The sequence below is a fragment of the Cervus canadensis genome, chromosome 10 (genome assembly GCF_019320065.1).
Source record: "Cervus canadensis isolate Bull #8, Minnesota chromosome 10, ASM1932006v1, whole genome shotgun sequence".
Lineage (NCBI taxonomy): Eukaryota > Metazoa > Chordata > Mammalia > Artiodactyla > Cervidae > Cervus > Cervus canadensis.
Genome location: NC_057395.1, coordinates 44,431,744 through 44,551,596, shown reverse-complemented (window position 1 = coordinate 44,551,596; position 119,853 = coordinate 44,431,744). Strand labels below are relative to the sequence as shown.

The 119,853-nt window shown below is 44.2% G+C and overlaps 2 protein-coding genes across 8 annotated transcripts; one reads left to right on the top strand and one right to left on the bottom strand.

Moving 5' to 3' along the window:
• Positions 1-22,627: 22,627 nt before the first annotated feature.
• Positions 22,628-48,021, bottom strand: ASB13 (ankyrin repeat and SOCS box containing 13). Its single transcript, XM_043479917.1, has 6 exons — positions 47,881-48,021; positions 29,236-29,423; positions 27,772-27,922; positions 26,090-26,224; positions 25,696-25,887; positions 22,628-24,500 (listed from the first exon to the last, which is right to left on the bottom strand). The coding sequence occupies exons 1-6, from the start codon at positions 47,921-47,923 to the stop codon at positions 24,373-24,375; spliced, it is 837 nt and encodes a 278-aa protein (XP_043335852.1). The 5' UTR covers positions 47,924-48,021; the 3' UTR covers positions 22,628-24,372.
• A 10,218-nt stretch (positions 48,022-58,239) lies between these two features.
• TASOR2 (transcription activation suppressor family member 2) lies at positions 58,240-119,472 on the top strand. Of its 7 annotated transcripts, none has more exons than XM_043479192.1 (26): positions 58,240-58,372; positions 60,363-60,490; positions 63,488-63,663; positions 74,243-74,376; positions 81,075-81,220; positions 81,509-81,604; positions 82,707-82,779; positions 85,962-86,053; positions 88,414-88,551; positions 88,669-88,799; positions 88,879-88,898; positions 88,999-89,098; positions 93,691-93,791; positions 94,676-94,779; positions 95,676-95,748; positions 95,841-95,906; positions 97,399-98,118; positions 101,979-102,221; positions 105,635-106,493; positions 108,376-108,805; positions 109,388-113,143; positions 115,424-115,549; positions 116,259-116,412; positions 117,238-117,343; positions 117,761-117,942; positions 118,312-119,472. In XM_043479192.1, the coding sequence occupies exons 3-26, from the start codon at positions 63,641-63,643 to the stop codon at positions 118,428-118,430; spliced, it is 7,992 nt and encodes a 2,663-aa protein (XP_043335127.1). In that variant the 5' UTR covers positions 58,240-58,372; positions 60,363-60,490; positions 63,488-63,640; the 3' UTR covers positions 118,431-119,472. The 7 variants fall into 7 exon arrangements, with proteins under 7 accessions (XP_043335127.1, XP_043335130.1, XP_043335132.1 ...); XM_043479193.1 differs by lacking the exon at positions 58,240-58,372 and adding an exon at positions 58,443-58,900; XM_043479195.1 differs by lacking the exon at positions 60,363-60,490.
• The last annotated feature ends 381 nt before the right edge of the window (positions 119,473-119,853 follow it).

Sequence of the window (119,853 nt, the reverse complement as noted above, 5' to 3'; positions counted from 1 at the left end):
CAAACAGTCCACTGGGCCCAGAGCTGAGGGTCAGGCCCAACATTCTGTGCCAGGACCTCCCCTACTGCCTGTCAAGGCCACAAGGCTTGCCACACTTGGTCCCTCTGCTCATGTCTGAAGACACTCATCTTGGTGTCCAGGCCGTGCGCCATTGTGAGCAGCCTCCCAGCAGCAGGATGGGGCAGATCTGAGTTCTCCACGTGCACCCCTGTGCTGTAACCCCGGCAATATGGAGAGAGGGGTCTGAGAGCGAATGGACCTTCAACAATCTTATGAGCCCCCTACTAAAATGCGTGTGAATTGTCAGAGTCACCATGAAAGCTGGGTGTTGGGCACCCCTGGTCAGTTCTGTTATTATCCCCAATAAACAGTGGAGAAAACTGAGGCCCAGAGAGGTGAACTATTCTGGCTCAGGTCACAGGGTTAGGCAGAGCTGAGATTTGACCCCAGGTGCTTGGAAAGGCAGTGATGCCCCACCGATGCCCCAGCACAGTCATTACACTGTCTCAGACCCAAAGAGGCATCTCCACATGACCTCCAGAACCCACACCTCTGTCCAGTGGCCCCAGTGTGGGGAGCAGGACCGGGGGAAGTTTACTGTCACCGCTTTGTCTTAGCGAGCTCAGCTGCTCAAACACCACACCCAGACCAAGTGGCTGATAAACAACAAAGTATATTTCTTACAGTTCTGGGGACTGAAGTCCAAGATCAAGGTGTGGCCAGGATTTGCGTCTGGTGAGGACCTGCCTCCTGGTTCATGGAGAGTGTCATCTCTGTACGTCCTCACCTGGAGAGCACTCTTTAGGGTCACTTTATAAGGACGCTAATCCCATCCTCAGGGCTCCACCCCCCCCATGACCTCATCAACACCCAAAGGCCCCACCTCCTAACACTGTCACCTTGGAGGTTAGTGCTTCAATATATAAATTTGGTGGGGGACAAGCATTCGGTCTGAAGTACCCTTCCTTTCCTTTCCGGGGCCTTTCTTTGTGACCCCACCAGGCTTCTCTGTCCATGGGATTCTCTAGGCAAGAATACTGGAGAGGGTTGTCATTCCCTTCCCCAGGGCATTTTCCCAACCCAGGGATCAAACTCACATCTGCATTGACAGGTGGAATCTTTACCGCTGAGCCACCAGGGAATCCCTTTGATTTGGGTACATAAAAACATTTGTGGTAAACTCAAAATGGACAAGTTTTGGGGAAATGCTGGTGGACTGATGTGGGTGTAGAAGGAAGCTGACGTCCACTGTACCAGACTGATCATTCCTCAGTAAGTGACTGGTGATTTTTAACACATATAACTTCTGTGACTGCCAAGCAGACCCACTGGAGTCTCACATCCTCAGAGTTTTGTTAGCACTCTTGCCATTGACACATTTGTGGGCCTTCACATTCTTCAGTTCTGCTCACCATGCAGGAGACCCAGGTGACCAGGGTCTTTATCCCAGTCACCTTAGCATCACCAAAGAGAAGCAGCATCTCAGCAAATCTCCTGTCCACCTGGTCCCACCCTTCTGGACTCCCCAGACTCTGCTAAACCAGCAAGCTGGAGGAACCGTGGGGTTGGGGGGAAAGCATTGTAGTATCAGCTTGGTGTGGGTGATCCATGCCCTCGGGTGTACAAGTTGCATGTGTGTATCTATGCATACGTGTCCAGCACCTTTCCTGGAAGGCCACAGCTCTGCCATGAGGAATGGGTGACTCATCGCCCTGCATCAGCCCTCACCAGCTCACAGGCCTGTCTGGAGCCGCCCAGAGCCTGGCTCTGATGGTGAAGGCTGTTTGGCTCACTGAAGGGCCATTCCCTGGGCCCTGCCCTCAACCATCTGTTTGGCTTTAGGCCACTGAGAAGAGAAACCTGCTATCTCTCTGGGTAATTCCCTCTCTCTTCAGCTTCTCAAGTAAACATTCCAGAAGGGGAATCAGTCAGGTCTCCAGGTAACAACAAAAAGAGAAAATGGTCCTGTAAACCTTCTCATCCAGCTCACCAATCCCCCGTCTCCTCCGCAGTTCCCCCACCTCCGGCTCTGCAGTTAACCTCCCTGTCCTCCTTCCTCTCCTCCTGGCATTTCCTGACTCTTACTCATCATTCACTCAACACTTCAGGAACACACTCCGTGCTAGATTTTATGTCTGGCCCCGAGGATACAAGGAGGGATCAGGCAGCACCCCGCCCCAAAGGTAAAAACCGAGATCAGCCAGGAGAAAAAGCTTGCTCCCTGTGTTGTATGTGTGTGTTGGGAGGAGGAAGAAGAGAAACTGAGTCCTGGACCACTTCCCCTTGCAGGTGAGCAGTTCAAAGAGGAAAGTCTTCACCGCTTCGGGTCATCCTCAGAAACCAAAAGGCGGGGCTGCTGTGGGTATCTGCATTCCCAAACAATTGTGCCCTGTGGACCATGGGTAGTGACTCCTTTTCCTGACCCCGCACCCCTGGTCCCCAGGAAATACTCTCTTCAGCGTAGAATCAAAGACATGGCCTCTGTAGTTGGTCATGCACAACCAGACAGGGTAAAGATGGTGAAAGTAGGTCAGGATGGGCCTGGAAAGATCTGATGCCTCTGGGCAGAAGCAGGGGGAAAAAAAGCACAGGTCTGGAGGCGTCCTGAACCCAGTCTCCCTTCATCCTTATTAAAGTCTGCGAGCCCAGCCATCTCATGGGGTGACCTGTACAGTCAAGAAGCAGAAACAAGGCCTGTGTTCACAATCCCCTTGGACCCACTGGCCAGGATGCAATGTTCCTCCCATGCAGGTCAGGTCTGGGCCATCAATATGATCTGTCTGCTGGTGCTTTTTGTTTGTTCGATGGTAGGGGGAGGGGAGGTAGCCTGGAAACAATCAAAAGGACTGTTGACCTTTCACAGTTAAGGTCCTAAGCGCCCAACACCCAGCGTGTGAACAGGCGGTGGAGGGTCCAGTGAGCCAGGGATAGGCAGACCCTAACCCCAGCCCCACTGACCAGGGAACAAATGCAGACAAACAAGCAATCCGTGACATCCTTGAAATGCATGTGGCAGGCTGAGGTCTCCAGTCCCAGCAGAGAGGGGGTGGGAGGCTGGGAGAGCCTTTCATCATTTCCAGGTCCCCCACCCAGAAGGTGTCTCTTCAGTGGCCCCTTCAGCAACCCCGAGACAGCACCTGAGATCTGTCAGGTTCTGGACTCCGCCTCCCTCACCCCTGCAAGCGGGATGAACGAGGACAAATGAGGTTGGAAGCTATACTGGGGGTGGTTAGGACCACACGGTCTGCTCCATCCTAGAGCTCCAGGTGGACAGCCCACCCTGAACTTTGGGATGCTTTGTAGCTGGAGGGGATGGACATGAGGCCCCAGACAATCGGATCTGCGATGGCGTCCCTGAGGATGCCCATCCAGTCTGGGCCAGGGCCAGGAGCCGCTGGGCTCACCCAGCCCAGGGAGCCACGTGGGGCGGGGAAGGGGACCAGAAACCTCCATGGTCTTTAGGAGGATCGCAGGTGAATCCATCAACCCCAAAACTTCTGCTTGTGATTATAGAGCAGAGGGCAGTGTATTGTGGCTTAGGGATCGCTTTGTGGCGCTTTTTCAGGAAATCAAGGTCTGCCAGGAACCTGGGCGTGTTGAGGTCCACACCCTGCCCTTGACAGTCATGGAATCATCCTGAAATCTGCCATGCCCGGCCCGCCCTAAGCTCCATGTTTTGGTTGGATTTGCTTTGCCCTGTCTCATCACTAACCCTGTGGCTTTCAAAGCCCTCCTCCCTGCCAGAGGTCCCTTGGTCCCCACAGAGGCGTGCTTCCCAGAGCCAGAATAGACAGTGGGAGTTAGAAAAGAGGAGGGTTGAAAGGCACCAGCTCCCAGGAGTCCCTGTAGGGTCTACACCCCCAAACACACACCTGCATTTCAGATACACGCCACGGCTGCCTGCAGCCCATCCTGCCCTAGCTGCTGGAACTCCATGAGTATCTTCAGGTGAGAAATGGAGTATTTCCTGCCATGGTAGTAAACAAGGAGGTCACAGTCAGACCTCCAATGTGAGTGCGTCAGCCCCAAGGATACTCAGGAAAGAGAAGAATACCTGCCATCTGCCAGCCATCAGATTACAGCCACACCCCCCGGTGAGCCCCAAGGAAGCTCAGGATGTAAAAACACAAGATACTGGCCCCAGATTGCTGAGATTCATATGAAAGGAATGGTTTCAGCAAGCCCAGACTCTAGCATCTTTCCATACACAGAAAAGCACTAAATTCCTTAACTTGGGATATCTGTGCATGCTAAGTCTCTTCAGTCGTGTCCGACTCTTTGCGACCCTATGGACTGTTGCCCAACAGGCTCCTCTGTCCATGGGATTCTGCAGGCAAGAATACTGCAGTGGGTTGCCATTTCCTTCTCCAGGGTAACCTTCCTGACCCAGGGATCAAACCCACATCACTTAAGTCTATCTGCATTGGCAGGTGGGTTCTTTACCACTAGCACCACCTGGGATATCTGGTTTTCTTTAATGAACAATAATATTTTGATGTTCAGACTACCTGCCCTTTGTTGCAAAACTTCAGCATAACCTAGCTTCCCCCTTGCCTCCTCAGAGCAGTTCTCTCAGGGTCCCTTGAGATGATACCACCCGGGCTTAAGTCCTAAAGCTTCCCACTGAATGAATAAATAACTCACAACTTTTAGGTTGTGAATATTTTTTAAGTAGGCAGCAGCAAAGGGAACCAGACGCTGCTGCTACCAGGGAGGACATCATGTTCTTATGTCTGCCTCAGACCACAGCCCCGGGACCACACACATGGAGACACTGATTTCTTCTTTCCCCCACCCGTCCCCAGTATGGGTACCTCTTGCCCCCGTGGCCTGGGAAGAAAGGAGAAGGCACAGCCCACACTCATGGGTGTGGCCTTTGGTTGCCTTGGATACAGGTTCTTCTTTCCCTGCATCCACAGAGGATGAAGGGCTGAGATGTCACAGCTCTCAGACTTCATAGTCACCACTCAGATGCAATCAGGACCTTCCTATAACAACCCCACTTGAGATATGGGATCTTCATGAAGCCCACAACTAATTCATCACAACTGAGACTCAAATAGGAGCCTGATTAGCAGTCGGTTTTCATTCTTCTTTAGGTATCTTAGCTCTTGTTTTTCTTTTACTCCCATTCTTTCTTTCTCCCTAACATCTCTAGGAGAGTTGGCAAGTAGTCTTCTCTGAACTCAGTATGGGGCAGAGACCCAGGCCCCAGGTCCCCCCAGAGGCCCAGGGGGGAGGGGCAATGACATCATGTCTGCAGAGGCCCCCAGCCCCTTGGAAGGTGATCCCGCTGTAATTTCTTGGAAAAGCCTGCTCCTTCCCGCAGTTTCTGCTCACACCAGCTCAGGTTACCTCCTCTGGCCGCCACTCACAGGAGCTCTCTGCTCTTGCCAAGTTTCCATTTGCATGCCCTCCCACCCTCTCCTCTCCTCTCAAGACCAGGTGCCCGTATGACCACAGCAGCCTGAATTTAAACTGGTGTGGTCTCCACCAGCTATTTAACCCTTCAGATCTCTCTAATGCAAGGTGTTTGGGGGAGGGAATATATTTCACTTTGTCGTTTCATTTTAATGAATTCCCTCACTCTGGGTACTGAAGTCTGGGGAGGGAGGAATCTGGGGAGTGGGTTTTCTCAGTAGGAGATGCTCACCTGTTGGAAACACAGTCATTTATGCTTGGAGGGTGCTCAGCCAGCTCCCTGGCTTGTGTGTGATGACTCCCCCTGCCCCTGCCATGAGTTTCTTTTCAGTGCCTGGGGTGAGGCAGGTGGGGAGGCCCTGTCCCTCCATAAACAGCTCCACCTGGGACACCATGAATCTAGGTTCTGGTTCTGCTTCTTTTTTTTTTTTTTAATATTTTTATTTTTATTATTAGTTGGAGGCTAATTACTTCACAACATTTCAGTGGGTTTTGTCATACATTGATATGAATCAGCCATAGAGTTACACATATTCCCCATCCCGATCCCCCCTCCCACCTCCCTCTCCACCCGATTCCTCTGGGTCTTCCCAGTGCACCAGGCCCGAGCACTTGTCTCATGCATCCCACCTGGGCTGGTGATCTGTTTCACCATAGATAGTATACATGCTGTTCTTTTTGAAACATCCCACCCTCACCTTCTCTCACAGAGTTCAAAAGTCTGTTCTGTACTTCTGTGTCTCTTTTTCTGTTTTGCATATAGGGTTATCGTTACCATCTTTCTAAATTTCATATATATGTGTTAGTATGCTGTAATGTTCTTTATCTTTCTGGCTTACTTCACTCTGTATAATGGGCTCCAGCTTCATCCATCTCATTAGGACTGGTTCAAATGAATTCTTTTTAATGGCTGAGTAATATTCCATGGTGTATATGTACCACAGCTTCCTGATCCATTCATCTGCTGATGGGCATCTAGGTTGCTTCCATGTCCTGGCTATTATAAACAGTGCTGCGATGAACATTGGGGTGCACGTGTCTCTTTCAGATCTGGTTTCCTCAGTGTGTATGGCCAGAAGTGGGATTGCTGGGTCATATGGCAGTTCTATTTCCAGTTTTTTAAGAAATCTCCACACTGTTTTCCATAGTGGCTGTACTAGTTTGCATTCCCACCAACAGTGTAAGAGGGTTCCCTTTTCTCCACACCCTCTCCAGCATTTATTGCTTGTAGACTTTTGGATAGCAGCCATTCTGACTAGCGTGTAATGGTACCTCATTGTGGTTTTGATTTGCATTTCTCTGATAATGAGTGATGTTGAGCATCTTTTCATGTGTTTGTGAGCCATCTGTATGTCTTCTTTGGAGAAATGTCTGTTTAGTTCTTTGGCCCATTTTTTGATTGGGTCATTTATTTTTCTGGAATTGAGCTTCAGGAGTTGCTTGTATATTTTTGAGATTAATCCTTTGTCTGTTTCTGCTTCTCTTATTGACTTTCTTGGGGAGGGACAGACAGAAACCCTCCCTCATCCCATGTTCTGATCTTCTCGTCTCTGGGATGGCCTTTGCTGTCTGGCATCCACAGTTTTCCGTGGGGACACGGGATGGATGCTTAAGTGGAGGCAGAGGCTGAAGGAGTTTACAAGCCAGATGGGCGTGTGAGCTCTGAGTTCTCTAAAAACAAGGTAGGGGAACTTCCCTAGTGGTCCAGTTGTTAAGACTCTCTGCCCACAATGCAGGGGGCCCAGGTTCAATCCCTGGACAGGCAGCTAGATCCCACATGCTGCAACTAAGGGTTCACATGCTGCAACTACGAAAAATATTAAAATATTTTTAAAAAATAAGTATTAAAAATAAAAGCAGAGGAGGCATGGGCTGACCGCCCTTCCATGCTGGAAGGTGGGCCAGGGTGGTGATTACAGGTGTGGGTTCACAGGAGGTACACCTCAAACTTCCACTATGCCATAATAAAGCCGGAAAACTGTGTGGGTTCTGGACTCCAACACCCAGGCTGGAACCTCAGCTCCACCATCAGGTGAGTGACCTTGTGTACGGTCCCTAACTCCTCTGGGCAGTCACCCTTCTTTAGCCAACCAGGGATCACGGTCCTAGCCACCCCATAGATGTAGTCTGGGGACATCACAGGATAATTCACGTGAACCCTTGGGCTGCACTGTGTATTAGAAGGCTTCCATAAAACGAACCATTATGAGGACCGTTTCTCCAGCATTTTGCTTTGAAATCATCCTGAAAAGATTAAATAATGAGTCTTTTTAGAATCTTGGAGGTAGGAACCACGATTCTCCTCAGTTTCCTGGTATGGAAGCAGCAACTCAGAAGGTTACATCCTGTTCGGCATCCCACAGGTGAACAGGGGCAGAGCGCAGCTGGAAGGCTGTTCCCACCTCCCGCAGCCTGGCTGGGAGCAGGGGTGGTGCTGGCCTGAGCTGCACACAGTGTCTGGTTCAGGGGCACAAAATGTGGGGCTGTCCTATCCTGGAGGGGCCCTCCCGGAAGGGGTTTCAAGGGCACAGGATCAGAGGAGGCGGCCGTGGAGGCCGGACCCTGGCCGGCCCCATCAGATCCCACCGGCCCACACTGCTTCCCAGGGCGTGGGAGCACTAGCATCTCCTCTTCCCGGCAAGAAAGATATCTGACCGGAGGCGGCGAGCTCTCCGAGCTAGGTAGTGGGTCCCCGCCCAGGCTCCAGCCCCGCTCCTGCGGTTTGGCAGCGAGGCCTCTCCAGCTCCAGGTCTGGCACTGGCACTCGCCCACCTGCAGAGAGCCGAGCAGGTGCGCGCCTAACGCGGAGACGCGCGGGCGGGCGGACGCGGGCACCAGCTGTCCACGCGGACGTCCCCACCCCGCGCTGTGCGGAAAAGAGGGGCCTGGAGCCTCACCAATCGTAGCAGCAGCAGCAGCAGGCTGACCGCCCGGGTCAGTCCCGAGTGAATGCTCGGGGCTTCCCCGGCGCACCCCCTGCGCCAGCGGCAGAGGCGCTTCGGTGACCAGACTCGGAGACCGAGGGCCTCCTGGAGGAGGTGAGCAGGGAGGGGAGGGGAGGGGAGAGGAGGGGCCGGGCCCCCTCCCAGGGAAGGGGGACGGCTGAGCTGCACCGGGCCTGCGGCGGAAACACGTGGAAAGAGCTCGCAGGAAACTTAGGAGCCAGTCGCTCTGAGAGGCCGGGGTTGGCGGGGGTCACCCAGCGGGTAGATGAGAGCAGGTCTGACCACAGCCCGCTTCCTCCAGACCCCTGTGGAAGGAGGTTGCCCTTCCCAGCGCCCCATCCAACACCTCTCACCACCCCCCACTTCCCCACGACAGAGGGCTTTCTAGAGCCTCGCCCCGCCCCGCCCAGCCAAGCAGAGCCCTCAGCCCGCACGTGGGAGCCTTGTCACTTGGCTGTTTTATGTGGTTTGGAAGGGAATCTGCTTCTGGGTTTTGAGGCCAAGATAACTTTTTTTTTTTAAGTTCCCCCCTTTTCTCTTTGGTGGGCTTGTTATGACTGATTTCAGAGCCTGGCTTACTGAGCAGGGAGAGGAGGGTGCAGGCTGTGGGGGTGGCAGGGTCCTAATAAGGGGTCCCTGCCCTGCAGAGGTTGGAGGTTGGGCACCCCTGCAGGGGACAGGCCTGCACCCCAAGGCAGGAGGAGGGTCAGCAGGCTCACCCCACCTGGCCAGGGCTGGGTTTGGGAGATGGAGGGGGTAATGGAGGCAGCCCTCGGGTGCAGAGTGCTCTGTGATTGTGTAGATCGCTCTCTGGTGTGGACTCTTTCACCCGCTGGGGCAATCAAGGGGCAATCAAGAATTTGGGCTCTGGCCTCCAAGGCCCACCAGGAGGAGAAAAGCCAGAGGAGTGCCCTCAGCCAGCCTGGAGAGGCCGCTGGTGGCAGCCCAGCTGGCCCGGGCAGGCGCAGGGGGCGGAGAGCATAAGGAAGTTAAGGGGCGCCCAGCATGCGAGGCAACCATCACATTCCAGACTGACTGCAGCCCCAGACTAAACATGAGATGGAAAAGCCTGGCTCTGAAAAATGGCTATTTTTACATCCCCTTCCCAAAATTCCAAGGTGCTGAGATACAATTTAAAACAAAAAGAAACCCAAAAAGAGATAGAAGAAAAAAATACCCACTATGAAAATTATTCTTTCTTTCAACATTTCTAATGCTGATTTTGGGGCCCCACCCAGACCTACAGAACCCACTGCAGGCCTGGAATCTGCACCCAGCTGACTCCTGCATACCACTTTTGCTCATTGTGGGGACTGTGCCAGCCACCAGGCCAGGGGCTGAGGACGCTGGGTGTTCAGATACAGGAAAATTCCCAGCGCTGTGGAGACACTTCCCACAAAAAGCAACGACTCAGCACCCCTCATCGCAGTGGGGTCTAGGCAGAGCCAGTGAGAGCTCTTCTTGGGAGGGTCTGGGGTTGCTTCTGCACCCCCAGAAGCAACATTTCCTCCAGGCCTCGGAGGAAGAAGGCAGAGGTTCTGGTCTCCAGGTGTGGGCTGTCCGAGGGCCATGATCTGAGCCAGCATCCCGACCTTTCTCAGCAGAAGTCAGAGGTCACTGGGACACTCCAGACAGGCCGGCGGCTCCTTTCTTACAGCCAGTGAATGAGAACCAGAGAGGGAAAGTGACCTGGCCCAGGTCACCCAGCCAAGGAAACAACAGAGCAGAAATAGGAAACTTGCTTTGGGGCCCACGGCTGTTTGTGCAGCTAAGCTTTGGCCCGGTTATATTTCCCACAGAAGTAAAACCCGAGGGCAGAACTGATCTCGGGCATCCTCACAGTCCACCCTGAGTGTTTCAGTAAGGAGCCCAAGGCCATGGGGAAGGTAACATTCCTGCCCCTGGGGCCACACAGCCCAGCTGGAACTGAGTTGCCTTCAGTGTCCCCCCAGAATTACAGGGGTCGCTGAGGGTGGCAGGGAGAGAGCAGCTTTCTCGATGAATACCCATCTCCAGCCCAGGCCTGGCACAGCTCAACAAACCTGGACCCGGCCTGGGCAGCCCGTCAGCAGGCTGGACCATCATCTCCCCCTTGTGGCCAAATGTCAGAATGCCAGGCTGGGGACCCTCCACCTGGGATTGGCCCTGATGGCACCTTTCACCCCACAGGTGAGGCTTAGGGGTCTCTGTGTATGGAGGCTCCACCAGTGGCTGGCCAGAATTTTGGGGGTGAATGCTTAGTTCATCCTGAAAGCTGCAGACATGTAGAGGACCCCAAACTTAAAGGAGATTCCTGCTGAGGTTAAAAAGCTGGCTCAGGGGTCTCCCCTAGTTCTGGCCTCAGCACTTCCCCCAGAGCAGCCCCCCAGCAGCCCACCCAGGGGCTAAATCCCCAGCCAACCTTTCCAGGCAGAGACGCTGTGGTGCTCGGCCCCTGGTGCTCCTAAGGGTCTGTGAAAACATTTCAGCTCAAAAGTTCTAAAATTCGAAGGAAAAAATGAACATAATAATGACAAATGTATGAAAATGAATCCAGCTGTATTATAGTCCTCTGTGCCAATACAGCCATGAAATGTAATTTTGTGTGTGTGTTTTTTTTTAAATGGAGGAGGAGACCATGAATGCTAAAGTCCCTCGGGCCCAGGACAATCACCATTTCACCTGGAGGCCCTTGCCTCCAGAGAGTTCTTATTAAGGCAAAAAATAAAAAAAATTATTTCCAGAGAAGAAACACGATGATGCTATCCTTCTTTGTTTACATGGAGTGGATTGGCTCGTCTGTGCTCTGAGATGGACAGACAACCTTGAACAAGTGGTTTAACCTCTCAGAAACATCTCTCATCTGAAAAGCAGAGAAGGAATACATTCCCAATACAGCTCCTGTGACACATAGAAATGGGAGCTTAATAATAATGCCACAGACTGGATGTTTGTGGCCCCCTCCAAAAGTCCTGTGTTGATGCCCTAATCCTCACTGTGATGGTCGTGGAGGTGGGGCTTTGAGAAGATTAAGGTGCGATGAGGCCATGAGAGTCATGGGGTTAGTGTCCTTACAAAAAGGAAGAGGGGGCTTCCCTCGTGGCTCAGTGGTAAAGAATCCACCTGCCAATGCAGGAGACACAGGTTCAATCCCTAATCCAGGAAGATCCCTCGAAAAGGAAATGGCAACCCACTCCAGTAGTCTTGCCTGGGAAATCCCATGGGAGAGAAGCCTAGCAGGGTTGCAAAAGAGTCAGACACAACTGAGCGACTAAACAATAACAATCAACAAGAAGGAATAGACCAGAACTGCTTCAGTGCACCCCACAAGGACCCACGAAGAAGGCCACCGTCTGCAGGCCGGGAAGCGGGCTCTCACCAGGGCCAGGTCTGCTGCCCCGATCTAGGCCTTCCAGCCCCCAGGACAGTGAGAAATGACCCCGGCCTGCACTATAGTGTCGTGTTGTGCTGTGACAGCCCAAGCTGGCAGAGACGAATTACCTCCATCGTAATTCTTTGCAGGCCTAAGTACCCCGTGGGAGGAGAAACAGACTCATTTGCAGGGGAGAGAGGACCGGCCTTAGAGGGAGTCACAGAAGGTCCGAAGGGTCTACTCTGTGCTCTTCTGGGAGCCAGCCCATCACTGACCACCAGCGTGGTGGGACTGGCCGCTGATGTGGAAGCCACTGGCCTTATCACTGGTTTTTACTGACTCTCTGACTTGAGGACAGGGCACTGCAGCCTTTTTCACTCTCCAGGCACTGTGGGCAGGTCGTGAGGCCAGGCTGCTTTGCCAGGACACCCTGACCAGTGTTGGTTTGAAGATCGGAAACCCTGAAGAGTGGCAAAATTTGGGGCAGCTGTGGGAGACAGCTGGCATGGTCTGCGAGTTTAGGAACTGTATGCAGTACAGGATCACCTTGACCACGGCCCCTTTGTTTCTCAAATCTTTCCTCCCTGGCATCCTTTCTTTTCAACTTTCTGTGATACTGGGTTTGGCAGATTATGGTCCATGAGCCAAATCTGGCCTCATCCATTTTTGTAAAGTAAGTTTTATTGGAACACAGCCATGCAGTTCATGTGTGGCCAACCTTGCCCTGTAATGATAAAGTAAAGTAGTTGTGACAGAGACCGTACATTCCAAAAAGCTGAAAATGTTTACAGTCTTTGCAGAAAAAGTTTACCAACCTCTCTAAACCACAGGCAGTACCTCTCTACCCCCAGACTTACCATGTAAAAATAATGAATCCTCTTGTGTTGAAGACATGCGGTCAGCTTTTTGCTACTCATAGTCTAATTGATGCAATAATACTTACACTTGTACATAGAGTTTTCACAGCTATGGGAACATAGAATAGCAACTTTGGGGAGATTAAGAAAAAAAGCACATCCCAAATTCTCTTTAGAAGAAGGAGCACAGTGATCAAATTGGACATAGTCCTACATAACTCCAGGAGGCTCTGTTCACACCATAGAAGAGTTGTGCAGTACACAGCCTGGGCAGCTGTCCATGGCAGCCCTGTAGCCCTGCCTTCATCTATTCATTCAGTCACTATGTGTGGATTATCTCTGTGCCAGATACTGAGGAAGGTATGGCCCCTGATCTTTAGAGTCTCACATAATAGAGGAAATAAGCTGAGTATTGACATGTTTAGGACAGAATTATATCTCCCTCCCCCCGCCCCACCCCCAGTTCATGTTGAATGTATAACTCCCATGTTACTGTATTGGGAGATAAGTAGGCTTTAGGGTAAGTGTCCTAGAGAGGCAAACACAGTTCAGCAAGTAGCTTAGCTCCCAGCCTGGGGGACAAGGATGTGCCAGGCCACCTGGCAAGCTCCTTCCCTACGTTCAGGTGGGTGCATCCAGCCCTGAGACTCTCCTTGACTGATGTGCTGTTTGAGAAGCAGGAACAGACCCAGGAGATGTGAATTCCATTACTCGGATTTCTTCTCTTTGGTCTGCATCAGAAAGCCCTCTTTGATCCATGATGCAGACCAAAGAGAAGAAATCCGAGTAACAGAATTCACATCTCCTGGGTCTGTTCCTGCTTCTCCAGGCTCACTTAGGCCACGGGCCTGAACTGTTCCAGGCAAAGCATGTTGGTCTTTAAGCTTCCATCTTCCTTTGAGTGTTTGATTTCCAGAGAATATGTCATTTCGGAAAAGAGTGTTTTCTTTGCCTTGGCTCAGACGGGGACTCTTTCTGCCTCCTCTCCCATCTCCCTGCCCCTTAAGTATTGGCGTGAGGCCACGTCCAAGCAAGCGTGGCCTCTGCTCTGCCCAGTGGCCGGTCCTCCTACACATCCAGTGTCCTCTGGGTCCAGGACCGAGTGTTGGGTTAGGTTATCCCAAAGGAGGACAAGAGAGCAAGGACTTAACATGTGGCTCCGAGAGAGACACAGACAAGCCTCGGCCCTCGTTGCAGAGAGGTCCTTACCTGCTCCTGTGGCCCCTGCACGGCAGTGGCCCAGGGCACCGGTCCAAGCTGTAGACCAGGGAGCATCTTCTCGGCCAGCAGGACTGGGGCAGCCTCTGGAGGGAGGTTGGGTTTGGCACACTTTATCCCCAAACCTGTGGAGGGTCTCGTTCACGTGTCAGCTGGTCTTATGGGGACATTGCAGGGGGAACCAGGTCCTAAGCTGAGTGAAGGGGGCAGTCAGCCAGCTGCATCTAATGATCCCTTCAGTGTGTGTGTGTGAGAGAGAGAGAGAGAATGACCACTCTTTTCCCAGGAACTCAGGCCTAAATTCACAAGACCACCACCCAGACTTAATCCAGTCAATCCCTTAATATCTAGTCAGTCTCTCAGTCCAGTTGATTTTACCTCTGAGCTGTGGGCATGACCTTCACCACTTTCTCCCTTGCGGCCACCTCCCCTTCCCTTTCCCCTGCTCTGAGAAACTCTAAAGGGCCCTGGACCTCACACCTGCAGCCTCTGCTGTCCGTCTGTCTCCTAGCTCCCACCCCATTATCCCCCAACTAAAGTCCCTCAAAGGGTCCCCTCTGCCTCCAGAGTAAACCTCCCCCATCTTTACTCCTTTATTCTGCTCTTTTCAGAGGAGAAAATGGCAACACACCCTCTCCTTTACCTCCTGAAGCTGCTCAAGGGCAGAACTCTACCAGGGGCCTGGATTCGCTCAGAAATATTAAAAAAAAAAACACCAAAGGAAACCCAATCCATAGTGGCCTGCCCTGGTTCACTGGTAAGACAGAGATTTATCTATGTCTCTAGCTCTCTTCCGGTCATCCATCACCTCCTTCAGCCATCGGAACATCCCGAGGAAAGTAGTGATTCACTCTGGGCTGTGATTAGAACCATCTGTCAGCACAGAGTTCAGGTCGTTACCGTGTTCACTGCTGCAGTTCAGGCACTGGGCTGCAGCTGGAAGTCGATGCTGACGGCAGCAGGGAGAAACACAGCACTTTCTTTGTGGCCAGGAACCTTCGAAGCAAGATTCCCAGGACCCCAGCCCCAGGAGCCTGGCTCCCTATGATACCCCCAGGAAGCACGATGGGAAATGACCTCGGCTATGCCGAGCGTCTCAAGGCTCCATGCGTCTCCCTAAAAGACTACACGTTGAGGGTGATTTCACTGAACTGGGCCTCGAAACTAAAGTTTGAGAGCCTGGTGAAGAGGAAACCTCAGCTGGCAGAGCAGTGGTCCCCAGTGTGGGTCTTCCCGACACCCCCTCCAGCAGCCGCTGTGTCCCACGGAACACATGGAAATGCAGGTTCATGGGCCCCAGCCCAGAACCACTGAATCAGGTTTTCTTCACGGAGGAGGCCCAGCAGTCTGTTTTAACAAGCACCACAGGTGACTCTGTTTCAGGCAAAAGTTTGGGAACTACTGGAAGAGAAGTCAAAGAAAGTCCCATGTCCACCTGCATCTCCTCCTAGGGAAATCAGGGTGTGGGCCTGGATGCTTCAGATCCATCTACCCCAACCCTGGAAATCCCAGCCTGGCTGCCTTCCTACCCTACCCCTGTCGGAAGACAGTGCTTAGTAGGTAGCAGAGTTTGCTACGGGTTTTAATAAGTGCCAGATTTTAAGCCGCATTCTTGCTTGGCAAATGGTGGGTCCTAGGTTCATGTTCAGTAGACACCACCATCCACCATGTTGAATCACGACGGTCACATTTGCAAAATACTCCTTTCTTGTGTTAGTGAAGGTTCTCCTGGGAAACAGGCCCAGTGGGATATGCTTTCCCATGAATATAGAGAGGGGAGGATTTATCACATGGGACTCACTCCGTCATGGAGGCGGAAAGTCCCTCTATCCACCTGCAGCCTCAAGACCTGGGCACCTGCAGGCCTGGGGACGGGAGGAAGCCATAGTGCCGGTCCCAGTCTGAGGCAGGAGAACGCCCACATCCAGCTCGGTGGTCAGGCAGAGAGCAGACCGCCCCTCCTCCCCATCTTTGTTCTCTTCAAGCCTTGAGGGACTGGATGGTGCCCCCACATTGATGAGGGCGACCTTCTTTATTCAGTCTGCTGACTCAGATGCTCATCTCTTGCAAGGGGACCCTTAGAGACACCCCAGAATAATGTTTTACTTGCTACCTGGGCATCCCCTGGCCCAGCCAAGTTGACCCATAAAATTAACCATCACTCACTTCATAGCATCCCTTCCTCCCATCCCACCTAGAGGCATCCTGTCCCTGAATGTTACTCCAGGTAGTAATCAAGCTCTTGTTGTTTTTCAGTCGCTAAGTCATGTCCGTCTCTTTGCGACCCCATGGACTGCAGCACACCAGGCTTCCCTGTCCTTCACAATCTCCTGGAGCTTGCTCAAATGCATGTGCATTGAGTCAGTGATGCCATCCAACTATTTTATCCTCTGTCGTCCCCTTCTCCTCCCACCTTCAATCTTTCCCAGCATCAGGGTCTTTTCTAATGAGTCAGTTCTTCACATCAGGTGGCCAAAGTATTGGAGCTTCAGCTTCAGTATCAGTCCTTCCCATGTATTCAGGACTGACTTCCTTTAAGACTGACTGGTTTGATCTTCTTGCAGTCCAAGTGACTCTCAAGAGTCTTCTCCAGCACCACAGTTCAAAAGCATCAGTTGTTCAGGGCTCAGCCCTCTTTATGTTCCAACTCTCACATCCATACGTGACTACTGGAAAAACCATAGCTTTGACTAGATGGACCTTCGTTGGCAAAGTAGTGTCTCTGCTTTTTAATATGCTGTCTAGGTTTGTCATAGCTTTTCTTCCAAGGAGTAAGCATCTTTTAATTTCATGGCTGCAATCACCATCTACAGTGGTTTTGGAGCCCAGGAAAATAAACCAAATTCTGCTGGGCCAAATTTCCAACATCCCTTTCACCCCTGAATTGTTTTTTTCATCCAACTTGTGCCCAATAAGTTAACATTCATTTTCTTCTCTCTCATTATTCATTTTATCTTTCTCTCTCTCTCCTCCCATTTTTGGTGTCATACTGGTGTCATTTCTGTGATGCATGGAAATCCTAGAAGCACACCTGTGACAAGGTGAAGGTTTAAAGTCATGTCAGTAGAACAACCCACATTACAAACTTCTAAAACCAAAGGTGCCTTGGGCATCTCAGTCAAAGTTTCCTCCTCCTGCTTTCCCTCAAGTTCAATATAAATGAAAAACCTGTCTTTTCTAAAAAATAATTTTATTTATGTGTTTATTTTTGGCTGCACTGGGTCTTTGTTGTTGTGTTCTGGCTTTTCTCTAGTTGCGGCGAGCAGGGTCTCCTCTCTAGTTGTGGGGCTTCTCGTTGCTGTGGCTTCTCTCGTTTCAGAGCATGGGCTCTAGGACACCGGGGCTCCGCGCCTGCAGCGCCCGGGCTCTAGAGCACAGGCTCAGCAGTTGTGGTGCGCAGGCTTAGGTGCTGTGCGCCATGTGGGATCTTCCCGGACCGGGGATTGAACCCGTGTCTCCTGCATTAGCAGGCGGATTCTTTACTGCTGAGCCAGTAGGGAAGCCCCAGACTGTCTTTGAGATCATGTTTAGAATCAAGTGGATTCACATCCTTCACAATCCAGCCTTCAGGTCCATCATGCCTCCATTCAGGGGTGGTGACCCCTCCCCAAGCAGGGTCCCCACATCCCTGAGCCAAGCCTATGTGTGTGCGGTCAGCTGGCTGCCTGGCTTTGGGTTTTAGTCCTTTGTGACCCAGGCTGGCCCTCACAGGATGCTGCAACCATCATCACAAAGCAATTGATTAAACAGATTACAGGTTTCTAGAACACAAAGGAATGTGTTTTTGTAGGCTGATTTGGGAACTCGTTACCTTTGTTTCCGTGAAGAAGTGTGTTCAAGTAAGAAGCCAAGTCCCCTGTCTCAGGTCACAGTTCCCTTGTGATTAGAAACGTCCTTCAGCTTTATCAAGTCTCCCAGATTGGGCAGCCCTTGCTTTAGAGGCGTGTGAGCTGCTCCTGGGGCCGCCTTCCAGGTGAGGCCCCCGGTTACAGGTGTGGGGGTGTGTCCTCCAGCCTTGCAGGTAACATTGCTCTGATCCGTTCTGTACGTGTCAGAAACAACGTCCTGCTCTCGGCCTGTCCCGAGAGGTCTGACCAGTCTCCCTGGGAAGAGGCCGCAGAGGCAGCTGGTAGAACTGGTGACCCCTATGGGCAGGACCCGGTACCCCGTGTTTCCCACTGGCTCCCCTCCACGTCCCTCCTCCAGCCGCTCACTGTGCTGCCCTTAGCCCCTGCTCAGTCGGCTCTTAAACAGAACTGAATCCTATTTTCCGCTGTATACACTCAGCTTTTTGGGGAGGCATGTGGCTTGTGAAATCTTAATTCCCCAACCAGAGATTGAACCCGGGCCTTCCACAGTGAGAAAGCAGAGTCCTAACCACTGGACCAGCAGGGAATCCCCACTCTGTGCTTTTTTTAAAAAAAAAAGAAGCAAAGGACCCCTCCGACTCTCCAAAAGAAAGAGTGAAATAAAAGACTAATGATTAGACTCTTTGAAGGTAGCCTGTGATGATTTTCCCCCCATGGCTCAGTTAATTTCAATTTTTAAAATCACTCACATGTGTTCTGGATGGTGACTCATAGGCAGAAGTTCTGGCTCCCTTCTCCCAGTTTGGCCCTTTGTAAAAGTCTCCTCCAGGCCTTTGGAAGCAGTAAGCACAAGAAATGTTTATAGTGAGTGCTTTACACGTGTAAAATCCCACGGGGTTAAACTTCACTCTCTGGTTTCTGTGTTTGGGAGAAGTGTAGGAAATGAAACAAAAGAGAAGCTGTATCAGTCAGTCTTTGGCATATTCACACTTGCTCCAGAAGAGTGCTGCCAATACTACAGGTCCTTATAAAGCTTGGTAAACTCCACAGCACCATGGATAGAAAAATGAATGCAACTGTCAACATTTATTTGCCCAAGACATGAGAAACGGAGTCAAGGTCATCTCTCTCCTTCTAAGAGCAAAGTTGGGCCTCCTTCCTGTTTGGAGCTCATGACCCCTTCCTGCCCCCGTTCCCAGATATACTTCCTATGTCTGTTCCCTGAGCAACAGACTCAGGTCCTTTGGGGCCAGGACTTGGGCATCTGTTTGGGGTGTCGGCTTTTGCTTTTGGTGGCATTACTGGTATCTTCGGTGCCCAGCGGAGAACCTAAGATAGAATAATCAGTTTGAAAAAATAAACAAAACAGGGCTTCCTTGGTGGCTCAGTGGTAAGGAATCTGCCTGCCAACGCAGGAGACATGCGTTTGATCCCTGGTCTGGGAAGATCCCACGTGCCATGAAGCAGCTGAGCCCAGGCACCTCAACTACGGAGCCCTGAAGTGACAACCGCTGATCCCATGCACCCTAGATCCTCTGCTCCATGACAAGAGAAGCCACCACAAGGAGAAGCCCACACACAGCTAGAGAGCAGCTCCCGCTCACTGCAACTAGAGGAAGCCCCCACAGCAACGAAGACCCGGCACAGCCAAAAATAAATAAAATAACTTAAAAAGAAGGGTAGATGGATGGAAGGAAGGATGTGTGGAAGGAAGGAAGGAAAGGGAAAGTGGACTAAGGGCCGAGAGGACATTCTTTGTCTCATTCATCCAGCGCCCTGTCTCCACCACAGCAGAATGAGCCTCCAGATTCGGTGAACACCGAGAAGCAAGGGGAAATTTCTCTGTGGATCGTGCAGAAAGCAGAGGGCTATGCTACTTGCACACCCAGCTCAGAGCTGTTGCCAGTTCTCTTCTCTGAAGCCTGTGGTTCATGAGAACCGCACACCTGGAGACCAGCTGCTGGAAAATCAGAGTCTGTATGAAGAAGGAGATGTGTGTATGCGAGAGAGATTGTCATGGGCCTCTCCTCCTTTATTTGTGGTTTTGAGACATTAGGCTTCTAGGAGGCTCCCTGTTTAGATTGGACCAACTTAAGACATATTTGCATTCAAGCTGCCAGAGATCACAAGACTTTTGACGCCAGCATAACATGGGCTTAGGTGTCAATGCCACATGGTACTCACACTGAGAAAGGAGGGGAAAAAAAGTCTGCAGGGTCTGGAAGCCTTTTCCAGGCCATCATGGAAAGGACAGTCAATGCTTCAGAGTGGAGAAGCAGGCAGCCTGCTGGCACTCCCATGGTCAGCACAGCTGCTCACAACACGGGCCAGTGAGCTCTGCGATGGGAGCCAGGCTTAGGCTGGTTTTCCTGAATAAAGGAACTCAAATGCCTAGACTCGAAGGTTATCATGTGGGTTCTGCAATGTCACTGAACACACATATATCCTTAGATGCTCAGTATATCTTGTATTTCACTTAATACAAATGGGTTCATACTATACTTAAATAAGGTTGGCAGTTTTTTCTCATTGGCCGTTATAATTTTTAGATCTATTAGTGGTAGACCATGTAAACCATGTCCGACTCAATGGACATGAGTTTGAGTAAGCTCCGGGAGTTGGTGATAGACAGGGAAGCCTGGCATGCTGCAGTCCATGGGGTCACAAATAGTCTGACACAACTGAGCGACTGAACTGAACTGAACTGATGTAACTCTAATTCATCTTAACAGTCACAGCGCATAAGCATTAAGTGAATGTGCAAATTTATTCTACAGCTTCTCTGATGCTGAGGTCTTTCACTCTGACACGCATTGTGACCCTAAACATTGCCACTCATCTGCTTATGAAACACGTGAGGGTTCTTTCAGATATATTTGCCAAAACAGAAATACTAGGAGGAAGGCATAATCAGATGAAGGTAGTCAAAAAAGGACAACTTCTAGGACTTCCCTGGTGGCACAGTGGATAGAATCCTCCTGCCAATGCAGGAGACACAAGTTCAATCCCTGGTCCAGGAAGATTCCACATGCCACCGTGCAACTAGGCACCACAACTACTGAGCCTGTGCTCTAGAGCCCATGAGCTACAGCTACTGAGTCCATGCCCTGCAACTACTGAAGCCTGCATGCCAAGAGCTTGTGCTCCACAATGAGAAAAGCCACCGCAGTGAGAATCCCGTGAACCAAAACCAGAGTAGCCCCAACTCGCTGCAACTAGCGAAAGCCTTTGCAAAGCAATGAAGACCCAGTGCAGCCAAAAATATTTTTTTTTAAAAAAGGACAAACTTCCAGTTACAAGATAAATAAGTGCTAGAGATGTAACACACATGATAAAGATAACCCTGCTATGTATTATATAAAGTTGTTTAAAAAGTAAATTGAGTTTCTGATCACAAGGAAAACAATTTTCTATTTCTTTAATGTCGTATCTATATGAGATGACCCATGTTCAGTAAATCTAAGGTGTTCATCATTTCACTGTGTGTGTTGTACACCTTAAACTCATATAGTGCTGTATGTCAATTACAATGCAACTAGAAGAAAAAAAAAACAGAAAGTAGAGCTACTGTACAATCATGGTATAAGCACTTTTAGCAATACCATCTAACAGCTTTCTAAACCACACGTACCAATTTATACCCCAGTTGGCTGTCTGAATTGCTATTTGCCCAATATCCATTTTCATTTTTGTTAAGATGATGGTACTTAACAGTATCATTTCATTGAAGTGTGTACTCACTAATGTGCATTTCCGTCATCACTACTGACCATCCTTTCCTGTCATGGGACATTTGAGGTTTCCTCTTCTGTAAATCTCTTGTTCATAGTCTTTGCCTGCTTTTTTTTTGGGGGGGGGAGGTTGTTAATCTTCCTCTGAATGATTTATAGAATATCCTTACATATTTTGATCAGTAGTCGTTTATCTATATCACATATATTTTCTCCAAATCTGTCAGCTGCACATTGGGTTTTTTTTTTTAATTTTTTAAAGTAGAGTTAATTTACAGTGTTAATTTCTGCTGTACAGAAAAGTGACTCAGTCTGTATATATATTCTTTTTCACACTCTTTTCCATTATGGTTTATCACAGGATATTGAATATAGTTTCTTATGTGCACATTTTTAAAATGTAAATTGAGAGGTGTTCTAAGTAGATTACTCCTGAGTGAATTACTCCTGAGGTGGTCCTACCTCAGAGTCAGAAGAGAATTGTTTACCTGGTTGTAAGATGTGTGCATGTGCTAAGTTGCTTCAGTCATATCCAACTCTTTGAAACCATATGGACTGTAGCCTGCCAGACTCCTCTGTCCATGGGATTCTCCAGGCAAGAATACTGGAGTGGGTTGCCATGCCCTCCTCCAGGGAATCTTCTTGACCCAGGGATCGAACCCATGTCTCTTATGTTTCCTGTATTAGCAGACAGGTTCTTTACCACTGGCATCACCAGGGAAGAGGTTTACACATCAACAAAGCCACAGTCATACATACAATAAAGTACAGTCATACATAAGACTTTAACATTTGAGAAGCACGTCATTGTTTTAAAGGCAACATCTTATTGCCGAATTTTGGCTTCATAAAAACATCTGAGCCTAACTGGCCTCGTAATTCTCATCCATGAGATTTGGTGGTTGATCATCATATCCTTTCAGTGATCAAAGTCTGATCTTTGATCCCTCTCCTTCAGCCGGGAAGACCCAGGCTCAGAGGGCTGAGATGTGTCTTCAGCCAGTCCTACGGAGGGGTCTATACTCATCAGTTACATCTCAACAAAGTGGGGGGCAGCTACAGGAAGCCCTGGAATGTTAGTCATCTGATCCTTTGGGCAGGGTCACCCCACACGCAGCGGCATGGAGACCAGCAACAGGAGAGGAGCAGCTGGAAGAGGGGTGAGGGAGACCCTCGTCCAGGACTGGCCGAGACCCAGGGGAGATGACAGCAGCCCTTCTGGCTCTCCCTGGATGAAGCCCACCCGGTGATTCTGCCCGCCCCCAATAAGAAGAGGGCCAGGTGCACACAAGGATGGACTCATCCCGACCACTTTTATTGAGCAGTGAGTGCGGGAACCAGGCTCTGCCCCCGGTGTCCCACATGTGGAAACATTAGCAGCTTTCACGGACCAAGGCAAGTTCCTGTTACAAAGATGAAAGGGCAGAACCCAGCGATTTGTGTGTGTGTGTGATTAGTGCACACGGATACACTGATTGACCCAGAACACATATCTACACCTGCAGCAAATGGGAGCGGCTCTTATCTCCTCGTACGAGGAAGCACCATCCTAACAGCCTGAGCAGTGGAGCTGAAAATACCCACGGCTGCCAGCACAGAACTTTCCACCACGTGTGGGCCCGACCCATGTAGCCCTGCCAAGAGGAGCCCCTGATCGTGAGCACAGCTGGCATGACCATGACCCACCAGGCTCATTCTTCCCCCCACACTATCTGGGGGAACCTGGTGAGGTCAACATTTCTGGGGACACTGGCTTGAGGCCTGACCCACAAGAGAGTTTACAAGGGGTACTTTCTCCATTGCCCCTCAAACCAAATAGACCTCAACTACTTATACAAATGTCCTCTAGTTTAACCCCTGAGATTTTAAATTGTGATACAGAATCTTAAGCAGACAGATACAGTTTGAACATACTATGTCATGGCACCTCATGGTTTATAATGTAGAATTACTTGCTTCTTTCTATTACTAAAAACAGACTGTGCAACACTTTCTCGCCCTGACTGGATGACGAGTCTGATTCCTGTCCAGCTCACAGCACCAAGGCAGTGCCTGAAGCTCAGATGTTCCTTAAGTGCCCACAAAAAATGTATGAATCAATGCTTGACCTGGCAGAGGGTGACACGACCTCTTCTGCCAACTGCAGAGCTTCAGGAAATTAGCAAAACTTGGGGTGGGCAAAGAATTCATTTAGCAGCTGTAGAAAGATGAAAAACAGTCTCTAAAGAGTTTCCCAATGGTGCTTCACATTGGAAATCACTACCCCAGGGAGGATGTGCTAAGACGCCTTCCTGTTACCTGTTGCTTAACAGACTTGTTAATGAAATCTAAGTGCTACAGCGCATGTGTCTAAAAGTTTTCATCATCTGCATATACTTTTTAAAGTATATGCAGACCTCAGACTGAAGAAAAACTTCCTAAGAAACACTGTGGGAATCAGAAGCCTGATGCTTCCCCACTGAGACCCGTATAAAGCCCCCTGAGTGATGGGCATACCTGGGCACAGGTGGGTCTCACAAGGTGCCAACCGTGGCTCCAGAAAACAGCACCCAAGGGGGCAGGCTGTCCCCAAAGCACTGTCCCGGGCCCGGCCGGGACCCACTCCCAGGGGCCCACCCCCTGCAGTGCAGGCTCCTCCCTTTGCACATCAGGGCCACCCGGTGTTGAAGGAATCAGGGGTGGTACCTCCCAGGTGTGTGGAATTGGAATCAGAGCCCTGGCCCCCCAGCCCCACCTGGCCCCCCCGTGCTTCTGGAGAGTCCATCCTGAGAGTCCCTCCGAGGAAGGTCATGAAGAGAGACACTGGCACAGCCGGGAGGAAGCCAGAGGAAGCTGGACTGAAGTCCAGGGAGGGCCAGCCCCGGGCCTTTCCCAGGGCCTTGGAAACACCCTCCAAGGATCTGCACAGAAGACGAGACAGGACGGCCTGGAGGGACTCAGGGTGCTGTTCTCCACAGCAGCGGCACAGTTTCCAACGTCGAGGGCAGAGAGCCCCCCTCAGCCTCAAGTCACCAGCCACCTGGACCTCGCACCTGAAGCTCAGTTGTAGGAGAGGAAGTCAATGAGCCGGGGAGGGATGTCCAGCCTGGCGATCTTCTCCAGCCCCCTGACGCCGGCCGCCCGCCTCAGGCTCACCCTGCAGAGCTGAGACAGGCTAAGAGGGGTCTCTGCAGAAAGGGACAGAATGTACGTGAGGTCAGCTTGAGGAAGGAGAGCAGCATCCTTCAGCGTAACAAGAGCCAAGACAGAACTGCAGACACCTCCCCTTTCCTGCAAAAATGACGAACCCTGAATACCGTCTCTGGAAGGTGGCCAGGAAGGACAGCCAGGGACTGGGACCCAGGACAGAAGATCAGGAAATAGAATTCAGCTGATGGCCCCTGGGATTTCATTTTGTGGGCTTTGGGCTTTTGGGGGATTTTTTTTTTTGGCTTTTGTGATTTTTTGGGGGTGGGGGCGCCAAAATGTTATAACTGAGCACATGGATTCGTCAGCAAAGCAGTAATCTGCAGCCAGTAGGCTTATTTGTCAAACTTCCAGACAGATGAGGGTTGGGCAAGGGTTCAGGCAGCCAAGGCTGGCTGCCCACCCCGGCAGTTCCAAGCTCCAGGGGCTCTGCTCTGTCCCTCTGCAGCCACAGGGACCCATGGAGAACTGACCCACAGGGCAAAGGGTCAGGACCACAGGCCTGCAGATGAAGCCTGGAGCTACAGCTCACGAGGGACACATACCAGGGCCAAAGAAGGAACATGCCTGGAGGCCCCTGACCGTTGGGCCATAGGAATGTGTACAGAGCAGAGCCTGGCCCCAACGGCTGCCTTTAGGACCATGAGTGTTTGATCAAAATATCAATATATATTAACCAAAGAGAGTATTCTCAACTTAACGAAATGTTATGAAAGAAAAACCTCTTTGAAAGGAAAATGAATTACTGGTGACATTCCTTTTCCCAGTTACTTCCTCCTAAATTATTTGGATGCAGGAAGAGAAAACGCCTTCTAGAAAATGTTTTCTGGACAGATGTGGATGATATTTGCCTCTCAATCCATGATGGATTTTGGTTGGGTCAGGTTGGCAAAATGTTTAATCAATGGGCTTTTTTTTTCCAATTGGTATTTGAAAGCCTCTTGTGACTGCAATTCCATGTAAACTCTTAAAAATGTGCCCCAGAGACGAGGCCTTGTCTTAGCTGGTGGTTTATCCTCTGTTGGCTGAAGATCCGGGCCTGTATCTGCATAATCGCAGGGACCCGTCTGAGTAAAGGGACGACCGATCGTTATCATCTCAGAGGCTCCCGCAAGAGGTCCCCGCAAACCCAGGGCACGCAGACGCGGCGCCAGGAGCCACTGCGCACACACTCACTCTCATAGTGCTCCAGGCACCTGGCGGGGGCGCTGCTGGCCCACGTGTAGTCCGATGGCTTCCGCCCCCGGTTGTCGCGTGCGTAGATGTTGCCCCCAAACTGGATGAGCATCTCGATGAGGTCCACGTTCTTCACCTTGGCCGCGTGGTGCAGTGCCGTCTCATGGAGCTTCGCCGCATTCACGTTGGCCCCTGCGGGGGGTCGGGAGTGGAGTCAAAGATCGCCAAGGAACACGGACACTAAAGCAGCAGCCCCTCCCCAGAATCGCAGTCAACGCTCTGCGGCAGCGGGCGGCGCAGGTGGAAACGCGGCTTTGCTGACCCCGGGGCTGGGGTGGAGGGGTCGGTGGCGGGAGGCTGGGGCGGGGGGGGGGTAGGCACAAAGACTACGAACCCGCATTGAGCAGCACTTTGACGCAGTCCAGATGCTCGCGGGCGCAGGCAACGTGCAGAGGGGTCCCAAAGTGGCAGTCGTGCGCTTCCAGGTTGGCCCCAACGTCGATCAGAAGCCTCACACACTCGGAACTTCCTTAAAAGAAATGGAGGGAGAGGAGAAAGCCTCGTGATCACGCGGAGGAAAAAGCCGTGTGTATTTGAAGTAACAAGCGTGGCTGGAGCGAGCTTGGCGGCAGCAGGAGACAGGGAAGGCGGGCTGCAACCCATGGAAGCACAGAGTGGGCTTCCTTCCCTGGGGAGCTCGACGCCATCCCCCAAAGCCCGCCAGGCAAGGGGACAAGGGGAGAGCCACAGGGACCTGTACCCAGCGCTGGGAGAACACAAAGTTTGGGTCACCAGCTGTGGACGCAAAGCTCCCCACCCCTGTGGAGAGAAGGGTCTCCCCACCTTTGGTTGCTCCCCAAGCTGTATCTGAAAAGCCAAGCTGCCTGGATGAACTTCCCTAAACTTTCCTACCGCAGGATTCCCTGCCCCCTCCCAGCTGACGCCTTTCTGGCCTCTTTCCTGGCTTTTCTCCAGCATCTTTAACTCAAGTTTGGGGTTGAGCTTAGGTCGGGCTCCATCCATCCCAGACTCCATCCTCTCTCATTTCTTGATCACGCCTGCTCCATCTCCACCACCAGGCTGTAGCCATTTTCATGTGGACTCGTCCCCCACGACCAGGTCCTCTCCACTCCCCAGCCAGCCTCCTCCTCACCCTGAGTTGACCTGGACCTTGGGCTGTCCTCTCCCCCACATCAAATCTAACCACCCTCTGTCTGAGCTCTCCTGTGTGTATGTGCAGTGCACACACTAACTTCTGCTTGGTTTTCTCTTCTTAATCCGTCCCTTGTCCCTTGTCCTTCTCATTGGCAGGAGCCTGCCAGTGAACCTAAGATGAGTGAAGGAATAAAAAAAACTTCTCTTCCCCATGCTGTGCATGGATGGATGGCTGCTAAACGAATCTTTCAAAAATGTGTTCCTAGCATTCAGCATCCACTCAAAAACCTTCAGAGCTGCCTGAAGCAGTCCCAATCGACAAAGGTGACCTGGCGGTGGGATTCGGGGTGCAAGCAGCAGAGACAGGGGAGCCATAGAAGAGCCCAGGTCCCAACAAGCGCGGCGAGCCAGAGCATTGCGCCCGCCAAAGCCCAGGACAGGTGTGCAAACTTTGCTCTAAACAGTGGAATCCAAACTGCCTAGTCTAGTCTCTCAAATATTTCTGGCCTTCTGGTCTCACCCTAAATTTCCAGTTCTGCCTGTCATAGCTCCTCTCCTGGGCGTGTCTGACCCAGTGAGACTGGAGCAGCCGTGTCCTCCCATCCTCTGAAATCCACCCTTTCTCCGGGGGCAGCTAAAAACCACCAGTGCCCAGCTCCTCAGAGAGTATCTGCCTCGAGGATGCGTCTGGGCCTCCTCTTCCTGCCAGATCAGGGACTCTCAGGGCAGCCCACGAGGTGAGCGGCTGCAGGGGGCACCCCACTCCCGGGTGAGCATCTGAAAGGTGCTGACTGGCTAGAACCCTGCCTTCAGTCCGGGCGAGCACTGCATCTGCAGGAGGAAAAGCACTGCATCACCGGACTCCATGGCTTCACCAGCCATCGGACAGCTTCCCTGGCATCTAGGCCTCTGCCAACTCACCACTCATGCAGGCCTCGTGCAGCGGGGACGCTGTGTACAGGGGCGGGTTGACCTTGGCCCCGTAGGAGAGCAGAAGCTTCACGCACTCGACACTGCCCGAGGCACAGGCATCACAGAGTGGGGTGCTGCCGTCAATGTTGCGGGCATCCACCTGGAGGGAGGGTAACAAGCGTCAGAGGGTGGAGGAGAGGGTGCCAGCCACTCACGCTCTGATGCATGTTCATCTCTGCAAAGACGCTGTGTGGTTCTCCTAAATCCTTAGGTTTTCTATTACGTATCTTCCCTAGTGGCTCAGAAGGTCAAGAGTCTGCCTGCAATGCAAGAGACCCGGGTTTAATCCCTGGGTTGGGAAAGTCCCCTGGAGAAGGGAATGGCAACCCATTCTAGTATTCCTGGAGAACCCCATGTATAGAGGAGCCTGGCAGGCTACAGTCCATGGAGTCAAAAAAAGTTGGACACAACTGAGTGAAGAACACCATTACGTGCTGAGGCACCGTACCAGGCGAGTACGTTCACAGACAGACCTCAGGGCGTGCCTATAGGCGCCTAAGTACAGCCAGCAAGCGATTTAGGGCTTTTCTTTCAACTCAGCCTCATTCCCTCCACCACCCCAACACCTCATTAGCACAGGCAGGGTAGGAAAACCGGCTTTAATTCGAGCCCCATCTAGGAGGAGTGCCCAAAACTGTCTAACCATGCCTCTTCTAGCTGGAAAATCACAGAGCAGGAAAAGGCAACTCCCCAAACTGGCAGATTCCGCTTAGAATTTGTCCAAATTCAGCTGTTATTTGGATTCACGCTGAAGCTTGTTCCATTTCCTCTGGAACTGCTGTCATAGCCAAATTCTGGGAAGAGTGAGCAGTGCACAGCCTTCCCTTCTTCCTCACCTCCCCCCATCGCTGTCCCGTGGGAGCCAAGCCAGCTCCTACCAGCCTGCCCAGCCTGCTGGTAAAGACCCAGCAATTCCGCCAGCCCGATGCCCAGTACGGCTGTGAGTCCTTAACTAGGGAAAGAAGTGAGTCAGTCTTGCTTTTGTTGCTTTCTACCTGGCCTTTCCAGAGCTGGTTTGCCAGCATCCCATGTAATCATCCTGCTCTCTGCACCCAAACGGCTCCTGCAGCCAAGGCCCCACCAGCCCCATAGGCAGCTGGCCTCTGAGAGGTGCACAGCCTGGCCCATCTGCAGAGCCAGATCTGCAGTGACCTCCCAGTTACCAGTGACCTCCCAACAGCCAGTCCACAGGCTTCCTCACCGGTCCTCAGGGTGTGGCTGCCATAGAGATCGGCCCCCTCTACAGCCCACTCTGGTTTCCTCCTTCCTTTCCTTCTCAGCCTCCTGCAGTGGTTTCCTTTCTTTCTGTGTGCTCACAGCACACAGAACACTATTCCCAAGCCTCTTTTCCTCTAGAGCTTGTCCTGCCATTCCAGGGGTGGGGGTGGGGGTCTGTGCTACAGGGTGGCTTACCTGGGCCCCGGCGGCCAGCAGCAGCTGCACGCACTGCACCTGGCCCTGCAGACTGGCCGCGTGCAGGGGCGTGATGGAGTCCACTGTGACCTGATTGACGCAGGCCCCACTCTCAATCAGCTGCTGCAGCTGTCGGGTCTCCCCCCGCTGGGCCGCCTCATGCACAGGGGTGCGCTCCACCCAGAAACCTGGAAAGGAAAACAGGTAATGCTAAAACCATGCCACTTCTGTCCAGGTCAAATGAACACATGTATGACCCCAGGACCCTTTATGAAACCTAAGCCACTGTATACACGAAAGTGTAATTGGTCTAGACACCCCTATTCAAAATCCTTGAGTGATCCCCACTGCCTGGGGGCAGAGTCCAAGTCTTTGGGGAGGCACCTCCTTGACCCCTCTCCTACCACTGCCCCCCACAAGCCTGTTCTCCAGCCACACTGCTGGCTCATCAGGTTCCCTGCCCTGGCACACCTGTGTCTCTGCATACATTCTCTCTGCTTGAGAAGCCCACCTTTGCCCCCACCCCAGCCATCCATTCTGCAGTCTCCTTAGTTTAGATGTTATGCCGTCCACGTGGACCCATTTGAAATATCTCCTTCACCAGGAAACACATCTTCCACAACCTTTGCACCTATATACTCATAACATGGCATTTATACTTCCCCTGTCCTTGCCTGGGAGAGTCTTCAAAGCAAGGACTTCTTTTTATTCAGTTTTATCAGATTCCTCAGGATTTCCTACAGTAAATCACGTCATCTGCATTCAGAGGTAGCTCTGCTTCTCCCTCTCTAATCTGGATGCCTTTTCTTTTTCTCACCTAATTGCTTTGGCTTGAATGTGCAGCTGCACATTGAACAGAAGTACCAAAAGACACCTCCTGCCTTGTTCCTGGTCCTGGGGCAAAATCTTTGTCCTCCAGTTGTTAAGACTCCATGCTTCAACTGTAGAGGATGTAGGTTTGATCCCTGCTTGGGAAACTAAGATCCAGCATGCTGTGCATTGCGGCCAAAAATAGCTTTGTCCTTCACTACAAAGCATCACATGAGCTGTGGATTTTCATGGATGTCCTTTATCAGGTCAAGGATATTCTCTTCTATTTCTAGTTTTTTGAGTGTTTTTATCATGAGAGGGTGTTGGGATTTGTAAAGTACTTTATCTGGATCTATGGCAATGATCATGCTGGCTATTCTTAATTATATCAAAATGGTGTAATACGTTAATTGATTTTTAGATGTTCAACCAACCATGTGTTCTTGGGATAAATTCCACTTGGTCATGGTGTATAATCTTTTTATATGATAGAGTTGGTTTATACGTAATTTTGAGGATTTGAGGGTCTATGTTCATAACAGTCACTTTTCTTGTGATTGATGTATTTGTCTGGTTTTGGGGTCAAAGTAATACTGGCCTCAGAGTATGAATTGGGAAGTATTCTCCCCTTTAAATTTTGGAAGAGTTTATGAAGAACTGGTATTAAGTCTTTAAATATTAGGAAAATTCATCTGTGAAGACATCTGGGTTTGGGCTTTCTTTAAGTTTTTTATTTAGAATTTTTTTTTTTTTTTCCGAGTCAGTTTTGGTAGTTTGAAGTTTGCCTCTTTTTAGGAACTTGTGTACTTCATCTATGTTATCTAATTTGTTGGCATACAGTTTGTTATGGACTGAACTGTGTCCCCCAAATCCATATGTTGAAGCCCTAACTTCCAACACCTCAGAATGTGATGGTATTTGGAGACATAATTATAGAAGTCATTAAGTTAAAGCAGGCTTATTAGTGTGGGCCCTAATCCAGTATGACTGGTGCCCTTAGAAAAAACAGGACGTTAGGACACACAGATACCAGGGATCTGGGTGAAAGAAGCAAAGACCACATGAGGACATAGCAAGAAGGCAGGCGTCTGCAAGCACAGGAGAGAGGCCTCAGGAGATGTGAGCCCCACAAACGCAGAATCCAAGCTTGGGGCACTTTGTACTTACTGTCCCCGGAAATAGACCCCAGTATGTCTCCCAGTTGGAATGAGTGGCCACCCGAGTGCCTGTCTTTGGAGGGGGTAGGTAGTGGAAAGCGGCTGTGGATCACTTTCAGGTCAATCTCGGGGGAGCAGATTGAGCAGCTGCAACCCTCAGAAGAGAAGAGCAGGGTTTTGCAGGGCCCTGGGTTTTGCAGGAAGGAGGAAAGTGCAGCTCAGGAAGATGGGTGCAGGGGAGACCCGAGCATCCACAGTGCAGCCAGTGCAGGTAGATACAGCCTCCCCCACCATGGAGCACAAAGATGGAAGGACGCGACAGTGAGCAAGCAGTTCACCGTCATGGGCAGGGGGTGGACAACCAATTCAAAACCACAGATGACTGCAGTACTGGAGAAACAGGTCAAGTTACAGGAACTTAGAAGCAAGATGACCCGTGTCCGGGGTGTCCAGGGCCTGTCGGGAAGGCATCACAGAGGAGGTGGGGCTGTGGCCAGCCTGCCGGGCGTCACCTGCTGGCTCTATTCCCAGGGCTTGGCACAGTGTGAGGCCCCACAAAGGCCCTCACATGACTTGCTTGTTGAGTGAATAAGGGACGAACAAATGGGAGGAACTACTATTATGAATTATAAAGCCTGGATATAAAATTTTTTATTTTTTTATTTTTTTAATTTTTTTATTATTTTTTTATTTATTTATATTTTTTTTATTATTTTTTTATTATTAGTTGGAGGCTAAGGATATAAAATTTTTTAAAGAAAATCTAACTGTCTCTCTTTCTGACCAGTCTACAGGGGAAGTGAAGCTTACTGGGAACCATATTTTCTAATGAATAAACAACGGCTACATTTGTCTTAGCAGCAGCTGAGGGCAGAGATCAGAAGCAGCAGATATGATTACAAAGGAGAGAATTTATGTGTCTTGGGGGCCACAGTCAACAGTGAAAGGCACCGATGGGAAGGGGGACTGTATATATCAGAATAAAGAATGCGTACAACTCAACAACATAAATAACCTGTTAAAAAAAGTAACGAAGGACTGAGATATTTCTCTAAAGAAGATATACAGATGGTCAACAGGCACATGAAAAGATGCTCACCACCAATTGTCAGAGATGCAAATCAAAACCACAATGAGATACCACCTCACGCCCATTAGGATGGCTACTATCAAAAGAACAGAAAATAGATATTGGCAAAGACGTGGAGAAATTGGAACCTTTGTGTGCTGTTGGTGGGAAAGCAAAGTGGTGCAGGCACTTTGGACAGGAATACTGCGGTTCCTCAAAAATTAAAACAGAACTACCAGACAATCCAGTCATTTTTATCCAAATAAACTGCAAACACTAACTTGATAAGATATAAGTACCCACGTTCACTGCAGCATCATTTACAATAGCATGATACGGAAAGTACCTGAGTGCCCATGGACGGATGAATGGATAAAGAAGCTATGATATATACATACCATGGAATATTACTCAGCCTTAAAAAGGAAAGAGATGCTGACACAGGCTGCAACATAAATGAACCTCGAGGACATGACGCTCAGTGAAATAAGCAAGTCACAAAAAGACAAATACTGTATGATTCCACTTACGTGAGGTTCCCAGAGTCAAAGTCATAGAGACAGAAAATAGAATAGTGGCTGCCGGGGGGAAAGGGGAAGGGGAGCAATGGGGAGGTGAATAGGTGCAGAGTTTCCATGTTAAAAGATGAAAAATTCTAGAACTCTGTTATACCAAAATGTGCATGTAGTTCATACTACTGAACTGCACAGTGAAAACTGACCATCTTCACCATTTCTATGGGTTTTTTTAGCCAGAGTGAAAATTTAAAAATTCTTTCTTAAGGGAGTAACAAAGATGGAGGAGGCCCCAGCGGTGGGGGAGGTGTTAACCACAGCTGGTACCAACCACAGGGTGTCATCAAGAGGGGACAGCTTTACAGCAAGGGGGAGCCGGGGGGAAGTGGCAGTTTCAGTGGTCTCTGAAGACCCCTGGAAGCAGACGGGAGGGGAGAGCCACCCCAGAGAAGAAGAACACGGGGTGCCTCGTGGCTGAAAGGAGGTGCAGCTGCAAGAAGGCGCACTGGCTGGCAGTGGGAAGCTCGGCGGCCCCCACCCCTCCCCCTCCACCACTGCATGCGCTCCCTCACCACAGTGAGAAGGTTGGGAGGGTCGGAATATACTCATCAACCTTAAAGCAAAGAGCCTGCAGGGAAGAGAGGCAGGAAGACGCCATGCTAGTGGACCCACTGAGCTCAGGCTGTTTCCAGCCCTGTGCCTGGACCCCACATATGACGGGGTGCCCCCACCCCTGGAACACTCCCCTGGGAGAGGGTCAGTCAGTCAGTTCAGTTGCTCAGTCGTGTCCGACTCTTTGCGACCTCATGGACTGCAGCTCACCAGGCCTCCCTGTCCATCACCAACTCCCAGAGCTTGCTCAAACTCATGTCCATCACATCAGTGATGCCATCCAACCATCTCATCCTCTGTCGTCCCCTTCACCTCCCGCCTTCAATCTTTCCCAGCATCAGGGTCTTTTCCAATGAGTCGTTTCTTCGCATCAGGTGGCCAAAGTACTGGAGAGGGGCCACCCTGGAAACCTGAGACCCTCCCTCTGGGATGAGACTTCCCCTGAATCCCAGCCCTACCATATAATCAGTCTCCTGGCTCCCCATTCCCATCAATCCCTCCCTCCTATCACACCCCCTCTGGTCTTCCCCTCCCCACTTCCCACTTAGCACTTAGCACTCCCCACTTAGCATTAGCAGCTATGTTATCAGCAGGTCATGGCGGGGCCTGCTTCAGACCCCTTGCTCTTGTCTCTGAAATAATCCACATAATCCACATGCCTTTGCAGGCCAGGAATACAGACCCTCCAGGATGGTGTCCCAGCCCCTTTTTCCAGGCTCCCCCCACCCCCTCACATCCTCCCATCTCACCACCCCCACACACACACCCTTGTCGCCAATCACACGGAGCCTCAGGTGGCTGACGGAGGGTCCAGTGATGGAGGGTCCAGGTGTGCTGTCCCCCACTCAGCCCCACTGCTCCCCACTGAGGCTGGGTCTCAGCTCCTTGAGGGAGCCTTCCAGCGTGCAGCCCTCCACCCCCCGTACACACACCTGCCCCTGACTCCCCTCCTCCCCTTCCACAAGCATCTTCATGGCAGGACCTCAGCCGCCCACCTCCCATTCCATCACCATACCTGACACACAGGTATCGAACAAACACATTCTCTCCAGGAGCCTGTTCTACTTGCCAGACTGAACTTCCCCTGCTGTAGCCGGGTCGGTCTCCCACTGCCAGAGTAGACCCCTCGACTGGCCCATCACAGGCCTGCCCAGCCCGGACACTGACCTGGGCCACGCCTGTGGCCTCGACCACTCCAGCCATGCCACATGCCAGGGCATCAGTCAGACGGGAGTCTGTTGCAAGAGAGCCAAGGCCACAGTCCCCGGAAGACACCGCCTGCCTCCTCTACACACTGCCCAGGGTTGGGTGTTCGAGACCCTCCACCCAAATAGCCAGCAATCTGGCCGGGGCGGAAGCCTCTGGGAGCTGGAGTTAGCACGGGTGAATATTTACACCAGGGGAAGCAGCAAATTAGAATAGGCTTTTCCTTTTGTTTGTTTTTTTTTTCTTTTTCTCCAGAGAGCCAATTTACCAGTATCCCGCTTAGTCATCCGGAGCCCGGAATCCAGCTCTTTGAGCCCAAACAGCAGCCCTCAGCCACGGGCCTGCCGGCCCCCCCGAGAGCCTGTCCCTCTGGCAGGCACGGCCTGCCAGGCCTCTGGCCCACATGCAGAGCAGAGCTCCCATTGGCCCTACCCGACTGTCCGGAGTCCAGAGCCCGGCCCCTGTGCTGGCCCTGACTCTGACTCTGACCACTCCTCCCCAGCCAGGCAGCCCCTCCATGCAGCAGCTTCATTCTAACAAAGAGTGTTTTCCAAAGACCACAGAGAACACCTCCATCACAAGCGGATCCAACAGCTCAGCATCCACCAGGCACCCTTCAGTGTCACTTGGGCCATAATCTGGCTCCAGGTCTGTCATGAAGGGCAGCCTGGGACCCTCACTGCAGAGATTGAAATAAGCCTTCTCCCCAAATATCCCAGTAAATATTCTTGAAATGATGACAGGTAAGCTTTCCCTTACCCCATGCACAGCTGCAGGGCACCTTTATGGGGATATAGCCACGGTGAGCGGTCACTGAAGCCACAGCGGAGCTGGTGTTCCAAGGCCTGCTCTCAGCAGGCTCTCCGGAAAGTCAGGGGTCCCCAGCGACTTGTCCCCCAAAGTCCCAGAAGGCCAAGGATTTGTGGGTACAAAGAAAAGATGAACTGAAGAGCTAAAAGGACCTAGAAATCATGGCAAAGTGTACCCACCCATCTAATAGTAAAGGAGTGAAAAAACAAAATAGGGCCGAAGACCCAGAAGGACAGAGAGACCACCGCCTGAGAATGGTAAACCTCTCCGTGAGATGCCTTGGGGACCAAAGACACGTGCATGCAGATAGCTGGGCACAGGTGGTGCTTATTAAATGCTTGATTATGACCACACATCTTACAGAGCTGTCCAAATTCAAGGTCAGTGTGCTTGAAACTCGGAGAAGGCAATGGCACCCCACTCCAGTACCCTTGCCTGGAAAATCCCATGGACCGAGGAGCCTGGTAGGCCGCAGTCCGTGGGATCGCGAAGAGTCGGACATGACTGAGCAACTTCACTTTCACTTTTATGCATTGGAGAAGGAAATGGCAACCCACTCCAGTGTTCTTGCCTGGAGAATCCCAGGGATGGGGTTGCACAGAGTCGGACATGACTGAAGTGACTTAGCAGTAGCAGCAGCAGCAGTGCTAGAAACGACCAGTCACCTTGACTCCAAGGGAAGACAGAAATCTTCATTTTCACATGTATTAATAGAAACCTTTACTTAGCACTTGGGGCTGAGAGTTTTGTTGCTTTTGAAGAGATTTTTTGAGCAAGGTCTTTTTTCAGTGTTTTCATTGTCAGTACCCCAATATTGTTTGTTGGTAAACTTGAGGTCAAGTGGCATACCTCATGGTTTTTATAATGTGTTAAATTGGGTAAAAATTTTAAAGCAAAAAGGTTTACATTCCTACAGGAACAAGACAAAGTTTAGTTAAGAGGGAAAACGAAAGTGAAAGCAAAAAAGTGAAAGCAAAAGAGACAAGTGGGAAGAGGTTACAGAAGGAGTGGAAGACAGCCAGGGAAAGGGAGGGAAAGAGCTTCTTTTCTTTTTATTTATTTATTTACTTTCCATTTATTTCTATTAGTTGGAGGCTAATTACTTTACAATATTGTAGTGGTTTTTGCCATACATTGACATGAATCAGCCATGGATTTACATGTGTTCCCCATCCCGATCCCCCCTCCCGCCTCCCTCCCCATCCCATCCCTCTGGGTCTTCCCAGTGCACCAGCCCCGAGCACTTGTCTCTGAGAGAATAGCATTGAAACAAGTATACTATCAAGGGTGAAACAGACCACCAGCCCAGGTTGGATGCATGAGACAAGTGCTCAGGGAAAGAGCTTCTTAAACACATTTTATGAGAAACGCTGGAATCAGACCCTTGCCCTCCCTCCACAACCTTCCTGACCGCTCATCCAATAATCTGCCACCCCAACCCCTCCCCTACAGTGCTTAGGACTCAGGGGTGTGAGCTGGGGAGGACGGTTATACCAAAAAATCAAAACTCCTTTGTACTGCTGTAGTTGGCAGCCACTCCTGGCCACAGTGAGTGCCCAGAACACCAACTGGTATTAAAATCAACCTAATTTCCTTCAAACATTTTTATTAGTAGTGTAATGCATGGCCCAGAGGATTCTCCACTAACTAGACACTTCTAGAATGCAGCCTTCTCTAAGGCAGAAATAAGACGCACAATTTGAGAAGATTTTCAAGGAAGTTGATCTCCCAGCCAGGGCACCGATTATCTAGATCTCTGAAAGTACTTTCACTACAATTCTAATTTTAGAAAATGAAATCCCTGAATTCCCTGGCAGTCCAGTAGCTAGGTCTCAGTGTTCTCACTACCAGGGCCCTGGGTTCAACCCCTGGTTGGGAAACTAGGATCCCACAGCCATCCAGCAAGGCCAAAAAAAAAGAGAGAGAAAACAAACAAACAAACAAAACCCATCGGATTCTGCAGACTCAACAGAAGGGTGAACTTGGAGACTTGAATGGGGAAGCAGATTGACCTACCATCCTGATTGTGGACACCCGGAGGCAAAGATGTTTCTCAGAGCCTGAAAGGGACATCATGCAGAGATGATGGATGGTAAAGGTGCTCCCCAGCCCCCTGAGAACCTGCAGCGGACAACACGCATCCATCCCAGTCACAAACCCACCCAGCACTACACATCGATTACAGATGATCTTATCTGACAAAAGATACATGAGCCTTGTAACATAAAACAGGCAAAACCAAAAAGAACTGCTTGCATTAAAACCTCAGCTTTGTGGACTCTCTTGGTGGTCCAGTGGCTAAGACTCTGTGTGTTCCTAATGCAGGGGGTCCCGGGTTCAATCCCTGGTCAGGGAACTAGACCACACATGCTGCAACTGAAGAATCTGCTTGCCACCACTAAGACCCAGCTCAGCCAAATAAATAAATATTAAAAAAAAAAAAACACTCAACTTTGTGACTTCCTGGCTGTGTGAACTCAGTTTCACCTCTAACTTATGGATAATGATGAGTGTCCTACAGCCATTGCAGGGCTCATAGTCAGTGCCCGGCACATAGCCGAGCAGCTCAGTGGCTCTCACTGTGGTCCCAGGGTGTCTTGGACCCAGGGCTGCCTCTCCCTTTCTCTCTCCATGCCACCTTCCCAACACCCCAGAGGCTGAGGATAAGCGAAGAATCCTTTCATCTTCTGCCAGCCTCTAGCTTCCAAGTCAGAAGCCCATGAGTACAGATGCTGAAATCAGGAGTCACTTTTTCAACTTTGCAAACAGACAATGATGTGAATTACATTTGCTAAGGAACAAAGACTGGATTCACTTTATGATGGGACTGGCCCTAAATTCTTGGTTCTTATTGTATTGGTAAGCCCATATTATAGGACTGCTGCCTTTACCTCTGTGAAGTGTTATAGTGTTATATTAAAGCTACATGGTTTGGTTAGAGTATACCACACACACAGAATTTGAGATCAGAATATTAACATGAGTTTAAGTTCCTATGATGGTCCTCTGCTTCTAATGGGATGGTAGCGCTCTTTTGGATTCAACACATTGAGTTTATTCATTTGTGTTGAGAATAAAAATGTCAGCAGGATGAAATGTATTTTGGAAGAAATACATGACATAAAACCATGGGGAAGTCAAAAATAGCCATGAACCCCAGAAACTGTGCATCCTCCATTAGTTTAGAATGTTGCTGTTCAGTCACTCAGTCGTGTCTGACTCTTCGCGGCCACATGGACTGCAGCATGCCAGTCTTCCCTGTCCTTCACTATCTCCCAGAGTTTCCTCAAATTCATGTCCACAGAGTCAGTGATTCTGTCTACCCATCTCATCCTCTGTTGCCCCCATTCTGCTCCTGCCCTCAATCTTTCCCAGCAACAGGGTCTTTTCCAATGAGTTGGGTTTTCCTATCAGGTGGCCAAAATATTGGAGCTTCAGCACCAGTCCTTCCAATGAATATTCAGAGTTGATTATCCTCTAAAGATACATTCCTTAAACTGTACAAAAAACATACCCAGGCATGGAGGAGCCAAGATGGCGGAGGAGTAGGACGGGGAGACCACTTTCTCTCCTACAAATTCATCAAAAGAATATCTGAACGCAGAGCAAACTTCACAAAACAACTTCTGATCGCTAGCTGAGGTCATCAGGCGCCCAGAAAAGCAGCCCATTGTCTTCGAAAGGAGGTAGGACAAAATATAAAAGATAAAAAGTGAGATAAAAGAGCTAAGGACGGAGATCCGTCCCGGAAGGGAGTCTTTAGAGGACGTTTCCAGACACCGGGAAACCCTCGCACTGGCGGGCCTGGGGGAAGTGTTTCAATCTAGGAGGGCAACCTGACTGGGAGGGAAACAATAAATAAAACCCACAGATTACGTGCCTAAAAGCAACTCTCAGCAGAAAAGTACCCCAGACACCCGCATCCGCCACCAGCAAGTGGGGGTTGCACGGAGAGGAGCGGGCAGCATTGCTTGGGGTAGGGTCCAGGCCTGAGTGCCCTGAGGACAATCGGAGGGAGGTTTTGTGAGTTGCCAACTTGAACTGTGGGAGAGCAGGGATGAGAGAGAAAATTAACCAGCCCGAACACGCTGCCGGCCGTTCGCAGAACAAAGGGACCGAGAAAGTTCAGAGAAGAGCTCGCAGACTGCGGACCGGCCCAGACCCGCCAGAGGCGGGCACCCGACCAGTGCGGGCGGGGACTGGGGCTGGGGACGCGGAGGGCAGAAGGCGCACGCACCCGACTGGCGCCGGCGGAAACCGAGATTGGGACCGTGGAAGGGAGTGGGCGCACCGCACCTGGGGAGAGTGCGCCTGTCAAGCTCCTGGCTGCCTGGACCGCTCTGACGGGGAAGGCACAAGAGCGGATGCAGCCTTTTGTTCCGTGCTTTTGTGGAACACCCGAGGGCTGGAGCTGCGCACAGCGCGCGGCACGCTCCACATAGAGCAGCCGGGATCCTGAGTAGCGCAGACCGAGAAAGCAGCGCCAGCCTGTCCCCGCAGCGCCAGCCCCTCCCAGCAGCGCGACAGAACTAGCTACCTGAATAAGAGTCCACCTCCGCCCGCCTGTGTCAGGGCGGAAATGAGGCTCTGAAGAAACCGGCAAACAGAAGCCAAATAAACAAAGGGAACCGCTTCAGAAGAGAGCGGTGCAACAGATTAAAATCCCTGTAGAAAACACCGATTACACCGGAAGAGGCCTGTAGATATCGAGAAGTGTAAGCTGGAACGAGGAGATATCTGAAACTGAGCCGAACCGACACTGACCGCAACAGCTCCAGAGAAATTCCTAGATATATTTTTACTTTTTTTTTTTTTAAATAAGAAAAAAAAATTTTTAATTTTTTCTTTTTTATTTTTTCTCTTTTATTTTCCTTTAAAATTCCCTATTACTCCCCCATTACTCCTTAATTTTCATTTTCCTAGATTTTTACGATTTTTTTAATTAGGGAAAATTCTTTTTTTTTTTTCTCCTTTTTCTCTTCTATTTTCTATTTTTCTTTTTCTCTTATTTCTTTTAAAGTCCTCTAGTACTCCTCTACTACTCCTTAATTTTCATTTTCAATACACTATAACCTTACCAAAAAAAAAAAGAAGAGAAGCCCTATTTTTTAAACTGAACTTCATATATATTTTTAAAATTTTTGTGTGTGTGTTTTGGTTTTTATTTTTAATATAGTATTTTTAAGAGTCTAATCTCTACTCTAGATTTTTAATTTTTGTTTTTCAATATATGATATAAATTGTGAACATTTAAGAATCCAATATTCAGTTCCCATTTTTATTCAGGAGTGTGTTGATTATTCTCTCCCAATCTTGACTCTCTGTTTTCTACCTCAGAACACCTCTATTTCTTCCTTTCCCCTTCTCTTCCCAATCCAATTCTGTGAATCTTGGTGGGTGTCTGGGCTATGGAGAACACTCTGGGAACAGACAACTGCGTAGATCTGTCTCTCTCCTCTTGAGTCCCCCTTTTTCTCCTCCTGCTCATCACTATCTCCCTCCTCCCTCTCCTCTTCTTCATGTAACTCTGTGAACCTCTCTGGGTGTCCCTAATGGGGGAGAATCTTTTTGCCATTAACCTAGAAGTTTTATTATCAGTGTTGTATAGTTGGAGAAGTCCTGAGACTACAGGAAGAATAAAACTGAAATCCAGAGGCAGGAGACTTAAGCCCAAAACCAGAGAACACCAGAAAACTCCTGACTACATGGAACTTTAAGTAATAAGTGACCGTCCAAAAGCCTCCATACCTACACTGAAACCAACCACCACCCAAGAGCCAATAAGTTTTAGAGCAAGACATACCAAGCAAATTCTCCAGCAATGCAGGAACATAGCCCTAAACGTCAACATACAGGCTGCCCAAGGTGACACCTAACACATAGACCCATCTCAAAACTCATTACTGAGCACTCCATTGCTCTCCAGAGAGAAGAAATCAAGTTCCACACACCAGAACACCGACGCAAACTTTCCTAACCAGGAAACCTTGACAAGCCAATCGTCTAACCCCACCCACTGGGTAAAACCTCCACAATAAAAAGGAACCACAGACCTCCAGAATACAGAAAGCCCAGTCCAGACACAGCAATCTAAACAAGATGAAAAGGCAAAGAAATACCCAACAGGTAAAGGAACATGAAAAATGCCCACCAAGTCAAACAAAAGAGGAGGAGATAGGGAATCTACCTGAAAAAGAATTTAGAATAATGATAATAAAAATGATCCAAAATCTTGAAAACAAAATGGAGTTACAGATAAATAGCCTGGAGACAAAGATTGAAAAGATGCAAGAAATGTTTAATAAAGACCTAGAAGAAATAAAAAAGAGTCAATTAAAAATGAATAATGCAATGAATGAGATCAAAAACACTCTGGAGGGAACCAAGAGTAGAATAACAGAGACAGAAGATAGGATAAGTGAGGTAGAAGATAAAATGGTGGAAATAAATGAAGCAGAGAGGAAAAAAGAAAAAAGGATCAAAAGAAATGAGGACAACCTCAGGGACCTCTGGGACAATGTGAAACGCCCCAACATTCGAATCATAGGAATCCCAGAAGAAGAAGACAAAAAGAAAGGCCATGAGAAAATACTCGAGGAGATAATAGCTGAAAACTTCCCTAAAATGGGGAAGGAAATAGCCACCCAAGTCCAAGAAACCCAGAGAGTCCCAAACAGGATAAACCCAAGGCGAAACACCCCAAGACACATATTAATCAAATTAACAAAGATCAAACACAAAGAACAAATATTAAAAGCAGCAAGGGAGAAACAACAAATAACACACAAAGGGATTCCCATAAGGATAACAGCTGATCTATCAATAGAAACCCTCCAGGCCAGAAAGGAATGGCAGACATACTGAAAGTAATGAAAGAGAATAACCTACAACCTAGATTACTGTACCCAGCAAGGATCTCATTCAGATATGAAGGAGAATTCAAAAGCTTTACAGACAAGCAAAAGCTGAGAGAATTCAGCACCACCAAACCAGCTCTTCAACAAATGCTAAAGGATCTTCTCTAGATAGGAAATGCAGAAAGGTTGTATAAACGTGAACCCAAAACAACAAAGTAAATGGCAACAGGACCACACCTATCAATAATTACCTTAAATGTAAATGGGTTGAATGCCCCAACCAAAAGACAAAGATTGGCTGAATGGATACAAAAACAAGACCCCTATATATGCTGTCTACAAGAGACCCACCTCAAAACAAGAGACACATACAGACTAAAAGTGAAGGGCTGGAAAAAAATATTTCATCAAACGGAGACCAAAAGAAAGCAGGAGTCGCAATACTCATATCAGATAAAATAGACTTTCAAATAAAGGATGTGAAAAGAGACAAAGAAGGACACTACATAATGATCAAAGGATCAATCCAAGAAGAAGATATAACAATTATAAATATATATGCACCCAACATAGGAGCACCGCAATATGTACGGCAAACACTAACGAGTATGAAAGAGGAAATTAATAGTAACACAATAATAGTGGGAGACTTTAATACCCCACTCACAACTATGGATAGATCAACTAAACAGAAAATTAACAAGGAAACACAAACCTTGAATGACACAATGGACCAGCTAGACCTAATTGATATCTATAGGACATTTCACCCCAAAACAATCAACTTCACCTTTTTCTCAAGTGCACACGGAACCTTCTCCAGAATAGATCACATCCTGGGCCATAAATCTGGTCTTGGAAAATTCAAAAAAATTGAAATCATTCCAGTCATCTTTTCTGACCACAGTGCAGTAAGATTAGATCTCAATTACAGGAAAAAAATTGTTAAAAATTCAAACATATGGAGGCTAAATAACACGCTTCTGAATAACCAACAAATCATAGAAGAAATCAAAAAAGAAATCAAAATATGCATAGAAATGAATGAAAATGAAAACACAACAACCCAAAACCTATGGGATACTGTAAAAGCAGTGCTAAGGGGAAGGTTCATAGCATTACAGGCTTACATCAAGAAACAAGAAAAAAGCCAAATAAATAACCTAACTCTACACCTAAAGCAATTAGAGAAGGAAGAAATGAAGAACCCCAGGGTTAGCAGAAGGAAAGAAATCTTAAAAATTAGGGCAGAAATAAATGCAAAAGAAACTAAAGAGACCATAGCGAAAATCAAGAAAGCTAAAAGCTGGTTTTTTGAAAAAATAAACAAAATTGACAAACCATTAGCAAGACTCATTAAGAAACAAAGAGAGAAGAACCAAATTAACAAAATTAGAAATGAAAATGGAGAGATCACAACAGACAACACTGAAATACAAAGGATCATAAGAGACTACTACCAGCAGCTCTATGCCAATAAAATGGACAACTTGGATGAATGGACAAATTCTTAGAAAAGTATAACTTTCCAAAACTGAACCAGGAAGAAATAGAAGATCCTAACAGACCCATCACAAGCAAGGAAATCGAAACTGTAATCAAAAATCTTCCAGCAAACAAAAGCCCAGGACCAGATGGCTTCACAGCTGAATTCTAACCAAAATTTTAGAGAAGAGCTAACACCTATCTTACTCAAACTCTTCCAGAAAATTGCAGAGAAGGTAAACTTCCAAACTCATTCTATGAGGCCACCATCACCCTAATTCCAAAACCAGACAAAGATGCCACAAAAAAAGAAAACTACAGGCCAATATCACTGATGAACATAGATGCAAAAATCCTTAACAAAATTCTAGCAAACAGAATCCAACAACATATTAAAAAAAATCATACACCATGACCAAGTGGGCTTTATCCCAGGAATGCAAGGATTCTTTAATATCCGCAAATCAATCAATGTAATACACCACATTAACAAATTGAAAGATAAAAACCATATGATTATCTCAATAGATGCAGAGAAAGCCTTTGACAAAATTCAACACCCATTCATGATTAAAACTCTCCAGAAAGCAGGAATAGAAGGAACATACCTTAACATAATAAAAGCTATATATGACAAACCCACAGCAAGCATCACCCTCATGGTGAAAAATTGAAAGCATTTCCCTGAAATCAGGAACAAGACAAGGGTGCCCACTCTCACCACTACTATTCAACATAGTGTTGGAAGTTTTGGCCACAGCAATCAGAGCAGAAAAAGAAGTAAAAGGAATCCAGATAGGAAAAGAAGAAGTGAAACTCTCGCTGTTTGCAGATGACATGATCCTCTACATAGAAAACCCTAAAGACTCTACCAGAAAATTACTAGAGCTAATCAATGAATATAGTAAAGTTGCAGGATATAAAATTAACACACAGAAATCCCTTGCATTCCTATATACTAACAATGAAAAAACAGAAAGAGAAATTAAGGAAACAATACCATTCACCATTGCAACAAAAAGAATAAAATACTTAGGAGTATATCTACCTAAAGAAACAAAAGACCTATACATAGAAAACTATAAAACACTGATGAAAGAAATCAAAGAGGACACAAACAGATGGAGAAACATACCATGCTCATGGATTGGAAGAATCAATATTGTCAAAATGGCTATTCTACCCAAAGCAATCTATAGATTCAATGCAATCCCTATCAAGCTACCAACGGTATTTTTCACAGAACTAGAACAAATAATTTCACAATTTGTATGGAAATACAAAAAACCTCGAATAGCCAAAGTAATCTTGAGAAAGAAGAATGGAACTGGAGGAATCAACCTGCCTGACTTCAGACTCTACTACAAAGCCACAGTCATCAAGACAGTATGGTACTGGCACAAAGACAGAAATATAGATCAATGGAACAGAATAGAAAGCCCAGAGATAAATCCACGAACCTATGGACACCTTATCTTTGACAAAGGAGGCAAGGAATATACAATGAAAAAAAGACAACCTCTTTAACAAGTGGTGCTGGGAAAACTGGTCAACCACTTGTAAAAGAATGAAACTAGAACACTTTCTAACACCATACACAAAAATAAACTCAAAATGGATTAAAGATCTAAATGTAAGACCAGAAACTATAAAACTCCTAGAGGAGAACATAGGCAAAACACTCTCCGACATAAATCACAGCAAGATCCTCTATGACCCACCTCCCAGAATATTGGAAATAAAAGCAAAAATAAACAAATGGGACCTAATGAAACTTAAAAGCTTTTGCACTACAAAGGAAACTATAAGTAAGGTGAAAAGACAGCCCTCAGATTGGGAGAAAATAATAGCAAATGAAGAAACAGACAAAGGATTAATCTCAAAAATATACAAGCAACTCCTGCAGCTCAATTCCAGAAAAATAAATGACCCAATCAAAAAATGGGCCAAAGAACTAAACAGACATTTCTCCAAAGAAGACATACAGATGGCTAACAAACACATGAAAAGATGCTCAACATCACTCATTATCAGAGAAATGCAAATCAAAACCACAATGAGGTACCATTACACGCCAGTCAGGATGGCTGCTATCCAAAAGTCTACAAGCAATAAATGCTGGAGAGGGTGTGGAGAAAAGGGAACCCTCTTACACTGTTGGTGGGAATGCAAACTAGTACAGCCACTATGGAGAACAGTGTGGAGATTCCTTAAAAAACTGGAAATAGAACTGCCATATGACCCAGCAATCCCACTTCTGGGCATACACACCGAGGAAACCAGATCTGAAAGAAGACACGTGCACCCCAATGTTCATCGCAGCACTGTTTATAATAGCCAGGACATGGAAGCAACCTAGATGCCCATCAGCAGATGAATGGATAAGGAAGCTGTGGTACATATACACCATGGAATATTACTCAGCCATTAAAAAGAATTCATTTGAACCAGTTCTAATGAGATGGATGAAACTGGAGCCCATTATACAGAGTGAAGTAAGCCAGAAAGATAAAGAACATTACAGCATACTAACACATACATATGGAATTTAGAAAGATGGTAACGACAGCCCTTTATGCAAAACAGAAAAAGAGACACAGAAATACAGAACAGTCTTTTGAACTCTGTGGGAGAAGGTGAGGGTGGGTTGTTTCGAAAGAACAGCATGTATATTATCTATGGTGAAACAGATCACCAGCCCAGGTGGGATGCATGAGACAAGTGCTCGGGCCTGGTGCACTGGGAAGACCCAGAGGAATCGGGTGGAGAGGGAGGGGGGATCGGGATGGGGAATACGTGTAAATCTATTGCTGATTCATGTCAATGTATGACAAAACCCACTGAAAAAAAAAAAAAAAACATACCCAGGCATGATGCAGTGCTATTGAACCTTGTTGTTATTGTTGTTTGGTCACTAAGTCATTCCTGACTCTTGTGACCCAATGGACTGTAGCCCACCAGGTTCCTCTGTCCACAGAATTTTCCAGGAAATACTGGAACTGATTGCCATTTCCTCCTCCAGGGTATCTTCCCCACCCAGGGATGGAACCTGCATTTCCTACATTGCGGGAGAATTCTTTACCACTGAGCCACCAGGTAAGCCACTGAACCTTGTACATGAACAAAAATACTAAATTGTGTTTAAATAGGTGTCCGTGGTCAGCTGTTCATTGCCTGTTTCATTGAACCAACCAAACACAGCTCACACTGGCAGGGTCAAAGTCCTGTGCTTGCCTAGGATGAGAATGCCAAGTAAAAACAGAGATGCTTATTAAATGACTGGTCTTGCTGAAGGTGGCTGTTTTGCAACATCATTAAAATATCTTTGCTTTGCTAGTACTGCAATTCCTCTTAAGCTAAATTTATCCTTAAGACTTCTCACTTTTATTCGCACTACATTTTTTATGAGCATAAAAGGACTGTATAGATTTTTTCTTTCCAGGCTTTCAAAGTGTTTTCACTGCTCATGTCATTTGCCCCAGAATTACTCGATAGGCAGGGAGGCTTGCTTCCCCTGAGAATGGCCCTTTGCCCTCGCATCCATTTTATTCTAGGGAAGGCTCAACCAAGAATCAAGGTCGCATGTCTCACACAGTGCGACACGGGCACACGCTCCTTCTTGATCGGATTCCTGGGTGTCTCCGTAGGATGCTAACGACCCCGCGCACAACCCTCCCACTGGGTGCCTGGAAGGCAGTCTGCTCCAACCCTGGTACCACGGCTGCCCTACCAGCGGTCCCCCGCGGGCACTTCCTAGGTTCTCCTCGGAATCTGGCAGTGACCACGCACAGCCCCGCATCCTCCCCAGGTTGCTGGGCGCTCGGGAAGCGGGGCGGGGGGGCGGGGGTGGTTTACGTCTGCGGTTCTGAAGTCACAAGGATGACCAGCGCTGCGACGCGCGGGCCGACGGGGGAACCTGGAGCGGGACGCAGAAGCCGCGTCTGAGCTGCACGGGACCCCCGGAGCTGCTCCTTTAAGGGCACGGCCCTCCCAACCGACCCAGTCCCGGCCAGACGCCCCTGACCACCCCTCAGAGCAGGACGCGTCCCCGCTGGGGGCGAATATCACCAGATGCAGCTCTCGGTCCCCGGAGCCGGCCCCGGCCCCCAGCGCCTCGCACGTACCCACGTCGCCCAGGAAGCTACCGTCCGAGGCGCGGGGCTCCATGACACCGGCTCCCGCGCCCTAGTCCGCGGCTCCGCCACTCGCACCGCCGCGGGAACCTGGGCCGGGAACGCGCCGCCCGCTGGGCGGGGCCGTTCGGCGTCGCAGCGCGTCCGGCCGATGGGGCTTAGCGCCGGGAGTTGTAGTTCCCCGCCCCGCCGGCGCAGCTCCTGGACGGGCCCCGGGCCAGCGCCACGCCGCGGCTACCTGCGTCCGACTCCGCGGTCGCCGCCTCGGGCTTTTCTGGACGAACGTGCGTTCGAGTGCAAAATATTTGTTCGTGTGCAAACCGTGCCATGTGTCCATGTGCAGAAGGGATCAGTGTGCAAACCTATACGGGCGTCCTGAAAAACACGTGTCCGGGTGCAATGTATGTCCACATGCAAAATATGCCCGTTTGTCCATGTGCACAGCAGTCCGTGTCGGTGTGCAAAACGTGTCTAAGTGCAGAACATGTGTCTGTGTGCAAAGCGTTTCCACATGTCCAAGAATCCACGGGCAAAACCTGCCTCGGAAAGCAAAAGATGTGTGTGCTTGCAAATTGTGCCCACATGTCCACGTGCAGAACATGTACATGTGTCCCTGTGTAAAAAGTGTCCAGCTGCCACAACTCACTACCTTCCTATGCACTGATCTAGCTAGGCAACTCCAGGGACAGGGAAGCCTGGTGGGCTGCCGTCTATGGGGTCGCACAGAGTCAGACACAACTGAAGCAGCAGCAGCTAGGCAAAGCTCATCCCGCCCACCCCCACCCCCACATGCTTTCGTTTTAAAGACGTACCTCCTACCAGAGCTGGCATGCTCCTGGTTCTTTCATCTTTCCAGAGAAATCATATATTCCAAATTGTTCACATCACACACACACCATGCTTTTTGAAATCTCCTAACAGAAATGAAGGACCTGTTTACAGATTCCAAGTAGGCAATTGAGTAATTGAACTTTTTTTTTTTTTTTGCAAACAAGCTTACAAAGTTGAGGTTTAACCTTTCCAACGTTTGTTGCAGTCACATCACTAAGACCTACACTGAGCCTAAATGCAGAAGTTAGTTTGAGCTGAAAAGTAAACATATCAGGAATGATCCTACCTGGAAATGCATAAGGACTAGCACACAGCTGAGAGACCTGGGAGGAGTATCCCCTGAGACTGAGTCTTTACCTCCAGTCTGGACCACTGGACCTGTATCTGCAAGGGTTTGAACCCCATCTATCCAAATTCCAAACTCGGGGAAATTCCTTGCCCCAGGTCTGGGAGTGACATTTCAAGCCTATTTCCATAAGATGTTAAGGAGAAAGATCTTTTTGGCCAAAGCAATAGTATAGCCATTTCAGTTTTCTTATGGATGAATATATGCCTATACTTTTAAATATATTTATATCTTTGAATCTAAAGTGTGTCTCCTGCAGATTACAGTTATATCATCTTTAAAAAAAATATTTATTTGGCTGTGCCAGGTTTTAGCTGCAACATTTGGGATCTTCTGTCTTCCTTGAGGCATTTGGGATCCTCAGTTGTGGTATGTGGGATTTTCTTTTTTCAGTTGAGGCATTTGAACTCTTAGTTGAGGCATGTGGGATGTAGTTCCCTGACCAAGGATGGAACCTGAGCCCCCTGCTTTGGGAGCTGGGAGTCTTAGCCACTAGACCATCAGGGAAATCCCATTATATCATCTTTTAATCAATTCTATTGATTTCTCTGCTCATCTCCATTTTGGTTTGTTTAATACATTCACATTTAACTATATTTATATAGTTGGATTTTGTAAGGCCTCCTCAGAAAACCATTTTGCCTTTTTGTACTTCTTTTTCTTGACAATGGTCTTGAAAACTCAGCAGTGACCACAGGACTGGAAAAGGTCAGTTTTCATTCCAATCCCAAAGAAAGGCAATGCCAAAGAATGCCCAACTACTACACAATTGCACTCATCTCACACACTAGCAAAGGAATGCTCAAAATTCTCCAAGCCAGGCTTCAACAATACATGAACCGTGAACTTCAAGATGTTCAAGCTGGATTTAGAAAAGGCAGAGGAGCCAGAGATCAATTTGGCAACATGCATTGGATCATCAAAAAGCCAGAGAGTTCCAGAAAAACATCTACTCCTGCTTTATGGACTACTCCAAAGCCTTTGACTGTGTGGATCACAACAAACTGGAAAATTCTTAAGAGATGGGAATACCAGACAACCTGACCTGCCTCTTGAGAAATCTGAATGCAGGTCAGGAAGCAACAGTTAGAACTGGATATAGAACAACACACTGATTCCAAATCAGGAAAGGAGTATGTCAAGGCTGTACACTGTCACCCTGCTTATTTAACGTATATGCAGAGTACATCATGAGAAACGCTGGGCTGGATGAAGCACAAGCTGGAATCAAGATTGCCGGGAGAAATATCAATAACCTGAGGTATGCAGATGACACCACCCTTATGGCAGAAAGCAAAGAAGAACTAAAGAGCCTCTTGATGAAAGTGAAAGAGGAGAGTGAAAAAGTTGGTTTAAAGCTCAACATTCAGAAAACTAAGGTCATGGCATCTGGTCCCATCAGTTCAGTTCAGTCACTCAGTCACGTCCGACTCTTTGTGACCCCATGAACCACAGCACACCAGGCCTCCCTGTCCATCACCAACTCCCGAAGCACACCCAAACCCATGTCCATTGCGTCGGTGATGCCATCCAACCATCTCATCCTCTGTCATCCCCTTCTCCTCCTGCCCTCAATCTTTCCCAGCATCAGGGTCTTTTCAAATGAGTCAGCTCTTCTCATCAGGTCACCAAAGTAATGGAGTTTCAGCTTCAACATCAATCCTTCCAATGAACACCCAGGACTGATCTCCTTTAGGATAGACTGGTTGGATCTCCTTGCAGTCCAAGGGACTCTCAAGAGTCTTCTCCAACACCACAGTTCAAAAGCATCAATTCTTTGGCACTCAGCCTTCTTTATAGTCCAACTCTCACATCTGTACTGGAAAAACCATAGCCTTGACTAGACGGACCTTTGTTGGCAATGTAATGTCTCTGCTTTTTAATATGCTGTCTAGGTTGGTCATAACTTTCCTTCCAAGGAGTAAGTGTCTTTTAATTTCATGGCTGCCATCACCATCTGCAGTGATTTTGGAGCCCCAAAAAATAAAGTAAGTCACTGTGTCCACTGTTTCCCTATCTACTTCCCATGAAGTGATGGGACCAGATGCCATGATCTTAGTTTTCTGAATGTTGAGTTGAAGCAAGCTTTTTCACTCTCCTCTTTCACTTTCATCAAGAGGCTTTTTAGTTCCTCTTCACTTTCTGCCATAAGGGTGGTGTCATCTGCATATCTGAGGTTATTGATATTTCTCCCGGCAATCTTGATTCCAGCTTGTGCTTCTCCAGCCCAGCGTTTCTCATGATCTACTCTGCATAGAAGTTAAATAAGCAGGGTGACAATATACAGCTTTGATGTACTCCTTTTCCTATTTGGAACCAGTCTGTTGGTCCATGTCCAGTTCTAACTGTTGCTTCCTGACCTGCATATAGGTTTCTCAAGAGGTGGGTTAGGTGGTCTGGTATTCCCATCTCTTTCAGAATTTTCCACAGTTTATTGTGATCCACACAGTCAAAGGCTTTGGCATAGTCAATAAAGCAGAAATAGATGTTTTTCTGGAATTCCCTTGCTTTTTTGATGATCCAGCAGATGTTAGCAATTTAATTTGCATTAAATGAATATTTTCAATTGTAGCATTTTCATTTCTTTAATTTTGTTTATATTTAGTGTTGCTCTAGGGTTTACTATATATATTTTATCAGAATAAGCTTCAGATTTATACTAGCTCAATTCAGTGACATATAAAAATGTTATACCTATTAAGCTCTAATCCTTTCCTTTCTTTTTGCAGTGTTATTGTCATACATATTACTTCTACTTATGTTACAAATTCAACAATACTTTCTTATAATTATTACTTTACCATCTGTTGTCATTTCCTTAACCCAATGGAGCTTCACCCCCACTTACCTCCTTTTTTCTTTTATTAGCAAATGTAATATACATATATTTCATGTCTACATGTTAAACCCCCAATAAGCCCAATATTACATTATCTAAATATTATTCCATGTTTTTTAAAATTAGTTATTAGAATAAAGGAGAAAAATAAGCATTTATATGTTTTTTTAATCTTTATGTAATTAATTTTACCAGTGTTCTTTGCTTTTTCATGTTGATTCAGATTACCATTTGTGGCCACTTAGTTTCAATCTGAAGAATTTCTTGTAAAGCAAATATGCTAGCAAAAATTCTTTCAGTTTTTGTTTATTTGGGACAGTCTTGTATCCACTTTCATTTTTGAAAGATAGATTTGCTAGATATAGAACCCTTGGTTGGCAGTTTTTTTCTCCTCTGAGTACTTTGAATATGCCATCTCACTGTCTTCTAGATTCCATTGTTTCTGCTGAGAAGTCATCTGTTAATCTCACCAGGGTTCTCTTGTAAGTGATGTTATTTTGCTGTTGCTGCTTTCAAGATTTTGTCTTTGAGCATTTTTTCCCTATGATATGTATATTTGTGACTCTGAATTTGTATCACATGGAGTTTATTTGAGCTTCCTAGATGTGGATATTATTTTTCAACCAATTTGATGAGGGGTTTTTTTTATTATTTTTTGAAATATTTTTCTTCTCCATTTTTTCTCTCCTCTCCTGCTACTACCAATTTTAATCAGAGTATTTTGGAAATTAAAAGATGAGGGAATACTTAACCAACTCATTCTGTGAGCCTAGAGTTACCGATACCAAAACTAAGATATTATGAGAAAAGTAAACTGTGGACCAGTATCTCTCAGGAACATACATACTAAAATTCTTAACAAAATACAGCAATTCATGCCCAATGATATAGAGAAAAGATAAGGCATTCTAAATAAACTTTGTTCCTCCCAGGAGTTCAAGGTTGGCTTAATGTTTGAAAATAAATTAATGTAATTTATCATATTAGTAGATATTTTTACTGCACAATCCTCTCAATAGATGCAGATAAAATTCAATATTCACTTATGATAAAAGTTCTCAGAAACTAGGAACAAAAGGGAAAGTCCTCAACCTAAAAAAGGACAGAAAACACCAAAGGAAACATTATACTTACCTTTGTGAAATATTGAATGCTTCTCCCCCTAGATCAATGATGTTTGCTCTCACCTCATATCTTTATTGCATTTGAGGCCTTAAACAATGCAATAGGGAAAAAATACAGATTGGGAACAAAGTATTTTTATTTTATCATACATACACACACAAATAGCTATTAGCTCTAAAAAGTGAGTTTAGCAGTTGCAAGATATAAAGTTACTATGGGAAAATCAACTGTATTTCTATGTGCTAGCACATAGCCATTGTGAATTAAAATTTTAAAATACCATAAAATTATAAAGAGAGAAATATAAGAAAATGTGCACAAGACTAGTATGCTGAAAAATATAGACGTTGCTTAGAGAAAACTGAAATACCTAAATAAACGGAGATATCATGTTCATGGATTCAAAGATGCAATATTAAGATGTTAATTCTCTCCAAACTTATCTATATACTAAACACAATCCCAGACGAGATCTTAGCAGCTGTGGGGTTTTTTGGAGGGCTGTTTGTTTTATTTTGAGGTAGAAAATAAGCTGATTCTAAAATTTATGCAGAAAAATTCAAATAACTTAATATATCCAAAACTATTCAAATATCGAAAAAAGAACAAAGTTGGAGGCAATGCAAATTCAAACCACGTCATACCCTTCAGAGTAGCTAAAGTTAAAAGTATTGGCCAAGATGTAGAGAAACTAGAATTCTCATACATTTCTTGTGGAAACGTAACTTTGTAAAACCAATTTGCCAAAAGTTTGACTTGATCAAAGTTGACCATAAGCCTTCTTTATTGCCACAGTAACGCTATATAATATACTACCCCAAACTCAGTGACTTAGGACAACAGCATTAATTCTCATACTCACCAATATTTGGGATGTCTTTTGTGTGTGTGTGTTCAGCTGTGTCCAACTCTTTGTGACCCCATGGACTGTAGTCCACAAGGCTCCTCTGTCCATGGGATTTTCCAGGCAAGAATACCGGAGTGGGTTGCCATTTTCTCCTCCAGGGTATCTTCCCCCCCAACCCAGGGATCGAACTCACATTTCCTGCATCTCCTGCACTGTCAGGCATATTCTTCACTACTGTGCCACCTGGAAAGCTTGCGCTGTCTAGTTCAGTTCAGCCACTCAGTTGTGTCCAACTCTTTGTGACCCCATGGACTGCAGCACCTCCCTGTCCATCACCAACTCCCAGAGCTTGTTCAAACTCACATCCATCAAGTCAGTGATGCCATCCAACCATCTCATCCTTTATCACCCCCTTCTCTCCTGCCTTCAATCTTTCCCAGCATCAGGGTCTTTTCTGATGAATCAGTTCTTCACATCAGGGGGTCAAAGGATTGGAGTTTCAGCTTCAGCATCAGTCTTTCCAAAGAATATTCAGGACTGATTTCCTTTAGGATGGACTGGTTTGATCTCCTTGCAGTCCAAGGGACTCTAAAGAGTCTTCTCCAACATCACAGTTCAAAAGCATGTGGGATGTCTAAGGTTATGATAATAAAGATGGGTTTGGCCTACAGGTTGAATTCACATCTGCTCCATAAGTGCTTGTTCTGAGTGCCCAGAATGAAGGGGCAACAGCAGCAAGAGACTTCAATCTCCTCATGTGCATCAGCTACACTCAGGAGCCAAATAGACTATGCAAGCACACTTAAGACTCCTGCATATGTCATGTCTGCTGATATCCTATTAATCAAATGAATCCATATGACCAAGAACAGTATAAATGGGTAGAAAAGTAAACCTTACTAACAGTAGAAGAGGGAAGGAATAAGTATTGCTGAAGCAAAAATCCAAATTATCATGTCCAGCGTCTCCATCATGTTATATACCCAGCATAAACGAGGCCCATGTGTACAAAGAGACATGAATAAGAAAGTTCAAGCAGTACTATTCATAAGAGCCAAGAACTGGAAACAATGAAAATGTCTATCTACATATCAAAGAAAATGTATTACATCCAGACCTACATATATAGCAATGAAAATGAAATAATTGTGTACACAAAAACGTAAGTTTCACCATGTTACTCCAAAGAAACCAGGCACTAAACCATTCAATTTATATAAAATTCAAACTACAAGCAAAACTATATGATAAAGTTTAGGGGTTGCGTATTTACACAGTGAATCTACTAAGAAAGGAAAGAAGATATTACCATGGAAATTAAATTGCTTGTTAGGTTTGCTGGTAGGTAAGGGGAGTGGGTATTGATCCAGAGATATCACAAGAGGGAGCTCCTGGGGTTTTGGCAGTGTTCTATTTCTTGACCAGAGTGGTGGTTTCATGAACATTTGCTTTTTGATAAACCAGGCACTTGTACATGCTGATTTTGTGTACCTTGAAAATATCAGTTATATTTGACTGCTTCTTAAAGAGATGGAAATACCAGACCACCTGACCTGCCTCTTGAGAAATCTGTATGCAGGTCAGAAAGTAACAGTTAGAACCGGACATGGAACAACAGACTGGTTCCAAATAGGAAAGTGAGTATGTCAAGGCTGTATATTGTCACCCTGCCTATTTAACTTATATGCAGAGTGTATCATGAGAAATGCTGGACTGGAGGAAACACAAGCTGGAATCAAGATTGCTGGGGGAAATATCAATAACCTCAGATATGCAGATGACACCACCCTCATGGCAGAAAGTGAGGAAGATCTACAAACTTGATGAAAGTCAAAGAGGAGAGTGAAAAAGCTTGCTTAAAGCTCAACATTCAGAAAACTAAAATCATGGCATCTGGTCCCATCACTTCATGGCAAATAGATGCGGAAACAGTGGACACAGTGACTTACTTTATTTTTCTGGGCTCCAAAAAATCACTGCAGATGGTGAAGGCAGCCATGAAATTAAAAGACGCTTACTCCTTGGAAGGAAAGTTATGACCAACCTAGACAGCATATTAAAAAGCAGAGACATTACATTGCCAACAAAGGTCCGTCTAGTCAAGGCTATGGTTTTTCCAGTGGTCATGTATAGATGTGAGAGTTGGACTATAAAGAAGGCTGAGTGCCAAAGAATTGATGCTTTTGAACTGTGGTGTTGGAGAAGACTCTTGAGAGTCCCTTAGACTGCAAGGAGATTGAACCAGTCCATCCTAAAGGAGATCAGTCCTGGGTGTTTATTGGAAGGATTGATGTTGAAGCTGAAACTCCATTACTTTGGTGACCTGATGAGAAGAGCTGACTCATTTGAAAAGACCCTGATGCTGGGAAAGATTGAGGGCAGGAGGAGAAGGGGACTACAGAGGATGAGAAGGTTGGATGGCATCACCAACTCGATGGACATGGGTTTGGGTGGACTCCAGGAGTTGGTGATGGACAGAGAGGCCTGGTGTGCTGGAGTTCACAGGGTCGCAAAGAGTTGGACAGGACTGAGCGACTGAAGTGAACCGAACTGACAGCCAACTTTCCTCAGTTCTTGAACATAATTTCACTTTTAGGGTTTTTGTACTTGCTTTGTCTTCTGCTTAGAAAGTTCTTCCTCCGCATCTTCCAGAAAGTGATTTGGCCTATTTTCATTATTGAGGTTTGACCCCAAATGTCCTTTATACAGTGAAATGTTGAAGCTCTCCCTCCCCAGCCTCCAGGCTCCAATCCTATCCTCAGCATTTCTGGCTTGTTTTCACAGCAGTATTTGTAAATGAAATCTGTTCTTGGGATGGACGTAGTTTGTTACTGTTTGTCATTCACCTCTAGAATAAGCACCACAATGTGCAAGGTCCTTGTTTAGCTTACTCACAACTGTAATCTTAGCGCCTAATTTAGTAGCCGGGCACAGCAAACAATTTAAAAGGTGCTACTGAATGAGTGAGCCATTCCATTCCCAACACGATGAGGTCCAATGCCTGGTTCACAGTTAAGTGTGTGCAGCACTTAGTATCTCTCATTGGTAGAAGAACGCTAAAGCTGAGCGCTGAAGAATTGATGCTTTTGAACTGTGGTGTTGGAGAAGACTCTTGAGAGTCCCTTGGACTGCAAGGAGATCCAACCAGTCCATCCTAAAGGAGATCAGTCCTGGGTGCTCATTGGAAGGACTGATGCTGAAGCTGAAAATCCAATACTTTGGCCACCTCATGCAAAGAGTTGACTCATTTGCAAAGACCCTGATGCTGGGAGGGATTGGGGGCAGGAGGAGAAGGGGACGACAGAGGATGAGATGGTTGGATGGCATCACCGACTCGATGGACATGTGTTTGTGTAAACTCCGGGAGTTTGTGATGGACAGGGAGGTCTGGCGTGCTGCGATTCATGGGGTTGCAAAGAGTTGGACACGACTGAGCTTCTTAACTGAACTGAACCCTGCACTGATTTATAAACTTTCAGAGGTGCTTTCCCTGAGAATCAGCACATAAAAGAAATATTCCATGGAGCAACGTTTCTTAAACTGCAACAAAGGTGTGATTCCGTAAACGTCAATTCAGGGTAAGACAAAACAAGCGTCGGTGCGACAGCTGGAGGAGGAGATTAAAGGAGGTAGACTCCCAACCGTGAGGCAAAAAACATCCCACAGCGCGTGCGGGGCCATCGACGCCGGGATTCCACTGTTCCTCTTGCGCGCCTTCCGCTTCCGGTGACGCGTCCTCCTCGCGAGACGCCCCGCCACGCCGCCGCACCCGCCAGAATCCGTCATCCAATCCCGGGCCGTGCTGAGGCCTCGCGCCTGCTCAGAGGAGAGAGGCGAGCGCCGCGTGGACGCCGGCCGCAGCCCGCGCCTGCGCATCGGCTTCTCCTCAACGATTGGCTCCTGCCCCCAGGAGGCCGCCACAGTTCAGTTTTCACTTTCTCTCCCCCGACAGCTCCTCTTCCTGTGGGCGTGGGGTTTTACTTCCGGGTTCCAGCGTCAGTCTCTGGGAAAGTCGACATGTTCCCTCAGGGAGTGGGGCGCCTTGGGGTCCGTGCCTAATGACCCTCTGCGGGCAGGGACGACGCTTGGCTGACCAGCGCCGGGGAGCCTGCGGGCTCCGAACCTGGAACCCCGGGCCCGCGTCCCTCCCGCCGCCGCGTCGCGGCCGCCCAGCGACGCCCGGGCGGCGCTCCTGACAGGAGCGGAGAAGCAGGACGGGCTGCGACGTGTAGGGTCCCGTGCGCCGCTGACGAGCCTTTTCTGACGCGGGCCGCGTGGAAACCGGGAGGAGGGGTAGTCCCGGCCAGGGGCGGCGGACGTCTCCCCAGCCCGGGAGGCGGCCCGAGCCCCGCTCGGTCTCGGGGTCCGACGGGATCTGTCACGCGAGGCCGGGAGGGGAGGAAGCGCGCGTGGAGGCGCGGACAGCATCTCAGCATGAGGAGGAAACTGAACCCTGAGGTCAGGTCCGCCGGGGCGGCGGCGGCGCAGAGAACAGGTGAGGCCGCCCCTCGTGGACGCCCGCCCCGGGGGACGCAGCAGGTGCGGGTCCTTCGCGGCTGAGTGCCCGGCGTGACCGCTCGGGTCGCGGGGGTATATGCAGTAAGAGAGCTCGCCGTTGTCACGTTCCGTTTTGTTCTTTTGGAAAATTAAACTGCTGTCCACTTTGCATGCTTCTCGCGGCTGCTGTGTTGACACACGCCTTCTTGGCTTGTTGTCGTTCCTCGGGGTGAGCGGGGCGCGGGGCGGTGGTTGCAGAGCCGCTTTTGTTGGGCTGCCTCTGCGCGGACTCCCGGCCGCCGACACTCGGGTCTCCACCTGTCTCCAGGCGCTCGGCGTCCTCCGGGTGTGTGGCGCTTCAGATTTCCTCCCGCCCCTCTGGGAGGCGTTGTCTCGGGCGGCTTCGGCGCCTCCTCGGGGTTGCCTGTCAGAGGACCGCGGCATCCTCGCGGACGCCGTGAGAACTCTGAGTGGAGGCGTTGATCCGGCTGGGACTGGCTGGGAAGCACTTTCCTCAGGAACCCTGGTAAAGTCCGCTCCTCCGCTTCGTTTCTGTGGACCCTTGGTGGCCCTGTGTGACCTCTTCTTTTTAAGGTAGACGTAAAAGAAGGAAGAGGTCTTTCTTCAGGGAGGCTCCTTTAGCTGAAAACTGAAGTATCGCGTCACCGTAGGTTGGTCCATGCAACCCAGCAGTTTGAAGGTGGCGCCAAGCAGTATTTGTGGGGGACGTGGCATGCCGTGCCAGGTCACTTCAGTCGTGTCCGACTCTTTGCGACCCCGTGGACTGTAGCCCGCCAGGCTCCCCTGTCCATGGGATTTTCCAGGCAAGAATCGTGGGGTGGATTGTGGGGAAGATCCTTCGAAAAGCCTTGTTTCACTTAATCACCGCTTGCCTATTTGAAATCTAAAAACCTAAACGCACCTCTCTTACCCTTTATTGTTCCTCAAAGGGAGAACGGTTAAGGTTTTTCAGAATATATTCTAGACTTAAGGGTTGCTTAGCATATGGTGTTAGTTGCAGTAACGTTGGTGATCCAAGGGCCAGTGGTGGTCCCCTTCAGAAGCTTTAGAAAGGGATAGGGGTGTAGATATGATATTTAATATTATGGGCTCTGAGATTGGTAATAAGCCTACTCAGGAGATTTATAACAAAGCTGCTATTCCTTAACAGTATAAGAATACTTTTTTGTTGAAAAAGATGTTTTCTATAATAGAACCAGATAGCTCTATAAATATGTTCTATACATCAGTAAATAACTAACCCAGTTTGGAGAAATTTGTGTTTGTTCACAACTGTTTTGAGGAAGATAAAGAGCAGTATTTGAAATTTTGTGTTTTAAAAAAAGCTGTATCAGGGGCATCTCTTGTAACACAGACATAGTTGCTTAAATGATTTAAAATCTACAAAGTGTCTAAAAGCTTGCCTGAGAGGTAGTGTTTGTTAAATAAATGCAATGTAGTATATCTATTTAGTATCATTCAATAGATATGGTATCTATTTATCCAATAAGTCTTTCATTCCTCTATTGATGCACATTTATTTTCAAGTTTTCCCTATAACTTAAATGCTGCAGTTATAAGCGCTGCTTCATCTGCTCATCAAAGTATTTTTATGAATCATAGAATTGATTCCTTCTGAGGATGATAGATAATAATGCTATTAAATTACCCTCAAATGATTGTACCCTTTTATATTCACTCTCTAAAAAGGTGTGTTTTATCTCCCCACTAGCCAGATGGTAATATTTTACTAACTTTCTAATATTTGAAAATAACATCTCATTTAAGTGTTTATCTTCCTTGGGTAATAAGAATGTTAAACATTTTTGGGTAACAAACATATCCTTTGCTGTTTTGTTTTAAGTTCTGACTTTCTTATTTGACCCATATATCTGTTACTGCAGTGTTTTAATTACTGTAGCTTTAAGATATATTTTGGTACTTCCTTTTGAAGAAAAGCTTTGGGCTCTTTTGCATTTTTCTTCCAGATGAAATTTAGAACCATCTTTTCAAGTTCTAAAGAAAATCTGGTTGCGATATTGTTTGTGATTGCATTGAATTTGTAGATTAATTTGAGAAGAGACATTCTTTTGAGTTTTTCCTTCTAGGATAATAGGTATGTCTCCTCATTTCTTATATTAAATTTTTTGTAATGAAATATGCCATTTATATGTACTGTTAAAAAGAAAAGTGTATCTGTATACTCTGCTTGATAGAACATTACAAGTACTGGGAAGCTTTTGATGTGTGCCTTTCCCCAGAAACAAAGGATTCTCTGCACCCATCCCCATGGTCATCCTGAATGGTGTTAATTATTCCCTTGCTTTTCTTTACAGTTTTAGCAACTGTGTATGTATCTTTTCCCAACATACTGTTTACTTTCACCTGTTTTTGAACTTTAAGTAGAATCATATTGCATATTCTGTGAATTACTTTTGTTAAACATTATGTTTCTGAGATTCATCCCTGTTGAAGTGTATACCTGTAGTTGAGTTCAGAAACTTTAGGACTCCTTTACAAGTACTGAAATTATTGAAGACCTCAAAGATCTTTTGCTTATGTGGATTAAATCATGTTAGATATTGAAACTAACCAATTTTAAATATAGGTATTGGTACATTTGCTTATGCCAGTAAGCATATGGTATATTGATAGCTCTAAAAAATAGTAATAATAATAGGAAATCTTAGACAACATTTTTAATGAAAAATAATTTTTCCAAAATAAGTTAGTGGCAAGAATGGCATTGTTTTACAGTTTTCCCAAATATCTTTCATGACCAGAATCTCATGTTTGTCTCTACATTCAATCTATTGCAATATATTGTTTTGGTTGAAGTAGATGCAGAAAATCTGGCCTCACCGAACTATACATTTAAAAGAAGGAGGAGTATGTTGATAATCTTTTAAATAGTTATATTATTCTTTCAGTTCAGTCGCTCAGTTGTGTCCGACTCTTTGTGACCCCATGAAGTGCAGCGTGCCAGGCCTCCCTGTCCATCACCAACTCCTGGAGTTTACCCAGACTCACGTGCATTGAGTCAGTGATGCCATCCAACCATCTCATATTATTAATACACATCAAATCCCAACAGTTTCTGAAAGGTTAGCCACAGTGTAGAATTTGAAATCAAATAACTTCTCAAACTCTGTGACATTAAAACCTGTTAGTCTAGCTTGGATTTTAAAGAGATGTTTTAAAAAATAAAAAAATAAAAAAAAATAAAGAGATGTTTTACCCATGCGTTGGTCGTGTGAAAGATATTAATTCACTGAATTATGTAGATTTCCCAAATGATGACACATTTCAATATAGAATATCAAAAAATCACCTACATTATCATCACCACTTTGGTAACCACTCCTGTGATTCATTCACTTTTGTTGAAGTATAATATTTTTTATAAACATACTGGTTAGTTCCACCACTGGGCTACAATAATTAGTGGTGCTATAAACATTCTTGGTCATTTTTTCAAGTGCATATATACAGTAGTGTCATTTAGGCATATTAGTAGTGGAACTGCTAGATCCGTTGGGAGGATATGTGCAAGTTCAATTTCATTAGATAGTATCTGACTTTTCCCAAATGATGACTCTGATTTATACTCCACCGATCGTGAATGAAACCTCCCTTTGCTCTCCAGGCTCTCTACACCTGGCATTGTCCAACATTTTAAAATTTTGCTGGTCTGGTGGAAGGGAAATGATTTATTACTATAGTTTTAAACTGCATTTCTCTGATTACTTCTGACATTGCATATATCTGTTCCTAATTCCCCGCCTCCCTCTCTGTTAATTCATCTTGCCTGTAGTTTTTCAGTTATATTAGCCTTTTCTGGAGTCCTTTTATGGCTTTGTGATTATCTCTATCATATATTTTTTATTTTCCATTTTTCATTTATTAAACTATTTTGAGGTAACTGTAGATTTGTAAACACGTGTATTTCAGACATGTTTCTTTTAAAGAGCATATGTTGGAATTTTAATGCAATTTTAAAACATTTTTAGCTGGGATACACAGTCTATATTTGCTTAGTTGCCCTTTGTGCTAGTTGTCCTGACTATTTTATATTTCTTTTTTCTCTGTTTTTGTTATTTTAAAAAATAATTATTTAATATCTTTTACCACTTCATTTTTCCAAAATACTAATTTGGAAGTTTTATACTTTTTTTATTGTTATCCTACAAATATCATGCATCCTTGATTTTTCAAAATCTAAAAGTAACCAATATCTTTACCTTCCTCTTAGATAATAAAAAAATCATAGAAGTTTAACTTAGTTCAACCCCTCATGACTTACATTTTTTATCATGTATTTTAATTTTTAAAAAAATATTACCAAGGACTTCCCTGGAAGTCCATTGGTTAAGACTTCATGCTCCCAATGTAGGATGCATGGGGTTCAATCCCTGCTTAGGGAACTAAGATCCCATATGCCATGCAGTATAGCCAAAAAATAAATAAAATAAAAAATATTCTTACCAGAATAGGAACAAGAGGACCCATTTAGAATTATTGTCGTGTCTTGCAGGCAGTGTATTTTTGCTGCTTTCTCTGTTGTTCATTGATTATTTTATCTTTTAGACCATTCATCTAGGGCCTTTTCCTTCTGCTTAAAGTATATGCTTTAGAATAACTTACTGAAAGTCTGTTGATGACAAATTTTCTCAGTTTGTGTTCACCTGAAAATATCTTTGTTTTACCATCACTTAAGATGTCTTTGCTGAATATAGCAGTTTAGGTTGGCAGTTGTTTTCTTTTAGCACTTTAAAGATCGCATTTCTCTGTCTTTTGGTTTCATTTTTGCTATTGAAAAGTCAGCTGTCAGTCTCTTAGTTGCTTTTCTCGGACTGCTTTGACATTTTTCTCTTTGTTTTTTGGCTTTCTGCCCTTTCACTGTTATTTTTATCTTGTTTGGACTTATTTGCCTTTCTTAAGTCTGTATTGGAGGTGTTTTGAAATATGTTTATTGGTTGTTTATAATTCCTAGACTGTGGGTTTCCATTTTTATATTGATACATTTATCTACTGTATAAATAAATGTTTTATAACTTTCATAGTAAATATTTTCTCCTGGCCTTTTACTTCTTTTTCCCTTTGTTTTCCACAGTTTCCCCAACAGACTGCATTGCCAAACTCGTGGATTTTTGTTAATCTGAATAGTGAAAAGTGAACTTGACAATAAAACTCGGAAACTGGTCTTTGGAGAGGAGTAGGACTGCAACTACTCTTTCCATTTTTTCATCATCATTGGTTTATTCTGATGTTTCTTCCATTTAGACCAATGTTAGTAAATTATATTTTCATGATTTTCAAATTTAGTGATGTAAATAGCATGTGATAATTTATAATTTTAGACATTTCCCCTATGTTTGTGGTTAGCCTCCTTTTGTTGATATTTTTTTTCTTTTTATTGATTATATTTGCTAAAGGTTGTCTATTCCAAAAGAATCAGCTTTTGGGTTTTATTGATTAACTCAGTTGGCCTTTTGTTTTTTGAATTTGGTTTCTCTTTTTTTATTTACAAATTTTATAAGAAGTGTCTGGTGCATACTTTCTGTTTTCTCTTGATGAGATTCTTTAATGAGATTTTTAACACTTAATTGGGTAACTAAATCCCTTGGCAATATTCTGTGTTGAAGACTCTGCCTTCCCTGGTATGGTGAGATAGACCCTGTTTAGAACCTTTGGGTATACCTGTTCCCTTATTAAGAGAAAGAATATTCACAACCCCAACTCCTGAGACCTGTTTTGACCAGTTAAAGCACCTGCTCAACCCTGTGGTTATCCCCTACTTCTCTGTGAGCCATCATTAGTGAATAGTCCTGTTCTTTGCCCAGAGCATTTTTGTGTGATTTATCTAGGGGCGGTCGCAATTAAGGATGAAAAAAAAAAACATTGTTATGGCATAAATTAAGTATCACTTTCCCTTTTGTTATATGTAATAATCAAAATAATCCAAAGCGGGTCTTAAAATGTCATTGACCCTGAAAGAAATTTATTCTTAGGATTTTCTTGTCAGGACAAAACTACTTAACAGTATCCTTGTAGTAAATACAGTAATGAGTTTTAATGCAGTCATTTCATTGCAGATTGATAGCTTAATATTGAAGCACAAATTCAGCTTAATTTGATGAACCAGAACAAACATCAGTTTCCTTTATACAGATGTCTGAAAATGGCACCATATAAATTTTGAAGTGATTCCAATAAAAAGTGCATAATCTTGACTATGGAAAAGTGTTCTCCAAAAAATCTGTTGACTTTACACAGCATAGCAAGGAAGGGAACAAAATTTGAAAAATAGAAGATTATAAGCATCTGTTTGATAAACAGAAATCCTTTTTTATTGTAGGATTCAATTTTGAAAATGTTAATCTTCAAAAACAATATTAAGTCTAAAAGTAAGTCACAGTTAAATGAAAAAATCATACTGCCAAGCCATAACTTTTTTTTGCAGTGGCAGTAATTTTTTTACAAAGAAGGCACTTGTGCTCTCATTGCATATATTAAATACCCAAAGTTATTTTGCTATTTTACATAGTAATTAATCTACATAATTCTTTATGAATTTAAGTAACTTGCTTTGTGAGCTAAGGTTTCCCTGTATGCTTTCTATTTGTACAGTACCATAGCAGTAATGATTCTATAGGAGCTCCTGGTTAGTTTTTCTCTAGCAAATGCAGATATGGTCCGGGAAATGCATATGGTTGTATTAAATTACTTGATTAAAACATGAGCCAAAAGTAAAAGATGTCCTTAGACCAGGCCAGACACTTGACACACACATACACCAATTTTACTTTTAGTCCATGTTGTTAGGGCTGCGGTGGCTTAGTGGGAGGGACAAGCACCCCCAACCCTGACCCTGGGGTGCTGGAATCAGCATCTCCTGGGCATATATGGAGTATCCATAAACCATATCCAGTAGACCGTTTATTTTTATCAACTACGCAACAAAGCCCGGTGAAACCATAATCAGTGAGTTTACGTAGACAGTAACGGGAAAGGTTTATAGCAGCGATGAGTTAAAATAACTTGGGGTCACTGTAGTGAAAAGATGTGGATTTCAGGTTAGGTCTGCGATCTGCAGTCCTGAATAGTTACTGAATAACCTGTGGGCGAGACACCTTCGAGGCAGTTGAAGCTTGGAGCGATCATTGTAAAATGACAGTAAAACTGTCCACCTAGGAGTTCTGGGAGACGGCAGACAGAGGACCGAGGGAGCCCTGCTTGCTTGTCCGCACTCGGCCCCGACCCGCAACTCCCACCCGCTCCCGGCAGCCGGTGGGGGTGTAGGTTGGCGGTTCCGCCCCGCCCGGTTGACTTTTAAAGGCGCGGTGCGCGCCGCCCACCACACTGGCTTTCGCTCGGAGGGGGCGGGCGGGGCCGGCGGGGCGGAGGGAAGCCCCCTCCCCCACGCATCATGAGGTGAGGAGGAGGGGTCGACGCCCACCTGGGGGTGAACTGCCTGCCTGCGGGTGCCGCCAGGATCGCGGAGTGCCTAGTGGACTGGGAGAAGGGTCGCTCTAGGTGTCGCACCCTCGGCGGGCTGTAGGGAGTGAAGCTTTGGTGGTGCCGCTGAGGTGCTAGGGCTCAGGAGCTCAGTCTGTTGAGCTTATTGCCACCCCCGTGGACTGTAGCCCGCCAGGCTCGTGTGTCCATGGGATTTTCCAGGCAAGAATACCGGAGTGGATTGCCATCTTCCTTCTCCAGGGGATCTTCCCGACTCAGGGATCGAACCCGCGTGTCCTGCGTTGGCAGGCACGTGGATTCTTTATAACTGAGCCACCTGGGAAGTCAGGTTTACGGAGCATCTTTGCTGTAACTGGTGGAGTTCTGCCAGCACGGTAAAGGGGAGACCCTTGCCGAGCTGCTAGAGAGATGGCAGCACTCCTCACATCGCGTGCGCGTGTGCGTGTTGACATGTAGTATTTTAGGGCATCCTTTGAACTGCGTCCTTTAAAGCAGTGATTCCAAATAATAGCAAGAATACCTTGGTTTTTATTCTTTATCTGCGTGATTATCTTGACGTTAGAAAACATTTAAACTTTTGTGCATGGCAGACTTTTTTATATATTTTAAGATTGTTATGAAAATCATATGTCTCTCATTCTATGGTAGTTTCTGTTTTAAATACAGGAGCTTTGTCTAATGGGTCTCTTACTGTTTGGGCTTATGGGAAATGCTATTTCCATTTGTTTGCTTTGTCTTCATTTTTTAAAACTAATTTACTACTACTTAGGGCAATGGGAGATCTTTTTTTTCGAAAATGAAAATACCTTTATTTCCCCAGATTATATTTATGCTTACATAAAATTTCAGGTAATACATAAAGCTGTTAAAAAAAAAAATGAAACAAAAATTAGCTGTATTTGACCCACTCAAAGGTAACTTGGTAGAGTATTGGGTACCATGGTCCAGGAGCTCTGCTGGGTACTGGGGGGCTTTGTGAGCAAAATAGTATCTACCTGTATGCAGCTTACATTCTGATGGGGAAGAGGGACACACACCTCAAAAGTAAGTTGACAAGATAGCTGAAGTAGTGAATGCTTCAAAGAAAATGCCTACTTTAGGTGGGGGTAATCAGAGGTTTATCTGAGGAAATAACTTCTAGATTTCAGTAAAAGAAGAGAGGGAGCTAAGCCACGGGCATAACAGAAGACCCAACATTCCAGTCAGAAATAACAGCAAGTGCAAAGGCCTGAGAAGAGCAAAGAGCTTAAATGGAAAGACCAGAGTAGCTGGACCTGAGTAGAAAGCCAGGGGAAGGTGGATCACGTAAGGTGGAGGGAGTAAGCAGGGGCTGGATTTCACAGGGCCACCGAGCAGAGTGTGCAGTGGGGTCTCAGGGCTTAAGTAGGGAAATGAAGTGATCTGGAATATGGGTTGATTCACTGGTTATGTGGATGTTTATTGAAACCTAACTGTACCAGGCACTGTTCTGGGCACTGGGAACAGCATGGAAAAAGATACCCTGTATTCACAAAGCTATTATAATAATCTAGTGGTGGGACCATAATCAAACAAGAAAAAGATCGGATATTGGTAAGTGTAATACAGATGATAACCACCATTTAAATCATGGTATATGTTCTTAAGGCCTTATGTGTGTGTGTGTGTGTGTGTGTGTGTGTGTGTGTGTGTGTGTGTGACACACACATATATTAATACTTCTTTGTAATCAGCTTTTATTTCCTCTAAACAGTTTATGGTAGGACATTTTCCTCTGTTACATTAAATGAATAGATTTATTTGGGAGCGTCAATTTGGTTTTTTTCTTTTTTTAGGCTAAGTATGGCCAAATTAATACTACATAAATGAAAAAATACTGGGTATCAACAAAAATTTGTGTAAGTCATCTGTTTGGAAAGAAGTATGCAGTAACTTCCTTTGGACACACTGACTTATGGTTCTCCTCCTTCAACCCATGCTCCAGCAGCCCCTCAGGATAATTTTGACTTATTAGTGTGGTTTGTCATACACTTCAAGAATATACCCTAATTAACCTCTGTTGTCATTCTAGTTCCTCATGGATTCTCTTTGCCAGTACATATATTTTAGGATTTTAGTGTTCATGAGAGGAATGCAAGGAAGTAGAGGAAAAGAATAGAATGGGAAAGACAGAGATCTCTTCAAGAAAATTGAAGATACCTAGGGAACATTGGAGAAGGAAATGGCAACCCACTCCAGTATTCTTGCCTGGAAGATCTCATGGACAGAGGAACCTGGCAGGCTGTGCTCCATGGGGTCACAAGAGTCAGACACGACTTAGCAACTAAACCCCCACCACCAAGGAAACATTTCATGCAAGGATGGGCACAGTAAAGTACAGAGATGGTAAGAACCTAACAGAGGCAGAAGAGATTAAGAGAAGTAACAAGAATACACAGGAGAACTGTACAAAAAATGTCTTAATGACCTAAAGAAACATGATGGTGTGGTCACTCACCTAGAGTCAGACATCCTGGAGTGTGAAGTCAAGTGGGCCTTAGGAAGCATCACTACGAACAAAGCTAGTGGAGGTGATGGAATTCCAGCTGAGCTATTTCAAATCCTTAAAGATGATGCTGTTAAAGTGCTATACTCAGCATGTCAGCAAATTTGAAAAACTCAGCAGTGCCACAGGACCAGAAAAGGTCAGTTTTCATTCCACTCCCAAAGAAGGGCAGTGCCAAAGAATGTACATACTACCAGATAATTGTGCTCACTTCACATGCTAATAAGGTTATGCTCAAAATCCTGAAGCTAGGCTTCAGCAGTCGATGAACTGAGAACTTCCAGATATATGAGCTGGGTTTAGAAAAGGCAAAGGAATCAGATCAAATTGCCAGCATTCATTCGATCATAGAAAAGCAAAGGAATTCTAAAAAACATCTGCTTCTGCTTCATTGACTATGGAAAAAGACTGTGTGGATCACAACAAACTGGAAAATTATTATAAAGGGATGGGAATACCAAACCACCTTATCTGTCTCCTTAGAAATCTGCATGTGGATCAGAAAGCAACAGTTAGAACCTTACATGGAACAACAGACTGGTTCAAAATTGGGAAAAGAGGATGTCAAGGCTGTATATTGTCAACCTGCTTATTTAATTTATATGCAGGGTGAAAGTGTTAGTTGCTCCGTCGTGTCCAACTCTTTTTAACCCCATGGACTATAGCCCACCAGGCTCTTCTGTCCATGGAATTCTGGAGGCAGGAATACTGGAGTGGGTTGCCATTTCCTACCCCAAGGGATCTTCCCAACCCAGGGATTGAACCTGGCTCTCCTGCATTGCAGGCGGATTCTTTATTGTCTGAGCCATGAGGAAAGACCTAGTGCTCATGATATGCAGGGTACATCATGCAAAATGCCAGGCTGGATGAATCCCAAGCTGGAATCAAGATTGCCAGGAGAAATATCAACAGCCTCAGATATGCAGGTGATCCCACACATGGCAGAAAGTGAAGAGGAACTAAAAAGCCTCTTGATGAGGGTGAAAGAGGAGAGTGAAGAAGCTGGCTTAAAACTCAACATTGAAAAAACTAAGATCATGGCTCCAGTCCCATCACTTCATGGCACATGGATGGGGAAAAAGTTTGGAACAGTGACCAATTTTATTTTCTTGGCCTTCAGAATCACTGTGGACAGTGACTGCACCCATGAAATTAAAAGATACCTGCTCCTTGGAAGGAAAGCTGTGACAAACCTAGACAGCAGGGTTAAAGCAGAGACATACATTACTTTCCCGACAAAGGTTTATCTAGTCAAAGCTGTGGTTTTACCAGTAGTCATGTACAGATGTGAGAGTTGTATCATAAAGAAGGCTGAGTGCTGAAGAATTGATACTTTTGAATTGTGGTACCGGAGAAGACTCTTGAGAGTCCCTTGGACTGCAAGGAGTCAATCCTAAAGTAAATTAACCCTAAGTCATCGTTGGAAGGACTGATGCTGAAGCTGAAGCTCCAGTACTTTGGCCACCTGATACAAATCGCTACTCATTGAAAAAGACCGTGATGCTGGGAAAGTGGTGAAAGTGACATCACTCAGTCTTGTCCGACTCTTTGCGACCCCATGGACTGTAGCCTACCACGTTCCTCCATCCATGGGATTTTCCAGGCAAGAATACTGGAGTGGGTTGGCATTTCCTTCTCCAGAGGATCTTCCTGACCCAGGGATTGAACCCCGGGTCTTCCGCATTGTAGGCTGACGCTTTACCATCTGAGCTACCAGGGAAGTCCATGATGCTGGGACAGATTGAAGGCAAAAGAAGAGGGCGGCAGAGGTTGAGATGGTTAGATCGTATCACTGAGTCAATGGACCTGAGTTTAAGCAAATCCTTGGAGACAGTGAAGGTCAGGGAAGCCATGGGGTCACACAGAGTTGGACACAACTTAGTGACTGAACAACAACAATTCATAAGAGATAGATCTGTAATTTCCTTTCTTACGTGTTTTCTTTGTCAGATTTTAGTGTTTGCTTTATAAAAACAAATTGGGAAGCTGTGCTCCTTTTTCTGAATTTTGGAACAGATTAAATTGCATAAGTATAATGTTTCCTTTCAGTTATCAAATGCATATTTACTAAACATCCACTATGTGCCAGGCATTGGGCTGATGCTGGGTAATCAGAAGTAAATAAAACAGACATGATTCCTGTCCTCATAGGGCTTGACTTATTAGGGTAGTAGACATTGGTGAAATAATTATGATTATGTAATTATAAACTATGATAAGTACTCTGGGGGGAAAACAGAGTGCTTTAAAAGAATAGTATTGATGATCTACTTTGTTCTTTTCATATATTTGAGTAAATGGTTATTGAGTTCATATGCACTAAAAATTAATTCTTTTAATATTTGAAGATATGTAATTAGGTCTGTGGTAAATACTTAAGTAAATAAAATTAAGTCTTCATAATTATAAAAGTGGAAATAAAAATAATGGTAATAGTAGCTACTATGATAGATGGTATATTGCACATTTTTTATTGAGACATATTAAGTAGATACTTCAGTCATGTGACATGTCCAATTGTTCACCCCTCTGGAAATCCCACTAAGACTATAGTAAAAGAATAAAGATAGAAATCCACAAAGATCAAGAGAATGAGAAAGGAGAAGATAAATCAATATTTGGGAAACTAGAAAGAAGATGTTGTTGTTTAGTCTCTCAGTAGTGTCCAACTGTTTTGCGGCCCCGTGACTGTAGCCTACCATGTACCCCCTGTCCATGGGATTTCCCAGACAAGAATATTGGAGTGAGTTGCCATTTCCTCCTCCAGGGGATATTCCTGACCCAGGGATGGAACCTATATCTCCTGCATTGCAGGCAGATTCTTTACCATTGAGCCACTTTCTATGGCGAAGCTCATGGAAAGAAGGTGGTTAAGTACTAAATGATTTAGTGGATTAGGCAATGCTGAAGAGAATAAGCTAACAAGAGACGCAAGCTGGTTTCCTTCACAGAATCTGGGAAAGGATCAGGATGTAGAGGTACCAAGCTTTTCTCAAGGTAGAAATACCGGTGGAATAGAAATAGAAGTGATTGATCCTCTTCACTCCACACACCCAGATAGCCACCTTCTTTCTACCCTGACAGAAGACTGAAGGTTTATAGTCAGGAGACATGAACTAGGCAGGCTCTAGACAACTGAGGTTGGGGTGAAGATCCTAAATAAAGATAAGGATTAAGTGAAAGTCAACATATGGAATGGTGAAACCAGAGCTGTCTTTTTCTGTGTGGTTCTCAGAACTAGTAGTCAAGCTTTTGTGTGTTATAGTGTGTTAATTGCTCAGTCACGTCAGACTCTTTGTGACCCCATAGACTGTTGCCCACCAGGCTTCTCTGTCCATGGGATTCTCCAGGCCAGAAGACTGGAGTGTGTAGCTATTTCCTTCTCCAGGGAATCTTCCCTACCCAGGGCTCAAACCCTGGTCTCCTGCATTTCCAGCAGATTCTTTACCATATGAGCCATTTATTCTTCCCCTGAACAAGGTATTAAAGGATTCTTTTCTGGGGAGACTTTTCAACCCACAACAAAATATTTAACAGATAGGACTTTTTGAGTTCACTTGATTAAACCAGCAGCTCCATCACCATCAGATCTGCAAGAATGACAGCTGCTGGTCAGGAAGTGGTGCTCATGCGTTAGACTTTCGGTCAGCTTTAAGTGCCTCACAGTTAAAGGTAAACAGACAGCCAAGGATCACCAGTCATTTGCTGGAAGTCTCTAACACAGAAGAGACTAAGCAGGAATAAACAAGTAGAAAATTAAGGAGCTTGGTAGAAATTAGATTTACTGCAGGTAACAGGAGAAACTTTAACAAAGTGGAACAGTAGTATCTTTAAAGAGAAAAAAGAAGATACAACTTACATGAAAAAAGAGATTCTATTTTTTTAAAGAGGAATTGTTCAGAAAACAGGAAGAGATTAGATAATAAAGCTGAAGAACTCTCCTAAAAATAGCCACATCAATTAGAATCTGGAACACCATACAGTGGGTACATAATGATATAAACAGCACTGTCATTGAGATGGGACATGTCATGAAATGTTTCGGAGAGGCACTGATACTTGAAATCTGAGCACCTATTCAAATAATAAGGAAACCAAAAAAGGGGGAGTACTAGTGTATACATTTTCAAGGCAATAGAAGTAGGAGCAAATGCAGAGATAGAAGCACGATACTAATGAGAAACTGCAAGCAGTTCATTATTTGGGAAATTCAATATGCTTTACAAAGAAAATAACATGTATAATTACATATACTTTTTTTCAAAAAGGATTTGAAGTTGAGTTGTGTGGATTTATTTAAGATTCTTTAGAAAAGTAGCAGTATTGATGATATCCATTCATTATTTATGTCAAGAGGAGAATTAAGTTGTGAGTCAGGAGACCAGGATTCTAGTGCACACCTACCACTGACTTGTTCTAAGACCTTAGTGTGATGATGTCAGTGACCACCTTCCAATAATTATCTCCCCTTTTCTTACCTTCCCCCAGATCACAGTTTTGCCTAGATTTGGGGGGAATCTGATGCTTCAGGAGTGGCATGGGAGGATGAGAGTGGTGGGGCTGTGTGAATATTAGTTACTCTAAGCTCATTACGCTAATTCTTCTCTCCGTGGTTCGTGGCTGATTTAGTAAAAACATGTGACTCAGTTCTGGCCAGTGAGGTGAGACTGGCCACCTGCAGAGAGAATTCTGGGAAAGTTTTCTCACAACGGACAAAGGAAAAGATGCTGTCTCCCTGCCTTCATCTTATTCTAGCTCTGAAGATGTGTTTGAGTTCAGTGTAGTGATGCAACAGAGCAGTTTTCCGTCTTAAGAGTTCCTTCCTTTGCTCCTTCATCCAAGGATTGTTTTTTTCTTTTTTCTTTCCCAGTTATTTTTATTAGTTGGAGGCTAATTACTTTACAATATTGTAGTGGTTTTTGCCATACATTGACATGAATCAGCCATGGATTTACATGTGTTCCCCATCCTGAACCCCCTTCCCACCTCCCTCCCCATCCCATCCCTCTGGGTCATCTGAGTGCACAAGCCCCGAGCACTTGTCTCATGCATCCAACCTGGACTAGCAGTCTGTTTCACCAATGATTGTTTTTTAAAATATGGTGCCTTTATTGCTACTCCTCTTGTAACTTGCAAGTGTAATCTGGCTTGGGAGGGTCTTGACTTCCACCTCTTTGAGTTGGAAGAAGTTTCCAACTCAACTGGTTTCCTCTTTGAGACCACTATCACCAGAAGACACAACCCTTGCTTCCCAAAGGTCACTCTAGGAATATTTTGTGAACACATTCTAAGATCCCTGGGTTTCACAGGCACTTTCATTGTAAACACTTTTTCAATGAGACACTTTCATTTGTCTCATGAAATCCAAGGTACAGCATAGTACTAGATACATAATAGTCAGCACTAACAGTTTCGATTAATGAAGATTGAATCATATACTACTAATTTAGGGGTGGAGAGAGGTTTTATTTGTGTTCTGTTTGATTTTATTATTTCCAATCAGTAGAACATGGGTGTGGTTCTATAATCTCTTCACTTTGAGAGGTTTTTTCCCCCATCTAGGACTGTACCACCCTGATCTTGTCTGAAAGGTTTTTTCAGTAAGGCAAAAGTGATTCCTATTTATTTCTGTGAAGAAAATTTCCTTTAGAAATTAAAGGACTGGAGAAACAACATTTCAGTTTATGTGTGTTATTACTTCCTATAGAGCAAATCAGTAGAACTTTAGCCTTTAGCTCTGGAGACTTGACAAAGTAAATATTACAAAATTATACCTAATGCTCAGTAAACATTTATTTATATAGTAGATATGCCCAAAATAGAACTACTCACTTTATGATTTAATTTTTTCTTTTTTTGTTTTAGCATTTATGACATTAACAGAGAACAGGAGTATGTCAAGAATTCTGGGGGTATACTTGGTGAAAATGAATTAAGACCACCCTCCCAGCTGCAGCCCCTCTTAGAGAAGACTGAGACAGGGTTCATATCAGAAAAGAGTGGGTATTAAACAAATGGTCTAAGTTATTGCTAATGAATCCAGAGTTGAACAATGCAGTTCTTAAAATTTTAATTTAAATCATGTAAATGAAAAGACTTTTTTAAAAATTTATAATTTCCAGTAGCTGCAAAATTTTTGTAATTATTAGTCCAAAATTGATAGGTAATTAAGTTTTCAAATTGCATCAGAAAAGTATGTGTTCAAGAGAAATTGTCACTCTGTATTTCTTTGAAATTATGATTTATTTTACTTGATTTTAAGTTGAGATATGTTAAATAGTAGAAGTAATACATGCTTATATAAGAAAAATCTAAATTGTAGTAACATATGTAAGGTAAAAGTACAAGGTCTCCTTTTTGTCCACTCCCCACTCACCATTAGCATAAACACTGTTGACTGTTGGATTTCCCATCTCTTTCTAGATCTTTTTCTGTATACTTTCAAACACATAATTTTTTTTATGAAAATAATATTATATAATGCATTTATTCACTCAACAGTATACAGTAGATATCTTCGTACATTAGTATATACAGATTTACTTTGTTTTTATTTAATAGTTGCAAGGTTGATGTTGCAAAAGTTGCTGTTGATGGCAGTTTAAGTTATCTCCAAGGCTTCCCTGGTGGCTCAGTTGGTAAAGAATCTGCCTGCACTGTGGGAGACCTTGGTTTGATCCCTGGGTTGGGAAGATCCCCTGGAGAATGGAATGGCTACCCACTCCAGTATTCTGGCCTGGAGAATTCCACAGACTGTATAGTCCATGGAGTCGCAAAGAGTCCAGCACGACTGAGCAACTTTCACTTAGGTTATCTCCATTGTTCTTCATGTTACAGATGCTGGTGTGTGGAACATCCATGTACATATCACCTCTGCACTTAGCTAGTATTTTTGAGAAATAGATTCCCAGGAATAAAGTGGTTATTTGGTATGCCCATATAAGTTTTTGTTCAGTTCAGTTCAGTCACTCAGTCGTGTCCAACTCTTTGCGACCCCATGAATCGCAGCACACCAGGCCTCCCTATCCATTACAAACTCCCGGAGTTTACTCAAACTCATGCCCTTCGAGTCCATGATGCCATCCAGCCATCTCATCCTCTGTCGTCCCCTTCTCCCCCTGCCCCCAATCCCTCCCAGCATCAGGGTCTTTGCAAATGAGTCAACTCTTCCCATGAGGTGGCCAAAGTATTGGAGTTTCAGCTTCAGCATCAGTCCTTCCAATGAGCACCCAGGACTGACCTCCTTTAGGATGGACTGGTTGGATCTCCTTGCAGTCCAAGGGACTCTCAAGAGTCTTCTCCAACACCACAGTTCAAAAGCATCAATTTTTCAGTGCTCAGCTTTCTTCGCAGTCCAACTCTCACATCCATACATGACCACTGGAAAAACCATAACCTTGACCAGACGGACCTTTGTTGGAAAAGTAATGTCTCTGCTTTTTAATATGCTATCTAGGTTGGTCATAACTTTCCTTCCAAGGAGTAAGCGTCTTTTAATTTCATGGCTGCCGTCACCATCTGCAGTGATTTTGGAGCCCAAAAAAATTAAGTCTGACACTGTTTCCACTGTCTCCCCATCTGTTTCCCATGAGGTGATGGGACCAGATGCCATGATCTTAGTTTTCTGAATGTTAAGCTTTAAGCCAACTTTTTCACTCTCCTCTTTCACTTTCATCAAGAGGCTTTTTAGTTCCTCTTTACTTTCTGCCATGAGGGTGGTGTCATCTTCATATCTGAGGTTATTGATTCCCGGCAATCTTGATTCCAGCTTGTGGATTGAACTTAAATTTTTTCCATGTGCACTCTGTTTGTCACTTAAGCCTTAAGGGACACTCTTTACACTTTACAATCAGATATTTTTCAAGTTATCCTCTTAGATGTTGTTTAAATTTCTTTATAGAATAGCCCCCTCTTCTTTCTCTTAATATTTGATACTCTTGAATGGTTTAAATAAAGCATGTGTATTGCTCAGCAAAAAAGATAAAACTATCCATTTATTTAGTGCTCCTTGTTTTGTACACTTGTTAGGTGATTAAATGAGAGTGTGTTGTGTGGGCAGAGACTTCTCAATAAACATTCTCATCTATCTCCTTAGATATAGAGCAGGAAACTTGTGCTTTCTTGAGAGTATAATCGAGGTTATTTATTATGAAACCATAAAAGATTCAGGATTTACTGTGGTTTTCCATTAACTTTTCTTTTGATATGCTTTTCCTTCTGTCAACTGTAAAATTATTACTTTTATAATGTATGGCTATTGAGTGCTAACCTAAAAGGGGAAGCATTTTTAACCATAAATAGTCTTAGAAATTATAGTATGAAAGTACAAAATAAGTCATTTCTTACTTGTTCTGCTTTGTTTATTTTAAATCATTACCATTAGTCATAGCTTTATTGGGAACTGTATTCCCCACACTGTGTTAGATAGGTTTTTGGGTTTTTTTTTTTTTAATTGCATTATTTCTCCCAGGTTTCAGCTTCTTATTGTGCATTGACACTCAAAATTGGGGAAATATGTAGTATTTACTACTTCTGAAATTTAAAATCTGTGCCTATCTGTTAACATTGTGTACAGTTTAAGATAGTTGGTAATCATAGTTTGTTCATTTCCAGAACTACAAGAACTTTTGTATCTTGTAAGCAAAATCTTTCACAGATATGGAGCCTAAGAGTATACTTAGATTTTTAAAATACAGTCTTTTTTAAAATATTAAATATTAATACTGGGTTCCCGAAAGTATGCTTTTTAGGGGAATCTTGATTTTCATTTGAGCTAGCAGTATAGATTATTTGTAAAATGAACTTGTAAGTGCGTAGGCTTCGCAGTTTGTTTTGAGTTATTAGCTGAACAAAGCCATAGCTTTTTAATTACTATCACTGGCGTTTTGCTATTTGAAGCTCTTTAGAATAGCCTTTTCTTTCTTTTTTTTTTTTTTTTTAAATAGCACTGGTATATTGATCCAGTATTCTTGCCTGGAGAATTCCATGGACAGAGGAGCCTGGCAGGCTAGAGTCCATGGGGTCACAAAGGGAAATGACTGAGCGACTTTCGCTTTCACTTCATTATATTAATGTTGAAAGAGAGAAGATGAAACTGAGGAAAAATAAAAATAAATGTTTTATCTTTTTTTCCTTCCTTGCTATTTATAATCTTTTATTTTTGATTCTAGGAAGTTTCATTATTAAAAGTGTTTTCAAATTACCTTGTGAATTAAAGTCCTAGGACAGTTTAGTCCAGATTAATTTTACTGAAATGTTTGTTTTAATTTCTGTAATAGTCTAGTTTTTTTTTAAATCTGTTGTTCATAAATTATTTAAAAAGCTTATATTTTCTTCAGCTTTTGAACTTTAATGTAATTGGCTGAGTTCTGATAAAAGTAGGAAACCATATTAACGTACTTATTTATACTGTAAGGTCAAAACTTCCAGTGTTATATACATTACTCTGTTCTCTTTATAAGTAATCTGTGTGTATCCTTTTCCCCACCTTGTTAAAGAGAATAGAGGATCCAAATAGAAAGGAGTAAACAAAGCAAATAGTTAAATGTTATGAGACTTCATTAGTCTCAGTTCTTGCTGAGTGAGGACTCGTAAAAAGGACAAAGGCCCAACCAGGAGAATTGCTTGATTGGGTCATCAATTCTCAATTATGGGAAACATGGCTTTCACGGGAGAGGTAGCCTAGCATCTCTCAGATAGTACATGAGTATGGTTTGAAAAAAGCACTTTCAAAAAAGTAATAACTTTTTATTTTCATAAAATGATGATTTTGTAATACAATCCGTAAAAAGTAAAGTTCAGTAGACATTTCTGGGCTGGTGAGGAAGGCTCAGAGAAAAACAATCTCTGATGTGTTTGCTGAGAGTGCAGTTCAGTTCAGTTCAGTTGCTCAGTCGTATCTGATTTTTTGTGACCCCAGGGACTGCAGCACGCCAGGCCTCCCAGTCCAACACCAACTCCCGGAGTTTACTCAAACTGATGTCCATTGAGTCGGTGATGCCATCCAACCATCTTATCCTCTGTCGTCCCCTTCTCCTCCCACTTTCAATCTTTCACACCATCAGGGTCTTTTCAAATGAGTCAGCTCTTCACATCAGGTGGCCAAAGTATTGGAGTTTCAGCTTCAGCATCAGTCCTTCCAATGAACACCCAGGACTGATCTCCTTTAGGATAGATTTGTTGGATCTCCTTGCTGTTCAAGGGACTCTCAAGAGTCTTCTCCAGCATCACAGTTCAAAAGCATCAATTTTTCTGTGCTCAGCTTTCTTTATAGTCCAACTTTCACATCCATACATGACTAGTGGAAAAACCGTAGCTTTGACTAGATGGACCTTTGTTGGCGAAGTAATGTCTCTGCTTTTTAATATGCTGTCTAGGTTGGTCATAACTTTTCTTCCAAGGAGCAAGTGTCTTTTAATTTCATGGCTGCAGTCACCATCTGCAGTGATTTTAGAGCCCCAAAAAATAAAGTCTGTAACTCTTTCCACTGTTTGCCCATCTATTGGCCATGAAGTGATGGGACCAGATGCCATTATCTTAGTTTTCTGAATGTTGAGTTTTAAGCCAACTTTTTCACACTCCTCTTTCACTTTCATCAAGAGACTCTTTAGTTCTTCTTTGCTTTCTGCCGTAAGTGTGGTATCATCTGCATATCTGAGGTTATTGATATTTCTCCAGCAATCTTGATTCCAGCTTGTGCTTCATCCAGTCCAACATTTCTCATGATGTACTCTGCATAGAAGTTAAATAAGCAGGGTGACAGTATACAGCCTTGACATACTCTTTTCCCAATTTGGAACCAGTCTGTTGTTCCTTGTCCAGTTCTAACTGTTGGTTCTTGACCTGCATACAGATTTCTCAGAAGGCAGGTCAGATGGTCTGGTATTCTCATCTCTCGAAGAATTTTCCACAGTTTGTTGTGGTCCCCATAGTCAAAGGCTTTGAAGTAGTCAATAGAGCAGAAATAGATGTTTTTCTGGAACTCTCTTGCGTTTTTGATGATGCAGCGGATGTTGGCAATTTGATCTCTGGTTCCTCTGCCTTTTCTAAATCCAGCTTGAACATCTGGAAGTTCATGGTTCATATTCTGTTGAAGCCTGGCTTGGAGAATTTTGAGCATTATTTTGATAGCGTGTGAGATGAGTACAATTGTTCTGTAGTTTGAGCATTCTTTGGCATTGCCTTTCTTTGGGAGTGGAATGAAGACTGACCATTTCCAGTCCTGTGGCCAGTGCTGAGTTTTCCAAATTTGCTGCATATTGAGTGCAGCACTTTCACAGCATCATCTTTCAGGATTTGAAATAGCTCAACTGGAATTCCTTCACCTCCACTAGCTCTCTTCATAGTGATGCTTCCTAAGTCCCACTTGACGTCACATTCCAGGATGTCTGGGTCTAGGTGAGTGATATTGCCATCGTGATTATCTGGGTCATGAAGATCTTTTTTGTATAGTTCTTCTGTGTATTCTTGCCACCTCTTAATACCTTCTGCTTCTGTCATGTTCATACCATTTCTATACTTTATTGTGCCCATCTTTGCATGAAATGTTCCCTTGGTGTCTAATTTTATTGAAGAGATCTCTAGTCTTTACCATTTTATTGTTTTCCTCTATTTCTTTGCATTGATCACTGAAGAAGCCTTTCTTATCCCTCCTTGCTATTTAGAACTCTGCATTCAATTGGGTGTATCTTTCCTTTTCTCCTTTACCTTTCACTTCTTTTCTTTTCATAGCTATTTGTAAGGCCTCCTCAGACAACCATTTTGCCTTTTTGCATTTCTTTTTCTTGGGGATGGTCTTGATCACTGCCTCCTGTACAGTGTCACAAACCTCCGTCCATAGTTCATCAGGCACTCTGTGTATCAGATCTGATCCCTTGAATCTGTTTGTCACTTCCACTGTATAATCGTAAGGGATTTGTTTTAGGTCAGACCTGAATGGTCTAGTGGTTTTCCCTACTTTTTTCAGTTTAAGTCTGAATTTGGCAATAAGGAGTTCATGATCTGAGCCACAGTCAGCCCCCTGTCTTTTTTTTTTTTTTCCCCTGTCTTGTTTTTGCTGACTGTATAGAGCTGCACCGTCTTTGGCTGCAAAGAATATAATCAATCCGATTTTGATATTTACCATCTGGTGATGTCCATGTGTAGAGTCTTCTCTTGTGTTGTTGGAAGAGTGTGTTTGCTATGACCTGTGTGTTCTCTTGGCAAAACTCTTATTCACCTTTGCTCCCTTCATTCTGTACTCCAGGGTCAAATGAGTGTGCAGTAGTAGCCCCTTTCCAAGGAACCTCACAGACTTCCCTGTGGATTTGGTGAGCCACTGGGAAGGTTAAGTTTATCAAAATGTGGCCTAGATTTACAAAAACTTAGGAACAAGAAACATTGATCTAAGCAGTCGCTGACCTCCAGCTTGACACTATAGATGCATCTGCTTTTACAACCTTGGTTGCAGCACCCAGCTTTAAACCTAAAAGGATTTACTCTTGCATTAAAAGTAATTCATCCACTATTATAATCCATTTAGGTTATTTTTATCCAGTATGAGGTCTTTGAAGATAATCCAGATATGGTAGCCAGAACATAATGAAAATGTCTTAGTTGTGCAGGAAGGAAATGAATGACTTCGTCAGTGATATTTAGTGTGTCACTTTCCCCAGCCTTTGATTATCTTAAACAGTTGCATTATTTTTGTGTTTTACAGTTTTTGAGACAGTATCCTTGAGTTCAGACTCTCTCTTCCAGAGGACAGTTTCAATTCTCCATACTTCTTACTTGGACTCTGCATCTGAGCATGGTTTTCAGTACAGTCAAGTGACTTTGGTGAAAAATGACATTTTCTTAAATGAGGTGAGGTGCTTGGTACACACTGTGTCTGTGGTTAGTTTTATTTTAGTTCTAAAGAAATAGACCCATTATTTTTTATATTTGAGCCTAGTTCTTTTTAACTATCACATTTTAGCAAAATAAATGATCCTTGGTAATAATCACTTGAAAGGTAATTATATGTTCTAGGGAATAGAAAATTAAATTTCATTTATCTTTTAGCAGGAGGAATTCAGTTAATGCATTTTTAAAAATTAATTTGCAAGGCAAAATAAAATGTTTATAACATTTGATTATTCTCTCTTTATACAGTACAAAACTTTTTACCAAGAAAAAAAAGCAAATAACTATACTGACGAAGAACTTCAAGAAACTTATGGGTTTCTTCTGTTTGAAACTGAAAGTCAGGTAAGGAAATTTGGTCTTAGAAAATTAATTTTTTTATGTTAAGGTACAAAATGAATTATCTCATTAAAGTTAAACATTGATTCTATAAAATTTATAACAGTACCAGTTCATCAGTCTTTTTTGGATAGCAGTGTAAATGACGATGAAAGCTTCTCATGAAAGAGATTTCATTTCTACAACTTTTTAAGGTTTTCTTTAGTTTTATCTTAAATACATTTGTAAGCTTGTAGTGAGATTTCGATTAATACAGACTTCTTAAGTCTTAATAATGCCTTTTAATGGAGTGAATGGATATTTTTCCATTCTGGATCATTGTTTACATAGATATCTTCTATTTCTCATGGAAGTTTTTTCAAGTTTAAATTACATGGCTTTGGGGATAAGATGAACACTTTCAGCATTCTAGTTACTCGGAATTGTTTCATGCTGTTTTGAAAATTGAACATCCATATTGTTGCTTATACCTAAATTGTGGAGAAAGAAACTGCTGTGTGCAGGTATGTCTCCAAAGATGTGTGTGACTTCTAGATACACTTTCATCAGTGCCAGAGATCTGTGATCCAGCTTAAAGTAATTCACAGATAGTATTTTGGTTGGGATCATGATTTTTAAAGAATGGGGGTAGATTTGCTAAAGGAGAGTTAACATTAGCATGTACCTTATGGTTACATAGTAATACCAGAGAGTTTATTTCCTTAGTTGTTGACTTCCAAATAAGATATGTTAGGGGTTCATTCTTTAAAAAAAAAATAAAGGTCATCTGGGGGTAAGGCATTTTCAAATTTCATGATTCCCAAGCTGTAATTGAAAAAGAAATCTTCAAGGAAGGACTAATCTGTGAGCTTGTTTAATTTGGTTTTGCCAGTGACATTTTCGTTAGCAGAAATGGTAACGTTTCATGAAAAAATTTTAAACCGAAAAGAAATAAAAAGTTTAAACTGTTCATTTTAACTGAAACACAATTGCCTTATAGAAACGTGCTTTATACCATGAATCCATATAGTGTGCAGATTCTGTATTGAAAATTTGTATGTAAATTATAGAGTTATTTCATTGACTCTCCAAAACATGATAATAAGCAAAGACCGATCTTTTGTTTAAGGCGAAGTTGGTATGTCAGCATGGACTCTGTGTGGGCAGCAGTGCTATCACCACTCTGGGGGACCCAGCGAAAGGTATGGTCTATAAGGAAGGAGAATTTCTTTCACAAGGTGAAATGGGATTTAGTTAATTACATAAGAGCCCTGTATTAAAAGCTAGTTTCATTGATGGTAAATAATCTTTGGAATCAGAACTTTAAATATATACATGAGCTTCGAATCTAAGAACTTAAGGTTTTCTATTAGGAGTTCCATCTTTTAAAAGATGATTGGACTAGAAGATATCTTTCAGTGCCAAGAGGTCAGTGCTATCATCTGGGGCTAAGGAGGCTTTCCTCCTAACTATCATTATGGCTATAGGAATAGAGAATAGATCGTACTGACCAAAGATGCCAACTGTGGGATGTGAGAAGTAGAGAAAAGAAATAATCAAATATAAAGTGTTAAATTTACACTCCATTGATATTATCAATAGAGGAGAGATTTTAGATAGGCTGATGAGTCACAGGAGAAAGGTAGTCTTATCATTAAGAATGTGCTTTAGCCCTAATTTCTTTAAGCTTCACTTTCCTCATCTGTAAATAGATAAAACTATCTTCTAGATTTGTTGTGAGGATTATGAGACTATGTAAAGTGCTTAGCATGGAGCTTACACCTCTTGCAGTAAATGAACACCACCTTCAGTAAGCTATTTGAGAAACAGTAGGTCATCATAAGTGTTCTGGAAGCTATCCTGCTGGTGGTGAAAACAGTTGGAAGAGGGATAAGGACTAGAAGTTGGGGCTCAAGGTGGCAGAGGGTGCATGTTGTGAAGTGAAGGTGCTCAGTCATGTCCAACTCTTTGCAACCCCATGTACTGTAACCTACCAGGCTCCTCCGTCCATGGGATTTTCCAGGCAAGAATACTGGAGTGGGTTGCCGTTTCCTTCTCCAGGAGATCTTCCCGACCCAGGGATTGAACCCGGGTCTCCCTCATTGTAGGCAGACGTTTTACCATCTGAGCCACCAGTGAAGTCCTAAAGATATTGTTACATGGGGCAGCACAGATGGTGAAGAACAGAACTTTTATTTAGATGGTTATGGGACCAAGGGATGGGGACATGGAGCGAGGACAGGAAGAGGAAGAGCTGAGAGCAGTCCAGTGGATGAAGAATCTGGAGGTAGAGTCTCACAGGAAGCAGGTGTCCAGAGGGGTGTTAGCAGTGTCAGATGCTGTAGAAGTTGGAGATCAGGGGTGAGAAAGACTATGGGGCTTCATGGCTAAGTTCTTGTTGGCCCTTTCTTTGTAATAACAGCTTTATTGAGATAAAATTCACCATTCAATTCACCCATTTGAAGTATACAGTTCGGTGTTTTTTTTTTAGTGCATTCAGAGTTGTGCAGCTGTCAGCACAGTCAGTTTTAAATGGTTTTCATCAGTCACCTCCCCTCCCACCAGCCTGGTCAACCACTGCTTTCCTTTTTGCCCCTGTGGATTGACCTATTCCAGACATTCCATATAAATGGAATCATATCTGACCTTTTGTGAGTAACTGTTTTTTTACTTAGTGTTTTTGAGATTCATCTATGTTGTCGCATGTACCTGATTCACTTTTTGACTGAATAATATTCCATTGTAGCACTTTTTCTTTATCCATTCAGCAGTTGGTAGACACTTCGTTGTTTCTATTTTTTAGCTATCATTTTAAAAAGTTATGTATATTCTTGTACATATGGTCTTTATGTGGACAAGTATTTTCATTTCTGCTGGGTTTATACCTAGGAGTGGAATTGCTGGCTTGTATGGTAACTCTGTGTGCAGCAAATGTTTTTAAACTTCTATTCAGCTCTCCTAAAGGACATGAAAGAGGATAAGTTCACAACTCAAATAACAGTTTACCTGAAACCTTTGTTCCTTTTCCCCTATTCTTCTTAACATCTCCTTCTTTTCATTATGCAAAATGCTAATGTAGAAAAAAAGTAGCATGGTATGATATACCCATTGCCTACATTTACCAGGTAATGTTTTGCATTAATTCTCTTCGTCTAAAAACATTTTTTTTTTCCTGAAAAATGTGGAAGTGAGTTACAAGCAAATGCCTCAACTTATACCTCTGAAAATCAAGGTCATTTTTCTACATGACAGTTGCATGAGTTTATTGTTGATGTTTTGAGAGCCTGGTTTCAGTAGGTAGAGTAGAGGTTGCGTTGTTCCTACAAATACACATTCTTCTTCACATGCTGGGGGTGATGATAAGACAGCACTACTGGATATGTATGTTTATAGTTTTTGGCTCAAGTAAAATGAATGAAATATGAAAATAAGCCTTTATATTATTATAGGGTATTATAGTTTTAAAGGTTTATGGATCTTTTTAAATCTTCCTAAAAACCTGTGATTTCTGTATCTGTGACCCACACCCATCCTCTCTGCTTAAGTGACGTACTACTCAGTCATGTGCTTAGTAGTAGTAGTAGTAGTAGTAAGTAAAGAACTTGGAACTGGAATCCAGTCTTCTGACAACATGTCTATAACTCTTGTTCATTCTATCCGTGTTCTCACCATTGTCTTTTCTATTTCACAAGTGATGCCTCAGTTCAGGAATATCCCTGAAATGGGTTCTTTCCTCTGTTTTCTCACTGCTGCTTCTGTGTGGGGATCATCCTCTCCTGCCTCAACCTACAGGAGTCTCTCCCCTCTTGAGACTCAACTTCTGTTTTAAACAGCAATGGTCTGTGATGAGGCTGCAGTGGTGAACAAAAAAAAAAAATCTAACCTCTGCTGACTGGAATTCACAGTCCAGCAGAACACGCTGCTTAAAGGCAGGGATCTTGTTCTGTTTCCCTTTGTGTCACTGCTCCCTGGCACAGACCTGCTGTGTAGTAAACCTCAGCACACATTCTTAAATAGGAGCACTTACTGAGATTTTCTGGAAAAAATAACTTGAGAATCAGATTACCACAGGCCTTTTCACTAAAAGATTGCATGGAGAATAAAACAGACAAACAGAGACTTTTCCAAAATTGTGATACATTCATCCCTTTTCACTTACTGTACCCAAATAGAAAGTTGGTTGTCAAACAGATATATTTTATCTTAGCTCTGATGTTTCCATACCTGTAGAATATCTCAAATAGATTTTAAAAGGTAAGCATTTTCAATAGCTTTTTTAAGGTTACCTTTTATTTGTCCCTTTTGTCATCTTGTTCAGTTTAAGTAACCCATGTATAAACAGTCTTCTTAAAGTGTAAATTAATCTATTTTTATACTTTTATAGGTGTGTACATTTCCAAATATTCAGACTATCTTCATGCAAGACCTTGGTATCATGGGAAGTCTGGTTATGTTGTAATTTTTAATATAATTAAGGTAAAGCCTAAATTTGCTTCTGTGTAATTTTTTTTAATGAAAGTTTATCAGTCTGTGATCATGTTTTTTGCAGATCATTTGCTGAACATAGTCCTTGCCAAAGACAGCTGTTCAGAATCAGAAAAAATAACTGCTCCTTTTGCTTTCGTTTAAGGACAAAGCTTTCTTTTACTCATTTAATAGATATCTGTGAATTTTTTTTCTTGAAGAAAGCTTCTAAATAGTACAGCAGGCATTTAGTGAGAAACTTTCCTCACCCTGCTCCACAATGTCACTTTTTAAACATTAAATAGTAGAATGAGTAACTTGTTTATAAAATATGATTTCAGCTATAAGAGATGAATTTAGAAAGCAGCATTCATTGTCTGGTTTAAATTGTCAAAATGAGAAATCTTTATGCATTTTTGTTACCCCTAAAACATTGAGATCTTGTTCATAGCTTCATGTGATACCTATAAATAATAATCTCAGAAATTTTTTAATTCCCTTAAATATTGCAGTATAAGTGAATCACACAATTAGAATTTTCACTCAAATAGTAGGAAAACTAATTTTAGAGGTCAGGGGGTTTTTTGAGGATGTATTCTGTGGTCTCGTTTTGTTTTTGCTTTTGTTTTAGCATTCCTACTAAGTTCTTCGGTTATAAACCTAACACTACTGATTTTTTAAGAGTGTGAATTCTCCATATTCCAAAATTTATCCCCAAGAACTGAAAGGAAAGTAGCATTCATTGGCTCCCAGCCGCTGCTTCTCCCTTTAACATCTCCCTCTCCTGCTCTGTGATAGGTACTGTGGTTCTGCCGTAGCCCACATGCCTGTCAGCTCAGATACCAAGTTTTCATGTCAGATTGTGCCTCACCGTTGGTTTCATGCCCCTACCCTGCCTGGCAGACCCTGCTGTTTAGTTTTGAGTTTCTGGCAATGTGCTCTCAGTCCTCCTTATTTCACTGCTCAGAAGCCAGCCCTGCCCAGTGTGATGGGGAGAAGGATGCAGGCTCTGACTGCTCACTGGAGCACCCCTCATGTGATTAGTCTTCTGAGGATTGTTCTTGGTCCACATGCTGAAGAGGAGGGACCTTAACAGCAAGCATATATATATATATATATATATATGTGTGTGTGTGTATATATATTTAAATAGTGCATCTTGTAAACATAAAAATAAAAGTTGCCTATTATTTTGCACCTCATTTTGGTACCTATTTTGTGTATTTTCATTTTTGTCATGTTATGTCATTATGTTATTCAAGATAGGTTTTAAAATCATTGTATGACCTTCTGTTGCATAATAAACTAACTCAATAGTTCTCTTTTTCCTTTTTCTGGGAGATACGTACCCCTTGATGAAGAGATTCCATAGTGAAAAATACTGTCAGCTGTTGAGTAATCAGGGCTATTGGCCTGTGAAGTGCTTTACTGGGCTTTTGCTCCTTGCTGGTTTACTGAGTGCTGGTGGAACAGGAGTATCTTGGTCTCTAATTTACAATTCACGGAGAAGACAATGGCACCCCACTCCAGTACTCTTGCCTGGAAAAATCCCATGGATGGAGGAGCCTGGTGGGCTGCAGTCCATGGGGTTGCTAAGAGTCGGACACAACTGAGCGACTTCACTTTCACTTTTCACTTTCATGCATTGGAGAAGGAAACGGCGACCCACTCCAGTGTTCTTGCCTGGAGAATCCCAGACGCCTGGTGGGCTGCCGTCTATGGGGTCGCACAAAGTTGGACACAACTGAAGCGACTTAGCAGCAGCAGCAATTTACAGTTTATAATTTAATACTTCAGTTTGGAACTCATCTTTTGACATTTTAGTTTTTTTCTTCTTTTATGGTATAGTCATTGAATAGCGAGTCTGTTTGGTGGACTATGTAATTTCTCTTTTAAAGAAATAAAGTTAAGTTAACGTGTTAGTCAGTTGTGTCTGACTCTTTGTGACCCCATGGACTATAGCCCACCAGGCTTCTCCGTCCATGGGATTTCCCAGGCAAGAATACTGGAGTGGGTTGCCATTTTCTTCTCCAGTTGAAAGGCATGGTTCTCCTAAATTTGGGCTAATTCATGTACTCCTTTAATACTATGAAAAAAGCTGTGGATGTTTGCCTAAGAAAGATGCCAAATTATATCGGAGTTTGTGAAAAAAAAAACAAAAAACTTTTAAGGGCTAAATACAAATGTAATGGGGTTCATGGATAATTAAAACTATTGTTGGTCTTAAGATAATTTTTTAAGAGCCATAGTTCTTAACACAGTTTACTGTTAGTCAAAACACATCCACATCTTTATTTAGACTAAAAATAAATCCTAGAGTAAAATTATTCCTATTCAAAGATATTTGATTAGTCTTAATATTTTCATTCTAGGGAAAAGTCAAGTTTGTGCCTGAGAATTATACAGCTAACTATACTAGCCCATCTTCTGGCTATGATTGCCATGTGGCTGTAAATATTAACAAGATTTCTCACAAGACAAGTCATTTTCGCACCTTTGAACTGAGTCAGGTATAGTCTTCTGGGAATAAATCATTTGCAAGATACTTTTCTGAATCTAATGAGTTAAATTTGGAGGTTGGGTAGGGTTGAAGTAGTGCTATCCTCATAATACTTTTCTTCTTTCAGTATTACCTCTATGAACTTTCAGGCAGCACTGTTACTGAGCGACCCAGACAGATCTGTCCTTTCCTGATTGTAGCTTTTCAGTACAGGGAACCTAAAAAGATGGCAGCACCAGCCCATGATCATAAAAGCATGTAAGTAATTATGTGCATACTTTGTTTTACTGGATTTGTTTTCTTCACTCTTATAAAAATGCTTCTTTTTCCCCCCTAGACTTGAACTCAGAGAAAATGGTAAGAAATTATTTAATTTTTTTTTTTAGTTTTTTCTTTAAGTAAATGTTTTGTTCAAAAATAAAATAATCAGTTTCTTTCTTAACCTCATTTCTTACAGTTCTCATCTCTCCATGGAAAGGGAAATTAATTATACAAGGCTGTCTGATGTGTGATATAACTCTTTGGTCTTCCTGTGGTACAGTGGTTCCAAAACAATTGTAAGTGTTGAATTAATGCCCTATACTAATGCTTCTCTAGCTTTTCATTTCTCATTTTGAGGTCCTTCTTGTTGGCACTGGTGTGAAATATACCAGCTGTACTTGGTTTTAGGTTATTCTTCGGGAGATGTATAGAGTACGGGGCCGTGACACAAGAGACCTAAATTCAAATCTAAATCTGACCTTTGCTTTGGAATAAGTTAGTTTTATGTTGCTCAGTTGCTAAGCTGTGTCTGACTCTGTGACCCCATGGACAGACTTCCCTGTCCTTCACTATCTCCTGGAGTTTGCTCAAACTCATGTCCATTGAGTCAGTGATGCCATCCAACCGTCTCGTCCTCTATCGTCCCCTTCTCCTCCTGCCCTCAATCTTTCCCAGCATCAGGATCTTTCCAGTGAGTCGGCTCTTTATATCAGGTGGCCACAGTATTGGAACTTCAGCATCAGTCCTTCCAATGAATATTCAGGATTGATTTCCTTGAGGATTGACTGGTTTGATCTCCTTGCTGTCCAAGGAAGTCTCAAGAGTCTTCTCCAACACCATAGTTGAAAAACATCAGTTCTTTGGTGCTCAGCCTTCATTATGGTCCAGCTCTCACATCTGTACATGACTGCTAGAAAAACCATAGCTTTGGCTATATGGACCTTTGTTGGCAAAGTGAAGTCCCTACTTTTTAGTTTTGTAATCTTTGATAAATCACCTTTAAAATTTTAGCATCTTAATCCATTCGTGGAAAAATAACCTCTCGGGCTAAATTAACTTACTTAATGCTGGAAGTTTGACTTTCTGTGAGAAACAAATTGTACTTGCCTAGATAACAGATGCAGATTATAGCCACTTAATTCTATTATAGTTTTTATTAAGATATGCAGGATCTAATTTTCTAATTTTCACAGGATTTTCCCAGAGTAGTATTAAATAGAGGAGCTGTTACATGTATTTATATTATAATGAATTACAGTATTTTTTTCTGGGCATCTTGTGATACTTTTTTATTTAATCTACTTAGTTTGCCCCCAAACTTCTTGAAAGTTAGACATGCTTTAACTGAAATAAAAAGTGAAAGTTAGCGTTCTATTAGAAATAATTTTTTTATTGGCTTTTTTTTTAAGTTTTGTGTTTATTTCTTTAGACTGCATGAGCCTTCATTGCTTTGTGCAGCTTTCTCTGGTTATGGCGAGTAGGGGGCTACTCTCCATTTGCAGTGCTCGGGCTTCTCATGGTGGTGGCTTCTCTCGTTGAGAAGCACAGGCTTTAGGCATGCAGGCTGCAGGAGTTGCAGTACACAGGCTCAGTAATTGTATAGAGTACAACTAGGAAGTGTAGAACCCACTCTAGTGTTCTTGGCTGGAGAATCCCAGGAACAGGGGAGCCTGGTCGGCTGCCGTCTGTGGCGTCACACAGAGTTGGACACTACTAAAGTGACTTAGCAGCAGCAGCATTAAGTGTAGAAAGAGTGATGAAATTAGTATATCACATTTTGGCAACATCATAATGATCAATGGAGGCTTGATAAAGTAGGTGGAAGTTTGATGGAATTTACATATCTCATAAAGCAAGGAATGCAGACTTTATAATAGAAGAAGCTGCAGATACCATTTTAACTCAGTGGATAAGTTCACATCACTAGGAAAGAAAGAAACGTCAGGAGCTTCCTGACACGATGCACAGAGAATGACATGATGTCATGTCTGTGGTGTTCCTGCCAGTCTAATCAGGAGGAAGCATTAGACATGCCCAAATTGAGGGACAGTCTGCAAAGTAAATGGCCTGCATTATTCAGAAATATCAAGGTCAGTGAAGATGAAGGTTTTGCAGGTTGAAGGAGATGAGAGAGACATAAGTAAGTGTCGTGTGTCATCCTGGATTGGATTCTGGACCAGAAGCAAGCAGCGCCTTTTGTTACCAGACCTTAGTGAGTGCTGTAGATTAAAGAACTGTACTGTATCATTGATGTCTTGATTTTGCTAATTGTTTTGTGGTTATATCAGTTCAGTCGCTTAGTCATGTCCAACTCTTTGCAACTCCATGGACTGCAGCATGCCAGGCTTCCCTGTCCATCACCAACACCCGGAGCTGGTCCATTGAGTCAGTGATGCCATCCAACCATCTCATCCTCTGTTGTCCCCTTCTCCTCCCGCCTTCAATCTTTCCCAGCATCAGGGTCTTTCCCACTAAATCAGTTCTTCGCATCAGGTGGCCAAAATATTGGAGCTTCAGTTTCAGTCCTTCCAGTGAATATTCAGGACTGATTTCCTTTAGGATGGACTGGTTGGATCTCCTTGCAGTCCAGGGGATTCCCAAGAGTCTTCTCCAACACCACAATTCAAAAACATCAATTCCGAGGTGCTCAGCTTTCTTTATAGTCCAACTCTCACATCCATTCATGACTACTGGAAAAACCATAGCTTTGACTTGATGGACCTTTGTTGACTAAGTAATATCTCTGCTTTTTAATATGTTGTCTAGGTTGATCATAGCTTTTCTTCCAAGGAACAAGCGTCTTTTAATTTCATGGCTGCAGTCACCATCTGCAGTGATTCTGAAGCCCCAAAAAATAAAGTCTCTGACTGTTTCCATTGTTTCTCCATCTATTTGCCATGAAGTGATGGGACCAGATTCTGTGATCTTAGTTTTCTGGATGTCGAGTTTTAAGACAGGTTTTTCACTCTCCTCTTTCACTTTCAAGAGGCTCTTTAGCTCTTCTTCACTTTCTGCCATAAGGGTGGTGTCACCTGTGTATCTGAGGTTATTGATATTTCTCCTGGCAATCTTGATTCCAGCTTGGGATTCATTCAGCCTGGCATTTCGCATGATGAACTCTGCATAGAAGTTAAATAAGCAGGGTGACAGTATACAGCCTTGACATACTCCTTTCCCAATTTGGAACCAGTCCATTGTTCCATGTCCAGTTCTAAGTGTTGCTTCGTGACCTGCATACAGGTTTCTCAGGAGGCGGGCAAGGTGGCCTGGTATTCCCATCTCTTTAAGAATTTTCCACAATTTGTTGTGTTCTACACAGTCAAAGGCTTTGGAGTGGATAAAGTAGTAGTAGATGTTTTTCTGGAACTCTTGCTTTTTCTGTGATCCAACAGGTGTCGGCAATTTGATCTCTGGCTCCTCTGCCTTTTCTAAATCCAATTTGAACATCTGGAAGTTTCGGTTCACATACTGTTAGATGATTCACGTACCAATCTCATTTGGAGAATTTTGAGCATTACTTGCTAGCATGTGAGATGAGTGTGATTGTTCAGTAGTTTGAGCATTCTTTAGCATTGCCTTTCTTTGGGACTGGAATGAAAATTGACCTTTCCTGGTCCTGTGGCCACTGCTGAAGTTTTCCAAATTTGCTGGCATATTGAGTGCAGCACTTTAACAGCATCATCTTTTAGGATTTGAAATAGCTCAGCTGGAATTCCATCACCTCCACTAGCTTTGTTCCTAGTGATGCTTCCTAAGGCCTACTTGACTTTGCACTCCAGGATGTCTGGCTCTAGGTGAGTGATCAAACCCTCATGGTTATCTGGATCATTAAGATCTTTTTTTGTATAGTTCTTCTGTGTATTAGTGCCACACCTTGATATCATCTGCTTCTGTTAAGGTCGATACCATTTCTGTCCTTTATTGTGCCCATCTTTGCATGAAATGTTCCCTTGGAAAAAAAAAAAGAAATGTTCCCTTGGTATCTCTCATTTTCTAGAAAAGATCTCTAGTCTTTCCCATTCTATTGTTTACCTCTATTTCTTTGCATTGATCACTTAGGAAGGCTTTCTTACCTCTCCTTGCTGTTCTTTGGAACTCTGCATTCAGACAGGTATATTTTTTGTGTGTGGCGGGGGGGTTATAGAAGGAAATGTTTTTCGTAAAAGTGCACACAGAGAAGTATTTAGGGGGAAAAGGAGGTATCTGTAAGTGTACAAGTATTTCTAAATAAGTTTTAAAGAAGGAAATGGTGCTAGTCTAGATGTGGTTCTTTCTGTGGCCCTGCATGGTAGGCAGTCCTGTATTGTCGAAAGCTTTCAACTCTTATGTGGTATAATTTCTAGAAGATTCTCATTCCATTCCAGAATACATAATTCTTCCACACTTCTGGATATTTTGGTTATAACAAAATGCATGCATTCAGTTAATGTGAACATATTTGCAGACCATGGTTTATGAGGTGTTAGTCCTCAGTCATGCCTGACTCTTTGTGACCCCATGGATAGTCTTGTCATGCCCGACTCCTCGTGACCCCGTGGGCTATAGCCTGCCAGGCTTCTCGGTGCATAGAATTCTCCAGGCAAGAGTACTGGAGTCGGTTGCCATTCCCTTCTTTAGGGTATCTTCCTGACCCAGGGATTGAACCCAGATCTCCTGCATTGCAGGCAGATTTTTTATTGTCTGAGCCACTAGGGAAGCCAATTTATAAGCTCATATACCCAAAAATCTCTAGTATTTATGAATATATCCATTATTTGACTTAGAGTTTATAGATTTAAGAATTTTTGTGATTTTAATAGTTTTGTTTTCATTTATATTAGAAAATCAAAAGTTATGAAGCTCTAGTTTCAATGTTTATTACATTACATGGTATTGTTTTGTTTTTTAGACCACATGAACTAGATTTTAAGTATGTAATGAAAGTGTCATCTTTGAAAGAGAAACTACCAGAAGCTGCTTTTAAAAAACAGAATTACATGGAGAACAAAGGTCTGTTCAGATGTTATGGTACACTGCATGTCCTGAGCTTTGTTCCAGTTGTTTTCCACTCTCTCTTTCATACACACACGTGTGTGCACACATACTTTCTCTCCCTCCTTACTTCTGTTTTTCCCATAAGTGGTTCTTAAAAGGGTCTTTTGTGAAAGGGATAGAGTAACCATGTGATTCAGTTCCTGGGAGGCCAGCTCAAAGTGATGAACAGTAGTTTTCATTTAATATGGCAGAGACTAGCGTTAATATAGAATACTGAGGGAATTAAGCAGAGATACACTTACAAACAGTTGGAAACTCATAATCATTACTTTCAAGGAGAACAGAGGTTTTGTGGTTGTTTTTATTTATTTACCACTGACTCTGGAACAACACAGGTTTGAATAGCTTAAGTCCACTTATAAGCAGTTTTTTTTTCTGTAGTACATATTATAGTACCACCCAATCCATGGGTGTGGAATCATGATTACCCAGGGTAATCATATATTGGAAATAACTGACTGCCCAGAGGGTTGAGGGAGAGGCATTCAAGGGTCACCTATACTTTTAAATGAAGAAATAAAGCAGCAAACATGAGAAGGAAAGTTCTTAGTCATTTAGATTAATTCATGGTAACATTGATGTTTTTATTTATATATATTTATTTGTCTTGTTAACTTTATATTTGTGTAGTATAAATAAAAGCATTGTTTTTAAATACTGTATACAGTAACTTTTTATTAAGGGGTTTTATAACCAAGAACATTGAATGATCCATGTTTTTTGAATAGTATTCCTATTTCTTCTTTTAAAATATAAAATGAATAAATCAGTTGTTAAAAAAAATAAACATCATAGTATTTTAAAATAAGAAATGTTCTGTTTCTGATTTTTTTCCACAGTCTGTTGCCAAGACATGTGCTTCAATATGTATGAGGTGGAGCTCTCAAACAAACAGGGGGAGAAAGTGGATAAACTAATAGAATACATTAAAAGGGAACAGTTGGTAAGAGTCATCCATTTAACATATAATTATTATTTTCCCTGAAATTGAGAACTTGATACACAAAGACTGGGAGAAACATATGGAGATGCACCATAGTGATGGTTCCTGTGGGTGGCGTTCTAATAAAGAATTAGAAGTCTTTTTTTCATACTTGAGTTGTTAGTGAATGATTTATTAATTTATCAGATTTGTAGGCTTCTGACCTGACAATTTTTGAAATACAGTATTTTATCGCTTCATGAAGTGGTATATTTATTCTGTTTTTTTTAACTCAGTGATTATTATATGAACATTGGATTTTGTCTTTGTTATGTGTATATAGGCTTTTGAAATGGTGAATAATGGGAAAGAAGAGCTGCATTTTCTGTCTGCATTTCTTATTACCAGGGACCTAATGATGTTATTGCCTGTTATTACCCATCTCCTACTGTGCTGTGGAAAGGATTCCTTTAATGGATGATATCTTCCAGTTTTTCTAGTTGCAGGATTCTGTGATATGTTTTGTGTTAACATGAGCTTATTGATGTTAATCATAGGTCTGACTGACCTTGAATTTGTAGTGGCTAACGGGAAACAGAGCAGCTACTTGCACAGCAAATGTCAAACATGACAATGAAAAGAGTTTCTGATTGATTTGTTACATAGTTGAACACTATCCAAAAACTAACCCTTGATGTCCCAGTTATTTATTATATGTAGCCCTAACAAGGCAAAGATTATTTGAGCAGCAAGGGACTTGAAATTTCTGATACTGGGGACAAAATTGTTCTGCTTCCCATAAATACTAACATTTCAAGAATCTTTTTCCTTAACTTTTCATAAGGTTAAAAATCTATGAAGAATGTGGTAGAAGGAGGAGGGAATTGAATCTTCTTTCTTGCTTTTTTATGTTTAAGGCAATAATCAAATGCTTAGAAGATCGAGAATTTTTCATTTTACTTACGTCATCAGCCTTAATGTCCGAAACAGGTAAGGACAACTTTTTTGAAAAAATGTTTTCCAATATGTTTACTTTTATCAAATCAGCAACCTGATTTTCTTCTGATTCTCATTCTGTGTAGGTTTTGGAGAGGAGCAGACAGGTCTACATGGATTGCATTTATTCCACTCACCTCCATCAGCAGCAGGTAAGGGCATAGGCAGTCCACGACAGCTGTGGGCCACGTTTCAGTCCTCATCTTAAACCCCAAGCAGCACATGACTCTGGAAACTGTTTTCTTCTCTGAAATAACTTTCCCCCTTTACTCTCCCTGGTCAATCCTTCATCTCTACAGGCTTATCCTTGCAAGTCTACTCCCCACTCAGGTATCCACCTGCCTATTGACATCTCTTTCCATTTAGGTGTCTCAGATGTTACTCACATTCAGCATGTCCAAAACTGGATTCAGTTGTTCTTGAAGAGCAATAGCCAGGAAGTAGTTTTATCCTAGTCTCCCTGTCAGTAGGACTTAAGGTCTTCACAGAAGCACTTGCCTTTGTCTGGACTGCTTGTCTCCTTCCCCAGGACCAGGAATTGTCTATTAGGGGCAAAAAGTATTGCTCTTGCAGGATATAAATAGATATACAGTAGATCGGTGGTATTAGAATTTCAGAGGGCAGTTAGGAAACAAAGTCCAGAAAGGCTCTGGTAAGGGGAAATAATAAGTAAAACTGGAGAATAAGCACAGTCTAGCCTCTCATGCAGAGCTGTCAGGTGTCAGCCTGATTATCACTTTAATGAGTCCATCACCACTCTTCCTTCATTGAGGAACACAGACTAGTCAGTCTAGTTACATAATATTAACTTGAGGGTTACTTAGGGGTTTACTTTGTTTGAGTTCAGTTGGTTCCCATCACAAGGAAAAAAATTTTTTTACTTCTTTAATTTTGTATCTACTGATATGATGGATGTTCACTGGACTTACTGAGGTAACTGTTTAAATGATGTATGTAAGTCAGATCATTATGCTGTAAATTCTGAATGTACACAGTGCTGTATTTCAGTTATATCTCATGCTGGGAGGGATTGGGGGCAGGAGGAGAAGGGAACGACAGAGGATGAGATGGCTGGATGGCATCACTGACTCGATGGACATGAGTTTGAGTAAACTCCGGGAGTTGGTGACGGACAGGGAGGCCTGGCATGCTGCAATTCATGGCGTCGCAAAGAGTCGGACACGACTGAGCGACTGAACTGAACTGAACTGAAAGCTAGAAGAAAAAGGAAAGTCAAAATGCGAACCAAAGGACGTTTGCACCTTTGGCTACCTTGTTAAGAGAGTTTGAAGTAGGTCGTATAAGGTACAGATAAGAACAGAAAAGCAATTCTGCCAACTCTAAGAGCCGGTGCTATTTTTCGGAGCTGGAGCCAGGCCTGCCTTCTTCATTCTCATCTTACCATCCCTCCTGAATGACTCTGTTTTGATTCTGTGTGTATGTATTTTCATATATATGAAGATAATATATATTCATTAAGTGCATTCATAAACCTTCTATTAATTGCTATTTAGATTACCATTTGAAACATTGCATCGTATTTAACCATCCTATAATTTTGTAATGTAAAGCATTTTTTTTCTGCATGATTTTTGAAAAAAAAAAAAGAACTTCAGGTTTTTAATACACGCATATATATTTTAGGTCTGACAGACTTGAAAGTTGAAGATGACATCTCATTGAAGGTGGTGCCTGTTTTGCCTGCCCTCAATTGTGCCCTGCTAGAAGCAAAGAAATCACTTTCTGAAAAAAGAATCTCTCTAAACACATTAGTAAAGCATAATTTCCAAGACTTGTCCAAGGTGAACAAAAGCCCTCCACTAACTGCTGCTTCCCAGGATGGATTTAAAGAAACCGGCTTCTCTGGCCAAGTGTCCAGTGCTTTTGACTTGACTCCTCCAGCTGAAAAGTGCCCTTTACAGTCTTTAACTCAGCTGAAGTCTTACTTTTCAGATGCGAGTGGGTACATTTTGGGAGTGTCTACTGTGTTAGGTCTATTGGCAGAGCGTCCTCAGTCTCCTTGTATTTCAGATGGGATTTGCGATACAGGCTTTTCTTTAGTGATGACTCCAGATCCTGAATTTCACGATTCAGAGGCAGAAGGAAGAAAAGATACAGAAACTGGAAATAACTCTGAAGATGTGTTTCAAGCAAGACAGGGAGCTCTGGTCCCGCTGAGCCTAGCACCAAATCTGAGAGTGCAGCCCAAGAGAAAGGCGAGCACTCTGCCCGTGGTACAGAGTAAAAGGGTGAACTTGTACCGACCCTTCCCCAAAAGGACTCCTGCTGGAGGAAACAAGGGTCCCGCCTCTACCACAACTCTCAAGCTAGTCAAAGGACAGTTTCCTCAGAGGAGAAAAAGAGGTAAGCACATCATGTGGGTTTTCAAACGTTGTGTCTCCATCCTGTCCCTGTGTGACCGTCCTGGACCATAGCTTGGCGACATCTGTGAGTTTTCTCCCGGTGGCTTGTATGCGCACTAGAGCTGGGGAGCACTGATCTAGCTGACAGGTGAAAGTCAACAGGACAAGAGCTTGCCCACCAGAAGCTCCTAGTCACTTGTAAAACTGCTCCAGTTGCCACTTAGTTACTTACTTACCTTTTTAAGAAATAAGGTCTTTCAGTTTCTGAACTGCCCTGGGACAGATTGGACAGGATCTCCTAACATCAGGCACACTAAGAGCAACTGGTAGAAAGTTTTGAGTGACGGCCTGAGCACATCTAAAGAGGGTCCACCTGGGCCTCCACAACCAGAGTACCCTGGGGCAGAGTTCTAATCTTTGGTGTATTCTAAAGGTGGTCACCTGGACCTGATGTCTGGTACAGACCTACTGAAACAGTGTCCAGTGGCCTGGAGAAGTATGTAAAGAAACAGTTCATAAGTGGTTTTATTGTCCCTGAAAACTGAGTAGGAGCCCGCATCCAGAGCCATTTAAGCATTAGTCAAGTGCGCTTGAGCCAGCAGAGCACAGCAGACAGCACAACTCTGGCTTAGAGCCCCCTCAGATATGTGTAGTGTATTTGTTTAAAACTAGGGTACTTAAAGGAAATCAGTCCTTAATATTTATTGGAAGGACTGATGCTGAAGCTGAAACTCCAATACTTTGGCCACCTGATGTATAGAACTGACTCATTAGAAAAGACTCTGATGCTGGGAAAGATTGAAGGCAAGAGGAGAAGGGGATAACAGAGGATGAGATGGTTGGATGGCATCACCGACTCAATGGACATGAGTTTGAGTAAGCTCCAGGAGTTGGTGATTGACAGGGAGTCTGGCATGCTGCAGTCCATGGGGGTCGCAGACAGTCGGACACGACTGAGTGACTGAACTGAACTGAACTGAACTGAGGGAACTTACGCTCCATGTTCCCTTCGAGAAGGGCGAGCAGACTGTGGCCAGGGCCCCTCAGGCATTTCCCCATCGTCTCTGTACTTGACCGCAGGCAAAGTGGGAAGGTGCTTATGAGCATGTGCCTTAGCCGGCCCTGTCTGTCATGTTGTAAATTTAACACTTTTGATGCCTAAAGAAGAAATACTGGAGATGTGTGGATCCCCCAGGATCCTAGATAATTAAGATTTTACCCTTCGGTTTAACAAATAGTTATTTCTGACCAATTATAGTTTGAGAAATGGTGTGTGTGTTTAGGAAGGTGGTGGAAAGAAGGGAAGCATGAAGCAGCCACACACACGCTGTTTCTGCACACATTCCAGGCCAGCCGTATTGGCTTTCTTCTCTATGTGAATATACTTAAAGGTATTAAATATAGTATCTATAATTCAACATATATGTTGTCACTATTTCTCAAAATGTTTTAAATTTCATCCACTGTAAGAAATATGTTTTATGTTTTAGTCCAGTATACGCAAATGCATACATACTGAAACAGAAATTTCAGAAAACATTTACCCTAACTTTGTGCAGTATAATCTGATATATTCTGTTTCATTTAATAAAGAATTCTGGTTGCAGCCCACTGGGTTTATTTGACAGTCCACCCATGGGTTATTGTACACAGTTTGAGAGACGTGCTGTTGAGTGATGCAGATAAGCAGGGTAGTCCCTGCAGGGTCATGTTTCCCCTTTTCCTCCCAGGACCTGGGTCATGAGAGGTGTTCACTTCCTACCCGTGCAGATCTAACACGTCCCCTCATCTTGATAATCTCATCTTGTTTCCTTTCTCTTCTCAATTTAATATTAACCATTTTCCACTTTTATGCAGGAGACCTGGGTTCAATCCCTGGGTTGGGAAGATCCCCTGGAGAAAAAAAAGGCTACCCACTCCAGTATTCTGGCCTGGAGAATTCCATGGACTATATAGTCCATGGGGTCACAAAGAGTCGGACGTGACTGAGTGACTTTCAGTTTCACTTTCATTTTCCTGCTTGATTTATATTTTGCCTTTTTTATGGCAACATTTTTTAAAATTGTAACTGATGTAGAATCAGAAGTCTTATTCTGGAAACAAAAATATGCTACTCTGTTGCCTTTATTAGTTTAGTAGGGAAGAAAATAATTAAACCCAGGGAAATGTTCAACATTAAGAGAGCCTAAAAGCTTTTTAAAAAACCACTTATTCCTCTAATTTTCAGAAACATGAAGTTGGCCTCTTTTTTACATTTCACTAATAACCATCACATTCTTATACTGTTTATTATCATTTTTCTGTTAGCAATTAGAAACAGTATTTTCTATATGATGTGATTTTAAAATATTTACACACATTCACAGGTATGATAAATTTATATACACAGTGTGGAAAACAGTTTTCACAGGTAACAGTGTGGAAAACAGTTTTCACAGGGAACATTTATTAACATTTTTTTTTAAACTCTTAAAGCACTGAAACACTTGCTGTGTTTGATACAAGCAGGTCATTAATAGTTTTTTTCTCATCTCCCTCCACCTTAAGCTCTTTCCTTAAGAAGTAAACCTGAGCATTTTGTAAGTTCAGTTCGGTTCAGTTGCTCAGTCGTGTCCGACTCTCTGCAACCCCATGGGCTACAGAACGCCAGCCTTCCCTGTCCATCACCAACTCCCGGAGCTTATTCAAACTCATGTCCATTGAGTCAGTTCTGCCATCCAACTGTCTCATCCTGTGTTGTCCCCTTCTCCTCCTGCTTTCAATCTTTCCCAGCATCAGAGTCATTTCCAGTGAGTCAGTTTTTCACATCAGGTGGCCAAAGTATTGGAGCTTCAGCTTCAGTCCTTCCAATGAATATTCAGAGATGATTTCCTTTAGGATGGACTAGTTGGATCTCCGTGCAGTCCAAGGGATTCTTGTCTTCTCCAGCACCACAGTTCAAAAGCATCAATTCTTCGGCACTCAGCTTTCTTTTTAGTCCAGTTCTCACATCCATACATGAATACTGGAAAAACCATAGCTTTTCTTCCAAGGAGCAAATGTTTTTTAATTTCATGACTGCAGTCACCACCTGCAGTGATTTGGGAGCCCAAAAAAATAAAGTCTGTCACTGTTTCCATTGTTTCCCCATTTATTTGCCATGAATTGATGGGACCGGATGCCATGATCTTAGTTTTCTGAATGTTGAGTTTTAAGCCAACTTTTTCACTCCCCTCTTTCACTTTCATCAAGAGGCTCTTTAGTTTTTCTTTGCTTTCTGCTATAAGGGTAGTAGGTTGATAGGGAATTAAATCAGATGAGGACTTTGTTCAGTGTACCTTCCTCCGTCTTCTCTTAAGAGGTGATTTTTCAGGCAGGTGTTAAGGCTTTGGTATTAATATTTAGGTGTAGTGAAGAAAAACATGTAAGGTCTTTGTAAATCTGCAGTCTCATCTCTGCAGTGTGCTTACGGTTTCAACCACGTCACTTCATGGGAGCTTTGTTGCTTTTGTGTAAATTGAGTTATTTGTCCCAGTGCTGTGAACTAGAATATTCAGCCTTACCTGTCATACCAGTCAGCAAAGATTATGGAATTTTTACAAGAACTGTTGTTTTATTTTTATAAAGTTATTACTCTGATATTTTCTTCTAATCTGGATAGATAGACCAAACTTAACAAGTTCATATTTTTATACTTATGTGAGAGCTTTTTAACTCTTGCTTTGTTAAAAAAAAAATTGTTAATGAATTATTCCAAATTTTATATTTTATTCCCCATTACTAAAGTTATCCCCCACCCAACATAAGAAATCAAAGGAGAAAGCTATGCTGATAAATATGTGAGCCCCCACCTCTTAAAAAACGGTGTCTTTTCTGCATAAGGTGCTGAAGTGCTGACTGCACAGTTTGTGCAGATAACCAAACTGGATAGGAAAGCCCAAGAAGCTCCTAGTTCTAAAGATGTTCCAGTGGCAACGAATGCTAAAAGGGCAAGGAGACGAGAGACCTCTCCAGACACCCCTGTTCCAACGGCTAAGCCACCCACGAAGAAATCTCCACAAAAACAGAGGGTAAATATAGTAAAAGGCAATCAGAATCCAAGACTCAGAAAACAGCCACAACCTGGTAAGAAACATACTTCCTATATATCTCAACACCACAATACAGACTAATCGAGATTGCAAGATAGTATGTTGACCAGTATGAGATCAGCTGAAGTCTGTCAGGTTCTTGCTGTCTTCTGTAGTTCAGACTCTGACAGGACAAGTAACTTGGTTTCCTGTCGTGAATCAATTAGGAAGGTGTGAAGATTCATGCCTTTACTAAGTAAAACCTACTTTTCAGTTTGCAGAAAGCCTGAACAGGAACAGTTTACCAGAGTTAAAGTATAAATGGTCTTTTTAAGTGACTAAATTCACAAGCAGGTAGCATATGGCAGTACTTTTCTGGACCATAATCAGTTATAAAAAGAAGTTAAAAGTCTGCCCAGAGGGAACTATAAAGAGGTGGTTCAAAGCAGTCAAGAATCCAGAGTGCTGTATTTGGTCTTAAGAGGCATTAAGTTTATTTACTTCTGCATTTGTGGAAGAGGATAATGGAATCTCCTTATGTGAGCTTCTGTGTTCCACCTGCTGGAAGCTCCTCATCACTGGAAAGTTCTCAAGTCATCATGGCCTTGGCTCTTCACCTTGCTGCACGCCGCTCTCATGCCCATGCTCTCTGAGTGCAGTGCAGCCCCCACCACTTGGCAAGACCTGTGCCATTTACAGGGCCTTCAGTCTTGAGTCCTGTTGTGCTATATGGTGCTGTTTCTTGTTTAGAAAAACCTTCATTTCCTCATACCTTTGTAATCCTATCAGTTTTCTGTCTAATCTCATGATTCTTCTTTCTCTCTTATCTATCTTTAGACTTTTAAAAAATCTTAGGTGGAATTCAGGGAAGGAAACTTTTGTTGATGTGATGGTGTTACCGATGAGCTTGGTTTTTTCTTTCCTCTTTTTTTTTTTTTTTTTTTAAAGTTTTCAAGTGCACCTCACTGCAACAAAACCTGTGACCCCACATTGGAGGCACGGAGTCTTAACCACTGGACCTGTAGGGAAGTCCCTTTCCTCAGTTTGTTTAAAGTTGTTTATGACTGAAGATGTCCTGAAATATCATCACTGTACAGCCTATAGAGAGTCATACCAAACGCTGACTCTGCTTGTCACCCCAGGCGATCACAAGGTAGTCTCCCCAAGGCTCCATGTCTCTCCCCTGCCGTTTCCCCGTGCCAGGCTCCCACACTCCACATCTGGGGTCACTGCTGTGCATCGCCTGTGCTCAGCTCAGTCACATGGAGGCGTTTCCTGGGGCTCTGATCTGCACTCATCTCTCCTTTCTTTCAGTTCCTTTTGGGCTTTTGAGAACATACTGTTCCAGTCATCTAGTGTGTCTTGGTCCTGTCTTTCCAATTAGTTTATAGACAGGATGAGCATAGACACATACATAATGCCATGTCGTTAGAATTTCTTGTGCTGAACTGGCCTCCAGATACTTGCAGGCTAGTCCATTAGTGGAGGTGTATGATGGCATTGGCAGCAAATGCAAAGTTTTCACAATGTGCATTCAGGAAAAGGCTGATTTGTATTGCAAATGTCTGTATACATCCTGCAGCCATATTCCAAGTTAAAATTGTAAGATTACCACCTTTTAAATAATGTCTTAATTTTTCTTTTATGTCTTAATCTGCTTCATTTCTTTTACTTGAAATATTAGAAAAAACAAAGAATTTAAAAGAAAAGTAACACTGAAAGAAAAAAAAAGAAATATTAGAGTTTAAGAAGGCTTAGTCATTTTGTTACTGAAAGTAGTGGTTTTCTGTCCTTTTTAAAGTTTTCAGTATAGTTTTTATTTATTGAAATCTCTATATCTTTATAATTCATTTGGCATCTTCTTATGTATATTTCTTAAAAAGAGATAATCAGTATTGTATTTTTAATGAATTGAAAATGTCTAACAAGTCACTTAAGTGATTTACCTGAAATGCTGCTGCTGCTGCTAAGTCGCTTCAGTCGTGTCCGACTCTGTGCGATCCCATAGACGGCAGCCCACCAGACTACCCCATCCCTGGGATTCTCCAGGCAAGAACACTGGAGTGGGTTGCCGTTTCCTGCTCCAATGAATGAAAGGGCAAAGGGAAAGTGAAGTCGCTCAGTCGTGTCTGACTCTTAGCGACCCCATGGACTGCAGCCCACCAGACTCCTCCGTCCATGGGATTTTCCAGGCAAGAGTACTAAAGTGAGTCACCAGTGCCTTCTCTGTTACCTGAAATGACACATACTTATTAAAATGGACTCTTTCGCTTGATTCTATACAGAATGGCACTCGGTGTAAGAGCCATGGTATTAAAGGATAGAATGAACTGTCAGCAGACATATCGATCCTAAAATGGATTTCATGTTTCCAGTACACCCAGGGGGCTCATGAGACAACTCTCTGGGTCACTTTCTCCCACCTCACTCCCTTGGAGCTTTGTATGTTAAATACAAACTGGGCAGTGCTTGATTAATTCCACCCTACTCACCATATTCACACTCTCATCTTTCTGTTTGATGACCTCATAAGCCAGAGTTTCCTATGTAAACGTATTGTCACTGGCCTTTGGAGACAGGTTGGTAATTCATGTCAGACCTGCTACTACTAATTATAAAGAGGGGGGCACAGTTGGCTTTTCTGTCCATCCAGCCACCTGCTACAGGGACTTACTGCCTAGTTCTGTTGTGAGCTTTGTCCTTCGTGATAACCGCTTTTAAGAAGGCAAGTAAACCACCTGAGCATGTGTTTTCTGACCAGAGGCACATGGGGAGATTTGACTACCTGCTGAAAGAATTATCAGTAGGTAAAGAGATTTGCTTTTTTGCAGAGCAGAGAAGAAATATTTTCAATGTTAAAACTGAAGTTTTAAAACTTGAAGTTAATTGGCAATTCAGAATATTCTTAAAACAGTTCTCATGTTTTATTCTTATCATAACATTATAATTAAACATCAGTATGGTTAAAATCGTCTCTATTTTGAACTTAGGTGATTCTGTAATGACTTGTGAAATGATTTCTAAGGAAGTACGTTAAAATTCTATAATATACACTTTAAACTTAGAAACTCTTAGATTCTCACTAGACTGTAAGCCGTCTGAAGGCAGAAGTCTTGTTTTCTTGTTTTTGGGGTTTTTTTTTTTTTTTGTCTTTGTATATTTCTCTAGCTGAGCAGTATGCCTTGTGTGTAGATCAGTACATGCAGTTTCAAAGGGTGATTTCTTTTTAAATTAATATGCATACTCCTTAGGGCTTGTTCCTCTGGAAAACACATTATAAAGCCTCAGGGAACTGGACAAGACCTCAGTCTGATAATAAAAACTTAATACAAACCTTGCAACATACTAAGAAGTTTTTCTTGAATATGTCCCCTTAACTGTTCACTTTCATTGAGCCATAGTAATACAACAAAGAATTAGTTCTATGGAAATCAAATTTTATTTGTGTTTTTTTCTCTTACACTGAAGCCAAAGGAGAAACTGCTTTACAGCTTCAATCAGAAATTTCCAGTGGTCAAGATGTTATTAGCATAAATACAGCCCAACCAGAACATGTCACAGTGGCCCCAAAAGCCCTGACTGAAACCTCTGTTGTCGGCTGTGACTCCCAGGCCCTAAACATGCTGGCCGACCTGGCTCTGAGTGCTGCTACCTCCAGCACGCCATCCCCCGAGCCCAGAAACCTCCCCTGCTCCCTGGAGCTGCCGCAAAACAGTGTTCCACTTTCTAAAGAACAGCTTTTGCATGGGACATCAGACCACGAATACCACAGAGGAGTTAAAAGTCAGAAAGGTGGGCCATTACCCAAGCCCTCCTCTGACCAGAGTAATCTGTCTTCAGACCCCATGGTCAGCCCAGAGGAAGAGAGCGTGGATCCTGGCAGTTGGGCCCCTGCAGAAGCCCAGCCAGCACTTCCCAAGGAGACTCATGAGAGTTCCAATGCAAGCCAGACCTCTTTCGTGGCTGCGGAGCATTCCTACGCCCTGCTCCTCGCAGAACATTCAAAGAGGGGGGGCCCAGGCTTGGCCTTTGCCAAGAGCAGCACCAAAGGCTCTGACATGGGGACCCCCGTGGGGAAGGTTATACCCTTCCTGCGCCCGACGATGACGTCCCCGCTACAGAAGCTCTCCATGGCCCTGGCCTTTAGGCACAGGGGCAGGTTGCTGCCCACTGGCCCGCAGGACTTCTGCTGCTCCTCGCACACGGTGTTCTGCTGTGACGGCTCCTTTAAGGTCACGTTCACATGCGAAGCAGATTACTCTTTCAGCTTAGACAGCAAGTACACCAACAACCCGCTGGAGAAGACTGTGGTCAGAGCACTGCATGGGTGAGTAGGGGCGACACTGGGTAGATACCTCGATGCAGGGAGAAGGGATGCTGTGCTCAGTCTGAGGAAGGAGAAAGAAGGGTGTAAAATCCAGTAAATGGGGATTAATACTGAGAGTGGATCACTGAGATGCTCCTTCATGAGTCTTTCTGGTCCTTGAATTGTAATATGAAATAAGATCTTGGTGGAAAATAGTGAGGTAAGGGAGTAATGCTTTGCAGACTGAATTGCAGAAGAAACATTTAAAGAATTACTTGGGGACTTCCATGGTGGTCCAGTGGCTGAGACTCCTCCTTCCCCAAGCAGGATTAGGATTAGGTTCAATCCCTAGTCAGGGAACTAGATCCCATGTTCTTCAACTAAGACCCAGTGCAGCCAAATCAGTAAATAAATAATTTAAAAAACAAAACAAAACTTGTAGCTTGTCAGGTTGGTCACATTGCTGTGAGTGAGCACATTTACATGGGGTTGTTCTAGAAATCTTCCTTAGGGACCAAGGCAGAATAGCGGAGAGCTAAGAGCACTGGCTTTGGAGCGTGGACCAGCCTCCGTGTGGAGTCAAGGCTCCCCCAGCTCTCAGAACAGCACTTCTGGCCCTTCCTGATACTCAACCTGGGAGCTCACTGAACTGTGGGTTCTGACTCTGTTTGGGGTAGAGCCTGAAGAGTCTACATTTCTCACCAGTGTCCAGATGACAGCTGGGAAGGGTGACAGTCTGTGGGCAATGCTTTTAACGAGTTTAGTAATAGCCATGTGATGAGGGTTTGCACGGTGACAGGCTGGTACTGAACAGTGACTACCGCTGTTAGTAGTGAGCATTGGCCTGTGACCTCAGCTCCTGGCAGGGGGACAATGCTTGTGCGGGGCCCTGAATTCCGTCGGACTGCTCTCCTCACTCCAGGACCAGCTCACACCTAAGAGCCTGCACTTGCTCAGGAGGGTCACTTCCTTTCCCTGAACCCTGCTTCACTGAAGCCCCGCTCTGTAACCCCTCTGACTCATTGCACTCACTCTGCTGTTCTTTGGCCTGGCACATTGCCAGAAGTGTGTTCTGTCTCCTTCTGGTTTCAGGAGAGTCTTCAAAGCTGGGATATGAAAATAGTGCAGTTCTGCTGAACTACCTGATTACTTTAATCTTCAGACTTCCCAACTGTTAGACATGTAGAATTAGAAAAGAAATGAGTTGGCCAGACTTTCTGGAAGCCAGGAGATAAGTATTTGGGAAGTCACTGAAGCCATTATTCACATAAGGTGTCTGTTTTGTCCCAGGAGAGCTCGCATTGAACCTGGGGAGAGCCCCAGGCTCAGAGTGGGAAGGCCTGTGTTCTTTTTTTTTTCTTTAGAGTTAATATTCTTTTTTTTTTTTTTCATTTATTTTTATTAGTTGGAGGCTAATTACTTTACAATATTGTAGTGGTTTTTGTCATACCTTGACATGAATCAGCCATGGATTTACATGTGTTCCCCATCCCGAGAGAATAGCATTGAAACAACTATACTATCAAGGGTGAAACAGATCACCAGCCCAGGTTAGATGCATGAGACAAGTGCTCAGGGCTGGTGCACTGGGAAGACCCAGAGGCCTGTGTTATGATCATGGTTCTTCCACTCACAGAGTTTGTGTTTTGAAAGAAGTCACTTAAAACTCTGATTTCCAGCTCCTTGCTCTGTCTCTGTAAAAAGAAGGGATGAGATGCATTGTAATTATTTGTTAAATCAACTTCGTTTTTGTCTTATTTTTATTTCATGCTCATGTAACTTTTAAAAGAAAACTGAACATAAAAACTAAGGTTAATAATGAAGGCACTTGCTTTATGATATGACAGTCATCTAAAAGAGTCATCTTCAATGATTTTCATTTGTTCCTTCTTTAAACCCTCAGGCCCTGGAATACTGATTTACCGGATAACGTGGAAGAGGTGAAGCTTCTGCTGCATATGTGGGTGGCTCTGTTCTACAGCAGACAGAACAAAGTTGTGCGGTCATCCCGGAAAGTCGTAGAACACAGCAACCCAGCAAAATATGTGTCCATAAATAGCACACTAGAGTCATTTGAGTTTGGTGAAATTGAGGAGCCCTCCGGGGTAGAGAGGTACTCCTTAGATCCTCTGCTGGAGGCCAGCGAGGCTCCCAGAGGCTGTGCAGCTGAGGTGTCCTGCCCTGGCTCCAACCCCATGCGTCCTTTCACAAAGCTGCCTCCCGTGAGAGGCCTGGAGCTCTGGGTGCAGAATGAACAGAAAGAAATGTTTGCAACAGTGGGTCACCAGGAAAGCCCAGAAAGCCAGAATTTCATCTGTTCTTATAATAACGAGGTCAGTAAAGCTGAATACTAAAAATGCTGTATAACTTTTGAAGAAATTTTTTTGTACATAAAATCACTTTCAAAACAAGGTATTGATTTCTTTCAGGAAAGTGGATTCTCTAACTGTGTAGAGAATTATAAGGCAAAAAACTTTAAGTTTTCAGACTCCATGTTGTGTGCTATTGGAGCTTACCTACCATCCTGATTGAAGAAATGAAAGTAGGAAAAAAATCATAAGGGTCAGATGATCTAGGAGCCAGCCATAATTATGTAGCTTTTTAGTAGTATGATTTGGGGCCAATTACTTATTCTCTCTGAGCTGAATAATACTTATTATGTCTTACCTAGAATAGTGTTTATTGGAGCCCTTGTGTGTGTGTGTGTTTAAAAAAAATCTCTCTTGGGTGTATTTTAAGCCTATGTAAGAAGAGAGGAAAGAGAGTGCTTGATTTCCACCCAGTGAAGATTCAAAAGGACAGAGCTAGCTAAAATCGTTGTCTGTTCTTCACATATGTAAATTCTTTTTTAAAAACTATGTATTTTAGAATCTTGGTTTTTTTTAAATTTATTTCTTTTGCTTTAATCATTTCAGATAATTAGGGGGAAAGCTGAACAAGAGTCATCAGGTAAACTGGAGACTTCCAATCTTGTGCCTCCTAGCATTGGAAGCAGTCAAGCTAATGGACCTTCTGTTGCTGGTGAAGATAAAACCTTTGAGCCTCTTAATAACACACAAGTGACCTCTTGTAATGATACTGCCCCACAAACCACATTTGCCAACAAGACTTATGATGAGATCAGCAGTCCATCAATGATTTGTCAGAAGTCTGTGTATAGCACCCTTGAGAGCAAAGTTGATATTTTTCATGCACAAAGGGAAACAGAAGCAGATGCTCTGCAGGGCCTTATCCGGTGTAGCAGCCCCATAAACAAAGAATGTCAGCCGTTGTTGGAGGGGAAGGGTGATATGGGATACGTGATGATTAATCTGGAACCAGTCACGCTCACTTTGGAAAAAAGTGCCTATGTGCCAGTACAGACAGAAGCTGTCAACAGAGCTGACAAACCTACAGCCTTTAACGTGGAGTTGACTAAACAGGTGTCACCTGCTGCAAGCCTTAGACATCCCGTGTCCACATTTGAAAAGTCACAGATGCAGGCCCTTGGGGACAACCCCTCACTGGCGGTGTCAGGACAAAAGGGCACTCAGTACCTCCATGCCTCATCAGTGTGTAGAGAGACACTTGCTGAAGAAACATGTTCCTTACAGAAGGGACAGGCTATGGCAGGCTCACTTTCACCATCTGATAATCCCATGGTAACAGAAGCGTTACCATTGGCTAAAAGTTCAAATTACTCGTTACCCAGAGGAGAAATGAAACTCTCTCAAGAATTCCTTCTCCCAACACAGAATCTCTTAAGCATCTCTTCAGAAGAAATAATAGAGCCGTCCCAGGTTGAGGTAGTTCCATCGTCAGCCTCTGCCCCCTTGGGAAAAAAGGATTCCCTTAACTACATCGCATCAATAAAGAATACTCTGTGTGGCTCTTCAGAACTAAAGAAGGACAAGAGTGGTCTAAACAGTGAAAATATTAGTTTTCAATCATTTAATTCCACATTTACCAAAGAAGCAGGCCTGTCTGTGAATAGAGAGGAGGTCAGCCTCAAGGTATCAGAGGAGGATTCCAACCTTGACCTCACTCTCACCCTATCACCACCCATGAGTCCTAGGGAAGAAGCGCCCATTGGTGAAGTGGAGCAACTGCGGGAGGCCCCGCTACCCCGCGTAGGCCTTCAGGAGATGGCAGAGGAAATATCTGTGCCCGAAGAGGTTCCTTCCATAGAAAACAGAGACGTGAGCTCTGCTGCTAACACATGTGTGAAACCAGCAGAAAACAAAGAGGGAAAAGGTGGTGATTTACAGACAGTGGCTTTCATACTTTCTAAAGAAACGTGTACCCTGGAGGTTGCGGAGGAAGTTCACCTTGCCTCTGACTTCCCGTTCAGTTCCTTGATTGAAGAAGTGTCACCAGCTTCCAGCCCTGACCCCCAGGCACCAGTGGAAGAAGCACCACCAGCTCAGGCCACATCTCCACGTGGTCTGAATCACTGTGATGCGCTCGGTGAGAAAAGCGCCAGGCTCTCCAAGGTCGAGTCAGGAGATTTGGCCGTAACAGAAAAGGAAAGTTCTCTTGTTGCTGCCACCTGTCCAATGGAACAGGATAACTCAGCTCAGGTACAGCAGATGCAATTTTCTGCTGAAATGCCTCTACGATTACAGAACCACGCAGGAAAAAAAGGTAGATTCTTAATCCTTCCTGGTGACATCACTCAGGAAACTGGCCCGAGTAAATGTGGGGAGGGCTTCTCTCTCTCAGGAAAGAGGCCAGACTGTGATGCCATGGTAACCCAGCCTGCCTGCACTGTCACGTACGGAGGTTCTCTAGAAAACCTGGTATCGTCAGGGCACCCACTGCAGCCCACGGGTGTGGAGACCTGCAGCCCCCACCCATATCATCGTGTCCTGGAGACCAGTGAGCCTTTCAGTCCTGCAGAGATCCCTGAAAACAAGTCTTCTGCTGACATGTATGTTTCTACAGCCACACCAAGTGCTGTGGTGACCAGCACTCAGAGCCTTCCTGAAGACGTCTTGAGCAGTGATGTGAAAACACACGAATGCTGTTACATCCTGGTTAAGTCCTTGCGCTCCGACCCAGTTGCTGGAGCGGAGGGTGCACAGACCCACGGGCACCCAGAGCTCCCCAAGCCTACGCTCCCCTTGGGCGGGCCCACTGCAGCCCACAGCGCAGGCCCCAGCAACACGGGGACAGGGTTACCGACCCAGGAAGTCCCTATCGTCAGGATGACCCATCTGCTCGACAGTGAGAATAGTGGAGCCGAGTTACAGGGAAGAGCCGTGGATCCTGGAGGTGCCGGCCCCCAGCTGCTCGCCACCTCTCCACAAGGCAGACAGGAGCCAGCCTGCCCGCTGCAGGAGGGGTCCCCGTGTGCAGTGTGGGATCTGCTCCGTGGCGGACTTCTCCCCACGTATCTGCAGGCTGATGCTCACCCGGGTACTGCAGGCCATGGCGAGAGTGCCGGTCCAGAGCCCCCTGCGTCCTTTGCTCCCCGATCTGGCGCACCTCCCGCTGGTGGGGTCTCTGAAGAGCAGTTGCAAGGTGGGAGTGTGGGCGAGGCAGGCACAGGTGGAGGCATGGGTGTGGGCGTGCTCTCTGACATCTACTATGAACCCCTTTCTGGAGACTCGGATCAGGACTCTCTGGGTGAGTATGGACACCCCAGATACAACACAGAAGAGTCCTGTGCTTCACAATATGGCCACACTGGGAAAAGAGAAGGTGCATCCAAAGACAGTTACAACTCTTTCCTGAGCCTGAACACCAGTGATCACAACTGGGGCTACGCAAGCCAAGTTCCAGGGCTGGAGAGCAGCATTCCTCCCAGAAGTCGGCTGGGTGGACTAAAGAAGGAAGCTACGTGTATGCCCTGTTACGTCCAAATCCGAGATGTCTGTGGGGTCCCCAGGAGCTACGCCAACTTCACTGTGACCAGAAAGCTCAGAGACACCCCAAGAACCCTGCACGGCTTAAGGCGGCGCCCCACCGGCACTGCCCCGTGCGGCTTGCTCAGCTCCTGGGCAGACGCCTGGCAAGGGGCAGACGATCTCACCCAGAACACTTTAGATCTGGAGCACCTGCGTTTTGCACACAAACTGAAACAAATTGTGAAGATGGGAGCCGCTCGGCATTCTGTCCTTTTGCCCGGCACCTTTCCAAAGGAGCCCCCAGCCCAGGTCACCACAGGGGCTTTCCATGGGACCCCAATGCCCACATGCCCGGGGCTGCCTCCCGCCTCCCGAAGCAGGAGTCCTCTCATGGTGACGATCGTGCATCAGATGCCTAACCATGTGGACTGCCCCTCCTCCTGGAAGAAGAGGTGTGGCCACAGTAGAAATCACCTCACAAACTCAGACCAGAATCAGACAGCGTCCTTCCACCTCCACAAGCTGAAATACAACAACAGTACATTGAAAGACTCGCGCAACGACATCGCTGTCATTCTCAGCGAGTATGCCGAGTTCAACAAGGTGATGCTGAGCAGCCGCCAGGTGGTCCAGGACACGGAGCCGCCTGTGGCTTTGGGAGCAGCCGTTCCCCGCGAGCTGTGTGTCTGCGGCCCGCAGCCCGCCTCCTATGAGGACCTGGTGGCCGACCTGTGCTCCAGCCTGCGCGTCAAGCTGGAGCGAGTGGTGAGGGAGGCATGTTCTAGCACCTTCCTCTTCCACCTCGTGGAGACAGAAGACAAGTCCTTCTTTGTAAGAACAAAGGTAAGATGCGAGATTTTTCTCCAGTTTTTATTATTTTGATTGCGGGTCCAAGTTTTTGTTTTTGTTTTTTAAATAATACAGCATTCTCGGCTTCAGAAAGCCACAGTGTGGTGTTTCACCTTCTCAGCTCAGTCCTTCCCTGTCCCCGAGGCCGCCACAGAGCAGGGCAAGGTCCTGTATGCCTGCCCCCTGGGCGTCCTCCCCGTCAGCCTAGTCAGTCAGTGTGGGCGTGTCACAGTCACTGAGCACCTCTGGGCCTGAGGAGGCTCCCCAAAGGGTAGAGGGGGCCTCCCAGAGCGTAGTGGTCACCGTCGGGTCAAAGGATCACACAGCAGCACTGAGACAGCCACCCCAGGCCCCTGGAAGGCGCTGAGAAGTGCTTCTGAAAGAGCAGCCACGCTATAGAGAATGTCTCCCCACCGCCAGCGCCCAGAGGGTGGCTGAGTGAGAGAGAGCAGCCTCACGAAGCTCCCCAGGTGGCTGAGCCGGGAACAGTGTCCTGGGAGACGCTGATGGCTCCAATTTTGTATCATTTAAATATGATTTCGAAGTATTTATTTTTTCCAAATTTGTGAAATCTGATCTTCTGTGTAACTGGTATTTTTCCCGACCAAGGCTCCTCTTGCTGTCCATGGTTTTTCACAGATGGCTGCCAGATGTGGTCTCCTCAACCCCCATCATTGCTCCCATTTCCACACCATTTTGGGAAGCAGTTTTGTTGAAAAAAATACAGCGTGAAATGGCCTTCAGTCTTTTTTGGAAGGTGTTTCACCTCCAAAAGTAATCTGGAAATAATTTTTTTTAACCTTGAATTAGAGTTGATTTTCTTTGGCTGAGTGCATAGCCGTACCTTGACATGTGCTGACATGAGTCAGGGCCAAGTCCCTGTTCTGCCACAGTGAGAACACTTACTTTCTTCTTGCTTCCCTCTCAAAAGTAGCAGTCTAATATCTTGGTTCTTATGTCCTCAGCAGAGTGCAAGTGACGCTGGTTTCCATACGGGAGCAACTGGAAGAATGTTAGTTTATTTATAGCAGGAATACTTCTAGATAACACACTTGTTTCAACAGTGACTGTATTGTTTCATGGTAATATTTTGTCACATGACCACTACTTACAACAGAAAATAACAAATAGTGTGTTATTCAAGTGAGCAAGTGGACACGTTGTAAAATACATTAGCGAATAAAGTGTAATCAGGAGCAGTGTTTGTACCTCAGAAAGCTCTCCTGGAAAATTCGTGTGTCCCAGAGCATCGATGGAGTGTCAGGCCCCATTTACTCCTGAAGTGATGGATGATATTAGCTACTTAGATATTTTAGTGAGCTCTTTATTAAAAGAAATCTTGTCTGTAGGAGTATTTTTGAAAATACATTGCCATACTTTTTTTCATTTTACTTTTAGATTTTTATTGGTGTATAGTTGATTTACCTGGAGGGAGGGCATGGCAACCCACTCCAGTATCCTTGCCTGGAGAATCCCATGAACAGAGGAGCCTGGCAGGCTACATCAGGTTGCAAAGAGTTGGACACAACTGAGAAACTTAGCACATGGTTGATTTACAGTGTTGTATTAGCATCACCATACATTTTGAATAAAGAATTGAAAGTCAAAATTCAGGGTGACTTGAGATCCAATGGAGACTGACCAAAGCAACACTTTATTTTTATAAAAGAAATAACAAATGATGGACAGTGTTACTGGCAACCCTCCAGAATCCTCCAGACAGAAACAGCATCAAAATCAGAGAACAAGGTCGAGGAACTTCTTTAACTACACGGGCTTATCCTCCCAACAAAGCTTACTGCAGAGCCATTCTGTGGGATACAGCCGTGCCCCTCACCCCCGGTAACCAGACCCAGTGTAACCCCAACCTCTCCCACACCCCAGAGCCTACACCGTCCAAGTGTCTGCCGGCTTCTCCAGCATCCACCCTCGCTAGTGATACTCAGAGCAGTGCACAGGCATCAGGGCTGGTCAAAGTCTGGGAAACACTGACTGAGGCGGCAGTTTTAAAGTAAATATCTTCATCCCCAGGGTGACTCCCTTCAGAGGGAGTATGTGTATTTGATGTTTCGGAAGAATCAGCCTTTGATATGGACATAAAAGACTCATTATAAAGTGCTCATCTAGTAGTAAAGACAAACTGCCATTTATGTGCCTTATTAGGACATAAATTAGTAATTAAGATGTGCTTTCTTATGTATCTTCTGTCAGCAGTTTTGTAACAGTTCTGTGCAAGTACCTTTCTTAAATAGCAGCTATCTGCAAATCTTTCAGAATATCCTGAGGAAAGGAGGTCACACAGAAATCGAACCTCAGCATTTCTGTCAAGTATTTCACAGAGAGAAAGGTGCACTTTTAGTCATCATCAGAAATGAAGATATAGCATCCCACCTGCATCAGGTAGGTTTGGAGGTCACCTTCTTACAGAGAAATATATTCCGAGCATTTTTTATGTTATTCTGAAATTAGCCTCATCACTGCCTTTTTATTTAGGGGAGAGGTTAAAACCCGATACTGTTGAATCTAAGTGGGAAGATAATGGGTTTGAGATACCGTGCTGCTGATACTAATGTTGTCATTTACTAAGGTATTCATCAGGCAAATTATGTTTCCAAGTTAGGAACATCTTCACAGTAACTAAGGGAGAATGTCAATGAAGAGAGACCGATTTTCCACCTGAAATATAAATCTGCACCTCTGGATATCTAACAGAACCAAGTCTTGCTTTAAAAGGACTTGTGAAAATTTTCTTAACTCTCTGTTACCATGGTTACCTATTAATTGAATAAAAGTAATTGTGCCAGGTCGAGCCGACAAGCACAGTCCTGCATCAGTAGGACCTGATGCAGTAGGACTGCAGTAACTGAACCCACAGCAGACACTGAGCTGGAGACAGTGGTGAGCCTGCCACCTGCTGATACACTTCCCAAACCTCAGGTGTCCCAAACTCCATCTCCCACCTCTGGAGTTGAGACCACTGTGTAATTAACGGGTCAGTCGTCAGGGTTAAAGGTATTTCCAGCTGTTCTTGAGGCCGGACGCCCTTGGGTAAAAGTGGCAGAAGTGACCCCATGAGTCTGTCTTCACTGGGAACCCTCTTATGTTACAGATCCCTTCTCTGCTGAAGCTGAAGCACTTTCCCAGGGTCGTCTTTGCCGGAGTCGACAGCCCTGAAGATGTCCTCAATGACACCTACCAAGAGCTGCTTCGGACAGGAGGCTTTGTGGTATCAGATGACAAACTACTAGAGACTTTAACGTTAGGTGAGTCTCTTATTTTCCTTTCTTTATATAGTCAAATCAGTTTCTCCTTGCCCAGTGACCCAAATATTTCATCAAATAGAAATTATCGACTTAGAATAACATCAGTCACCATATACTGAGGGCTTAATTTCTGCCATATGCTGTGCTAAGCACTGTGCTCTTAACATCTTTTGCATTAACCAGTCAGACCACTCAGTAATACAGCTAAACTATTCCTATGCATTAGAGATTGTTATATTCAATTTCTCCCTTTGGCAAATCGTCAGCTACATATTTGTTTAGAATGAGCCCTTTTCCCTCCATTTCTGTTGCCATCAACGCTCCCATCTTGTCAATACCAGAGAAATCTAAAAACCACTACTCAAGTCTGCTCAGTTACCTGCTTGAACACTCGTATCTGCTTTCTCTTGGAGCAGTGACTGACACAGAAGGATGTCAGAGCACAGGGCAGCACTTTATATACAGTCGAAGTCTCTGCAGCTCTGATGGCACATGAGAACTAAATATGGATACCACTTCTGCACTGAACCTTAACTTAGACCATCAATGTTGCAAATATTTATAGATTGTTATGAAGCCTGCTGCAGCAGGACCCACTTCTCCATGTCCATGGTCAGTATGACTGCAGCCCTTCCTCTACTCCTCCCTTGCAGCAGCATGAGTGGGCAGGGCTGGGTTGAGAAGCCTGCCCTGTGAAAGAGGGGGCAGTGATGGTGAACACACAAGCACGGGGCCTTATTTCTTAAAGGTAAATCACTGGGCTTTGACTAGACAGCCAGCAATCCTAAAACACATCTTCTCTTGTTAAACTTGTTCTATCTCTAGTTCAACTGAAGGAAATTGTCAAAATCCTAGAAAAACTAAATGGAAATGGAAGATGGAAGTGGTTGCTTCACTACAGGGAAAATAAAAAGCTAAAGGAAGATGTGAGGTAAGACCTTCATGGAAGGTGAGGCCTGGGGTGGGTGGGGAACCACTGAGTTCACCTGGAAGTGCTCCCTGAGCTCTGGACCAGCTCTGGTCAAGTGCTGCCACAAGGTCATAGACTTGCACAAGATCTTGAGGGGAAAATGGCTGAGCACAGAGGTTGGGGAAAGGTGTATACTTAGTAGAGGAACCAAGGGAGCAGACCTGAGAGTCAGCGCTGCCAGGGCGGGGCAGAGCACTTCAGAGGGGAGGTGAGGAAGGTTCAAGATCAGGAGCAAGTGGAGACCAGATGAAAGGGGAAGGAGTATGACTGACTATAGTGAAGACAAAAAGTCTAGAAATAAAACTGAAAATTAAGATACAGGAAAATAAAACCTTTCACAAACTTAGACTAATCTAAATTTAACATTGTATTTTTCAGAGTGGATTCAATTGCACATAAAAAGAACTTAATATTGAAATCGTATCAGAGTGCAAACATCATTGAGCTGCTTCACTATCACCAGTGTGACTCTCGACCATCAACCAAAGCTGAGCATCTGAAATGTCTGGTGAACCTGCAGGTTCAGCACATCCACGCCAGGTTTGCCGTCTTCCTGACAGGTAATTCACAGCCTTAGTGCTACCTGATTGTCATCAGCCAGGAAATGGGTCTTCCAGGTGGAGTCACTGGCAGCCTGAACACACCACACCTACTGCTGGGGCGAGTAGAGCAGATTTTATTTCCTTAGATAAAGGTCTATTAAGTGAAACCATCTATGGTTTTAAAGTCTTAAGGAATGAAGGCCCATCAATGGTTTTAGCACCCCATCCCTGAGGCAGCTGACCCCAAAGTTTCCAACTTTGTTCTTCATTTGACACAGGCTCCTTCTTCCCCTCCCATGTAGTTTTTATAAAAGGGACTCTGCTACTTTAAAAGCTGTATACACATTAATGAACTGTTCACCAAAACAGTTATTTTTCTTTTTACAGAAAAGCCTGTGGTCTCCAGAGAAGTCTTTGAAAACAGTGGCATCCTTGTGACAGATGTAAATGACTTTATTGAAAATATACAGAAAGTAGCATCTCCATTTCGGAGTAGCTACTGGTAAGAACACTTCCCAAACACTCCCATGTGAGCCGGAATTGACAGGGGTAGATACCGACATCTGTGTCTATGAGAAACCATTTGCTCAGAAACTGTTTTGTATGTTACTTATCATGCTGTAAATTTAAAGTGTTTATTTAGGGGTGGAATTGCTGCTGGTTTGGCATAAAGGGGACTTTCAAGTATCACTAATGAATAACTACTTTCTAAATGATGAACGTTTTCACTTGCAGACAGAAGATAATGTAACCTAGACTCCTGGATATCTTCCCCAGTAGATAGCATCCTACTTATGGAACAGTTCTTGGTTATTTTGTTTTAAAGACAGAATTATCAATTTTGTATTTACCCAGGTGGCTCAACTGCAGCTTACCTAGACATCGACGATGCCGACAACAAATTAGTATTTTCCCTTTTCTTTGAAAATCTTTGAAATCTCAAATCAGTGTTTTGCAACCTGGGGAAATGTTTTCCTTCATGTTTTACACGTTGCTAGAACGACTTTGTTCACAGTAGCACTGTACTTACTCATTAGCTTTGGACTGCAGTGTTCAATATTATTTTCATTTTGAACAGAATGCTTTCAAAGCTATTAATTGAACTTAACATTAAAAATAAGAATTTTACAAGTGTACTGAATTGTAGCAAAAAATACACCTATACACCAGTAGCTCTGTTTTTGCATGTTAGGGTCAAAAATGCATCTGTAATGCATGTGACAGTCTGTTTTAAAGGTTTTACCACATACAGTCTTAAGTGGTTATATTTCCTGTTAGTCATGCTACACTACATGAAATTATAGTTTTTTCCTAAATGGTACAAATTTATGAACTGTCACTTTTCACTTACTCAGTTTATGTAAATACTGCACTACAAAATCAATCCTCTGAGGAAGAAATAATCTTTTATTTATATTAGAAATAATTTCTACAATAATCTTTAAAACTCAAAACCAAGCAAAAAACATTTGTACGATACATAGTATCTATTTGGAACAAAGATTTTTGTAACTAATTTTTTTTTTTTTTAATAAAGACAACCAAAAATCATTCAACTGCTTCTGCAATGACTTTATAGTAAAAAATGTTAGGGAAGATTTATAGCAGTTTAAACTTTTTAGGCCACTTAGAATAAGCTGCTTCCAGAGGAATGCTCCCACTTACCTCACTGTGGCCTCACTCCTTTGGCCTCATCCCCACAGACCTGCCTGGTGCTCCCCTATCCCAGGTGTAGGCGGCCAGAGCAGCAGGATCCAGCAGAGGACAGCTTGGGACCGCCCCCCGCCCCACCCTCAGGCCTGCCTTCTTGGGGTCACGCTAGGCCAGTCCCTTAGGAAGTCCTTTACCTGCTTGATATCCTGCCCCCACTAAACCCAACGTGCCAATAACTTCGCTTGTTGTCTTCCTAGGAGGAGGAATACAATCGAA

Coding starts and splice junctions, on each gene's coding strand:
- ASB13 (XM_043479917.1), bottom strand. CDS start 47,923: ATGGAGCCCCGCGCCTCGGACGGTAGCTTCCTGGGCGACGTGG. Junction 29,424..47,880: donor TAGCTTCCTGGGCGACGTGG/GTACGTGCGAGG, acceptor TTTCCTTTCCAG/GTTTCTGGGTGGAGCGCACC. Junction 24,501..25,695: donor GTGCCTGGAGCACTATGAGA/GTGAGTGTGTGC, acceptor CCCTTTCTGCAG/AGACCCCTCTTAGCCTGTCT.
- TASOR2 (XM_043479195.1), top strand. CDS start 63,641: ATGTTTCTTCCATTTAGACCAAT. Junction 94,780..95,675: donor ACATTAAAAGGGAACAGTTG/GTAAGAGTCATC, acceptor TTTATGTTTAAG/GCAATAATCAAATGCTTAGA. Junction 117,943..118,311: donor GTTTGCCGTCTTCCTGACAG/GTAATTCACAGC, acceptor TTCTTTTTACAG/AAAAGCCTGTGGTCTCCAGA.